Source organism: Ictalurus punctatus, chromosome 8, assembly GCF_001660625.3.
Source record: "Ictalurus punctatus breed USDA103 chromosome 8, Coco_2.0, whole genome shotgun sequence".
Lineage (NCBI taxonomy): Eukaryota > Metazoa > Chordata > Actinopteri > Siluriformes > Ictaluridae > Ictalurus > Ictalurus punctatus.
This window is the reverse complement of record NC_030423.2, coordinates 4,295,024-4,439,202: the sequence shown is the minus strand read 5'-3', so window position 1 is coordinate 4,439,202 and position 144,179 is coordinate 4,295,024. Positions and strand designations below refer to the sequence as shown.

Genomic DNA, 144,179 nt, shown 5'->3' with positions numbered 1-144,179 from the left:
AGGTTTTCTGTGGGGCTCAGGTCAGGGGACTGGGATGGTCATGGCAGAGCCTTGATTTTGTGGTCAGTAAACCATTTTTGTGTTGATTTTGATGTATGTTTTGGAACGTTGTCCTGCTGGAAGATCCAACCACGGCCCATTTGAAGCTTTCTGGCAGAGGCAGTCAGGTTTTCATTTAATATCTGTTGATATTTGATAGAGTCCATGATGCCATGTATCCTAACAAAATGTCCAGGTCCTCTGGCAGAAAAACAGTCCCAAAACATTAAAGATCCACCACCATATTTAACCGTGGGCATGAGGTACTTTTCCATATGACTACCACTCTGTGTGCGCCAAAACCACCTCTGGTGTTTATTACCAAAAAGCTCTATTTTGGTTTCATCTGACCATAGAACCCGATCCCATTTGAAGTTCCAGTAGTGTCTGCAAACTGAAGATGCTTGAGTTTGTTTTTGGATGAGAGTAGAGGCTTTTTTTCTTGAAACCCTTCCAAACAGCTTGTGGTGATGTAGATGAATTGGGATTGTAGTTTTGGAGACTTTCTGACCCCAAGACACAACTAACTTCAGTAATTCTCCAGCTGTGATCCTTGGAGATTTTTTGGCCACTCAAACCATCCTCTTCATTGTTGAGACAATGTAGACACGCATCCAATTCCAGGTTGATTCATAACATTTCCAGTTGACTGGAACTTCTTAATTATTGTCCTGATAGTGGAAATGGGCATTTACAATGCTTGTGCTAATTTCTTATAATCACTTCCCATTTTGTGAAGCTCAACAACCTTTTGCCGCACATCACAGCTATATTCCTTGGTCTAACCTGTTGTTACGAATGACTAAAGGAATTTGGCCTATGTGTAACCTCATATTTATACCCCTGTGAAACAGAAAGTCATGGTTGAACAATTTCCTGTTTCTAGTCATCCAGGTGTGCTAAAAAGAGAAGTAAAATATCAATGGGAATATACTTCAAATATCTTTTTCTCATATGAATTCGCTGGGGTGCCAATAATTGTTGCACACCTATATTTAACAAAGTATTTTGGGGGGGATAAACAGGTGTTGTGTTTTCAATTGTTTATTTATACCATGCTAATTAAACATTTAGAGAAATGTAGAATGCTCACTTCTTAGTTTCGATTTTTTTTTTTTTGAGTAATGCCTCAAAGACAATAAAGTTTGATGCACACGTATAGTGTAAACTAGTGAAACTAAAGTGAAGATGAGTTCCAGCTATAGTGTACGCATCTGTACACAAATTCAGCACAAACAGAAATATAAGAGAGGCTATACAACATTAAATAGTAAACTGAGGCCATTTAGAACACAGCGTCTGTCTACCCACTAACTTTCTTCTCAACCCCCCACCTTATCATCATTAGCCGTTGGATACAGGTATCAAATAAGTAGCCTTTACAGTGGGTCATTAAAGTGTCATTTAGCCAACTGTGCATGAAGAGCTTTCAGATAAGGTGCAGTGCTAATGCAGAACCAGATTTTTTGAATCATGGCCATCCGCAACGTGCTTAAATCACACTCCGCACTAAAGCAGTCAAGGATTTCATTAAACAGGAAGTCGTTCAGCAATATACCTTCAAACGAATACTTTCAAAATGGAGAGGGAGAGTAAACATCAGCAAAATGAACCCAAGTGGAGAGGTGTAAAAGCATAGGATTTGCAATTACATATTGTAGCTCATTTTCTTAACCAAAATTACAATAGTCTTTCAGAATATAATACATAAGCATACGAAGGATTAGCTTCTAACAAATAAAATAATTCTTAACTAAATGACTCTACGTATGATGTATTAATAGTTCTTTAAAATGCTCTCTGAGGACAACAGTGTACGTTATTGTGTTACAACTAAGTATAAAAGTAAACCTGAATATATATCGGATAAAAAATACAAACCACTTAAAACAGAAAAAAAAAAAAAAAAAATCACAAAGTGAATGCGAGAATCTTTTTATATTTCACATCCAAGAGCTGCTTTTATTTCCACCTATAAAACATGACAAATCACATGTGAAGGGCAATGCATCTGGTGGTGTAAGTGAGAGCACATTTTCCTGATTCCAGACTAATTCAAATGTATTCCAGCAGCTGGCCCTCACCACTTTTGCGTGTTCTTTATCATTTTTGGAAGTGAAAAAAAAAATGATATTCTTTCTAGGCATGTGAATGTGAGATACTGGTTATGAATAGCAGTGCCTTGCTGAATAAACTGCCTCGGCTGACACAATCTGCACCGTGTTGTGACCTGCTTCACATTTGTTAAGAGCCGCACATTGAGTAGAAGCTCACCACACTCCAAAAGCTCTCAATGCCACTACATTACATACATCAGAGCAGGGAGATAGCATCAGCTATACCACTCGTTCATGATGTGCTGCTTGTCGGCAAAGGAGTGCTGCTCTGAACAGCCTCCCGGCAAGTTTTTTAAACACACTAAATCAGTCCTTGAAAGAAATTTATATTTTTTCCACTGATAACCCCATTTCCAGCAAGTATTCATTGAAATGATATAATAACTGACATGGAAGGGACAGACGGTACAAAAAAAACCCCCACTATTTGATAAATAAGGTATTTGCAAGTTCCTTTGTGGCCTGCCCTTTTATGATGGGAGGAATTTAAGCGCCACGAAAGGCCGAGTTAAATTGAATGCCAAAAAAACTCCAAGCTTGTATGTCTAAAAAGAAATTCAATTAAATGGGATTTTAGTGTTCTGAATTCATGGGAGTCTTTGCTCAGCTGATAAGGGCTCCGCCAAGCTGAGACCACCTTTATGCCCGCAAACGATCTGTTCCCTCTAAACGTGTAATCCTTACTCAGAGCACAATATGGATAGCTGAAATATCAATGCACCCAGGATCCAATTTAAACACATCGAATCAACTGAAGGGGGACAGTTGGAGATGGACTTCCTGTGGCTTAGAGAAGACCACACAAGATTTAGTGGTGCTCCTGAAAAGGAGTAAAGCTTTAATAATGGTTCGTGTCCCACTAGTGGCAAACAATCTTTATTATACGTCTAAAGAGAGGATCCCCCCCCCCCACACACACACACACACACCCCGCCTTCCGTATCTTCCTTTTGAATGCTTGTACACATAAAACAAAATGAAGAAAGTTACAGGGTAAAGTATGCTTCACAGATTGCAGAATCTAATCTACTGCTTATTGCTTTAAAAGGTAAACAGAAGAATCAGCCATTTACAATTCTCAAAGACATGAATGCTATTTTAAATGCTGTCCGGTGGAATAGATACTGTTCCAGATACCGTTGCTGATGATCCATAAGAAGATGATACAATTAGGTTTCATAGTGAAATTTGGGGCTGGGCTGGGTCTACAAAGAATCTCAGACATTTCCCTGACACAGAGGTTTCCTCAGTTTAACAAGTGACAAGGAATGATTCGAAATGCTGCCAATTTAGTTCATCTGTACAAACACAGAAAACCTACAATCAAGAACTACTACTCAAATACTGAGTGGCCCTTACTGTGTACTGGGTTGTGAGCATAAGCAAGACTTATTTGCAGACAAGAGGACAAGATGCAGCTCTAAAGCGCCAACCTGGATGCACACAAGTCTTGGACACGCAAACTCGTTGAATACAAAGACGTTTGGACATCATTCTTCCATCCGTTTTCTGTATGACTTATCCTACACAGGGACACAGGGGAGCCTGGAGCCTATCACAGGTAACTCTGGGTGCCAACCCATCGCAGGGCACGTTCACACACACACACACACACACACACACACACACACACATGCGCACACACACATTCACACATTACGGACAATTTGAAAATGCCAATCAGCGTGTAGCGGATGTATTTGGACTGGAGGAGAAAACCGGAAAACCCTGAGGAAACCCCTGAAGCATGGGGAGAGCATGCATCTCCAGGGGTAAGATTCGAATCCGCAACCCTGGAGGTGCGAGGCAAACGTGCTATCTGTTATGCCACAATAATGGTATATTCACAGAAAATGAACCTGAAGACAAAATGCAAAAGCATTGCAGTTCTGTACTGTAGTGATCAAGAAGTACTTTCTAGCAGTTTCAATTAGCCATTTCACACAAGTAATTAATTGTCTAAGATTAGGGTTAATTAATAAATGCAGCCGACACACACAATGAGCAGTCGTTAATGTTGCTAAGCTGTCAGAGGGTTGAAACGGTGCAAATGTTTTAACCTCATATATATATATATATATATATATATATATATATATATATATATATATATATATATATATATATATATATATATATATATATATATATATATATATATATATATATATATATATATATATGTATGTATGTATATATATATATATATATATATATATATATATATATATATATATATATATATATATATATATATATATATATATGTATGTATGTATAGCAACTTACTAAATGACTGCATTCTGTTCTATTCAAAGAATTCATTAAATAATTCAACCTATTAAATTACTTGCTCCATTATGTATTTCAGCTACTTTAGTGTGCACTGTGGAAGGCTTCCCCTCCACCTTTTTAGCAGGCTGGATTTAAGTGCCTATTTGAAATCAATTTCTCTAATAATGATCCTAATGAGCTCATCAATTAAGCTTGCCATAATGGGATGTTAGTGTGTGGTTGAAGTTATCACTTTAACTCCGACGCTAATTTCCATGCTTCATCTATCAAATGTGATCGGCTAATATTGTGTTGCTTCTGTCGGGGGTGATATTCAGATCACAGGGACGAGGAAGACGAGAATCAAACCCATAGCGCAGAGTTAGCCTAGAGCAGAGGCATTCAAACATTTTGCAACCTTTTTTTTTTTTTTTAATGTTAACAAAAATAAAGACCGCATAAACACAGGTTTATTTTATGAACACAATCCAATTAATCCATTTTTAAATATTTGAAAGTCATTTTATATATGTATATGAGAGAGAGTATGCATTTTATGAGAGTATTCACCTATATGCATGTTCTCCCCTAAGGAAGGTTTCTTTTGGGTACTCCGATTTCCTCCCCAGATGTGTAGGCTGACTGGCATCTCCAAAATATGTGCAATGGGTTGGCACCCCATCCAGGGTATCCCCCACCTTGTGCTTCCCAGTTCCCTGGGATAGGCTCCAAGTTCTGTGACCCTGTGTCCGATAAGCGGTATGGTGTATATGTGTATATATATATATATATATATATATATATATATATATATATATATATATATATATATACAGTTTATCGGTTCATATTTTCTTGGGTTGTCATTTCCACCACTGTAGCATAATAAAAATTCACCGATCTCTGGATACGCTTCTCATTCCCCTGGGAGCTGGGAGTCCTCAGATCCTACTTTGAGAACCACTGGCCAATAGAGCTAAATAACAATACCACTGTTGATCCTGACTCTGAGTGTGTTCTTGTGCATGTATGTCTAAGCATGTGTATGTAAAATAAGACTTTTTGTGCATCATTATTTTTTATCTAGTGTACTATAAGTGTATATTGGTCCAGAATCACACTATTCGAACCAGCTTATGCAAATGCCTTATTTACATAAGTAAGCTTTTCAACGGCCGTTCCACATCAGGGATTTCATTATTTTCCTTCTTTCAGGGACGTTTATGAGGTCTGCCCTCTTCTCTGACCCTCACTGCACACACGCTCCCCAAAGTGCAAGCCTGTAATGGCAACGACAGGCACATACCCCTAATGCGGCTGTAACGTATGCGTTGGTTACCCGCCAAAAGTGATCTCTCAAACAGTAGCCCGCTGAGTATTTGTTTAACCCTAGAATCTGAAGGGCTACAATAATCTGTTCAAATACACCTCCAGGTCAAAAAACACACAGCGTGCCAAAACACTTGCATAACACAAGCACCAGTTCTATGAAGTGAATTCACACAGAGAGACGTACATCATCTCCACAGGGCAGACACAAGATTTATGGTACAACTATTCAGACTTGTGTGGTGTACAAACATACCGTGTTATGCCACATCCACTGCTTATGATACACAAGCTCAAGAATAAGACTTGTCATGAAGCAGTTTTTGGTAATAAAATCATTTTTTGTCCCTATTGAAACCAGACAAGAATGCAAGAAATGAAATAACTCATACCAATGGAAATATTGATTAACACTGATAAAAATTTAGGTGTCGTAAAAATTAACATATTAGTGGTAAGGCTGAACCACAGAAATTTCATTTCTGTATAATCAAATTGCAGCTAGAGAAGCATAACACAACATATATCCAAACATTTCAGAGTGCCTTTCTTTCAGTAATTCTTCTCCCTTACTCCAAAATCTAGAAATAGTATGAACCTCTATAATAGTTAAGCAAAAGAATCCCTTAAAAGTTTAGTCATCCGCTCTGATATACATATACATATATATATGATTTATACAGCCAAAATGATCCATGACACTGTGATTAATTGATGCTTGCCTGTGTGTGATGAATTGATTTATTACATATTTCCCCAGACCCATTTATTATTTCATGGTAAACATGCTAAGAGGAGGTCAAAGAAGGCTTAATTGGCTTAATAAACAGAAATACTGCTCAAAAGACCCATTTGTTCAAATGCATCAAGCTTTTAAAGCGGCTATCCAGAGTCCAAGCAATAACCCTTATTCGAATAAACCGATTCACCATCATTGTCAACAATAAATGAATCACTTAAATACATGCTCGATAATTCTAACACATGTTTATAGTTGGCACATATAGTCTCATATGAGACCAGGAAATAATTTGCAATCACAATGTGTGCAAATTTACTATTATTGCTAAAGTACTTTAAACCTATATTACAGCAACGTCTCTAAATTGTTAATGTGGACAAATTTCATCATGATATAAGCTTTGCTTTTCTAGACGCGTACATTTTCCATGGGACTAGGGCCAAAGTCAACCAATCATACGGTACCAAAACTAGACGTGCAAATCTCCCTTTAAGAGTCATCTTTAAGCGAAATACTTGTTGGAGGAAATTATTATAAGATTACATAAAATCGTAACGACAGTTTGCAATCTGTTTGAGAACAGTTTGCAAGCTGTTAGTAAACACAACACAGTGAAGGCAGCGGCTGTACATCAGTGAAGCTGTAATGAAATGCAAAACCCCGCCTCGCTAACAATTGGAGGCCTGTGTAGCAGCTTAGCCTGTTGGTCCAAGGCTATTCGTCATAATCAGCGACACTTTTCTCATTAGTAAAAAGCCATTACTGCTCGACTTTATCAGTCACTGAGCGTTATCGCTGCAGCGGCAGCAATCCTTGCATGCAGTACCAGGGATGGAAGGTCTCACTGTGCCTTAATAAGGCTACCATTTCAGAAGTCTGCAGTCAGGTGTCACTTAGCACTCGGAGTTAGTCGCGTTAAGCTGCAGAAGAGCATTTCGTAATGGCCACGATCACACACAAAAGCTGCACTCCATTCCTCACGATCCCTCTTCCACACTTCTTTCCCATGTGTTTAGTATGTAGCGTGCCGACCATGGGAGTTCTGAATAAGGCCATTGTTAGGCTGTCAAGAAGACAAGTGAGGTCCCAGTACGGCACTTTTGGGACGACGCCTCATAAGTACCTCAGAGGTTCACACAATGATTAGATCTGACAGCATAATTTCTCCAAGTTCTGAATGAAAGTGAGAGAGAGAGATGAGAATAAAGCTGAACGAAAAATCCAAAAACACCAGTCAAAAGATCCCACTTCATCTCCAGGGTAACTTATCGATTTCCAGTCATATCAAAATAACTCATGTTTTATAATGATTTATTAATATAGCCAAACCCTCACACACACACACACACACACACACACACACACACACACACACACACACACACAGACACACCATACTATTAGCCTACATCTTCAATCTACATTGTATTTTTTTTTCTCAAACTACCAGCAAAGAGAATTTTACATCAGAATGCAAAGGATTAGCATCCTAACTCTAAAATCGCATAATAAAGAAAGAGAAAATTATTCTTTTTGAGATGATAATAATAGCTAATACCCAAATGCAGATACAGGAGCAAAGATTCTCCTTTTCATATATGTCATATGACGGATATCACATTTTGACCAGTGTGCAGCTCTCTTTGTTCCCTACATAAGTGGTTTTCAAAGTGGGGGCCGCAACACCCTTGAGGGCCGCCAGGGGGCGCCCTGGGGGCCTCAACAATTTGGTGTGAAAAATAATTAAAGGTATGTTTTCTCTTTCTCACTCTCAGACAACCACACACACCCACACACACAATCAATTCCTAATGTAAAGATGTAAGATGTAATTACTAATTTTTTTATTTTTTTTTTAAAAGGGGGAAATATTCAGAAGTCTGTATTTTTAATGTGTTTTAAAGACATCTTGCAAAAGGGGGCCTCGGTCAAATGTTAATGCCATTTGGGGAGCCTTGCCCTGGAAAAGTTTGGGAACCCCTGCCTTACATGCATTTGAGCAAAACAAAAACAATAACAACAACAAAAGCAGAATTCCAGATTTCACCACAGACTCTCTTAAAGACCTTCCATGAAACCTCAGTCCCACTGAGAGCAAGTAGTACTCCTGTGCTGCGCTATTTCACACTGTGATTATGACACATGCACTCATGCACTCCGGCAAGCAGAGGTCATTATGGCACGGCCGGCTGGTTTGTAGGCATGTAATTAATACTTTAACGTTAACATTTCAGCGGCCATGGTGGTGAGTGAGTTAATCACTAGGGGCTAAGGCTCTGAAATGACTCTGCTTTACGAATGGCTCCCCATCTCCCCTCTTAATCTGTATTTTACGAGTGAGAAACTTTGCATTATGCAAATCGCTGAATGGGAACAGGTGACATTTCGACGGCCAACAAGAGCAACGGCCCAGTCTGGTTTGGGACGCTGATTCAGACATTAGTATCTGTCAGTGCTGACTGCCCAAGCTTTGATATGCGTAGCAGGAAAAAATCTCATTTATCCGACCCAGTTTAAGGTGGAATTCCAGATTGTGTTTGAGGGAACGTGAGCTCAGTGTGAATAGGAGACTGGGTTAATGTGTTTGTGTGACTGTGTGCAGATGAGCCATAGACCCACCTCATAGACACCTTGTTTTTCTAGTTAACATGAGAAGGAGGTGATGAGTGCTGTGATGAGTGCTAAATAATATTTCAATGAATCATAATCTTAGACATCCCAAGCTTTTAATCAACTATTGTGAAAACTGTGAAAGTAGACTATCTAAAAGAAGAGTGACATGAAACACAAAGCAATAGATTGTAGGTTATATTTATTTCATCCACAGTACTATATGGGCCTTGATGTATCCTATGATTATATTATATTAGATTTTATTTATTATGTTTAGACTATTTTTCATTCTAGAATTTTTTTTTTAACACATACTATAATATTTCAGCACAGTCGAATTTGTGGAGCTGAAGATTTTTTTTTTTCTGCCATCCCACAGTCGAAAACACGTGTTGTTCAACGATTGTTAAAAGGCATGTGCTTATTTTCCGTCCCATAAATAAGATGAAGGGGCTAACTGTCAAGCTCCACCTTAAATGAGGAGCATCACACCAAGCTTGGGTGACTCTGGCTAATGTTTGCGTCTAATAAAGAACAAATCAGCGCCCAACTTGGCTCGTCTGATCATGTAGTCAAAACTGATGATCAAAGAAGTCATAAAGATCCCATTTAATCTTTTGCCTATCTATCACCCTGATGTCTTCATCCTCTTTGTGCAGCGGTAATATCAGCCCATTATGAAAGCAAAATAGATCTGGCGTGCATACAAGGCGAATGAAGTGCTCACTTTGATGTGACAGCAGGATCAGTGAGAGCAGTAATCTGTGGGAATAAAAAAAAAAAAAGAAAAAAAAGATCTCAATTATTCGGCGAGTGTAATGTGGGAGAGCAGCTCCAAGCATGCACATCTGCTTTCATATATTGTGACATGCTCTGATAAAACATCCTTGCCAATTTATACTCTCTCTGCTTGACTAATCTCCAACAGCTCTCATAACCTCTAATCACTCCATCAGCCAAGGAGGAAGGGAGAAAGAGAGATAGAGAGAAAGAGAGCAGCAGTCTAAATGAGAAGGGGGACTGCCCTAAATCCAAATTACATTTGTAAATGAGGCGTGCTCTTATATTTCATGAGCATTAGGAATTTCTATAGTGTGGTTTTGAAAATGCAATGGGACATAGTGCAAAGCATGCAGCGCTGTAACACACCAGCCCAAGAGAGTTACAGCTGATACAGTCTGGCGGATTTGTTCTTATTAGTTGGGAGGATAATGCATGAAGACCATTATTACTGTTATGAAGCCTGAACAAAAGCAATTCAGCCCTGAATGGTAAGAAATGACTTAAGGAAATTGGAAAATAAAAATAATGATGATGTACATCTCACCTCCTTAAAAGGTGTCCACAATCTCAATTTGGAACACTATCAAACTATTGTAACTAGAGATTACAGTAGATTAGTGAAAAGACAAGGAAGGAAAGAAGGAAGGGGGGGGGTCAAAACCTGTAATCATAGGAGCTAAAAGACCTTAAGCATCAATTAATACCAGCTCATGGTAGTCATATTTTCTAATTATGTCTGCAGGCTCGGATATGTCCCCAATTATTATTGCACCAATTATCATAAATTTCCCTCTGCACCAATTAACAATACGGGATGCCAGAGCTGCATGTATTTTAAGTGTTATAATTAAGCCAGGCTCTTTTGTTAATTAGCCTGTTCTGACTCTTTGCTTTTTATGCTGCTCATCTGCTCATTACCAGAGCCATTTAATTCAATTAGCACCTTAATTAGATGAACAGCCATGTTCTGATGTTGCAAATCTTGTTGAAAGAGCAGGGTGTGATTAGCAAAGACAAACACTGCATGCAAATCATGGACGGTAATGTTAGAAGGAAGCCGAGGCGGTGCAAAGGGACGTGTGCATCTGTGCAGAGAGCTCAAGACATCCATGCCTGGAAACCAATTATCAACCACATGCATACCGACATATATATATAGAACCATAAATGCACAAACATACATGCAAACAAAATGATATATATATATATATATATATATATATATATATATATATATATATATATATATATATATATATATATATATAGTATTCTTTGAACAAAAATTACACAAAATATTCAACATGCATAAGTATACTTTGCATTTATTTATTTTTTTTACTTTTTTTTTTTTTTATTACTAATCAATTACTGCATCTATTTTTAAGCTGCAGCATGCTGTAGCCTCACAAGTGAGATGGGTGATGAACACAGTGGGACTGCAGCAGATGTAGTCTACTCTCAGATCCCTGTTGGTTCAGATAAGAAATCCCATTTGATGACATCGAGGGACAAACTCAATTAACTATAATGGAGAGAGGCCATTGTGACCGTCTGCTCATGAACAGCTACAGAATCAGTTTTCTTGCCCAGACTGGAAACCCCACTAAAGGTATGGGAGACAACAGTAAGTGCTTTGGCAACAAGTTGAATTAAAGCCTATCGATAAGAAATATCTGTGCATTAAACGCCTGAAGGCAATTGTTAAACCTGACTTCCACCTTATTCCATAACCGGAAAAGTCTCAAGCAATATTACAACATCTGAGTCCTATACAACATAATAATAAAGCCTTGTTATACCTTACAATATATAATTAAATAGATAGTTTTAAGTTTGCAAATGCTATTTATCTTGAGGTTGGTGTTAAGTAATTTTGGTATTATTTAAGTATTTGTATTTATTCTTGCGTTACAGAATTTTTAAACGTAGTGCTACGTTTTTGTGGTTGGGATACCTAATTTTGCTTGAACAGTTAGCTTCATTATGAAGCAAAACATCAAACAGTGACTTCCAGAGTATCAAATGACAGTAGAAATTAATTTGCACTGAATGCTAAAGCTCCCATTTACTTGGTTTTTGCTTTGCCTGTCATTAATCACGTTTGACAGTCATCAGTTATCAGTTAACAGCTTACAGTGTGGTGGTGAAATGTTGATGCATTGTCAGCGTAGGTACCTTCTGGTTCGGTTTATGTCTGAAGTCAACACAAATGATCTATGACCCCGACAAAAGCTTTAAACCATGCAACTAAACATCCACATCTGAAGTGAGGCACTAATTAATGCGATTTACGCAAACCGATTTCATTTTTAACTCTTGCACACACATGAATTAGACCATCTTTTTAGTGTTAAAGGAAATGTCATTGTCTAAGCAGAAAATAGTATATTAGTAATAATAATAATAATAATAATAATAATAATAATAAACATTATTTTACATTTAAAAGCAGCGTCTCAAAGCATTGTACACAAAATAAGCAGTACACAGAAAATTGATAAAAGTTAATAATAATAATAATAATAATAATAATAATAATAATAATAAAAGTAGAAATCAGCAGTCAAATGCTAGTTTAAAAAAGTATGTCTTGAGTTAAGCTTTAAAAATGCCAAAGTTCAAGAGGACGAGAGTTCCAAAGGGAATGAGCATAGACAGAAAAAGCCCAGTCACCCATAGATTTTAAGTGGGTTTATGGAACAGTTAACAAATTACACTGTGAGGAGCGCAGTCTGCGATTTGGGGTGTAAGGAAGTAATATAGCAGATATGTAATGAGGATGTTGGACATAATAAAGTTAGGTAACTTGAAAATTGGGCTGTCTGTCTGCAAACTATTAGACATATCAAAATATACGAACACTAACACTGAACTTATCACTGTCCCTGAATAACAGGGCTATCTGTAATTAATAATAATAATATTTTTAAAAAAAGTATCTACTGAAATAGTCTGAATGATAGACCATTTTTGTAGTTGTGTTGGGGAAAATGTCAGGTATCACATCACACAGAAAGTTTTGGAGCATTGCTGTAGGGATTTTCCCCTTCAGCCACAAGCACATTAGTGCCTGGTGCTCAGTCGCACTATAAACTAATCACGTACTGAAATTAATTCAGACCACCTATTGTTGATTTTCAATTTCATATTGTTCATCCAAAGTGGGTATGCAGACAGTTTTGGATTGGACAGTTTTAGGCCACTGAAAATTGGTCTTTTACATCAGAGTATGATTTAAATTCAAAATATTGATTTGCCTTTCATATGGAAACCATTTACTATATAATCATCACCAATATAGGTCATCGATATAAATCAATATAAAATGTCATCTGCTGTCCCTCTTGGAAGGCATAAAGATTTTAAAACTAATATATTTGTACATTTGTGTCCATTCTAAAGAACAGAATGATTCTGTACTTCTGACAAATATTCCTAAAAACTTTACACGTGTTTAGTTATGCTGGACGCATACTCCTGCACTTTTTGTTTACAGCTTGCGTGTCTCAGTTACAAGCTTGTTCACAAGGTTTGGGAAAAGACAATCCGGTCAGAGACAACAATAAGGCCAAAGAACCCTATCCTGATCAGCCTGCCTTACCAAATAAAATCTATTATTGACATCCCCTGTGGGATGATTACAAAAAAGTTGCTTGCCTCCCACCTTCCAAAATTGCTGGACTGTCAAAATGCCCAAACAACAGAGTAGGCTTGTAAGTATCCTGCTTGTATCAGCTGATAAATGGGCCGCTCTTTAAGGAACTTATCTCTTTAGGACTTGCAGCATGAGGAATGGCATCATTTGTACTGTTTGCCTGGCTGGACGAGTCAAGCTGGATCCATTTAAAAGATAGGGAGATACTGTCGACAGCAATAGACAGGGTAATTGCAGAGCCACTACTGTGGTATAAATTACATCAGTTCAAATGGCAGAGGGGCCCGCTGAGAGCAGAAAAAAAAAAAATCTGACAATTCACTCCACATGCCCCCCCACCACCGCTTATCACTGTTTAGCAGAGGAAAAAAAGAGACAGGTGAAAAAAATTGAGTATTGATCAAATTAACAGTTTTACCAATCCATTTAAGGACGGTGGGGGCAACAGAGCCGGAACAATTAAATTCCAAAGAGAATATAAGAGCATAACTCATGACCTCCAGAGAAACCCACGATGACCACTGCTTTCCAATTCCCACAATAGTCATGTCTAAATATCCATGATATTTCGTTGTATTATAGTCTGGAAATCAGATGCAGTAACAATATGATTTTCTCAGTGTCTACAAATACTATAGATGTCAAATTATACATTCCTTTGCCAATCGTAGTTTGAAACATAATGGCTGGAATAATGAATGTAATCCTCCTAAAAGAGTGGCCCGGAATACTAATATATTAATTATCCAGTGGATTATCCAACAAGATTCTCCTTTACTTGTTCTTCAGAAAACTTGACACCAAAGCTCTGGGCAAGCAGTACCTCAAATGTAGTCTAATTATGGTTACGGTCACGTCTATGTGGTCTGGAAATGATTACGACAAGGTTCATGCTGCTCAAACGTATTTGTTTTCACTGCATTTACAGTCACACTTGAAATCCTACAAATGACTTGAAGATGATCAGAATAACCAATGGTCACTAGGAAGTCAGCTGATAACGGGAACCTATAGAATAGAAGAAGAAGAATGAGTCTAGAGATAAACCCATTTGTGGTGCAAATTTGGTATATTTCCCGGGATTTTGATTCTCGATTATGATTATGAGCAGCAAGATTGTGCAGCGCATTGTTTTGCCACTTCAAAGCTCCAGAGTCCACAGTTTAATCCTGAGTCCTGGTTATGATTGGTGTGGAATTTTGCATGTTTTTCCTGTATCTGTGATGGTACTTGCTCTAAATGGAAGGTAGGCTGTGACCCTGACCAAGTGGGTACTAAAGATTGTTGACATGAACTAACAAGCTCTTTAAAAGTTAGTGTAAGTCTTTCACATACAGTACGCAATATGAAAACTGAACAAGTATAAAAAATATAAAAAAAAATGATTTCTCTGAAAACCTGAAACAATTTTGTTTTGTTTTTTTTGCTTTTTTTTTTTTTTTTTTCCAAAAAAAAAAAAGCATAATTCGAGGTTCATTTTATCTTTGTACAATTTCACCTGTTAGATCACAGACCTAAAAGTAATGAATTATGATACCAGAATAAGACATCAATCAAGGACACTAGACCCATGGTGAAACATGGAAATGGCAAATTATTATTCGGGGAGTTTTCTGTTAAGAACAGAACCCAATGAAAATGTTGAAAATACTGAAATGATGAAGTAATGAATGAGCAAAGATTTGACGAAAGGCCCAAATAATCATCTTTGGGAGGGTATTAAGACATGGATTTAAACATATAACTGTATTTTTGTCATCCATCCATCCTTTTTCTATACTGCTTATCCTACAGGGTCACTGGGAACCTGGAGCCTATCCCAGGAGGCATGGGGCACAAGGTGGGGTACGTCCTGGACAGGGTGCCAATCCATCGCAGGGTATTTTTGTCATGTATATGTAAACATAAAAGCACCAGAGATGTCACTACAAAGCCTCATCTTCATTTTGAATATCAAACGGAGAGTCCCCATGTCAGTCTGACCTTACCTAGACAGATGAAACTTATTAGGTTATTATTTTTCCGCCTCATAAAATATGAATACGTTAAACCCAGCAATTAATAATGCACCATAAATCTAAATATTCCTGTGTGTATTTTCAAACATGAATTGATGCTGCCATCTATGCATCTCTGGCCATTCTTCATTTAGATGAGGAATATAATCCTTCCCATTCGAAAAATTTTCCTTGTCATTGTTCCGGAAGGAGGACCTCGTATCCTGGTGAGAGACTACAGGCAGGCTTTTTTCTGCATAGTGGTTTTATGCATCATCCACTTGATCTCAATTTACATGTATGTCCGGGATTATAGGTATATTCGCTCAGGTCAGGTGGTTAAATCAATGGAGTACACTGTAACCTTTTCAGTTAATACAAGCAACACACTCTGAAGTGTTGAAAAAGGGTCTCTCTACAAGAGATGATAAAAGGCGCATCCATGTTTGTTGTTTTATTAATTTGTCAGGACCATGTGGTATCAGAAGATATGAGCGTCATATCTATGCTACTTCAAGCCTTCTTTCTATACTAAGAAGGATGAGGATGTTTGTGTGATAATTTGATACTGGTGTCACCCTGTCCAGGGTGGCTCAAGCCTTGTGCCCTGAGTCCCCTGGGACAGGCTCCAGGCTCCTCCGCGACCCTGTGATGGATAAGCGGCATGGAAAATGGATGGATGGATGATACTGGATGATACAAACACTGTATCAGGAAGGGAATTAATATGCATATTAATTAAGTTCTGAAATGAGTAAATAAAATGCATGCATTGTCCAGAACTACTACTACTGCTGTTTTAATAGGTACGTAGGACTAAGAGGTTAAAATGAAAATACACTATATGGCCAAAAGTGGTTATAAATATGACACTGATACATGCCCATTCCAAAACCATGGGCATTAATACAGCGCACGTCCCCCCTTGCTATTATAACACCTCCACTTTCCACTAGATTTTGGTGCGTGACTGTGGGGATTTACAGATTCAGCCATAAAAGCATTAGTAAGGTCAGGCACTGATGTCAGGTGAGGAGGCCTGGAACACAGTCGGCTTTCCAGTTCAGTGGGGTTGAGGTCGATTCTTAAGTTCGTCCACTCAAATCCTAGCAAACCATGTCTTCATGTACATCGCTTTGGGCACAGGCGCCTTGTCATGCTGGAACAGGTTTATGTCTCTTAGTTCTAGTGAAGGGAATTATTAAAGCTACAGCATACAAAGACATTCAATACAACTGTCCACATATGGGTATGATGGTCAGGTGTCCACAAACATTTGGTCATACTTTTGATATGTTTCTGACATCTGCCTTGCACAGGATGGGAAGAAGAAGAGCAAAAGATCTAGAATAGAAAATAATAAGAAATAAATGTTTGCCTTTATAATTGTAGCCTGTCAAGAGGTAAAACAATTATTTAAAAAAAAACTAATAATACATTTTGTGCCCTGTGATGGACTGGCACCCTGTCCAGGGTGTACCCCGCCTTGTGCCCGATGCTCCCTGGGATAGGCTCCAGGCTCCCTGGGATAGGCTTCAGGTTCCCTGTGACCCTGAAAAGGATAAGCGGTAGAAGATGGATGGATGGATGAATAATATATTTCAGCAACAACCCAAACACAAAAAGTACCCTCAAAAATGCAATCCCAATACAATAATCCCCTTAAGCCGCATTAATTATTTTGTTTTTGTGAGTCTCAGATGATAATAATGACATCAACACAATACATGAAACAAATTAAATTCTACAGTCTCAAGTCAATAGAACACAAAAATACTAAAAAAAAAAATAATAATAAAAAAACAAAAAAATTGCTACATCATAAATAAATACATTATTAAACACTAGCAGTCAGACTTATATAAGCCACACACTATTTAGATATCAAAAGCAAATATAAATTGGGCAACAGATGGAGTTGTAAAGCAGCTTACTCTAGCCTAGTGTAGTTTACCCCATAATCATTTAGTTCTAACATCCACTTTCTGTGACATTGCACTGGCTACAGACTGAGTTTCCAGTACAGTGGGGGGACAAAGTAAGTCTTCAAATTAGAGACAAAAGTGTTAGGTTTATTATTAAGATTAGAATCCAATGCACCGCCAGCCAGAGGCAAGGGGACCTTCTGCCTGGAATCATTATGTTCACCCAGTTCAGAGCAAGACATGGTGGTGCTGTCAGACCCACTGGAATACATTGCCCATGAGAGGCCAAACTGCCTCGCTGACCCAACAGCATTCAAATTCCATAAACCACTGACATGAGTTCCCTGACCCATGTACATTCATGTTTTTTGATTTTTGAACTTGATTGAACTTGATTAAATAAAGAACTTAATGCCTTTGACCTCTTTGTTTTCTCGGCAACGTCAAGATCTATCACCAGCATACTGGAAAAGTAGTATGAAAATCACCATTCACACTGACTGGCTAACAGAAACCATTCTTATCCCATCCCAAAGACACATCATCCATCCATCCATCCATCCATCCATCCATCCATTTTCTGCATCGCTTATCCTACGCAGGGTCACGGAGAGTCTGGAGCCTATCCCAGGGAACTCAGGGTGCCAACCCATCACAGGACACAATCGCACACTTATTCACACACTACGGATGATTTAGACATTCTAATCAGCCTACAACACAGGTCTTTGGACTGGGGGAGGAAACCAGAGTACCCAAAGGAAACCCCCGAAACACAGAGAGAACATGCAAGCTCACACAGGCAGGGATCGAACCTCCAAACCAAGAGGTGTGAGGAAAACGTGCCAACCACTAAGACAAATCAATATATAACAATTTCCCATTTTTTATCAGTAACTCTTGTAAATGCCCTGCTCAAACTCAGCCTGAAACTACCTTCCAGAAAAGTCCTCACTGGTCCGTTTAAAATACTAAGACAAATCCTTTTTGTATCTTTTAAACTTATCAACAACTTTAACCAGGTTCTCCCTCTATACAGGAATCAGGTCCTGTGCTTTCCATTGGAAGTGAGAGGCAGGTTTGTTATAGCAGCCTTGAAACATGATACTGTACCTCACCTGTCCAACAGAAGTCCTAGTCACTGATTTGTCACTACTTCTCATTAGAATTATTTGCATTCAGCACACTTATTACTTCTATTTCCCCAAATATAAACAAATTAGTCATTTAAACCGACGTAATCCTGACGATGATAAAACAGTCACTAAGGAATACTGAATGAACATGAGAACAGCATTGCACAGCACTCGGTACACTCCCATGTTAATGAACTTGGCTTCTCTTTGTCCCGCAAGGTCCATAGCAAGGTGACTGACCGCTTCCGCCGGCACGACAGTTAAAAAAAAAAATAGCACAAAAAACTGTTATTTTTTTTTCTGCATTTGTGCCATCTAAGATCGGTGATCTTGAACTTGTTTACGTTTGTGTTTTGGATAATCTCTGTACCGTGTTTGCTTCTGATCTGTTTTTGAACATTGCTCTCTAAATATCACGATGAGACTCTGTTTGGGGTGCAGGGTGGCTTAGTGGCCTCACACCTCCAGGGTTGGGGGTTCGATTCCCACCGTGGCCCTGTGTGTGCGGAGTTTGCATGTTCTCCCCGTGCTGCGGGGGTTTCCTCCGGGTACTCCGGTTTCCTCCCCAGTCCAAAGACATGCATGGTAGGCTGACTGGCCTGTCTAAAAGTGTCCGTAGTGTATGAATGGTTGTGTGAGTGTGTATGTGATTGTGCCCTGCGATGGATTGGCACCCTGTCCAGGGTGTACCCCGCCTTGTGCCCGATGCTCCCTGGGATTGGCTCCAGGTTCCCCGTGACCCTGAAGGAAGGATAAGCAGCATAAAAGATGGATGGATGGATGGATGGACTCTGTTTGGAACTTGTGTCTGCTTGTACTTTTTTTTTTAAAAAAAAAAGCTCTGCTAATTGATCCTCAGCAAAGTGTTGTGTCTGCAATGGCTATATGAAAAGTTCAAGTTAAGGCAAAACCAAACTCACTTAACGAGGTTAATGAATGGTTAGTTACAAGAAGACCAATCACATATTCCCATGATTTAAGACAACGCTAATATGACTTTTACACATGCCGTTCATGGAAGAAAGATCCTGAATCACCATACTTCTACAGTTATTCAGTTTGCTAGAAGAAAATGACTGGCTTGAAACCATTCCATTTCGTTTGTCTTGACGTGTAAAAAATAACATACATTTTTTGGGGGTTTCCATTTCACACTATACACTGAACAAATGCAAAATGAATCAAATGTTATACAACGTGTGAAGGAAAGGAGCTATATACTATGTACTTAAAATTACCCAGTAGTTACAGATCCAAGTCTTCTCTCTAGACACACAAGAACATTTGACAAAGTGGGGGCAGGAACACACATTATCACACTGAAGCCTCTTCTAACCCTTTTTGGGGCAAGACATTTCTCAGAACAGATTTTTCTAAACTCAACAGTATCTTTCAAGATAGGATGCCTTTAATGCATAATGTCTTAAAAAACAGATCTATGTTGTAGGAGGTCTATCTCTTTGGCTGGCTCTACTGCTTTAATTCCCAGACATCTTATAGTGATGGCTTCAATTTCCAGGGCTTTTGATAAAATCGTGCAGTCTCTTGTGTATTGGGATTGAGTACCCTGCTATGGGAGCAGTTTAATGAAGTGCCATAGTTTCACTGCCTTGTGATGCACTGTGATAAATGTGAAGCCGGCAAACGTAAAACATACAGCTGTAACTGAGTTAATATGACTTAAAATACTAACTATTTATTACGTTGGATTGTGCTGTCATACGGTTTTTACAGGTTAAGCTGTGGACTGTTCTATGTACATATTATATTTATTTGCCCATGATATACCATATGTACTCCAGGTTGCCAAATGATATAAAATATTCCTTTTTATATTGTAAACAGTAAAACCTACTAGTAAAATATGGGCACTTTAAATCAATTAAATCAAACCACGTCTTACTGTACAAGTAACCAAACAAAATTAAAGTACTAATTGCAGACATCTCCCATTTGTCATACATCCTCTTATCTTTCCGCTTCTTTTTTTTTTCTGTATAAAACCATCATAAACAAAGGGTGTGCTTGCAGTTTCTCATGACGGACTAACACTGATTTTTTCTGACAGCTCAAGGAAATCACTTTCCTGCACCATACAAAGCAATAGCCCTCCTAATACAGCTTGATATCTCCTTGTTTATTTTGTTGCTGGCAGATGACCATTATGTGAGGCCCTTTTGTGGAGGTACTACAGGATATCTTGCAGGTCACATCATTCTAGGGAAGTTGATGACTCGGTTAGATCTCCATCACCCTCCACTCAGGCGGAGAATATGTTCTCAGCAGAGGTGCACGGTTTAGATAATGATGGAATCGAGAGCAGGTGACAGGCCACTGACAGCCGTTTCCTGCGGAGACGCCTCTATTAGTCCCCAGTTACCCCTTTAACTTGTGTTTGCATTGTTGCAGTACCGTGTGAGAAGTAGGTCGGTTACTGTGGAGTTGGTTCTTGGAGCTACGAGGCAGACATGATATGCAAGCATGTACATGTGACTCTAGAAACAAAGGCAGTAATTTCAAATACAATACTTAGACGTAAAAGTCAAAATATTGGTAAAATATGAATATCGATGAATAATTGTTGGAAATAAACATTAGTTTTAGAATCGCGCTATTTAAAAGATTAGTTCTGCATGCTAATATATTTATTAGCTGTGTGTAAAGAGAATATCTTTCCTACTCAAGAGTTAAACATAAATCAATAAATAGTGAGAATGTAATCTTTACTTTATTGGCAAAAATAATGCTTTAATGTTTTAATGTAATTTACAGTATATTAATACATAGTAGTTGAAAAGTAGTTGCATGAATCCAGAATTATAATATCAGAGGATCCCTAAACCAATTATTCGACTTTAGATTACTTAAATTATATAATGTCATTTATCACTTGGAACTTTAGCGTATGGTGTCAATGATACCTGGGCATTGACAGTTGCATTCATTTCAGCCAGGACGAAATAATCCTGACAAGTTTATAAAGTGCCAGGGGGAAAAGGTTATTCACTTAGTGTGCTGGTCGGCTGTAATTTAAAACAATTAGCCCCCAGATCTGTGGCCGAGCTCCCCTTTCACAGGCCTCCCTCAGCGAAAGTTTTCAGCAGGACATTACACACTAGAGCAGGCACCAGATTGTGTGAGATTACGACAACATCCTGGAGCAGTCTTGGCTCTGTAATATCTTCATGTTTGCAGTCATGGCCTGTCACCCCAGCTGACCAGTGGGGACGCTTGGTGGGTCACACCCGTTCTTCAATCAACTTCAAGTGTTATTAAATAGTGACCTCTATAAAGAAAAGCACAATATAATGATGGCTTAAACAAACGCAATTTATCATCCTCCTCACGTTGACATTACTTTACCCTAGGACAGCCAACCAAGCAGGCACAGATCAACTGGCTCAGTGGCCAGGCTCAGACCCCAAAAGGGACTTCCACTTGCTTCAGACCACACACAAACATCCAATTCAGCTAAACTCTCCAACAGTAAAGTCAAAGAAATGTATAAAAGGTCAATGCTTTTCCGATCTCAAAAGGAGCAAGAAACCCAGTGAAGATTTACCATTGTACTACATTTAGCTGTTAAATTCTCGATTCTGATTGGTCAGAAGCAGTTGACTAATCTTCTACAACAGCAGCTCTAACAGTATTACATTATATTAATGCGCTCATTCTAATACGGTATTGTTTCTACAGTACAGAAGCTTGTATCATGGACATGTCATGGAATCTAAGGCCAAAAACAAAAACAAAACACCTTACTCTGGCATTTACACCTCTACCCTGCGCACTTTGCTTCTTATAGAACTCAATTAAGGGATCTTGTACGGTAGCACTACTTGTATTGTTCTCTGCTTGATATATCGCTTTGCTTGTATTTCCTCATTTGTAAGTCGCTTTGGATAAAAGCGTTGGCTAAATGAATAAATGTAAATGTAAGTGTAGGAACTAACTTGGTACTTGGACATTCCGTGACATTACACGTTACTACAAACAGTTGGCTCTTAGAAGCTGGCAAATTGCTGTGGTATAAGTGGAATAAAAAAGAGTTTAGAACATGCTGGAAGAGGAAAATTATAAACTTCTTTGTAACTTCATATTTTGTTTCTTTTATTCCTATTGCTTAGTATTATGTGCTATGACTAAAAGTTATGGAAATGTGGTTCCTTTTTCTTAGTAACCACTAAATCTGATTTTATTTTTATTTTTTTTTTTTTATGTAAAGGTATGATATAGTAGGGCTCCCAATGGCTTAATGGTTAGCACATTCACCTCATACCTCCAGGGTCGGGGGTTCGATGTGTGTGGAGTTTGCATGTACCCCCCGTGCTGCGGGGGTTTCCTCCCCCAGTCCAAAGACATACGTAGTAGACTGATTGGCATGTCCAAAATGTCTGTAGTGACACCTAGTCCAGGGTGTCCCCTGCCTTGTGCCCTGAGTTGCCTGGGATAGGCTCCAGGTTTACACACCACCCTGTGCAGTATATACGGTATGGAATTTAGATGGACACATGAAAATGCTAAAAGGTGTAAGACTTCAGTAGAACATGCCTTGCTTGTGGTGAAGGCAGCTACCTGGCAGAAAGACATTCTCCCCCACTGTAGCTTTAGTTTTATAATGACCATTAAAGTTATAAAAGGTCTGCATTATTAGTTAACCAATAAATGCACTGTATTGGCCAGACCCATCAAACAGGTCATTCAGGAAATTATTTTCCAGCTGGATTTTTATGACTATATTTTCTTATGTAGTATACACTCCAGGTCAATGCTAAGCCGAAGTTGGTTGACACTTCATCCATGGAGTCATGATTTTTTTATATACACTATTGACTTGGCCTTTATTGATTGCGAGGAATGTATCGCACAAATCATTTTGCACCAAATCAATAAAGAAATCTTGTGGAAAATTTATATTAAAAGATCTTTGTTTGCTTAAGTGAGTTTCAGACAGGGTGTATTGAGTGTTGCGTTGATTAATTGAGTTAGTTTAAATTTGACCACTGCAAGCCCATTAAAGAATGCATTCTTAAATCATCATCTGCCATTTATGATTGAAATGAGATTTTCAATGCAATGAAAGGTCTCTTAAATAAATCACAAGTACACTTTACTGAGAACAATAAGCAGGACATAACTCTCAAGAAGCAAGGTCTTTCCATCTTCAACTGCAGCACTTACCTGCATGCATTTTCATGGCTCTAGTTACTCACTTCTCATCCGGCTAACCTTAAAAACCCCATTCAAACGTGTTCTATTGTACAATTCAAATTAAGGCACAATTACTTTTAGCGGTATGTCAGTCTATGGTAAAACATGGAAATGTACTGAATAAATGTAATCAATTTAATCATGTGACCTGCCAGTCAATTGAAAGCTAAATGGCACTCGATCAAAGCGAGATGGGTGACCATACCAACTTTGAGCTCTAATCACATAATTGAAGCAAAAAGGTCACTTGGGCTTGGAGGTTTTGCTCGCTTGGACACAGAAAAAAAAAATGCTGAGATGACTTGCTTCAGTGGCAATGAAGGGCAGACTTCTCAAGGAGGCCACTTTTTTTTTTTTTTCTATCAGTTGATCATTTCTGTTTAATTATGTGGGGTGGATTTTGGAGTAGATAACAAGCTGTTATCTCCAAGTAAGAAGGATCGAAAGGATATCAAAAAGATAAAGTCGCATTCTAGATGCTTATATTGGTAACGGTTACATTTTTTAAATAATATTTTGTCATTTAAGAAATGTTATGTTGATGCAGTTGAAATGTTAAAGAACAAAACTAAAGAAGGCAGAACATCTGCAGAGGATATGAACAAAACGGAGAAGAACATTAGCCTTTAACGTGATAAAGCCCTTGATGAAATAATCAAAAGGGAGGGAGGGAGGGAGGGAGAGTCTCCACAGCACACATAATGGCCCACGGGGATTAAAAGATCACCTGAGTCAAGAGGTGTGTTAAACGCTATGAAATGAAGAAATGATTAGGGAAGATACACATGGCGCAATACTTGACAAGTAATTGAGATGCACACTCACTGTGACATCTAACTACATAGAGGAAATCAGTACAGATCCTGGCTTTTTTTTTTTTTTGGAAAATGTAGGTGTCATTTGCTCAGATTTTCTGTCAAACCAGTTCAGCATGGATGTAGCCTGATGTTATCCTGTGAAGAAACAGACATATAAGAGATGTTTGTTTTATATGGCAGGTTGCAAAAAAAAAAAAGAGACATTTTCATATTAATTGTACATAATATGATCACGATCCTATGCTGTAATAAACAAGAAAGAAAGACAATTGAATAGGAAAGTTAAAAGGCAAGAGTGCTACACAGGTATGAGCATGGGCAATCAGATGCTTCATTAAGAGCGGATTTATTCAATCAGCTAGCTCACCCTTTAATTAAAGGTACTAATTACGCTATCGAAAAGGCTTAGCGGGTGGCGCCAAAAGAGGGTCGGCCCACGCACTTTTCCCCTCCTGCATTGGTGAAGGTGATGACCTTGTGATAACCTGTGTGTTCATCAGTCAAATTACTGTCCCCGGTAATGGTGATGCCAAAGCACTGGAACACTGGGGCCAACTAATCTGTATTCAAATTACACACCACCAAATAGTGAGGTGGCCTCCATGGCTATAACTCAGGCGCAGTGCATGCAGGGAGGAGAGCTGAGGAACCCCTCCCGTCCAATCAGACATTATCATACATTTCCCAGGTGTGCGACAGGCCTTCTGTGGAGCGGCTGATATTGGAAAAATTAATCATAAGTTCTCTATACTGCCTTAATGGTCATTTTTAAATTAATTAATTGCCAAAGTGTAGGAGGCGCACTGGAAGGGGTTATGGGTGAGAGGCGAGCAGAACATAATTCCCACTCTCTCACTCTTTATATCTATATTTTATATAGATATATAAAATGTAGCAAATTTCCATATACCTTTTTTTTAAAAAATGTTTTGTTTTTTTTCAGTTTTCTACATTTAAAAATTTAAGCAAAAAGTGATAACCGGTAGTTTAGTAGTTTAAAATGCTTTTTACTACATTCTAATGCTTTCTACTACAAATACCATTACAAACCATCAGCTAACCATTACCATTATTGGTCCCTAATGGTATCCACTAGACATAGCATAGGCTACCACCAGTAGAGACCCACCGTTTCCATTAAGACCAATACAACTCCCATTATAACCATTAAAACCAATATAAATTCTATGAGGGTTTCTATTGTTTTTCTCAGCAGGGTAGATATATATGCTTCATCACATATTTATTAGCTACTATAGCTAGAGTTTTGCTAGTTAGCTAGCTAATCTTTTAACAGTTTAGCTCTCGAATGGTAAACTAATTTAATTAAGTAATTAAAAAATTTTAGGTTGTGTATCTACATTGGCAAACACTAAATTACATCATTCTTTTTTTTATAATATTGAAACCATACTATTGAAAAAGCAGGTTTCGAAGCACTACAAGATTATTTGTATTTGAGGTGAAACAGAGAGTAGCTTTCTGCCGCCATCTTGTGACTGCAAAAGTAAGCTACGTCCACCGGTAAACTCTTCCACACCAAAGACTCCATAAACTCATTACTCACACCTTTGTTTTTATTCTGCAAAGCTTCATAGTGGGTGTTATTTTTATTTAAAAAAAAAAATATATATATATATATGATATACATTTTTTTTTTAAAGTGAACATTTTTATGTGTAGTTAGTTAGTGACATGACCAGCACTGTTTACTTCAAGCATTCACCTGAATGAGAGAGGTGCTTTCACTAAAACATTTGGTACATAAGAGTATATTGTTAGTATGTCAATAAGACATATCAAATAAACAGGAAATTTAAAAGTGAATAGGTCAGTTATACATAATGTGTGTGTGTGTGTGTGTGTGTATTTATCAGGGATATAACACACTGACCTTGGGTGTGTGTTTATGATAAACACTTACATGCTCTGTGTGTCAAATGTGGACAGTGGGAAAATTTGGTGGCACTTTGTAATAGCTATTGCTAATCCTCTTTCCTTATTATTTTCCACAGTTCTTAGTGTTTTCCACAATACAGTGGATATAAAAAAATATATATAAAAGAGACATTTTAACCGATAAATTAAAGTAAAAAACAATAATCATTTTAGGAAAAGAAAAAAGGAGAAAAAAAAACTTCTAATTGTGCACACCCTTTTATAATTGAGAATGTAGCAGTGTTCTGAATCAATCAATTATATTCAAACTCATATTAAATACTAATTAGCATACACCTGCAATCAATTAAAGTGACTGATTACTACCAAATAAAGTACAGCTCTTCCCAGAGGATTTTCCCTGACATCTTCTTGGTAATATCCAAGTGGAAAAGCCAGGGGCTGTAAAGAGCTTACAACGCAGGTACTGGATCTCACTGTTGAAAAATATCAATCAGGAGAGGGTTACAATTACAGTTACAAGGCATTGGATATACCATTGTACACTGTAAAGACAATAATCAACAAGTGGAGAAAATATGGTATGACACTGACACTACTAAGAACAGGACGTCCCTCTAAAATTGATGAGAAGATCAGAAGAAAATTGATCAGGGAGGCTGCCAAGAGGCCTACAGCAATGTTAAAAGAATTGCAGTAATTTCTAGCAAGTACTGGTTGTTCCCTACATGTGACAGCAATCTCCTGAGTTCTTCATATATATGTGCTATGGGATAGGCTGGCAAGACGGAAGTATTTTTTATTTATACAAAAATAAATAAAATAAATGACCTAGAACGGGATGTTCAAAAATGAGCGAGATGATCGGGTGTCCACAAACTTTTGGCCATATAGTGTATGTTAAATAAACATCTCGTTACAAAAAGGTTAATTATATCAAGATTATACGTTTTGATTTTCTTGGTTAAATGACACTTGGGAGTGCCCAGTCTAAAAAGCCCAGTGAATTACTGTGAAGCTGTTCCTATAGAAATGGTAACATATTATAACGGCTGGTTTGAATTGCGGCCCGTACGACTGTCAGAGCTGCTGTTACAGATCAAACACACTGGCAAAATGCAAATAAAGCATTTTTATTCCATTCCATGATCAAAAAACAATGGCTGGCTTATATTAAGTAATGCTTCGTATTTTCCCTTAATAAATATAAACATCTTTCTATCACAATATCAGACACATAAAAAGGCACATTATTGTTGTTTTTTTTTCTTTTTCTTTACAAATTGTCAAATAACTACTCAATGAAGTCAAACAAGATTCACGATCTCAGTTCCTCAGAACATAGTGTTAGTACAAGTTTTACATTTACATTAACGTTCTATACCATAACTGACATTATCATAGAACCTGAACAATATAAAAATGCAAAAAAAAGGCATTTAAACTAAACTAATATAGTGCATTCTGTACATTTTGTAAACTTAGATTATGAATATTAGATTATGAACTGCTTTAATCTAATACATGTTCTAGTATTATTAATAATACGTACCAAAGTGAATTTTAGATATGTTAATAGTTGTCTACTTGTATTAATCTGCATATGTTGGAAATATTATAAAAGAAAGTGTTTCACACAGTACTTCATATTGGTAATTCAGAGTTGTAAACTTTACAACTCTGGCGATTGGTCAACCTCATGATTAAACGTTTTTACACAGCAGTGGTCTACATGGTACGTGGAAGTGAACATATTGGTACAGGATTATTGTCTATTACTGTGCAAACTGATATACTACTAATCGTAAACAAACCACTTTGTGTCGTCGGGGTATTTTTCAGGGCTCAGATTTAGTGAAACAACGCAGACCAGGGATCCTCCAGCGAGAGCTGGTGTGGATGCGCAGGTCCAGCCACTCCTGCTGTGCCACAGCTAAGTAGGACTCGGGTGGAGCTGTGGAGAGCAGCTCAGGGCTCACAGAACCTTCTGCTCGAGTCAAGGCCTGGTGACAAGCAGCCTGGATGTCTAGAGTCTCCAGATTATTGAGGCTTCCAACTGCCTGGTCCACCACCTGGGCCCTGTTTGGGCCTGAAAATACAATAAAAATGTTAAAGAACTGGATTTTTACGTTAGCCAGAACATAAAAATGTAATTTTGCTTACAAAGAGATGTCGTCTACCATGCATGCCAGCAATAAGCACTGGTTTCCTAGTAATTTATTTATGTATTTTTAAAGATAACAACAATCAGCAATCAAAACACATTTCCCCTCCCATAAACTGGCTTAACATTTCTGCTTGCTGAGAGCTCTTGTGAGAAAAGAGTGAGGTAGAACGCAACCCGATTTTAATTTAAATTATTCTTCTTCATTGAGACCAATGAAAAATAAGAAGTTTGTCTTTTAAATTACTAATACTATTTCAGATTAAAGTTAAATTAATTCTGGGAAATACAAAAAAAAAAACCCTCAATGATTGTTACCAGAATAATTAGAATTTCTGCATAACATTTTCTTGTTTTAGTCCTGCCAGTCACTCACAGCAGTGTCGGAAAGGCTCCCATCTTTGAGAGGGCATGTATGATTTGGTCACAGGTTGCTGCAGCAGGCACACTATGGCGCTGTCCGCTTGATGAAAGACGTGCAGTGACAGGAGCCGTTGGTGCAGCTCCTCGCTCAGGCTGTACTTCTCTGAACGAATCAACTCTCGAATCAGGTCAAAATCCTGCTTCAGCTGCAGTGCTCCACGAACACTATAATGAAGGAGTTTATATAAAGGAACAGCGCTCTTCCAAACTTTTAATACCCATTTCCAATACTAAGATTATGTATACAATGTCATTTTAATTGCCCGCTGACCTAAACTTGATTTTCTGTTTGAGTATGTGCTCCATCCAGGCCTCCATGAAGGCAGTCATGGCCTCTTCCAGTGCTGGAATACGAGTCTCATCCGGTAAGGGCTGCACTCCCTCGAACACCTGGCCAAGCACACTTTGAGCTGCAAAGGCTGCATAATCACTCGGGGTGCTGGGTAATTCTAAGAAAACACACAAAGCAGCTAGTCCATATTGGAAGTAAAAAAAAAAAATACTGATGACTAACTATATTTGATAGTAACAATATTTGGACAGAAACTCCCCCCAAAAAATGCAATTATCTGCCTGCTGACCTGTTTTATAGTTGACTCGCCAGTGTTTTGCTGATGGCATCGTTTGCTCAAAAATCTCCATCGACATTTTCTTGCAGTCCATCGAAAATATCCGCAGCACAAGTTCAGAGAAGGCCTATGATTTAGTAGGAGATTACATCAACATTGTCTCAATTTTTATTCGTTAAACCTGGATGAGAATGAATCAATTAATCAATCAATCAATCACGAGACATGGAGGAGCTTAAATTGTAGAGGTCGACCAATTGCTCAGTTTTGGCGATAACCAATTGCAAACAAACCGTGTCCGTTGTGTTATATGAAGTGGCTTTATTTATTTATTATTTTGGATGTCTATTTTTAATGTGTTATTTGGAGTGTTACTTTTTAGTTCACTTTGGATGTATATCTTTTACTTACTTTAATATTTATTTTTAGTTATATATATTAACATTTATTTCACAGGAAAAAAAAAAAAGTACGGTACGTTTTCACACAGTACTGTTTATTTTTGTAATAAATTTCAGCAATATTTTACTTTAAGTGTAAACTTTAACATTTTCATTCATTCATCAATTTTAATAAACTATCGGTAGGTACCACAGGTACCACGCAACATGGTGGGTTTTACCGATAACAATAACTACCGGTCGACCTCTATTAAGTTGCTACAGCACCAGCTACTTTCAGGTCTGTTTAACTTCGATTGCCAAATAATTGTTTATGGTCGTTTGTGTTTCACACAGAATACACGTTTCAAACCCCGGGTGGGGGTGAGGGGAGGAAGGGCCACCCTCTCCTCACTTTTGTGCTCTTTAGATCACTGGCCATAATAAATCAGTAAAGCTGTGCACATGCATTGCATTGCAAATTATGCTTGGGAGTTTCCTTGCTCAGCTGTTTTAAACATAGTCAAATATATACACAAGATATATATTTATACCAAAATTACTGCTCTACAGTTTTTACAGACGGTACGAATTTTTTAAACTACCGCTAATGTCCGGTGTTTGTTTGCATTTGTAGCCTGTACTTGTCTTCTATTGTGTCTGTAGCGTTTTAACTCGAGGCGGAAATCTTTAGAGGTTGTTCTAAAATGTAGTATTGTATGCATACCGCATCCTGCTCCTTAAAATAAAGCATTAACATCAATGGAGATGGGCTGCACATGCTTAGAGCTGTATTGATGAGTTATAGAAATTGCCTTACCAACATAATCTAGTCATGATATTCTTGATATACCCCAATTATGCAATTAGCGTTTAGTATGACATCACTATATACATACTGGATCAAAACTGCTAGCAAGATTTTCTTCCCAGTTATAATGGGAGCTTGCACTGAAATTTGAGAACGCTTTACTTGTAGTTGTGAGACTGCATGAGATAGTTGAAGTCCGTGTTCCACGATGAGATGACGATGATGATCAGTACTTCCACCCACAGTGTTCAGCTGCTGCACTAGACTCTCCACCATCTCCTTGAGAGCCTTCCAAAATTCATACAACCAAAGCTTGTATCAATTCTTCATTCATACTCTCCAAATAATTATACCATTCAATATAAAATACAGCTCTATACCTTAAGGTCTCCTTGTGTGACCAGCACAAACTTAGCAAGAGACCACGAGGCCAGAAACTGGTAGGTTTTACTCATAACCCAGAACGTAGCGGACTGGACAGTGGCTTGGGCCCTGCGCAGCAACCCTAGGTGATACGAACCAATGCTCCTGGTTTCCTCCTCTCCTGGACACAGAAAGACAAACATTATGAATTAGGACACAAAGCCCTCTAATAAAATGCTTTATCTGAACTGCTTTATCTTATGGAGGTAATACTAAATATTTCATTTCCTAGGCACTTTTTTTCCCGCCCCATCGATACATTACGAAGCGTTCAGGAAGAAAACCTTCCCAGCTCATTAAAAGAATGCAAAACAGAAACTGTTGCAGTAAATCAACCGAAGAGTACCGAAGTTTGTTTGTGGGGTTTGTAGTAACTGAAGCACAGAGAGGAGAGGAGGGAAGAGCTGGAGTACAACTTCCATGGTCGCGGTTCTCACAGAGGAAGGTTCCGTCGTGGCTCTCGGTGAGCACTTATCCTTCGTTCCTAAACCCAGTGACTCGCACATTACTGCAACACAAACACACAGTTAAGACTGCTAACTCTCTTGGAAAAAAAACTGCAAATGTTATTGAGCAATGAGTTTTACTAATGACCTATTATTGACCTATACAAGCCTATAAATCTTCTTATTTATATATTATTCATTAGCAATCAGTATCAGGCAATAAACACTTAACAGCACGTATCGACGTAGTATTCGATTCATAATGACACTATCAATAGAAGAGCGCAAGGGACAGGGAATATTTACTAAAACATACATCATACACGATATAAAATTGACGTTCTGTACATTTCTACAGCAATTAGTGATAAATTGTGTTAAAATGTAGAATAGCAATCGTTATTAGATGGCATTCAACAGCTTTGTGGTAGGGAAAAAAACAAACGATTAAGCAATCCATCTGTATCAAACAATTTACACTAATAGTCAAAAGTTTTTGGACACTCGACTGAAATGTTTCTCATGATCTTAAAAACGTTTTGATCTGAAGGTGTGTGATTAAAATGTTTGAAATCGGTGCCGTAGACAAAAATATAATCGTGCCGACGTATTCATTTCTTTCATTAGAAAACTAACATTCTATTTCCAAAAAAAAATTTTTTAAACAGACGACTTCAAGCGAAATATTCCGGAAAACAGCGGATAAGTGTCCGGCGTAGGTGCGAACTCCTTTAATACGGTTTAAAAAGCATCTCAGCATGATTCCTCAAGAAATCATTCGAGAAAATGCCAACATAAATTTCTGGAAATTCTAGGCAAAAAGCATGTCTACTTTGAAGATGCTAAAATTATTAAAAATTATTTTGGATTTTTTTTTTTTATCACAACATAATTCCCATAATTCCATTTGTGTTACTCCAGAGTTTTTATGACTTTATTAATATTCTAATTATTAGAATAGAATTGGGGGGGTCTAAACTTTTGAGCAGCAGTGTAGATATAAATATTATTAATTTCGTTTAGACACAACGCAGTAAAGCCTGTCCAGTTTAGCTGACCAACTCACTTGCATCCCAGTGCATGAAGGCAGCAGTAGATAAAACATGCGCGCAGAATCTATTCAAGACATCCTTGCATTCAGCTGGAACCAATTCTGGAAAGATCAAATTGTAGTAAAGTAACTCAGCACTCGAGCAATTCACTAAGCAAACAAACTGATTCTATGTACCTTTTTATTTGACAGTCTTACCTTCTTTACAAGCTTGCTTTAGCCATCTGACCAGAAGGAACACCATCTGATCGTTCCACTGGTTCATACCACCCAAAACACCAATGTAAGACGGGTAATAAAAACGCTCGATAACTGCTTTGCCAAATTCCCTCCATAGCGTATCCGTGTACTGAGAGAAAAGCGCCCCCCGTGCATCCATGCTGCTCAGGTCCATCTGCTGAACAACGTTTTGGACACCAGAGAGATACATTTTGGGATTTTCTTCTCGCCCACTGGCTCGGCACCTCCTCTCTGCAGAAGCACTCCAAGGTCTTCTGGAAATGCGTGGCACTAAGAGGTCTGTTGAGGAGACTAAGACTTGAAAGAAAGTTTCCAGAATGTCCTCTCTATCTTCATGAGCAAACATGAACAAGGGCAGATGACTGGAAGACCAAAAACTGTGGCGTGGCTGTTTAGAGGATTTGTCCAGGATAGACGTAGATCGGTCTGAAGTAGATGGAACGAAAAGATCCGGACAATCTGAGTCTGCCCGTTTCGTGCTGGTTTGTCCTGCAAGAGAAAGAAGATCAGTCTGCTGACACGTCCAGCTGTAAAGTTGCCTGGCCGCAATCTGAGCTCGATGCCGTGCCACGATCTCCATGATTTCCACCACTAACGATGCTCCAGGTCTGAGGTGTTTCCTGGGCAAACCTGATCCGATCGGAGAATAATCAGAGGTGAAGAAACTCCAGGCTGCAGCTCTTTTCTGGGACCTTGGGTTTGCGATGACTTGATTATATAGCTCCAGAGCAGACAGCAAGTCCTCTAAGGCATCTCTGGGTACACGCACCAGTTGAGCAGCAGCTAAAGCTTTAAGCACTGTGTGCATGCAGTTCTCCATCAGCAGCAAGGCTTGCTGTCCCAGCAGCCACAGTCCTTTCTGCATCGAGCCTAGCATCTCTGTGCGACTGAATACGACAGCGCGCAAGAAGGGGTCAGAGCGCACTCGGGCATACAGCATGTCCCAGTGTCTGACATGGACTTGTAGTTCCTCGCACATAGCCCTAAGATCCAGGTTCCACTGAGAGTTGGCTTGTTCGTTTGAATTTTGACCCCTGCTGGCTAAGAGATGGGCTTTCCCCAGCACATCACCCAATCGTGATATAAAGCATTTAGCTGCACGACATCGACGGCCATACTCGTGGAGGAAGAGGAGCTGAGCCCGTTGTTCCAGAAGGTTCTGGAGCTGTGCATAGTGCTGGCTAAAGGCTGGTGCCTGAGGGTGGTGGTAAAATTCCGCCTCTCCTGAAGTAGTTAGTCCTGTAACGCAGCCTCTCAGACAGCCTCCTGATCCACGCAGTACACGGCACTGAGACCTGAGACTCACTAAAGTGCGTTCTAGCTGCTGGAGGCGTTGGGAAGAGCGAGAGGTAAGATCCTGGCGTGCGACAAAATGATCTCCATTTTCATAGTTCCGGGTTGAACTGTCGCTCTTCTGTCTCAGGAGGTGCTTAAGATTGGAACCAGAGCGCGTTTGAAACAGCGGATCGGTCTTCCGACGGGACTTGGTAACCGGGCCCTGGTACGGAGAACCTGCGGACACGAGGAGGCCATTTAGGAGCATACGTTTCTGAATAGTTTCTTAGTGTTCCTGCTTCAGGTTTGCGTTATATCTCCGATTCGTCTGGTCAAAATGAAACTAAATCGGCACTTCTGATTTTCAGAGTTTGCACGTAACCAGCAACAAATTAAACATCACGTGTAGAAGCAGAAAAGAGAAGACAACTGCAAGAACATTAGCACGATTCAAAAATCAGCAGAGGAACTAAGTTTCCCAGTGTAACTTACACTCAACATTAGCATAGAAGTAATACAGTGACTTACACAACCTACCATCACGTTTGTCCTTCGACAGATATGTATCAGGAAGTATTTCTGGATAACTGTTTGTTTTTTTCTGTAGATAAAGAATTCAACTGAAATGAGCCAATGACAAGCAAAAGCAGCCTGCGACAAGACAAACAACCATTATATTGAAATTTAACACGAGACATTGCAGCTTAAAATCTATCGTTTAGTTATTTCATTGACGAACGGCACTTCAAACAAGAACGTCTGCATCTGCGGCATGTTAAAACAAAGCAATGGTTTTAAAGACCAAAATTAACAATCATTTTATTACAGTGCAAAAACAAGCAGGTTCGGTCGCAGCTGGACCATCAGTTTAGTAGTTACCACAGTGACCTGGTCAGTATCAGAGGCTTGAAGCTCAGAGCTGTCAGTCACAGCAGACGGTAGTGCTCGGTCTAGACGGGAAACATGTCATAAGACATGTTATGTGTTTTCACAGGAGTACCACAAAACAGCAATTAAGTCTAAATAAAACACGGGGGGGGGGGGGACAACAACAACATGGAAATTATCTTATGGATATCTCAAGGTGTTACGCCTTACATTAAATCATGATATTTCACAATATTAATTTACATTTATTGCCGTATATATTTGAATGACTGCAGTTTTCATGGAGTGACCCATACCCTTCCCAAAATACCTGACGGTCCTGTGCTCATCCTAGGACTCTAATTCACAAGATGCTCCTACTGAACACCTTTCAACACACTTAACACTACTTCATAATCATTCTAATTGCTAATCGTGGGGGGAAACCCCGTTATCCTAAAGGAACTGGCTATACTTATCAGCAATAAATCCGCTCACCTGCAGCATGAGGATGTGTCGGAGTGTGTGTTTGTGTTTGGTTGGGTTCAGCTTCACTGTGTCCTTCCTGAGGGATACTGGATGTCTGAGCCATTCTCTCTTTCAGCTCACTAACTCGGCTTCACATTTCACCTACAATGGCACAAGAAACACAAAGCCACAGCTAGCTTTAGCATTGAATAAAAGCCTATATATACCTACTAAAAAAGGGCGTTTATCTACTGTTTTCCTTCAGCTTGCAGCTTAGCTGTGGCACAGGATTGACGTCATTTTGCAACGCTAAAAAACCCGGAAACGAGTTAGCATTTTAGCACTTCCGGTTCCATCGTCCAGAAGCCAATGGGTTGTGTTTTTTTTAATGGGATTTTTGGTTAAAAGGCTGAAATAAGGTCAGTGGTGAAACACAAGCTCTAAATAGTTTCACGTTTTATTCTAGGACAGAAAATACACCAGTAATACCCCACTCATTGATTTTTTTAAAGCTTTTACGTGTATTGAAAAGGGCGGTTGCTAACACGGTGCTAAATGGGACTACAAATTATTAAACGTCATCACGCCGAACCTGGGGGCGGGGGACAAACTTTGGAGATAAACTAGTTCAGATATGCTGTGCACAATTTCCAAAAAAAACGTGGATGAAGATTGATCCGCAGAGTAATTATGTAAATATTATCCGTATTATGTAAAATGTTTTTAAATCAGGTTTGGAAAAGTTGCCGGAAGCTTGGTGATGGTGACGTTGAAGTCGAGCGACGTAGTTCGTTTACAGCATACGGTTAGCTTTTCATTTCTGGCGATTGTATTTAGGCTTCAAACTTCATAAATGTTGTGTTCATTTGTGAAAATTATCTTGATATTGTAAAATCTTGTCGATTACTATTGGGTTTTTGTTTAGAGAACCAGTGCTATGCTACCTCCCGGGTTCCGGTACAAAATGACGTCATTCTTGCGCCACTCTATTACCCATATTGTCTTACATCACTTTCTTTACTGTTTCTATAGATGATAAATGTGTAATTTATCATAATTCTGATGCACAATATGGTAAAAAGTATGTGGACACTTGGCCATATGTGGTTCTTCCCCAAACTACTTGGAGAAGTACAGAATTGTGTGATATTGTCTTTGTATGCTGTAGCATTAAATATTTCCCTTCACTGGAACTAGGAGGCCTAAACCCATTCCAGCATGACAGTGCTCCTGTGCACAAAGCGAGCTCCATAAATCCATGGGATGACAAGGATAAAGTGGAAGAACTTTGCACAGAGCCCTGACCTCACAACCACAAGCAGAATGCTGTCTGCACACCACACCTCATCACCCAACTCGTTTCCTGACCTCATGAACGCTCTTATGGCTGAACCGGCAAATCTGTCTCCCAGAAGATCCTGGAAAGAACAGTAGAGGTTATTATAGCATCAAAGGGGACTAAATCTGGAATGGGAATGTTCAACAAGCACATATGGATGTGCCATATTTTTTTATTATCATATGAATACAGAAATTAGACTAGTACAGGTAAATTGATTAATTCTAAAAGTTAGAATTAAAGCATCATCATCTACCCTAAATGTACTCAAACACATTAAAAACACAATCTGGTCTTTTCAGATTAATTTCTTTATTTCAAAATGGTGGTCCTTGTAAAACAACTGGTTAAATATTGAACAGATGTATTGTAAATGTCAAATTTACAATACCATAAAAAATAAAATCAATACTTTGCAACAATTATAAATGAAAAACAAAACACTTTGATATGAAAACCTTGCCCATATGGAGAACAAATTTTTATTTTCAACTAACATTACATAGTTTATGAATTCACTAAGATTTTTTTTTATGTATTTGAGATTTTTTTTGTAAGAAAAAGAAAAAGAAAAAAAAAGCAATCATAAACATAGAATATTAACAGTAAAATCAGGTGAGGTTCAGTGCGTTAACAGTTCTCTCGCATTATCAGAGCATCAGTGAGAGCAGTTAAGCCATCTCGGCTTCGTCTATCTTCATCATCTTGTGGGGGGTTCCTGAGTCCCGCAACAAATCAACCTTGGGTAAAAAAAATAAGCCGCAAAATGGGTAAGTCAAGTCTTTTCAATAATTTGCTGCACGCACAATCAGTGTTTTTTTTTTTCAGCATGTTAGTGTTCAAACACACCTCAGGGAATAATGAAGAACTACTAGATTTTGAGCTCGATGCTTCTGGGTCAGGATCCACTGAGCACTCCACGTCCAGCTCAAAGTCCATGACCTCGCCCAGATCTCTGAACAAGTGAAACCACAAGACATTTCAATACATTGCACAAATTATCAAATAAATTTTAAAAATCTGCAAAATATCAAGTACCAAAATCTCAAATAAATAAATAACTAGACATATAGAATATAGCAAATTTTATTTTTCAAGAATACATACACATCTCTTTATTCTGAGGGTCATTATGTTTATTAAAAAAAATATATATATAATAAAAAACGGAAAAAGTATGTTGATATAATATGACCGTTAACAACAACAAAAAAAAGGCAAAACTTAACCTACACAGCTTGCAGATCACTTCCTTCATCAGCAGGAGGGTCCCACGCATGAAGTTTGACTTTCCACAGTTTTATCTGCTGGTCCCAGGAGCGGCGGCTGTATTTCTTAAATTTGTTGGGAGTTCGTGGATGAAGCCCTGGTTTTCTCAAGTGCCTGGACTCAGAAGTGAAAGAATTAAAGACCGGTATTGAAAAAAGACCTCTTATACACACACTCAGCATTCCTAACTTCGTTAAAATCACGACACATGCTTTATTCTACTCACTTGGGAACTTCTTTAACGTATCTGTCATAGGCGAGGGTGTTCTTCCCATAGTTAATCTGCTTTTGTCTCCTCATCAGGACGGTCTCGTCAGTCTCGATGTCCCCGGGTACAGGAGAATCTCTGGAGTCTCGTGAGTCTGAACTGTAGGCACAGCACAGAGATTATTAAACACACACACACACACACACACACACACAGTACAAGCATGTTGACACTAAAGCTGTAAATAGCAAACCTTCCAGATGACATTTTCCTCTCTCTTTGAACAGAATCTCCAGTCAGTATCCGCCGTCTGTAACTAAACCGTTTAAGAAACGTTTAGTGATTAAAAAAATAATAATAATAAATTAAAATGTCTTAAAAGTTAAAATAAAAGCAACTGACCGCTCTATGTCCCGTCGAACGCTAGTGCGCATTTCGTCATTCTCCACTTCCTCTGCCCAGTCTCTTATTCTCGACATAGGTCCTGCACTTTCTGGAGTTGTGAAGCTGGAAAAGCAACAATAGCAAGATAGAAAGTCAGGTGTGAATGTTACTTAAAAGTAAGATGGTGTGATACATGCTATGGCATGTACAGGGTGTTCGTACGTTGATCCTAATATGTTTATGCGTGTGAATTATGGGGAAGGATGTTTGAACCAATATGATTTATGGGTTAAAGAATGTGCTTTCCCTGAAAAGTGTAGTTTTAGCCTCAGACAGTTAGAACAACTGAAACTTAATTTAGAGACAAAGGAGAGAGAGAGACCCCTAAAACAAAGAGTGAAGTGCAGTTTTTGGCAGACTGGAAGGCATTTGCTGAAGGGCAGAGCGAGGCACATAAAAGAGAGAAAAAATGTCAGCCAGGGCCCTCATCTGTTTCTCAGTGTGCTAAATTGCAGAAAGCCGATCCCGACCTGGACTCCGCCCCACCATGACGCCCACAGCCAGTAAGGAGGGAGGAACCTGCAGTTTCAGAGACACCTCCTCACAATGAAGCAGCCCAGGCTATGCCACTCTATCCGAACCTGTCAGAACTGAGCCACCAACCCCCACCGAACTATGCTCCAGCCGTCCTAGCTTCACCGGTGGCGTTACACACGAGATCCCAAGTGAAGGGACCAAAAACATTGCTGCCTGAAGGCTTCAGACCAACAAAATCAGACAGAGAAGGGACAGTGCACGCTGTGGTAAATGCCCCAATGCTAGATGTGGCCACAGAGAAGGAGGCCCTATGCTAGTTCACAGACCCTGGACATTGGAAGACATCAGGAGCAGCATGACGCATCTGCTGGCGCTCCGCGAAGTAGGAAGACGAAAGTTTGGGGATGAACTTCAGATATTCTGCAGATAATTCAGACCCACCACTCATGAACTACGACGACTGCTCGTGGCAAAACTTGTTACGGACTGGGTCAAGGTTTCACGTGAATTCCCAGAGAACAATGTCTGCCTGATCAACCCACAATGGGATGATGGAGTCAACGCAAGGTACAGAGCACAAATCATGGCGTTCCAGCAGAGGCTGACGAACAGAGGCTGTCCTTAACCCTGCTACTCTTCTTCCAACAGAGGGAGACGGGAAACCACATGATTGTGTCGTACTGACTAACAAACTCTGCTCTCCTAGAGTCGACCTGAAAGATGTTCTATTGGAAAATTCGGATCCGATCCTCTTTGTGGACGGGTCAGCGTCACGTGACCCAGAGACAGGTAAAAATCGAGTGGGCTATGCAGAAGTGACCGCATACGAGACGGTCTGTCAGGAAGTCTCCCCTCAAACCTTTCAGCACAAGCAGCTGAACTGTATGCCATCATAGAGGCATGAAGACATGCTGAGGGACAGTCAGTAAATATCTACACAGACAGTAGATATGCCTTTGAGGTAGTACATGATTTGGGACAATGGGAACTTCCTGACGAGTTCAGGAACACACACGGCCCACCACAAAATAGTCTCTGAGCTGCTGGACACAGCCCTACTCCCCAAAACTATTGCAGTATGCAAATGTGATGGACACACTAACAAATTAGACCATGTTTTCCTAGGGAACGCTCGAGTAAACAGTGCAGCAGAAAGAGTGCATGATGCACACACTTTTACACAAATTTGGTATTTGCTGACCATGGTGACGGGACTACGGTGCCTAAGGTGAAGTGATTTCTATAGGTCCCACATAAGCCCGCAAAGTTCTTTATTGGACTATTGCTGCAGATTGGACGACAATTAGTAGTTAAAAAGCCTGTATGCCAAGATATTTGCTGCCGCTGTAAACCGTTCTGTATCGCCTTTTGTCAGAAGAATCATTTCCAACAGTGCTACCCACTCAACGTCACACGTCCCCTCGTCACATAATGATAATTCTATCATTGAACACATGCGGTCTGCGATACGCAACCCTCCACAGACTAGCGAGATGGAGTTTGATTGGCTGAACTCAGTATCCGGGGGATGGGGCTCATGGATATTAACCGTCTGTCTACCAATAGGTGCAATAATTCTTCTCGTCTTGCTCATTTTGCCTTGTATTGTTTCTCTCGTTCGGAGCAGTCTCTCACGCTCGTTGAAATCACTAATGACCAAATGCTGATGTTGACAAAGACTGAGTATGATCCCTGTGATGACCAACCTGACTGGGTATCAGATTCTCCCAGCAACACTTGACGATGACGACCCATTGACATCCATTTCACACCTATTGTAAATATTCCTTTGACAATGATGATCCTCATTTCACCCTAAACGAGCTTTCTTGACCACAGGATACTTTATATCCGCAAAAACAGCCTTAGCGCTTTCATTATTATCTGTATCATGTTAAATTCAGTTGAACCGTGAAACGATTCTGAAGTCCTGATGTATTCACAGCACTGTAATTTCTGTTCATTTTAGTTATCATATTTTGTAATGACAAAATGGGGGAAATTACTCATTTTTACTTTGGAATAAGTTTGTTCTTGTTCTGTTTCATTCTCATCAGGGGATAACACCGAAGAAGGCCATGTCATGTCACTGAGATCAGTACAGAATGTTTATCTGCTTACAGAGACACAAACATATTCTTCTATTCAAGGTTCGTCTAAACATCTTCCAAGATCCTGAAACAAAGTCTGTTTGAACTGCCTCAAACTGCTTCTTATCAGTACACAGAATTATGTCATACTCTGCGTTTCATATATATAGTAGTGGTTTAGTACAGGGCTTCAGAGCGCTCTCATTATTCTATCCTGCTTTATTCTATCCTGTATTAACCATCTTTCTGTAATACACCTTTCTACCTTCAGAGGACTGATCTGCGAGTGTTATCTAATTTCCATGACAATGGTCATCCATTTTTTTTTTAAACCAATTGAACAGTTCTGCTAGTTCAATGTGATGTTATTGAGGGTGTAATGATGCACATAATTTGCTCTTTAGTCACATTCATGTGTGCAATGCACCACTTTACCATTCTGGCCTGTTCGATCCTCTTCCATCTGAAGTGTGGGTCTCAGACTCATCGCGGGATCTTCTTACGTTCCCATCAGCGTCCCGTTTCCTGCAATGAGACCATCTTTGTCGTTTGTTCCTGTCAAAAAGTAAATAAAATAAATCAAATAAGTTGGATTAAACGGAAGTTAGTTTCATTGTTATATTTGTTGCCACCAAAAAGGCTCAATTTTGCTGCGAATTTGCTATGCAACTTGTGGAGCAGGATTTCATGCTTTTTTTGTGGACTTGTGTTTAGCTGTACTCGTGTTCGACACATCAAAGAGTATTTCGGCTGAACGTGCATTGTGAAGGGATCACATGACTCTGCCTGGCCCTAATTTGAAGGAAATCTGCAGTAAGCTTCTCCGAAATACTCTGGCGTTTGCTCGATTTTGCTTTCATTTCCGTGTCTCGTTACCCATGACATCAACCACGACATTGCTTCTTTTACGATCGTGTCTATGTCGGCTGCCGTGCGATCTCCAGGATGTGCTGCTCCAGCTCTCAGTCACTCAATGAACAGAGCAGACGCAGAGAGAGGTGTGAGTGCAGCGGGAAAGCAAGACCTCACGCTTGCATGTACTGGCCACATGTGGAAAGTTGCAAAGGTTTGTCCAAAAAGTCACTAGGCACTTTTTTTTTTGCAAAATAAGTTGCTAAAAGCCACTAAGTTGGCGACACTGGTCTGCAATGACTGCTAGATAAAGGCAGACTAAGCTCCGCCTCTCCCCAGCAAAAAGACAATACAGAAGGAGAGGGAACGTGGGGGTTTTCATTTATGCACATTCTATTTGACAAGCAATAAAATGTACAAATGATGCCCTTTTTTTCTTGAAAACAATTTGTGCCCCCTTCCCATCTACCCTGGGTTGAGAACCACTGGCCTAGAGGATTTCCCCTTTCAGAAAAGTGTCTTTTTTCTGGTTAAAGTGGAGAAAAATCACAACCCACCATTATCAAAGCTGTTAATAATAATAATAATAATAATTATGATCTGGTTTTATCGGTCATGTGAACTGCACGGGTTTAATCCGAATCTCAGAAACCTGTCCTGTGAGTAATATCAACCCAGACCTAACATGATCCCATGGAAAGTTCAGAAATATAACACTCTACAGCGCTAATAAACACGGTTATCGCTGTACGGAATTTAAAAAAAAATCAGTCTAACATTCAAATAATCTGATTATGTTCATAAAATAAATCGAGGACCTCTGAGGAACCCCGTTAGTCCCTTAAAAGAAAAAAAAAAACGGGTAAATGAACATAAAGACAAAGCGAGTTTGTTCAGGAGGTTCTGCCCTTTCCTAAACCTTTTAATTTCCAAATTGTCTGTGTTCAGTCTTTTCTAACTGAATGAACAGTAAATGTTACCTGTTATGATGATGATGATGATGAAGGGTGTGTCAGTGGTGATAATTATGGGATGTCCAATACCATCTTGGTATGTAGTGCTTTAACACTCTAAACACTGCTTTAACACTGTTTTGTTCTTAATTATTATTTCCTTTAAACCGTATATATTTTTCCCCAGACATGTTCAGAAAACTTGTCTTCTAACTACTTTTCCAGCTTACCATTTATTGATTTATTTTAAAACACATTAAAAATATGAGGCCCATATAAACAGCACTTTAGTGTCGGCGCCATTTTGAAGTCATAAACAAATCGGAACTACAATGGGTTTAAAGCTTTAAGTTGACATACATACAGCAACGGTGCTTTTAGAGATAAATGATCTAGTGAAAACATGTTTGGAAACACGTTTCTGATATGAATGAGATATTTATTTACCTAGCGTGTAATTGTTAGCGAATTATCGTCCCGAACTAGCACACGGAGCTAACTATAGAATAAGATACTGTGGATTTTATGCTTTTTATATATACATACACATACACACACACTATAAAACATAGGACAAATGGAAAGAAATTAAGAAAGGTATAGGACGATAAATACAATTAAAATGTTAACTGCAACAGACTTTGTATAATAAGGTGATTAGCTCGAGAAGCAGCTAGCCTTCCGCGCTGTAAAAAAAAAAAAAAAAAAAAAAAAAACCGCGGTTTTGTGTGAGCTCGCGGGAACAAGAAGCTAACTGAACCGCACGCGCATATCTCCACAATAAAAACACACACATACAAGCATATGTGCCCTCACTTACTTTACGCAGATCAATGTCTGAGACTCAACGCCGTTTACCTGTTTTCTTCAGTCCTGTAGTCACTGTCGGCGCAGTGTTTATAGCGAGAAGACATCGCTTGTTGATAGGGAGCTGAAGGTGAGACGGAAAGCTGCGGAGAGTTTGAGAAAGCGCGCGCCTTCGCTCTGTGGCGACCGTCAACAATGAGGTCACCCGACAGCATTCTGGGTAAAATGGGAGTGCGATAAACCCCGCCTTTTCGAAGGAAGGAGCACTGCTCGTGACTGAAATAAAGTTGGCTTGATGTTGGACGTTCGATATTCGTAGATATGCGGAAATTAAGGGACCGTCTCTAAAGTTACATTCGACATTGTTAAACACGGTTCTGTCTTCAATAGCATCTGAAGGGAACGACTTAGTCATATAACCAACTGTATAGTGTTCATCTAGGTGTCAGATATAATATACAGCTTTCAGTTTTTTGATATTTAATAAAATAAACTATTAAATCACATGTAAATTAGATATGAATTTCACTACAGAATGGGCCCATACCCAAAATATACCATTATTTAAAGCTCAATAGCATTTGAAGGGAATGATGTAGTCACACATCCAACTGTAAACTGTTCCGACTAGGTGTCAGGTATGACTTATTTGAATAAATATCAGAAATCTAAAAGGTGTGCGTCATACCTGGCACCTATATGAACACTTTACAGTTGGCTTCATGACTGTACATCATTCCCTTCAAATACTATTAAGCTTTAAATAATGGTATATTTTGGGTATGGGCCCATTCTGTAGTGAAATTCATATCTAATTTACATGCGATTTAATAGTTTATTTTATTAAACATAATACACCATCCAACGTGTACCCCACCTTGTGCCCAATGCCCCCTGGGATAGTCTTCAGGTTCCCCGTGACACTGAAGGATAAGTGGTATAGAACATGTATGGATATGAAAGCACAAACCAGAAGAATTTGCTTTGCAGTGCCATTACTTTCAGGAGACTAAAAATTTTTTTTTTTTTTTTTTAAGCATATACATCCTAAATGACTTGATCTTATTAATGCCAGTGTCAATGCCAGGTGAAATCCATAAGCACAAACCTGGAGGAACCAACCTTTATTTTGAGATGCAATAATGCATGTTATATAGCAACAGGTTATTTTAACATACAAGCCTAAAATGTGTGCAATATGCACTGTTCAATTCTATAAAGTGACAGCTTTTAATTCTCCAAATATGTAAAACACATTTACTGTCAATTTCAGTCAGGAAATAAGGATTTAGGTTATAAGCTTTATTTTAACACAAATTTTTACATTACATGTATAAAAATTAGAGACCACCACACCTGCTCAAAATAAACAGATGTTTACAGATATAAGCTAAGGGTCACTTACAATTTTTAAATGTACTCTAAACTCTTAAAGTTGTGTTAGTTTCTCCCAAATAAAAATATTTATTCAAATTTATATTAAAGAGTAACACCACTGCATTTGGCAGCAGTTTCTGAGCAACCCTATACATCATGAGGCATATTGTAGAAGTGTATTTGAAAACTGATATTCCTCATATTGCCCTTACAGACTCCACCCCCACTCCAAATGTACAGGGCAGGGATACTGCAGAAGCAGGAATGCGAAACACTGCTCCGAAAAAATTAACTGAATAGAACACAGGCTACAAAATAACTTCAAATGAACAGACATTCATTAACACTGAAATTCCACTTTATTCAACGGGTCAGGTCTTTAACATGCAAACATGGAAAACATCAAGTCGGTCTTCCTTGATCTTGCACAAAATGAACAGCCTTCCCCAACATTAACCTACACAACAGGTACACACAAAATAAGTCACATGTACATCACCAAAACAGTTTATTATTATTTTTTTTTTTTTTTAAGTGGCATGAAGTGAACAGTTGTAGCAGGCCTTCTTGTCAGGTTCTTTTCGACTGCACACACTAAAACCTGTGCCAGTCCTGCATATGCTATCCCAAGGTTAAAAAAACATCACGAAAACACACAGTTTATCATGATGGTATCAACTTGGGGTTTAGGCTTTAAGTGAACAAGGAGGAATGCCTCACCTCATTCCTCTTGCACCTACTGCACAGCACCTTTGAAGACAAAGAACAGTTAGAGGAAACCCAACAAAATGTCCAGTAGGCTTCAGAAGAATTAATTATGCTCAGTGGTAAAAAGTTTCTTCACTTCACAATAAGAATGATGTGTTGAATTTGGTTCATCACAGCATCACTTAGGTCTCATCACAACAAAGGAAAAATTACTCACCATGCTGAACCACAGCTCTTAAGACCAGGAATGCCTTCTGCCTGCTACAAGAGTGCAATTACAGTAAAAATTTGCACTCCTTAAATGACACCAAGCAGCTCAGCTTGTTCAACAGATTAATTTAGTTTAAAATTTAAATCCCCTTACCACTCAATTCAGCAGGTCACGACCATGTGTCTACGGAACTCGACATATCTGCAAGAGACGACTCGATTAAGATCACCTTTCATTCCCAAACACAAACATTCCATTCCATCATGTTAATGTTTGCCCACAGACTAGGGCGGCCCACATGGGTTTAAGTGAGCAGCCCACTCTCAAGTGGACAAGACTCTACCACGGCCGTGCTACAAGACTGCTAAAACAGCAAGCCCTGAACACAGCCTAAACAGCAGTGCCTTTCTTTTCCAGCAGAGTAACACTAGCTCAGGCACAGTTCAGGCCTGCACAGCTGACTGCCGCTGGAGTAAAGGCATATTCAACCACTACAGGAAGGTCACTCAGCTTACCAGCAGTGCACTCGCACAGAGTGATCTGGTGATCCACAGGATTCAGCCTGGAGAAGGGGTGGACAAAAGCACCATCTGTGAACACAAAGTGAAACACGATCATTAAAATATTAGATATTAGATCAAGGGCATAACCATGGTATAGACATTTTGGGGGGGGGTGTCCAATGAACTCAGTGGGAGGATATACAAGTGATGTAACTTTAATGGTCAAAAACTGGAACTGACATTAGCCTAGCCTACTTCGTGGGTGTGCAAATATCAACAGTTAATTGACGTTCTTAAGAAGAAACCAAGCCATGGTATGATGCCTTCTATACAAAGCTAAGGTTACCTACTACTTGGGTATCTAGTTACTGTCTGGAAAAAAACCAAACACACCAAAAAAACCCCTCATGTTCTGCTGCACTTTTCTACACTTTGCTGCCGTCTCCATTTCTTACAGACTGAGCTGCTAAAATACATCAACGAACTTGCGTTGAGTATGGGCACAACCAAGTGTACAACTGGAGGGGGGGGGGCACCGATTTTCCTTAAACAAATATTAAAAAGGAATAGACAAATAAATAGAACAGACGAAGAAAAGACAGACCCCTTGGCAGGGTTCATTAAATGGGGACATACAGAAAATAATTTTGTACTGTATATGGGGGGGGGACTGGGCATCACTTCCGGTATCTGAAGGAAACGGTGAGCTGATCAGTAACACAGACACGAACACGTGGTGCGAACAGAAAAACTCCTTAAGCACTAACTTATCTAGTTTTACACACATGTAAACGCAATGAAATGCACCCTACCAGCTTTCCAACACATACACGACGCCATTTATTCACACAATAAGTGACTTCTGTACTATACAGAGCTTAAAGTGCGTCAACTACAGCGCTGTTACAAAGTTACACTTAAAGACATACTGTAAAGAATAATAATATAATAATAATAATAATAATAATAATAATAATAATAATAACAACCTAAAGCATCTCACCATGGCACTTTTAAGGAAGAACAAGCCTTGAACAGTCACAGCAGCGCGCCTGTGGAGAGGAGTGTCATGCAACATCGCCATGAAGAACAGAAAAGAATGGGGAATGTCGCGCACAGGATTTATACACCACTGAAGAAGTGCGTTGCATGCTGGGATAGAACCCTCACTACCGCTAACAGCTGCTAATAAACTATCGGCTTTGTTTTGGTTTTATTATTATTAGTGTTTTTTTCTATTTAATTTTATTATTATTATTATTATTATTACTATTATTTATTTATTTATTTATTTATTTTACTATTACTATTTTTAAAAAATATTTTTTTTTTTATTTTTCCTGCCAAACTACTGCCCCCACTCCAGTCCAGTAGGTGGCGGTAATGCACCTTTAGTGGTTTGCCAACCGCCATTAAAAAAACAAAAAGAAGAAGCTAAAATGTTAGTCTCGCGTTTGCCTTGCAATTTAAAATCTTTGTAGTGTATTTGTGCATAAAAATGTCATTTTTCACGATTTTATTTTATTTGTATTTACTTGCTTCTTTTGTTTTCATAGCATTTATACACGTTTCTTTTGTGATCTGTGTTGAATTTTAAATATATGATAGATAGATAGATAGATAGATAGATAGATAGATAGATAGATAGACAGTATGGGCATAGATAGATACAGGAAGACAGAGAGCTTAATTAATAGACATAATCAGATGGACATACATAGATAAATATATATAAGAAGACAGATAGATAGACAAACAATATTGACATAGATACAGGAAAACAGACAGATTAATAAATAAGTAGACACAATCATATGTACATACATAAACAGATAAATAGATACACTAAGACATACAGATAGATAGATAGACAGACAGATTAATTAATAGATAGACAATCATATGGACATAGCCAGACAAGTAAATAGATACGGGAAGACATGTAGATAGATAGTTAGATAGGATAGAGGAAAACAAACAGATAGATATACAAACAGTATGGACATAGATAAATAGATACAGGAAGCTGGATAGACAGTATGGGCATTGATAGATACAAGAAGACAGACAGCTTAATATATATATATATATATATATATATATATATATATATATATATATATATATATATATACAGACAATCAGATGGACATACATAGATAAACATAAATAGATACAAGAAGATAGATGGATACAGGAAGACATACAGATAGATAGATAGACAGTGTGGACATAGATAGATACAGGAATAGGAAGACATACAGATAGATAGATAGACAGTGTGGACATAGATAGATACAGGAAGATAGACAGATAAATAGATACAGGAAGACACACAGATAGATAGACAGACAGACAGACAGATTAATTAATAGATAGATAGACAATCATCGAGTCCCGCCGGGGCCGTGTGTGTGGAGTTTGCATGTTCTCCCCGTGCTGCGGGGGTTTCCTCCGGGTACTCCGGTTTCCTCCCCCAGTCCAAAGACATGTATGGTAGGCTGATTGGTGTGTCTAAAGTGTCAGTAGTGTATGAATGGGTGTGTGAATGTGTATGTGATTGTGCCCTGTGATGGATTGGCACCCTGTCCAGTGTGTACCCCGCCTTGTGCCTGATGCTCCCTGAGATAGGCTCCAGGTTCCCCGTGACCCTGAAAAGGAGTAAGCGGTAGAAGATGGATGGATGGATGGATGGATGGATAGACAATCATATGGACATATATAGATAGATAGACAGATAAATAGATACAGGAAGATAGATACACAAAGACAGATAGATAGACAGACAGACAGATAAATAGATACGGGAAGACATGTAGATAGATAGGATAGAGGCAAACAGGCAGATAGATAGATAAATAGATAGACAGACAATCAGATGGACATAGATAGATAGATAGTCAGATAGGATAGTGGAAACAAACAGATAGATAGATATACAGACAGACAGATAAATTAATTAAAAGATAGATAGATAGACAATCAGATGGACATAGATAGATAGATAGATACAGGCCATTCCACTGAATAGGTGCAATTTGGTTGTTGTAACTCTTTCAAATGAAACTTCATTCTGTTCTGTGTCTAACTGGCCTTTCTACCCTCTTATATATATATTCCCTTCATTTTATTATAAGACATTTTATTCTAACCTCTTTGCACAGTCTAGGGTAAAAATCCAAGAATAATTAGATAATATTCAGATTGATTCTGTAACTGTACACTAGATGGCGTTATAAACCTGACTGGCTGGCGTGACTGAACAGAAAAACTCCGATTATATGGTATTTGAACAGTCACTCTTGCTTATTAAGGGTTACATTATTTCTAACAAAATTGTACAAGAATACAAAAAATTCCGGTGAAGCTGGGAGAACTCTTTTCCTCCACATTGTGGAGAGAAATCAGAAATTGCTTGCTATCAGAAGAGTGAAACCTGTAATTGAAGTCAAGTATTAAGAAGGCTGGATAATAACAGTTGGCCAAGATGTAACAGTCTCCTAGGTTGGCCAGCTTGGCCTGTATTTAGGCAGCTGGCAAAATAGATGTGTTTAATGTTATTATTATTATTATGTTTAAAGATCCACAATGTAATTTTTCCTTAACGGTGTCATACTTCCTAACTTGTTAAAAGAACATCTGGAAATGAATCAATAAGGGAATTTTCAGCATGTGATCTTAATGTGAAAAAAATGAATAAATAAATCCATGTTTATAATGTTTATTGAGCAGAGGAACATCTCAAGGAGCGAGGGTTCGAATCCTGCCTCTGCCCTGTGTGCATGAAATTTGAATGTTCTCCCCGTGCGTCGGGTATTTCCTTCCCCAGTCCAAAGACAAGCGTTGTAGGCTGATTGGCATTTCCAAATATCCGTGGTGTGTGAATGTGTGAGCGATTGTGCCCTATGATGGGTTGGCACCCTGTCCAGGGTGTCCCCCGCCTTGTGCCCCGAGATCCCTGGGATAGGCTCCAGGCTCCTCCATGACTCTGTGTAGTATAAGTGGTATGAAAAATGGATGGATGGATGTCATTATTCCTCCTTGTAGCATGTTTTTTGAAATATGCTACACATTTTCAAAAACTTGTTTAAACAACTAACCTGATGTGAGAATCAGAGAAAACTGTATTACTATAATGATTTGATAAATTACTAAAGGCACAGAGTGAGCCTTTTAGCAATATACACCATTCTAGTAATTCTGAAGCTTTATTATGCTAAACCTAGAATAAAATCTTAGTGTAATTTACGTATCACATTTATCACTGTTCTCCAAGTGACAAGACCCAGTCTTGATCTTTCTATATATTTAAAACAATACAATGTTTCCTAGCCCATCATTCATCGCCTCATCCTTTCAGTCTCTGATGTCATACCCACAGGCCAATCAACCCTGTTAGGACATCCTGACTGATGATCAGGCTTTTACATATGAAGAGACACCAAGTTTTATTGCTTTTCCCCAGAGATCTGGCATCATTCTGTCTCATCACAGGAACTTTCCCACTGAGACCCCCAGACGGACATTTGTCCCCTCTTTAGGCAGGGTGGAATTCTCCAGGACAGCCCCAGCATCTCCATGGCAACGATTAGAAGCTTGGGGGCGAGTGTGTCAAGAGACGGAGGGGGAGAGTAAAAAGAGACGCTCAGCAGAGCTGAAGGGCAGGGCACAAAGGCTGATAAAGAGCAATAACCGTGGAAGGGGAAGTATTTAGACCTTGAAAACATGTCCGTCTTCTTCGCTTGTCCCCTCTTTGACTAAATACCAGCATCTGATAAGGATGATTTCATGAACATCTACTGGATCATGGAATCCTTATTGGGAGTTTTTATGGAATATGAATTTGTAATGAGTAAGAATGCTGATATAAGCTCTGAATATCAGCGGATATCAAATCTTTCTAGTCCTGACATCCTCAACATACCAGCTGACTCAGTCAAACATCAGGCAAAATTGTAGTATGTTTTAAGATGATGTGTTCTGTGATGTTTTGGTCAATGTTTCAGAATGGGCAGGAGATAAGATCTAACATTTTTAAGGCCGCATCAACCCAATATCAGCATTCAGGATTGACATCTCAAGTGGGTTTCCTTCCACCTGCCAAACCATGCCAGTAGGTGGTTCAGATAATCCAAATTGCCCCTAGAGTGTGTAAATGTGTGTGTGAACGTGTGTGCATGGTGTCACGAGATGGACTGGCATCACATCCAGTGTTCCCAAGACGGGCTCAGGATCCACCATGACCCACAACAGAATAAAGCGGTTACTGAAGATGATAACCAGGTGTACTGAATCGAGAGTATTCTCTCTTGAACCAAGACAAAACGGTTATTTTCAACTTTATTTAATATTTTTTACATTTACAAATACAAATATTACAATAGATATTTTCAAATGCTTCAACACGAAAATGCAAACTTCATTATTAATCTCTCAGGCCTCTTAAAGTGCATCAGGTTGAGGAAGTCAAAATAATACAAAAAAATTTATATAATAATAATAATAATAATAATAATAATAATAATAATAAGGGCACGACCCATTCCAAATAGATAGCATTTCACACACCTCTGTCCAACAGAGGGAGTAAATCATACAAGGCATTATCTCGCATGTAGCTTTGGGACTGAATTAAGACCTCCACATATACCTTCACATAGGCTACAAAAGATTCATCTTACAATGAATGACTCTGTACCTAATTTGAACTAAAGTTGCTCTGACCTGGTCTAAGGACCGTTGGGCAGAATGTGGAATCTATCTATTTAGGTAGACTAGTATTTAAAAAAAAAAAAAAAAAAAACACACAAAAAAAAGACAAAACTATTTCTTATCAGATTTAGGGCCTTACACCATAGCGCCGTGTCTCATTCTACCTGTTCGGCATTTACACTTAATGCCACGTGATACACTGAAACCTAAAGCAAAGACATTAAGACATTCAAAGCTAAGAACACCACATATGTTCTGGTCCAAAATAATAGCCCTTATAACTAGCTGTAACTCCTTTTTGATTTCTCTCCAGAGGCACTCTGTAACCCGCAGAGCATGATAGTGTTCAGAGGTAGTGAGCAAAGCTGAAGGCAGTTCTGCGTCCAGCTCTGTGGATTGTTTCTCAATCATTAACAGTCACCCTGCTGAAAAGTGAGGACAAATCACATAGGGACACCTGATTCAGTGGAAGACTCTGAGAGGAGTGACTATCCTCCTAAGGATCCTTTTCCATGCCCTGGTCTCAGGCCCTACCGAGCAAACAGAATGAATGGCTCCTTTATTGAATGGCATTTTGGATAGACAGAGCTAGGGGACAGGACTGAATTGATGGATTTGGGGGGGGGGGGGGGGGGGGGGGGCATTGGAGTCACTTCAGTCCAACCAAGAACACAGGTTCATTCAATCCCTCTTGATTTTAGTACAAATACCTGCATAAACAATCAGCTTAAAGTCACCTTAATGGCAAAGATATCTCCAGAAGTCCATTAGTCAGTACTAACTGAAAATATTAGGAGGTCAAACATCATCTCCACATGGGCTGAGTGGCAGCTCGTGGGATTTTGGGGCCAGCAGTCCTTGTGCCTGGTGTTGTCTTAGACGACGCTGTGTCTGCATTCTTGGCCGATTTGGCTTTGGCTGCATTGATGACTGCAGTCCGGATGGCCTTTGTGTTAGTAGCTGGACTTGGACTATGGATGGTGCGAGTCTGACATGGGCTCTGGGATTCCGAATGGGGCGCAAACCGCTTTGAAACGCGCAAGGGTGAACCCCTAACCAACTGCTGGTGACTGCTGGGAAGTGTCTTCTTGTTCTCTGGGCTGGGTTTTTCAGCAGGTTGGCAGTTCTGCTTCACCAATGCGTCAGACTGGGTGCTTGTTTTATCCCTCGCGCTGATGCTACGCTTCAACTCAACCTGGATGTTTCTGGGCCGAATGACTGGTGACGAGCGCATCGAGACAGAACGCAAAGGGGTTAAACGTGATCCGCGAGGTGTTGCAGGTCCCTCGGCCGAACCTGGCTCTGGCTTGGGACGTGCTTTTGGAATGCCTGAGCTGTTACAAGGCCCGGATTGTGATCCCAGTCCCCTTTTGGAGGGACTTTTGTTTGGTGTTTTGGAAGCACGCAGGTCATCCTTAGATTGGGGGAAGCTTGCACCATCTCTCTCTTCAGCCTCCAGTTCTTTTTTCCATTTCGAGCAGTGGCTTGGTGCTGCCCGGTGTCCAGTCGGTGAAAGAGCTTCATAGGAGCGCAGACCCTTCACTAGAGTGTGGCATTCCAAGGTCTCACCTACCCGTGGGTACATTCGCTCTCTCTCTGGGCTGATTGGCCCATCTTCCTGCGCCTGCTGAGGTGAGATTTCTAGATGACAGGATCCCTGTGAGATCTTTGCATTGTCCTGAATGGCCACTCGGTCAGATAGCAATTCCTGGGTGTTAGCTTTAATACAGTTTGTTTCTGCAACCGTGTCCGTCTTTACCTGCGTTTGCCTTTCAGAACCTTTGTTACCCTGTGTTTCAACTTTCATTACCTTGTTAGAGGTGAGACCCATGACTGGTGACGTGTTCATCTCCCTCTCTCGTTGTATTCTAACAGTAGCGTGTGGCATAGCTGCCGTATTTCCGTCAACGTCTGTTTGCAACAAACATTCCTCTATATTTATTCCATTCAAATCACTTGTGGTATTAAGACATTCCTTCAGCGAATGTCTCCTAAGCGGAGAATTTCTACTGTTGTCCTCCGATTTGAGGGGCTGTTGGAGAGCTTTGTTCTGAAAAGAACTGGCGTCCGAGCTCTTCTCGTGAAAGCTGGTAAAGCGTTGTCTGCGGAGGCTGCGGCGGCTCCAGGTGTAGCTCAGGTTTCTCTCAAGCGTGCGCTCCAGGTCGTCGAGCTCGGAGCCGCTACAGACTGCCAGCGAGCGCCGTTTCTCTAGGTTCTCCCGCTGCCGCTCTGCACGCCTCTGCTCCTGCAGCTCACGCTCAGCATTCTCCTGAGACACAGTGTGAAAGACTAAATATGAGAATGTATGAAAGAACAAAAAATAGCCATGGAATGCATTTTCGAAATACACATCATTAAAACATATCTCCTACCAAACATCCCATAGGACAGTTGTCACTAACCCTCTTCCGTAAGATCTACCTTCCTGCAGGTTTCCTCGAACACACCTGTTTTAGTTGATTAAGAACTTCTTAAGGCAATGATTAGATGGGTCAGGTGGGCACGATTACGGTTGGAGCTAAGGTCTTTAGGAACATAGATCTCCAGGAACAGGGTCGATGACCACTGCCATAGAACATACGTTTATGTAAACAGCACCCTCAGACCTCTGCATATTGTTTTAGACCACGTAAATAAAAGAAATCATTGAACGAGGCAGTTGCTCCACTAGAAAGTCCAAACAGACCCCCAACTTTTTGATTCCAGCACGTAGGTGTGTTAAGACTCAAGACCTTAAAACTAATCATTATTATCCATTGTACTGTAGAGCACGTGCGATTTTTACAGAAAAGAATTCGTGCTTTTCTATACAGGCGAAAAACCTGTTCACACAAAACGCCCTTATGACAGAATCCGAGAAGCAGTTCAATCAAAAAAAAAAACACATTTCTATACAAATTCATGAATTCTTCAGTCAACAGGATTTACAAGTGAAGTACTAAATCCTTTTTGTTATAATATGATAGCTGTGTTGGTCTGATGGCATGTGTATACCATGGAGAACTTCGCTAAGGTAAAAGTAACCCGAAAGAGTTTTTTCACCATATTGTTGGAGGTTAAAATAAATGTCGTTTTAGTAAAACTTTTTTCATATCTATCTCATCCTAAGACCTTGAAGCCTGATTTATTACGCAAAAGTCTGTCTCCGAAACCGAAGCATCGAAACTTAGAATTTCAAGCCGATTGTAAATACTGAAACTATTTTAAACAACCGGGCAGTGGAGACAAACACTACAATTCCTCAACACGTCTTTGAACTGATGCATAAAAACGGCAAACTAAACAATGGCTGCTCTGTGATTCAAACAGTTCAACATGTTGGTCAATTGCTTTAAAGGAGCTCAAAAGCCTCAATTCATGCTCGCAAGTAAATGTTTCCCATTAGACTATGTAATTATGCATAATCCTGTTCGCATGATTAGTCTCGCCTTTAAGCACTTGCTGGCATTTTATTTACATGGAAACAATAATGACCTTTCACATACATCATATCATATAGCATTGATTGATGGACAGCTAATATTCTCCTCCTATTCTGAAAGACTATAAACACGCAGGGCTTTCCAAAGTTCGTTACAGACGCTTCTCAGAAGCAGCTCTAATGAAGCATAAACCAGGCATTATTACGGAATGCATGTGTGTGAAACATTTACATATTTGAAACATTTACAGTCAAATTAATTGTGGCTGCAAACAGACCGGTCGCACGTGCGTTCGTCTTCTCTTGACTTTCTGCCTCTGAAACCGCAGTGAAGCCAAACAAGGGTAATCCGATCTTTATTTAATCTCTATTATTGTTAATAAATCTAACCGCAAGCTAGGCTAGCTAATACTCGCTAAGAGTGTATGAGAGAGTTATGGTTACAGTGTCTGCATCGAGTGAGGCTCTTCTTTGTACCAGAACCAGCTAATGTATTTCTTCTTTCAATATTGATAAATATTGATAAAGAATACATCGTTTGCGCTAATCCCACAAATTCAGTGGATAGAGATTACGTTGAAAAAAAAAAAGGATTTCTTTAAGATTTTGTGTTAGGAACCTCTTTCTCAGGTGGTGTACTTACCCGCACAGCTTTTTGGAAGCGATGGCAGAAGCAGTGAAAGATGCGACAGGCCTCCTCCAGCTTGAAGGAGCTTTCATCTTCACAGAAGAATTCAACCAAGGCCTGGCTAGTCTTCCGCAAGCTTTCCACCTCTTCCTCAGCTTCCATCAGCCTCACTTTTGCAGTCTGGTTTAAAAAAAAAAAAAAAAAAAAAAAGGACTGTAAAACGCTACCTGGATACGACTACACATTTCACAAACATCCACAAACCATAGCGTTAATATCATACTGAAATTGCCGTAATAGGTGTGAATAACTGCTCCAAATTTTACCTTGAGGAACGGTCTCATCTGCTGTTCAATCTCCGAATCGGTCTGCACACTGATTTGCAGCGTCTCTATTCTACTGTGTAAGCGGGACAGATCCTCCAGCACGGACTCCTCCGACAGCCTAACACGGAAAGAGTCACATGTTCATTTTAATGCAATATTTTTCTACTAAATGTCATCGCATGACCTTGGCACTTGCATAAATGTGAATAATACACCTGCAAGAGTTCGTATGTGGTTTACAGACTGCTTAAATAACTTACCTTGATGCTGTACCGACATGACTCAGCTGGCTGGGAAACGTCAGCAGATCCTCGTCTTTCTTCACAGCCTCCTGAAGCAGTAAACAAAAATCCCAATTATTTATTACACACAAGCCCCGGGGGTTAATTTCTTTATCAATGTTGAGAGAGAAAATCTGAATGGGGGTCTACAAAAATATCCAAAATGGTATATACACAGTATCAGGGTTGTAATGCAAGGATACGATCTGCATCTGTATCCTAATGCTCCAAATATTCATATCGGTTTATATTCAGATTTAAACCCAAAGCGGGCATGACCGAAAGAGGAAAGGGGTTTTAATTTTTTAAAAATAATTAAAAAATATATATAGGTAGAAAAGCCAGCACTGTATGCGTGGTCTGGAAATTCAGAAATGTGCTCAGGACTATTTAAAATTATCATCACAGCGTTATTATTTTTCTTATTTGTACCCGTCAGCCATATTTTCCAATGAATTTCATTGACTATTTCCCAACATATGAATAAACTAGTAGTCTAATTTAAACCAGTGCGACCCTAAGGAACGCCACGTGTTCACGTTAATGGATGTGGTCTTTATTGGTTCCGTGAGCTTTATATTCGACGGCTTTCTTGCGCCTACGTGGAAATAAAAACCCATTCTCGCTCACACAGCTTCTTTGTTGTGTCCAGTGGGATTACAGTCCCGTTACCCACTGTGAGTCTGAACTAGATGCCCTGTGAACTTCTCTGATGCCGTGTGAATCTTTCTTTTTAAAAAAATAAATAAATAAACTAATGAATTAAAAAAAAATAATAATAGTGTGCCTCCTGTTTGTATCTGTATTTGTACACATCTAGAATGTGCATAAAATGTGGGTGTATCCCACAAGAAGACAACAATCCAGAAAAAGGAGTAGAAGCCATAAGCTTTTCAAAGCATATGAAAGAGTTTGGAGGCAGTCATATATGCACACATTTATTTTATGCACATGCACACACACACACACACACACAAATATATATAAAAAGTTTATATACTGATTAAATGCAGTCTTTCTGCACTGTGAAGAGAGAAACCCCAGATAGTTTGTGCTGACAGGTTGTTTCTTCATCAAAAATAAATTTTGGGTTTATAATTCTATTAAGCTGCTTTATTTTAGGAGTTTAGTGAAGGCGGGTCATTTTTCACCCTTAGCACAAAGGGAGTATACATGACGTTAAGATTACACACGGGGTACGACTCCATATTGATCCAACTCTTGCAACCGAGCGGAGATTACTGCAACCTTCTGTTGCAAACCTCTGCAGAACATTAGAGGAGCAACAGTGGAGTGTTTTAAGTCTTTGTGCCATGTCAGTGAACAGTACACTCATTGACAACTAGGAAACCATGACAAATCTGATCCGATACCTCTCGTGTTAGGTACAGATAGATACCTATCTCAAGGTTGCACTGGCCCCAATTCTGACACTCAGGAACAGATCGACGCATCTCAACCTGCATCTGAAATGTTTCAAGGACACAGCATGAACTAAGAATAGGGACAGGAAGTGTTTTTACTTTCTTTTGTGGTGCCTAGATAAGAAACCAACCAGAACACTTACAACCATATGCTAGACAAAAGCACGCTATTCATGCGATTATCTCTGTTCTTACATCACCACTGTAACATGAACCTCAACCTCGTTCGGAAACAAAGTGATTCACAGACAAACACAATCATCCTCTATAGTCACAATCGCAACACAGTGTCCCAGAGCCGAGTGCAGACAATTCCTACAGTGATGTAATCCTTTTTTTCACTAACAAGATGCGGCTGCTGGCGTCGGGGCTGCGTCAGAGTAGAATTCCATTTCCTGAGGGGAAGTCTGCCCAGTTCTGATCTCTACCTGTTCTCACAGTTAGGTTTGCTTGTATATGGCAGTGATATTTTTTAATGGTTCTATATTCCAAAATTTTAAAAAGTAAGTAATTTAAACCACTGAAGCTGAATGAATAAATGATTGCGTAAAGCACAATTTACAGCAGGTGCAGTAAATGTATCGAGTAGTGTCACACAAGCATGAGATATCATCCAATCTGCCCCCAAGTTAATCATATGGCCTTTCTCCATCCTCCCAAGCATCACATCTGACCACCTACACCAACTCAATAGCATGAGACTTCAAAGGGTCCTGTGGGATTCCAGTTCTGACGCGCACCTCTGAGCAACAGTCATTTAATTCGCAAGCAACGCCACGGTTTCACAAGCCAAAAAAAATCCAAACCGTTACGTGCTCCAATGTGGGAGTTTACAAATGCGTGATGTAAAAATAGCAGCGGTCAAACCCCTCAGCGTTTGAACATGGCACAAAGACACTGACTGCCATTGATCACAATTACACGCACGATAAAAGATACCCGTTTTAATTCTTTTAAAAGTAAGTTTGGTAGTGGTAGCAACTTCGTAGAGTTAGTATTACCCAATTACAACTGCCAGTGAAATAGCTGATTCTTCCTCAGATTATTGGTTGTGATATTATTTTTCCTGTCTTACTTTAATGTCACGCAGGAAAATAACTTTGACAACTCAAAAAGTCACCTCCAAGCCCCCGACGTCACCGGTTCTAATGTCAGAAGTGATTTCTCTCACCAGCAACAGGCTCTTTTGCAAAAATGGTTCTTGGTGAAGGGTTAGTTACCGTTTATCCCACTGTATACATTTCTATAGATAAGACGACAATAGATATTGACTTGATACACACCATGGCGACAAAATGTAGGAGGTCCACGCCTGGTTTGTTGGCTTTGGTGTCGGCCAATTTGAGCAGCGAGGCGATCCTAAAACCGGCCGCGTTCCCTGCGTAACCTCCCTACGGGCACAAGTGAGGTCAGTGTGATTGTGTTCCATGGTGCATGACATCTTCAACAAACAGAGCATACCAGAGGCAGTGGGCTCACGGCATGGATTCCCCCACCAAATATATAATACACAAAGACGCACACCGGAGACTTTTATGCACCTTTTGAAGTGCACACTTACAGCATTCATGTAGTTCCCTGCCTTCAGCACCAGACGCAAGATGGAGTGAAGCTTGTGGCAACTCAGCAGCTCTGCAAGGAGATCAGCAGAGAGTCGATTTAGCACCATACAGGGATCACGTTCAAAAAAAAAAAAATCCTCTCTCATGTTTCTATTTAAACAATATTGAAGTGTGAGCATGTCTTAGATAGCTGGTATGTTCGGGATGTGTTGGGTAATAGAATTACTGATCATTCTTTTGTCTTTTTTGTGTGCTTGGTTGGTGCTAAGGTTTTACGTAGTCTATTCAATCATTCCATCTTAAACACCAAAGATCTGCAGAGGAGAATGTTTTCAACACATGAAGGAGATTTACAAGACCGAGTAAAGTGACTCGAAATGAATGTGGACCAAGTGTGCTGAAAAGGAAGAGCCAAGGCCCCCTGCTGATGCCTTACCTCGAGCTGCCTCCCCCAGACATCTGGCCGCCACACACAGAGAGGTCACAGCGGGGTCGAACTCCTGCTGCAGGATCATGGCATCCAGACGCAGGCGAACACTAACGCAGAGAATGGGAGGAAAGAAGGATTGATCAATCAGCAGCAAATCGCACACTGCCTTTGCTTTGTCTTTATTTAGGTGGGGGTGGGTGATAAGACACTAGGAGCTGATAGGGTGCACTGTATTTGCTGGGAGGGGTATACAGTTACCACGGAAATTGGTAAGAATTCAAGCGTTAACACTTTCCAGATTGGGAAAGCGGAGGTAGCGTAATGGCTTGGATGGGCTTAAGTACTTACTTTCGCACTTCTATCAGTAAGAGTATGAAGAGGTCTGGCTCTCTTAGCAAACTACGGTCACTGCTAAACCTTTTCAACCGCGCTTCCTGGAAAAGATAAAGAATGTATACAGATAGTGAAAACAATAAACAGCTAGCAATACTGCACCCACAAGGTCAAGTAACACATTTTGATGATTAAAATAAAGCTCAATGACTTCACCGAAGAAATAGGTACCACTGCCTCTTAGAAAGGGGGGAAAAAGTTTAATAGTAGTAGTTCCTGTCATATACCCCCGAAAATACCCTTGATATTAGGGAGCATTGTTACTTTGCTATGAATCTGCCAACCATTCTACCCCTAAATGTACAAATATACCAACACTACTTTCATCAGCCATAATCAGGCTAGCCTAGTGGGACTAGACTAATGGGACCAGATAATGGGGAAGAGAGTGGGACAGTTATATGTAAGATTCCAGTGATAGCTCATCAAACCTTCATTCAATCTAATATAATCCAGACAGAGCTGAGGATATATGGCCATACTGTTCTGGTGCAAAAAGCACTGCAGTACCTCCTCGGCATCAGGCAGGAGTTTGCAGAACTCGGCCAGTTTCTCTGCACCGTAACGCTCCCCGGCCCCCTGCCTCACGTCCTCCACAATCTCCGTTGGTGTGCTGCAGAGAAAGAAAACAGCTCAGGCGAAAATGGCATCACGTTTCACAGCTTCACCAACACATATCTTTTTGTAGCTCGAGTATTAGAGCAGGAGACAAGCATGCTACCTCGAGCATACGACGCTACCTCAGCTTTTTTTAAAACAAGAAAAGCCCGGGAGTATGGCAAGGAGGAAAACACGAAAGACGTGAACTCAATTCCCATGTCACCTGTTTTTGTATCTTTTGAACTTGGGCAGGCTTATCAAACTTATCATAGTGGCAGATAGAAAATAAACCTGTTGGTCGTCACAACGGCGGCAGAAAAATAGATAAAGGGACTATACAAACATACAGTACTCCATCAATGTAACCCAATGTCCTTAGTTGTAGTACTAAAAAAGGACAAAGTCCATCAGCACATGTGTTAGTTACTTGGGCTTAAGCAACCCCAATTTTTCAGATTTAAACAATACCATATTTAAGCTCATTTAAAAAAAAAAAAAAAAAAAAACATTTAAATGAAGTGGCTAGAAGCTATACCTTTTCAGTTAAAGGTGAATATACACTATACGGCAAATAGTTCGTGGGAGATTTTCCCATTTAGCCACAAGAGCATTAAGTGAGATCAGGCACTGATTTTGGGCGAGGAGGCCTGGGGTGCGTTCCAGTTCGTCCCAAACGTGTTCACTCGGGGTAAGGTCAGGGTTCTGTGCAGGCCACTCAAGTTCGTCCGTTCTAGCCTTGGCACACCATGTCTTCATGGACCTTGCATTGTACACAGGGACATTGTCATGCTGGAACATGTTTGAACTAGACCCGTTTAATGCTGCAGAATACAAAAGACATCCTATACAATTGTGTACTTCTAACTTTGGGGCAAGGGAAGGCCTATACATCGATATGATTGTAAGGTGTCCACAAACGTTTTGCCATATAATGTATATACTATGTCCCAAACAGCATAAAAGCATACTACATAGCCTGGTAAACGAGTAAGTGGATATGGTAGCATCAGTATGTACAAAATTCTGACCTTTAGCGCACTGGGATGCAGCTATAACTACAGCTTCAATCGTGAGGCGAAGCAACTTTTGAAAACATCTGAAAATTACAGAACAGGGGCAGAGTTTTTGCCAGAGATTGCGGTTATTCTCATACTACAGACTCCGACACTGAGGACGAAACACATTTGCTCTGTCAAAGTGGAAGAAGTATGACGTCGTGAATTTGTACGCCGTTATGAGCACGCCCACGATTAATTTCACAATCACAAGTTGGTGTCTATGGGTATCCACACCTAATCCAGAACCAGTTAATGATTAATTCCAGCAAAACTGGTTTGGCTTCAGCACCAAGAAAGTTGCTGAAACCATGAACTAGAGACGTCAGGGCAACTGGGTGGCATCACTTTATCACACAAAATTTTTTGTTTTGCTAACAAAACTTGCCTTAAATACCTACACACTCAATATACACATTACCGTTGGATTTCACTTTAGATGGTAAAATCTATTGTCCGAATGTAAATCTTTTCACCTTACCCATCAAAAATGAATACCATTTAAAACCATACCATTTTACACACTAATGGCATCACCACTGCACGCTGACCAGTTTACTCAGTTAAGACAATTTGCCCCCTTGCGTGAGACAGTACACGCAGGTGGCTCTTTCATTTTGCTCCCAAGAGCCTTGCAAAAAAACTATTAGCTCACCTTTTTTTGTGCCTTCCAGCCTGTAATTGTTTATGTAAGAGAACACTAGGTGAGCCCCAGGGGCCGGTAACATGACATGATGAAAAGGTACAAGAGTACGAACAACACAAGGCCCACTCGCTGGCCATGAGAGGGGAACAGAACTCATAATGCTTCTAATCTTCAAAATGTGACTCGCTACCCAAAAGCTTGTGTGGTCAGAGCAGAATGAATAGGCGGAGAGTGGAAATATTGTTTTAGCTTGCACGTGCACAACTTCAAAATGCTCCTCAGAGCAAGTTCTGGCATATATCCGTGTTAGAAGAGCCGCTCTACTATTGTGACTTGGGACTATATACTCATTCGGGTGTACAAACGTGAGCATGAAGGCATACAAACCAACATTAAGCAAACAAAAAAAGCCCGGCGGTTCTGAGCCCTTCAAGTGGTCTTATTGTCTTGATGTCAGTGATTTTTTAATTGAAAATTGGAAAAAAAAAAAAAGGTTAAAAATGTCCCAGCTTGACTTTGAGTAAATCACTGCCGCTTATTTTCTTACTCACCATTCAGTTTTCAGTATTAACAACTGTGTGTTAAACAATTTCCTTGATTGCAGTGTAACTTAAGCACTATAATCTACTGTTGTGCTCAGTAGCTAGATAAAGACTAACAATTACATGGTGTGTTACCTGTCTTTTCATAACAAGGAGTTTTCTTGTCCAGCACAGATGTAAGAATGCACGGAGGAAAGTTTGTATTCCAAGAATTTACTGTTTTACCGTCTAGATTGCTGGAATAAATGAAAAACGACACCTCGGATTTCTTGTCAAAAACCAGTTTCTAAATACTGCGTGCATGTTGCCATTTGAAATGTTGTACTGTTCAGCCTCGACACCTGTCCTTCGAGTTTCATAGCACACCGATTTGGAAAGAGCCACCTCTCTTACTCGGACTTACCGATAAAGAAGCATGAACCAGACACTTGTAGTATACGGTATAAACGACTTCTTACACAGTTCCAGTTTGATTCGTTGCTGTGGAAGGAAATGTCTGGAACGTGTGCAATCGACCATAATACTGAAACAATCTGAATAGGTGAATAGGTTAACAAGCTTCCTGTTACTCCCCTCATAGTTTATAGGAGTTTGTGGTTTAAAGCAGATATAACCTTCGACCTTCTCGGCAAGCGTCAAACCCAGCTGTTCACTTCTGACGTGAGGAAAAGATGAAAACAAAAATACCTCCCAGCTCTCCTTCACCCCTTCCCCCTTTCCTTTTCACACCCCTGTCCCTCCTCAAGAGGGCAATCCGCCACTCAAAACAAACACCCCGCCCTGCTGCCCGTCACAACTGTTAAGTGCTTCCTTTCACAGTGCAATATAGGACACCTCCAGTTCCTCCATCACCAGACAAAAAGCCCCACACTGCACGTTTGTATTCACAAGCACAGGAAGTGTGAAAAGTGAACCGCGTCCTTACGTTTTGAACTGGCGGAGGAAGATCCCAACGTTCATGCTGCGCTTTGGGTCGAGCAGAGAAACCTGAAAAATAGACAACAAAGACAGTAAGAAGGGTCGTTGTATATGTGTATGTGTATATTATATATAGCACGTGCAGCATTTAGAGGATCGAGTGTGGTTATTGATGATCTACATTTCAAAGACAACATTTAGATAAACTGCCTATTGAGACAGCAGGCTGATGATAAAGCACAAGTTTTTCCTCAGATTTCACCGTCTTACATTCTAATCCACAACATCCAAAAAGTGCGATGATGAAACCAGATGGATGATACTGGATACTGGATGATAGACATGAATTTGAGAAAACGCCTCACCTTCTCGCTGCATGTTTTCTGTGGGGACCTGCAGCGGTGCAGGTTGTTTCCCAAACTGTCGCTTTTCTCCGTTTTACGTGCCTCCTTCTGACCAAACAGCTCATCCAGGGAGCGTAGGTCGATGGGGAAGTCATCGTCTTCGCTGTCGGTCAGTGCGCCACTCCACACACTCTGACGACCTTCCACCCGCTCCTTAGGAATGCGCTCCCAGTTGAGGTTGCGAAGCCGCTGCTTTTGCACAGAGCCACGCCGGCTGACCTGAGCAGGAGGTGGTGGAGGTGGAGGTGGAGGAGGAGGAGGAGGAGGTGGAGGGGGAATCAGAGGTGGAGGGATGGAAGCAACATCCATGGCTGTTACCTCCTGACTGTTGACACATCCAAGCAATGTTCCATGAAAAGCCAGACACTCCTTGGGATCCACTTGGAGGTGAAGGCACATAGAGGTTATTCTTATACAGCAAACAGTGTCTTCACAGTAACTTCTCCTATCCTTCTATTTGGTGCTTATCTGGTGGAGAGAAAAAAATAAAAGAGCATGAGACTGAAAATGGTGGCAAGCAGTGACACAGCAGTTACACAAGTATTAATAAATGGTCAGATCGCAATATTATCATATTCTTAGTAAAAATCTGACTTTCCAGTTTATGAGACCTAAGAAGCTAGGGGATGATTGTATGCAAGCCAGAGGCCATGTGCTGAGGACTTCAAACGCTAAAGTATGGTAAGGAATACAATGATGAGTAGGGCATTCCCATAATGGACGAAAATAACATACTACAATTTTGATGTTTTGCACTATATTAAAACTAAATTAAATTAATACTGAAATATCCATCCATCCATCCATTTTCTGTACTGCTTATCCTACACAGGGTCCCGGGGAGCATGGAGTCTATCCCAGGGGACTCGGGGGCACAAGGCGGGGAACACTGGACTAGTGGGGAAAACCGGAGTACCAGAAGGAAACCGCCAAAGCATTGGAAGAACATGCAAACTCCATATTAGAATATAGTGTACATGTATTAACAAAGAGTGTATCACGCAACCTTAGTGTTGAGGTTCCTTATAGGTTAAAATGTTGACTAATCAGAAGGTAGAATGAAACAGCTAGAAAACATTTCAAATGTAACAGGAGAACACTGTGGATCAGAAGAAGAAGAAAAAAAAACTAGGAGAGATGACATCATGCTCACTGGGAAAAGGTCAGTGTGCCATTCAGCTTGTTTACCACTCGAATGTTCAAACACCTAGCAACTCTTCGACTCTAATTAAGACCAGCGTGTCAAAATCTGGTCCTGGATGGGTACACAGTCCTAATGACATATTTCTGTGAAAGCCAGAGTAATGAATTAACTGACGAGTTGAATCGGGTATGAATATGAAAAGGCGGTAGAACGTTAAATCTAATCCGACATCCTCTGGATAAGTATGGCACGGGTTCTAATTGAGTTACGTCCAAAACTGCATACAGTGGTATTAATGGGGGGGGGGGGGGTAGCCGGAGATCAAAAGAAGAAGAAGACGAGTAGAGCACAGAATTCATACAACCCTTTTTTTTTTTTTTTTTTAAGGAGGAAAGTCACGGTTGACCAAACATAGGTTCAGCATCATGTCAGCTACCTGAGAGAACGTGAAAACAAATCCTATTGGCTACTATAACTCAAGCCACTCAGGACAAGGCTAGATAACCTATTCCCCAAACACAACACATGAGGGCGCTGTTCCCAGAAGGAATTCATTAAGGCAATATTCAATTAAAAAGACAATGTTTTACCAATACACTCAAATATACTGCACTCAAACAAAGCCTCATGTGCTATACAGTAATATATAGTGAGCTGGTCAGTGGGTTTTAATTTCAGACTCATCCCTGGATGGAAACTCCCATTGACTAATCATTGCTCATGACTTCCAGAAACTCTCAGGCTAAATGTCACACATGAATTTTGTTTCACTTTAAGTTTGGAGAGGAGAGGAAAAAATAATGAGTATGAAATGCTATAGAATCATTACATCTGTGCAAAAAAATTTAAATAAATAATCTTATGACTTCTACACTTCTTACAAGTTACTGTGCTGAGATGAGTAAGAAGCTCTCCTGGGCTTTTACAAAACTCCCGAAGAAAATGACGTCACTACAGTCATTTCACGAGAAAAGAAACGTTATCATGTCATTAGAAAAGAGAGAACTTTGAGTGTTTCTAAAAACTAACTCTTACGAACACACACACGCGCGCGCGCGCGCACGCACACACACACACACACACACACACACACACACAAACAAACCAGCAGCACACGTCAAACTAGTAAAAACTCCCAAATGTAAAATACTCACGTTTTGCTTTTAAAAACATGTTTGTTTGTTTGTTCAAACTTTGCACAAATACGCAGCTGAAACTTCCGGTGCATGCACTCCAGAGAGACGCAGAGACGGGACTCCGACTGCATGAAGCGCGCAACGGCATCATCTGCTGAATAAACCTACTGGAAAGAAACCTCTCTGCGCGCATGCGCATTGTAGACGCGTGCGGGGTTGGGGGGGGGGGTGTAACTACAGTGGGATTGATTATTATTTGCAAATGTAGTGTCATGCATGATGCTTTCAAAACATCATGATAATCATAATACTTTTTTTTAAATATAATAAAAATGAGGTTTAATTTAAAACAAAATAACAAACGATTTTTTAAAAAAACCTTACTGTACTAACTTCTCTCTAACCACCCCCCCCCACCCCCCCCCCCCCCCCCCCCCCCCCCCCGCCGCCACCCACCTGAGTTTCTGTGCATGTTCTCGCTGTGTCCATGTGTGTTTCCTCAGGGTTCTCCGGTTTCCTCCCGCGTCAGCAGGTGGATCCGTTATATTAAACTGCGCCATACACATGAATAAGTGTATGAATGTGTGTGTGTGTGTGTGTGTGTGTGTGTGGTGTGCCTTGCCATGGACTGGCATCTCATCGTGTCCCTAATTCATGCCCCAGTTCCCAGGAAAGGCTTCGGATTATCTGCGATCGTGACCAGGATAAACCGAAGATGAATGAATGACTGAATAAATATAAAAATGCACAACCCAAGTGCACCTAGTACTGAATTCGTCAAAATTCCACAGTGGCGTAATTTCGTGTTATGCGTAATTTCGTGTTTGTCATTTCATCTTTGTGTGACGCATAATGAGTTTTTATTAGAACCGAGTAAAATAAAATAGACAATCTATCCAGGTAACCCTGGTTCAGGCCTACAGATGACAGATATATGTATAATCATCTACATGGTTCTGAGTTTTCAGAAAGTCCCAGGAAGCCCAACTGCCAAAATTTTAGATAACGTTAACAGGAAACAGGAACAGCTAATCATGGATTGACTCCAACTAAAGTGGCAGACTGAATGAAGGAAGAAGAAGAAAAAAAAGATATTCTTTAGCATTGAAATCAGCTTTCAGGACTCAAAATGATCAAACCTTAAAATGTGTCACTTTGCAATGCTGACACTGCAGATATTTAGCAAATTAATTCTTGTTTAGATCTTATCTTCTAAATATGTTAGGTAATCACCTGTATTATCAGCCAGTGTCTGTGTTAAGTCTTTGAACAGCCAATGTATGACATAATCCAGACTTTGTCCACTTGAGAAACCGATGATGAGATCATTAGCCGTCATTCAGAACTCTAGGAGTTTGTTCTTCTTTAAATCTTTATCAGTTATAAACCTGGCCCGAGGAGAAAGCCTTGATCTGCGCAGTGCTGAGAGTCAGGTAAGTATCAAACGCACATGGGCATGAGAAACAGGGTGAGGACCATTTAAACTCTGGTGTTTCCAAGTGAAAGAAGAAAACCAGGAAAGACAAGATCCCTGTAGTCAAGATACGTGTGGACGAGTGAGGCTATCTATAGTAGATAGACTACAGTGTGAGTGTTGAGTCACGACACAGTCCATTCACAGGAGGCGCCGTAGGTGCCATTATACCGTGCTAGCTTTGCTTTCATGTCGACCTACTCACACACATTGCTGAAAAACGTATCAAGTGATGAAGGTTATGCCCCTATAGCTTTTATTGCTGTCATAATGTGTGCTTGAGGGATATTCGGGACACGCTGCGTGAGAACAAACAAATCTTCCCTTTTGTGTGGTGTGTTCCTCTGCTTACAACACTTGCAGTCTCAGAATGCAGTAAAATGCCATAATCATGAGAAAGTTTGCAGTACTTCTTGACCTACAGCCACAGGGAACGGAACGTATGCAAATGTGGGTGATCCTGTTGCACTGTTGGTAATTAAGCATTGCCTTGTATAGGCACGTGTATGCACTCATAAGAGATTACCCAGATGATCTCAGTTCCAGGGTAGATAAATACGTGATTATTGCTTTCTGTAAATTGCTGGCCTAAAAATGAATGTTAGTGCATGGATGCGTTGATGCACATGGTGCAGCCATGTGAGTGAGTCACAACCAGTGAAATTCTTTTGTGCTTTTACAGAAGAATTCCTCTTTCTCAACACCAGGTATGCACACAGGGGCTCAGTAGTTAATAGCCTAGTACCGAGAGGACGCTTGGCAGAGGCTGGTACAGTGGATTAGTCAGGAGCAGGTCTTTTGAAATCTTAATCTCACTTTGAAGTCATGGGAGAGTTATATACGAGTGAGCTCAGTAACGTTCCTTAGACCCACATCAGCCTAACATTCGTACAGAAAGAGAAGAAAAAACAAAAAGGGGGAGAGGAAGGGAGAGAGAGAGAGAGAGAGAGAGAGAGAGAGAGAGAGAGAGAGAGAGAGAGAGAGAGAGAGCATTTACTGCTAGCTTTACAACAGGTTATTCTTGTTAGGAGTCTTTTTCATTTTTGCACACTCCGTCAGGAGGTTTTTGTCAAGAACCAACAACATGAAACAACAGCAACAACAAAAACAAAACGCACTCATAGAGAAGAGCGGTCAGCCAGTGCTGTAATTAGACTGAGGAAAAAATAGGTGGTGCTTATGAGGCTTATGCAAGTGAATGCATGGCACAATCTGTGACAAGATCTAAAAGACTGAGTGTTTATAATCACGAGCGGCTTCTTAGCTGGAGGAAATGCACAACAGCTGATCTTTTAGTCGTTGTTTGGCTACATTTCCTATCAGCTAGGGGGCTTTTGGAGGCTTTGGAGAATCAAGTAGAAGGGGGCTTCTGAACACCTGTACCGCATCACAGACCAGCACAACGTGGCTTTTAAGAGAACCCATGTGTCCTGTTTTGAAGATAGGGTTGCGTTTAAGGCAACGTTTGAGACAAACGGACTGTAACAGTGACCTTTGAGAGATACACACAGAAGAAGGGGATTAGTGTAGTGAATAGAAAGGTGGTTAGATACAGTATTAATGTACATTAAAAAGATCAAGCCAGAGGAGTTTACCGCTCTAATTAACTCCTATCCCTGCCCTGCTCCTAATGCTTCATTAATGGATCTAGTGAGCCATCACAACTACTGCTTGTCTTCTGCACTTAACGGTCTCGCTCCTCTGAAGGCTCGGACCGATTCATTTGTTCACACTGCACCTTGGTATACATCTAAACTCCACCAGATGAAGTCCATGGGTCGGTGTCTGGAGCAGTTATCAAAAAGGACTGGTCTTGTGGTACATATAGAGATGTATTCTGATCACATACTTCAGTACAAAAAGGCCATTTCTGTTGCAAAAACATCATATTATGCAAATATCATCAGTGCGGGAGAAGGAAACACCAGAGCTCTTTTTTCCGTGAATGTACTTCTTAAAGCACCTGATAACTCCTTTCATCTGAATCTCTCTGATGAACGCCGTTTCGGCCTTCCTGAAATTTTTCCGCTCTAAAATTGCGACCATTCATCAACAATTCATTTGTTCAATTAATGAGCAAGAGGAACCATTCTCCCTGAATACTATGGGCCCTCCACATACCAGTGCATTTAGTCATTTCAGTCTCCCAGTAGAAAGTCACGTCTTGAATCTCATCATGAAGTGCAATTCCACCACCTGTCAACTGAATCCTGCTCCAATCAACTTACTTAAAGTGTGCCTGCCATCTATCTCCCCTCTGATAACCTCAATAATTAACACTTCTCCCACCACTAGTGTGGTCCCTCCTTCATTAAAAAAACTGCCACTGTCAGACCAACACTGAAAAAGCCAGGATTGGATCCTGATGACTTCAACAATTATCGGCCTATCTCTAACCTACCATTTATATCAAAAGTCCTTGAGAGGATAGTGGCATCTCAGCTTCAGGATCACCTAAAAAACAATTATCTGTTTGAACCATACCAATCTGGATTTCACCCTAAACACAGCTCAGAAACTGCCATGGTTAAGATAACCAATGACCTCCTTTGCGCAGATGATTTTGGACTACTCTTCATCCTCCTAGACCTCAGTGCAGCCTTTGACACCATCTCTCATTGGATTCTTCTAGAACATCTAGCTAACACATGAAGCCTTGGCACTGTACATCAATGGTTCACATCCTACCTCACTGAGAGGACACAATTTGTCCAAATAATGAGCTGCATGTCAGAGAGCTCTGCTGTCACCATGCGGGTTCCTCAGGACTCAGTTTTGGGGCCTCTCTTATTTATCATCTATCTCGTCCCACTCTGCAATATCCTTCAACATCATGGTGTTCACTTTCACCGCTATGCTGATGATACTCAGCTTTCCATGTCCACGAAGCCCTCAGCCCCTTTTCCTCTCAGTACAATCATAGTCTTCATGACATCAACTTATGGATGACTAAGAACTATCTGAAATTAAACAGCAATAAGTCTGAGCTACACGTTGTTGGCTCTAAAACAGCACTTGCAAAGTTGAACACCTTCACCCTCTCCATTGACGGCTGCACCATACCCTGCTCCACTCAGGTTAAGTGCTTTGGTGTCATTTTAGATAGCACTCTCTCCTTTGCTGCACACATAAACAATGTTTCTCACAGTGCCTTTTTCCATCTGCGGAACATTGCGAGACTACGCCCATCCCTCACTCAACACAGCACAGAAGTCTTGGTCAATGCTTATGTTACATCCCGCATTGACTACTGCAATTCCATCCTGTCTGGAATCCCAAATAAACTACTTCACCGGTTCCAAATAATTCAAAACTCTGCAGCAAGGATCATTACGTGCTCCAAATCAACCAGCCATGTAACCCCTCTGCTCATCCAGCTTCACTTTGAATTACATTCAAAATTCTGCTACTCACATTTATGGCCCTATATAAGCATGCTCCCACTTACCTCACTAACGTCTTGGAGAACTACACGCCTCCCTGCTTACGGCGATCCTCCTCGGCAGGTCTACCAGCAATACAGGACATGAACTTTAGCACCATGGGTGGAAGAGCCTTTAGTCACCTTGCCCCTGAGCTCTGGGATTCACTTCCCCATCACATCCGCAACTGTGAATCCATTTCAAGATTCAAAAGTTCTTTAAAAACTCATCACTTCAGGCTTGCACATTCTCTGTGACTTGGTTACATAATTCTTAATTATAACATGTGTTTTATGTATAATATTGTATTATATATATATATATATATATATATATATATATATATATATATATATAATATTGTGTTTTAGTGTTTTGTGAATTGTAGTTGTGTGTTGTATTTGTGAAGTGACCTTGGGTGTCGTGAAGGGCGCTTTCTAAAAAAACTATTATTATTTATTATCATTACATAACACGAGAACAGAAATCTTGCTGCATGGGTCATCATGGGTCCTCAGAAACTTCAAGTTTTTTTTGCACACTCTGCTGTTACTCCACTAAGTTGTTCTTGGCTCAGATCCGTGGGACTTGTTGCTGATAAACAGACAGTTCCTATTCTCCTCCATATTGTTTTGTAGATGTAGAGGCTTTGTATCCTACACTTGTATATAATGAAGGAGTACTGTGGGACCAGGAGACCGCAGAAAGAGCCTGCTGCTCATTGGATTTCATTGGATTTCTAAGGCAAGCACTTACATGTTTTGTTTGAGATGGTGACATAAAAGGGAAATAAGAAAAGCAGGTGACACAACAGCTTTCATATTCTCTATATACTATACAGACTTTTCCCAATATGCAGTGAACGTCATTTTGGCTCAGATTTGCTTTCGAATATCTTGTTCTGACAAGGCGACTCCAATTCCAATTAGGATTTCCTGAAATCCGATAAAAAGGTTTTATTGGCCTGAAAAGAAAGCCTCTCCACCCAGAAGTCTCCTTCCTGCTTCTACCGCCTTGGCGGTTGTCACTGATTTTGAAAGATCACATGAAAGTATCACGATAACAGTAAAATTTCACTTTACTTTTTTTTTCATAATCAGGGAGAGGAGATACAGAAGATCACAAACAATGCCAGTTAAAAGCTTTCAAACAACCTATATTTTAGCATTTTATGCTTAAACGACCTCATCAAACTGTTTAAGATGTAATCAAGCAATTGAGAAATGCTTTTTTTTAAAAGTCAGAAAATGACTGCACAAACTAGATCTAATCTAATTGGTTAAAATCTTTATCGCTCTAATTAGGCACTTTTAGCACACCACATATTTATGCTTTACAGATAATACTAGCCCTTGTCTATGGGTCTTTTATCTATAGGATTTACAGGTTTAGCCTTCAAGTGCTGCTGCCTTTAATAAAGCACTTATTTAGAGTCGCGATAGCATCTGATCTGGTATATGGTAGTGTATATTTAATGCAGTGGTACTGTATACTTTCTATCATCTACTGTGATAATGATGGTGTTTTTTATTTTTATTTTTTGCAGGGGTGGAGGCAACAAAACCAAAACTGCGGCCCATTGAATTTACTCGAGAGTTTCTTTATAATTAGCCATGCAAGCTTCAGTGACAACACAATATGCAGAGCCGAGTGCTTAGCCAAAGTTTGCCAATTTTGACTGAGGGCTCGAAGGAGGCTCCTTGTGTGGCAAGAGTGATCACACAGTTAATATTCAAAGGCTAGTGCCTTGTAAAAGAAGTTCTCTAAAAGAACCTGACAAAGCGTGTCCAGCAGACAATGGGACATCACTAAATAGGCTGTATATATAGCAAAGAAAAGAGGGCTTTGGCACTGTCGTCATGTATACAGTCTAGTGGGGGTTTGGTTTACATTGGCCACACCCCATTCCCAGCCTCCCCCTTTCCCAACAACCACTTTTTTAAACCAGGCTGAACAATAGGAGAAGAACATAAAGAACAAACTTTAGGTTTTGGTCTCGATAATGAAAGTTGCAAGAGGTCTACTAGTGGTCTATGAGTAATACAATCAAATCACTGAGGTTTCTTAATACTTTTGGTGGCTCCACCAAAGTGGAGAGTTTGAGAACTAGCCAATAATTCGAAAACGTACAAAAGTGAGAAAGACCTGGTTGACAGCACCATTAATAAAGCCAAAGCGTTCCCAGTTAGATCAGTGCACGTAACCGGATGAAGTGAATCCTATATGTATAGGAAATCCACAGCATTGTCCTTGTAGTGGGCCCCTCCATTAGCTGCCCCATTCAGAAGTAAGTAAGTATGAAAAGAAAGATCCTCCTGTGATACAATAGGGGGGTTTATGCCAAGATTGTTGGTGTTAAATGAAAACTGCAGTAAAATAAGGTTGAAAAATGAAGTGTATGACGTATATAATGAAGACAAGGTGGAAGTGAGCTATGAGCATGCACAGAGTTACACACCAGCATGCATACTGTGCACCCAGGACTAGTACAAGCTCAGTATGGAAGCACTGGCTTAGGATTAATGCCAAGTTTGAAAGTGTGTAGAACATTATTTTGAAAAGTATCCCAGTGATTATTAAGTATTTAGTGGTTTAACGTGCCTGATAAACCAGTTCATAATAAGCTCATTACACGAACATGACTACAGCATGGGATTGGACAGTTCGTATGTGACATTGTGTTATAACTACTGTCAGGCTTTGCATGTTTTAAAATAATATCTAATGTCTTTTATTTATTATATATATGCACACATATAGGTTATGCGCATGTATTTGCATTTAGCTGAATTGCTAGTCTCTTAAACCCTTTGAAGACATAGAATGCCATGGTCCAATACTCTCTCTTTAACCTAAAAAAAGAATCAAAACACAAACGAGTCCTTAATTTTAGAGGTGGGGGGGTGGGATCTATGTGCTCTTTTTCACGTAAAGCCTAGCCTCTCATTCATGTTAGATCTGTCGCGGCATCTAACACACTCATTCACACATACACTCTGTTGCCGTGACCATTTCGACCTCATTACTCGTCTTTTTTCCATCAACAGCCAAGGCATGCCAAGTGGTGATGTCATCCTTCACGGTGCCATTGGCAAGATGCTTTGTATTTGGGGGCATATTTGGGGGGAGAGCATCCGGGCGGAGGACCACAGCAGGGGATTGTGGGGGAGCAATGATTGTCACCAGTGTTGATATAAGGTTTGAGAAAACATAAATTGGAAACCAACTTATACCATTACGCCCCTTACCCCCCACCCCCAAGCACCCACCCAAACCCCACCACATTTTTGGTAGTTCCACCAAGTTTAAGTTCGAACGGAAGACATAAGGAACTGTAAGGCAAGCCTTGGATGGATCATTACTGGTCTAAGCCCCTTCAGTCTTTCTTGCTTTTTCTTGCCTCCAGGGCCTTCCATTCAAATAGCCTTATCCATTCTCCATTCACTAGGACTAAAGTGTTGCATAACAATACAGTTTGCCTTTGGCCCAAGCCACCAAGATGTTGGTTAAACAAGCCCTTATGTGTCTGTGCTGCTTCACTCTACATCAGCTTGTGCACACTGGTCTTCCCTATACATTACTGCAGTTTCAAAAAAGGAGCTGAGCCAACTCTCTACCAATTTCCAAACACCCAATAAACACTTTTCTGTACTGCGACATTATACAGTATGTTAACAAATAAAAGATCCCACATGCTGCTATTATTATTTTCAGACAAGTACCCACACTGAATTTGGTTAACCTTCCTACCCTGGTACCAAGATCCCCAAATGGGAACTTTTTCATGCTAAAGTAAGTTCCAACTTCGTAATCGTATGCAGTCAAAGGCAATAGTCATAACCCTGGTAGCACACCTAATTTTAATGTTTTGTGGTGCTGATTGGCTGGTAACACATGTCTGACTACAGTCAGCAAGGGAGTAAATATTCCAGTTTGTTTAAAGCTATAGTGCTGTGAAAAAGTATTTGCCCCCATCCTGATTTCTTCTGTTTTTGTGTATGTCTCATACTAAATAGTTTCAAAAATTAAAACAACATCTAATATAAAGCAAAGGCGACCTGAGTAAACACAAAATACAGTTTTTCAAATTATAATGTTATTTATCGAAGCAAAAAAGTTATCCAGTACCAACTGGGCCTTTGTGAAAATGTATTTGCCCCCGTAGTTATTAATTCCCCAAATCTGTGGATCTGCGTTCATAATGGAGTTCAGCTGGACTAGATGCAACCAGGCCTGATTACTGCAAACCGTGTTCAATCACATCAACACTTACATAGAACTTTTTCAACAGCATGAATTTGGTTAAAAGGTCTTACACAGTAACACAGCATGTCAAAATTGAAAGAAATTCCAGAAATGATGAGGAAGAAGGTGATTGAAATACATCAGTCTGGGAAGGGTTACAAAGCTATTTCAAAGGCTCTGGGACTCCAAAGGATCTCTAAATGGATAAACTCGGCACAGTAGTGAACCTTCCCAGAAGTAGCCGACCTTCCAAAACTCCTCCAAGAGCACATCAACAACTCATTCAGAAGTCACAAAAGAGTCAAGGACAACATCAGACTACAGGAACTACAGGGCTCTCTTGCATCAATAAAGGTCACTGTTCATGTGACCACTGTTCATGACTCCACTATCAGAAGGATACTGGGCAAAAATGGCAAAACACTCAAGCACAACTGGATTATAAAGCAAGACAATGATAAAGCATAGGAGTAAGTCCTAGTCCTAGAAATAAGTGAAAAACTGATCTCCAGATATCTGAAGCGTTTGGTTACAGGTATCGCTGCTAAAGGTGCCACAACCAGATTTTAAGTATAAGGGCGCAATTAGTTTTTCACATTAGTGATAGGTGTTGGATAACTTTTTTTGCTTCAAAAAATAAAAACCATATTGTATGTTTACTCAGGTTGCCTTTTATTTTATGTTGTGTGAGAAGTTTTTACATTTGCAGTATTTCACAGACGTCTTACATTTGTACAACTGACCCGTTGAGGGTTAAGCAGTGGCAGCTTGGCAGGAACTTGAACTCATAACCATTTACTCAGAGGACCAATGTCATAACCACTGAGCTACCACTGCCAGTGCATGATGGGAAACTAATTCCTGTACATACTATACAGGAATACTGGTGAAAAAGTTACACTTGATACATAATCCTCAATCACATTTTCAGTCCACATGGACACAATTTAGCATTCACATGCCCAAAGTGAGATATTAGAAAAGGAAATGGGTTCACAACAGTGTTGTGTTGTTTGAGTCAATAAAATCAGTGACAGTGCTGGGTGTGGGGTTTGGGTCAAGTTATTCTGCTTTTGTGAGAGTGTGTAGACACACTCTCTGAACCAAAAAAGAGCTCCAGTGTACTTGGCACAGCCAGAAAGGGAAAATGCACAAAGGGAGGGGTGACTAGAGTTGGCAGGGTAGCGATGGTCAGCGTGAAGTGAAAACTGGAAATGTTGTTGCCAGGTTGCTTTGTCTGAGCCTGAGTAAATAAGAGACCATGCTCTGTTTAACAAAAAACCCTCTCAATAAAGCCACCACCCCATCCAAATTACACTTATTATCAACTATTAGCCCCCCCTCCTCTCCCGCCGCCCCAAACAACAACACCCCACCCCCAACAAACACACAAAAACACACAGCGTTTCTTTATAACTTTCTTAAGGATCTAAAAAAATTCAAAAAAATTCTATGATGAAATGGTAACATCAGGGAAAAGTACACTCTGGTATTCAATGTGGAGTTAAATCACACTTCCTTGAGACCTACACTGAGTCTCTTTCTGTTGGGTGAAAAAACATAACTGACTCGCTATTTTTGCCTGTCAGTTTGCTTTCATTCCAACCCCACATGATATGCCTATCTGTTTTCAGTCTACTGTTTGTGTGGCCCCTGACGGTGGAAAATATGAGGGGGAAAAAAGGGAAATCAGAGCAGAGACCCTCCCGCGTGCATGTTCAAATACATCAACACCGCACTTACTCTCTGCTGTGTCTCTTCACCAAGCTGAGGAATGGACAGAGAGTCCCAAACTCTGCTTTGTCAATATAATAATATAGACACACTAGATGGACTTTTTAGAATATGAAACAACTCCCGCATTTTATTTTCTCAGACAGAAAAACCCAGCTTTCATTAGTTAAAACCTGAAATACAATTGCTCTGTGTATTATCGTCATATAAAGAGTAAAGAGGGTCAACATGTGTTTTGTAGCAATTTATCAGATTGAGGTAATGCTGTCCCAGCTGGTATCACTTTAAACGAAGCCCAGTGTCCTTATTTACATGAGTGCACATAACACCCTTTCAGTTATCTGATGTGAAAAGCTAGTGTTGGTCAAGCGTAATCAGATACAAGAGCTTAGCAAAGATCCAGCTCTGGTCAAGCTTAGCCATAAACCCAGGAATCCAAGGCTAACGCGGGGTCAAACGTTAACTCTCGGCAGTTTCAGGTTATCACTGATGACCTAGACTTTTAGAGTGGTTATTTTATCAAGCCGATCTAGTGGTGCTATGTAAATATTGTTCTTGATGCGCTTCAACCAGAAATAGACCCAGCATGGCCTGCCTCCCTCCAACATAGATGTTCTCTGGATAGGTCACAGAGAGGAAGTCAGCAGGAGACATGGGAGGTGTTGATCACGATCATCCTGTTGTTGATTGTAAAAAGAGACAGACCGTTAAGGATAAGACAAAGTTACAGCATGGCATATTGATAGTACATTTGTTTAGGGATTTTGTTGATCCAGTGATGCTAACCAGTGCTGGTCCATGATAAAGTTAATGGAAACATTTCATCTGCTGTCAGTTGGTCATGAAAAGGCTTTGCTGAGTGATTATTTGAGTTACTGTACAATATTTACACTTTCCATATGTAACCACTGTCTTGTTTGGGTCACATTTTTTTTTTATTATGACCTGTGGTAAAATAATGTCTAGACATTGCTTTAGTTATACTGCTAAATCTCCCATTAATGAAACATTCAAAGAACTTGGAACACTGATAAACCTGGTCTATAAAACAAAGGTATGCCCTCTGATGTGGTGGCAGACAGGAGGGATTGTCTGCAGGTTTCACCCAGGATGATGATATTGTTATTCAAAATGGCCACATGTAACACACAAGACTAGGAACTTCAGGCAAAAACAGTGAGATAGTCTTTATGGTCATTAGCTCTTTAATGAGTAGCCACTAACACTGCAAACATAGGAATCTAGCTCTAATACCAGGTCTTTATTTATTTATTTATTTATTACCAAGTCAAGGTTAACCAGACTCCTCTTTTTGATTAGACAGTGAAGTCTGAACAGCTTGACACCAATTCTGAAAAAAGTCTTGCACATCAAAAACAAACAAACATGCAAACATTTGTTTGGTAAAGTTCCAGCTGGGGTCAGCTACAGACAATATTAACACATATACAAGAATAAAGATATGGCCATGCTTGAGTCATGCTTCAATACTGCCATATATCCCTATTACAATGCAACCATTAGCATTGGGTAGGGTTTAATGAGTAACAACAAGGGGTCCACACACTCAAAAACTGCAAAAGCTGGTATTTCAACCCAAATCAGATTTTAAAATGCTACAGATTCTGATTAAGCTATGCGCAAATATAACATCTGGGAACTGACTGTGAAATTATGACACAAGATGAACTCAAGGCAGACACTCATTCAGCATTAAAAAGACTCCAGGCACTTTAGTATGAGAGCTTATTTTCTGTTGCTGTAATGACATGGTTCAGACTTAGCATTAATTCTTTCAGCATTTACCACCAGGTGCTCAAGATAAGATAAGAACATAAGAAAGAAGAGCCTCTGAACCAAGAGGCTGCCAAAAAAAAAACACCCCAGCAGGCCCTTAATTACACAGTACACACATAAAATCACAGAAAACACGGCGAGATAAAGTAAGTGCTTATTATAACTACACTCACCTGCTTTCTGCCATGAAGGTTGTATGGACTCCTTCTCTCGGGTACTTAGTTCCGTGTAGATTCTTTTGTTTTGACCTAAAAGTAGTTGGATTTGGCTACGCTCATGGCAAGCCCGTTGCCTAGCAGCATCCCTGAAGTGGAGCAGTTCTGACTGGTGAATTCTCCATACACAGGCCAAGTGATGAGCTGCTTAGTAGGAGAATTGCACAGTACAGGTGCCCAGCCTTACAGTCCCAAAGTCTGGTATTGTGCATGTGGGAGTGCACTATGCACATATAGTCAACCCTAGAATTATTGGCACCCTTGAAGAGAATGGACAAAAATGATGATATAAAAGAAACATTAGACATGATTCTTCTTTCTAATCTCTAATGAATCATTTTGAGACTGACCAATTTCTTTGCAGTATAAATATTGGGCACAGGCAGCTCAATAGTTAAGGTTCTGCGTTACTGATCATAGGGTATGGGTTTTCAAGTCCCAGCATCACCAAGCTGCCACTGTTGGGCCCTTGAGTGAGGCTCTTAACCCTCTCTGCTGTATCATATCTGACTCTGAGCTCTGACCCCAACTTCTTAACAATCTAGGATAGGCAAAGAAATGCTGTAAAATATACAGTATGTGACAAACAAAGGCTTCTTCTTCTTCTTCTTCTTCTAAATATGAGGTTGGTCACGTGTAAAATCCATTTGTCTTCCATCATCATGTGGAAAACCCTCCAAAAAGCCAGGAAAACCTGCCATAACAAATAATCAACAAATGCCAGGACACATGATCATACTGACTCCCCATACTGTTATGGTGTAAAACATGGTGGTAATAATTGATGCTTTGGGCCTGTTTAGTTGCTCAGGTGAAGCCCGATGGCATCATGAATTATATGAAATACCAGGATATTTCAGCCTAAAACCTAGTTACCTCTCCCTGGAGGATAAGACTTGCCCATCGATGGATCTTTCACCAGGATAAAGATACCAAAACGCACTTGCAAATCAAAATCACTGACCAAAAGCATTAACCATCTCAGTCTTCAGATTTGAAACCTACTAAAGACCTGTATAACGAATTGAAGATGGCATCTGCAAACATTTGCAAACCTATAAATGATATATAATGTTGAAAATGTTCTGCATGGAGGACTGGTCTCCAACCATGTTATGCATCACAGGAAGAGATTCTTATTCTTCCCCATGTAGCCTTCTTTAAATATTAACTGCACTGATCATTTTGAAAAGATTCAAACTGGCACAGCTTCCCCAAATGTTTGACTTCTTTTCTACTCATTTTCGCCCATGTTCATTAAGGTGCAAAAATTCTGTAGCTGAATATACAGTGATCACTGGTGGCCTGGTGAGAAACCACTGTTGTTGCTGGTCCTGGTTGTTGTTGCTATTCCTGGCTTTTGTCAGCACTTTAATCTTGATTAATACCGCCAATAACAACGCTAAGAACATTGCTGCAATGCCGCAGCCATCCACTTGCCAGAAATCCAAGAGAACCCATTTGACAGTGCTTTCACTGGATAGGAAGGACTGATTAGTGATGCTTTCCCTGACTAGTCATTAGAAGCTAATCAGTAGAACTGCTATGATGTCTTTTCAGAATTGGGCAGAGAGTGGTTATGACAAACTGTTTATTTACATGTACTATACAATTAGATTTGTTAACTATCCCACAAGTGGGGTCCAGTGATTCCAAAGGTTCTGTTAGGTAAGTTTTTAAAACATTTAGGACAATGAACAAATGTAAATAAACATTTTCGGCATCACCTTTTAGAGTGGCGTCCTTCTCAGCCTAGAGAGGAAAACAGAAATTAAACCTAGCAACATAATCTTACAGGCTGAGCAATTGGCCATTATAATTATGAGTACACCTAGGATGAGACCTTGCCTTGCATTTGAAATGATATAATACTGTAGATTTCTATAACATACAATGTGTTCATATTACTTCTGTTACAGAAACATTTGTATGAGCATGTTACAGACATGCTCAGGTTACAGACAGTTAGTTCCATGATCAAACCAGAAACACAGATTTTTAAATGGATTACATTTTTATAAATGAAAGCAATTGTAACAAGGATAGGCGTATCAAAAAGTGGTTGGGACATGTTTCCAGTGTAAATTAAGCCAATTCTAATAACAGTCTCTTAATGCACAAACCTTAATCTACCAATTAAATGCCCAAAGTGCCAATTTAGAAGGGCAGAATCATAAAACCTATTATAATGGGACAGGCTCAGTGAAAGTGTCCCGTACAGGCAATAAAATGAACGTGTGCTACAAGGGGCCCTTTCCACAGGCCAGTCTTTGCCAGTCTACGTCTGGCAGAAGTGACTGATGTGTCAGTCATGTGTAGAATACATAAACCTCAAACGTATATTGATGGTAATCTAGATGTCCTACAGGAGAAGGGTGAGTTCTTCTTGCGCCTGCCAGTTGTCAGAAACTCAGATTACAACCTCAATATATGGATATGTGCTAATATAGACCTACAGCTCATCCAAATGGAAACCTAACCCTAAAACAACATTTAATCAGATGTAGGTAAACTAGTAGCTTGGACATTTTTTCACCTACTTAGCCCTACCGACGTAGACTGGCTCTTTGCAAAGATGATACAACAAAATAACTGGATTTTGATAGGCTCTTTGGTATTAATCCATGTCTTTTTGTCTGGGATTTAGAATATCATGACTGATGTGTCTAGAAGCTAGACTACGCACATGCTTTTGAGGCAACCATTATGCAAAGTCATATATGACTCATAATTTGTTGAAAGCTTATGGTCTGAAGCTTATGGTCCAGGCAGCTATCCACACTGACTACTGAACATGGTTTGACGTCAGCGGGGAGGTACAGGTGGAGATGTGTAACATTAGAATGTAATGCTTGACCAGTTTTTGTTTACCGTGAGAGGGAAAGAGCAAGTTTAATGAGCCAAGAAGGCTCAAATGACCAACCTTGAAAATTTCTCCTAGGGAATCACCAAACTCCCAATTTGAGACACGTAACATCATTGGCTACCAATCACGAGTGATTACTCATTCTTGCTGGTTATTTTGGAAAGTGGCCAAAGTATCTTATATCCTAAAGAAGAAAAGCCCCTGAAATTACTGTGTGTACAAGCAAGTCACAGCGATATAAGCTCCCCCAGCTTGAGTGTTGAAGAAAAAACTGAAAGAGGGTTGTAAAGTAGGGCAGGATTATACCATCCAACATACTAAATCTGACTAACACTATAGTACTGACCCATAAGGTGACATGCATGACTTATGGGTATGTGTTATGGGTAAACATCCAACAGACCATTCCAAAACATGTCTGAGAGCAGTTCCTCCAAAAGTAAATGTCTAATTGTATATATATATATATATATATATATATATATATATATATATACATACACACACATACATATAGACACTTTGCTTTTGCTACAATGTAAAGTAGTGAGTGTACAGCTTGTGTAACAGTGTAAATTTGCTGTCCCCTCAAAATAACTCAACACACAGCCATTAATGTCTAAACCGCTGGCAACAATAGTGAGTACACCCCTAAGTGAAAATGTCCAAATTGGGCCCAGAGTGTCAATATTTTGTGTGGCCACCATTATTTTCGAGCACTGCCTTAACCCTCTTGGGCATGGAGTTCACCAGAGCTTCACAGGTTGCCACTGGAGTGCTCTTCCACTCCTCCATGATGACATCACGGAGCTGGTGGGTGTTAGAGACCTTGTGCTCCTCCACCTTCCGTTTGAGGATGCCCCACAGATGCTCAATTGGGTTTGGTCCATCACCTTCACCCTCAACTTCTTTAGCAAGGCAGTGGTCGTCTTGGAGGTATGTTTGGGGTCATTATCATGCTGGAATACCGCCCTGCGGCCCAGTCTCCAAAGCCAGGGGATAATGCTCTGCCTCAGTATGTCACAGTACATGTTGCCATTCATTGTTCCCTCAATGAACTGTAGCTCCCCAGTGCCGGCAGCACTCATGCAGCCCCAGACCATGACACTCCCACCACCATGCTTGACTATAGGCAAGACACACTTGTCTTTGTACTCCTCACCTGGTTCCCGCCACACACGCTTGACACCATCTGAACCAAATAAGTTTATCTTGGTCTCATCACACCACAGGACATGGTTCCAGTAATCCATGTCCTTAGTCTGCTTGTCTTCAGCAAACTGTTTGCGGGCTTTCTTGTGCATCATCTTTAGAAGAGGCTTCCTTCTGGGACGACAGCCATGTAGACCAATCTGATGCAGTATGCGGTGTATGGTCTGAGAACTGACAGGCTGACCCCCCACCCCTTCAACCTCTGCAGCAATGCTGGCAGCACTCATACGTCTATTTCCCAAACACAACCTCTGGAGATGACACTGAGGACGTGCACTCAACTTCTTTGGTCGACCATGGCGAGGCCTGTTCTGAGTGGAACCTGTCCTGTTAAACCGCTGTATGGTCTTGGCCACTGTGCTGCAGCTCAGTGCTAGGGTCTTGGCAATCTTCTTATAGCCTAGGCCATCTTTCTGTAGAGCAAAAATTCTTTTTTTCAGATCCTCAGAGAGTTCTTTGCCATGAGGTGCCATGTTGAACTTCCAGTGACCAGTATGAGGGAGTGTGAGAGCAATGACACCAAATTTAACACACCTGCTCCCCATTCACACCTGAGACCTTGTAACACTAACAAGTCACATGACACCTGGGAGGGAAAATGGCTAATTGGGCCCGATTTGGACATTATCACTTAGGGGTGTATTCACTTTTGTTGCCAGAGGTTTAGACATTAAGGGCTGTGTGTTGAGTTATTTTGAGGGGACAGCAAATTTACACTGTTACACAAATTGTAGCAAAGTGTTATTTCTTCAGTGTTGTCACATTAAAAGATATAATCAAATATTTACAAAAATGTGAGGGGTGTACTCACTTTTGTGAGATACTGTATATATACATCACTGTATTATATATCTCTTGTGTATAGACTCTCTATATAGAATATTCTGTACTAAACAATATGGAGTCTAAATCTGGGCTGGTCTAAATCTGGAGGCTGGAAAGTGCAGATCTTGTCTTTGTCTCAGCTGCTGGTAAACAAGGACTTGCTGTCTCTGTCCCTATTTTCACATCTTGATAGCGGTTGTTTTAGCAGCAACCCGTTTATAATGCAGGCAAGGCCTCCTGAGCAGCAAACACCAATTATAAGCCTGGACCACCACTGAGTTCAACATGGAATAAGTGTTCGAAGCAAACAACGGTACATTTATAAATATCAATCTAGTACATTGTTCTCTCAAGGATTTACTTTGTGAAACGTGTCTCAAACTCAGTATTTTTATGGATTATCTATGGCAGTGGTCCTCAACGTGGGGGTCCAGGGGAACCCAGGGAAATCACAGCAACCCACCATTATTAAAATGATTATATTTATTATTGAGATCCTATATTTAGCCTGTCTAATTGGTCACTTTGGGTGTAATTCAAACGTCAATAATGCAAAAAAAAACATGTAAGCCTATAAATAACGTTTATTTGAAAGTTCAGGATTAAAAAAGCTTTATGACGCTAATAAATAGTCAGTATAGTGTTTTACAAATTTGAATAATCCTCCCAATATGTGACTAGTTGTATATGGCCTATATTCGTAAATAAATCTGTGCTATAAATTTATTTGATATTTAAGCGGTTTCCTGGCTACAAAATGTTTGATAACCTCTACTCCATGGGACCGAGGTTTAATGTTTAATACATTTTATGGTTCTGTCTTCTATGTGAAATATGTATGTACATAGCTGCTGTTTTAATTGCCTTGCATTTGGGTTGCAGCTTGAGGTGATGTCAACGCCTTTTTCCTGCAACTTCCTCTTGAGGCTGTTCCAGGGCCACCATCGGTCAACCCTGTTTCCGCTTCTCATGGGTACATAGGAACAGCTCACACTGAACAAAACACATGCGCACACACACACACACACACACACACACACATCAAAACTCACTTTGGACCATCAGTCAGACTCAACAAAGTCAGCCCCCTAAAGATGCTACTATGGAATATAAATATATTTCTTTGGAGAAGAAATTGGAATGGATGTCAGAAGAGGTCAGAGTACATTGAATATGGGCAATGCCTGAAATGGTGATTGTACATCTGGTCTGTTTCCTCTAATTACATTAGCACAAATTAATGTAAACAGGATAACCTGAAAGGAAAAGAGAAGAATCATTCCTGGGCAGCATGATCACTGTCTCACAAGGTACAAAACATTGCGCAACTGGTGCGAAAAGGGACGGGGCATTTTTTCTGGAAGAGAAAGTGAAAGGGGGAATACTTTCCAACAGCAAATGAGGGATAATATGTTTCAACTGCTGCTGGCAGGACACCTGACATCCTGAGTTCCTCCACCAGATTAGTTCCTAGCATTTTCTATCTGCCTAAGAAAAGTTTACCTTTACTGACAGATTTTAAAATTATGGATGTATTTATAAAGTATGGAAGCACATTAATGTTCACACCCCTATGGTAAAATGAAATGATACCAATTTAGTGTTCAGGCACAATCATGAAAAAAGACACAGTTGCATGACATTTCAGATTTGTCTTGTGATTATGGAAAGTGTCCAGCATTGTACTGGACAAATATTATAGGGTACACCCTATAATATAGATAGATAGATGAGAGAGAGAGAGAGAGAGAGAGAGAGAGAGAGAGAGAGACTCTAATCCTCTTGACCCCACTGCAGGTTTCCTGGCCTGTATGGCTTTCTGAACGTCAAAGCTCTAAAACAGATCAAATGAGAAATGGCAAAACCAGGATCAGCGGGAGTTTCCGCCCGAGAGCCACAAATTCATCACGAGTTCCGAACTACAATAACAATCCAAATACTTTTGGTTTACATATAGATATTCTGAATAGCTTCAAAAATGGACATATCAGTTGACAGGGAATTTTATTATATTACACTTGTTTTAGTGTGAATACGCATGGGTTTGTGGATTAAGAAGAAACATGGGACATCTGTTTCTTATTGATTTATGACTGAGCTAGTTCAATTTCAACTCCCAATTTGAGACACATGACATCATTGGCTACCAATCACGAGTGATTACTCATTCTTGCTGGTTATTTTGGAAAGGGGCCAAAGTATCTTATATCCTAAAGAAGAAAAGCCCCTGAAATTACTGTGTGTACAAGCAATTCACAGCGATATAAGCTTCCCCAGCTTGAGTGTTGAAGAAAAAACTGAAAGAGGGTTGTAAAGTAGGGCAGGATTATACTATCCAACATACTAAATCTGACTAACACTATAGTACTGACCCATAAGGTGACACGCATGACTAATGGGTATGTGTTATGAGTAAACATCCAACAGACCATTCCAAAACATGTCTGAGAGCAGTTCCTCCAAAAGTAAATGTCTAATTGTAATTATATATCATATATATGTATACACATCACTGTATTATATAGCTCTTGTGTATAGACTCTCTATATAGAATATTCTGTGCTAAACAATATGGAGTTTAAATCTGGGCTGGTCTAAATCTGGAGGCTGGAAAGTGCAGATCTTGTCTTTGTATCAGCTGCTGGTAAACAAGTACTTGATGTCTCTGTCCCTATTTTCATATCTTGATAGCGGTTGTTTTATCAGCAACCCGTTTATAATGCAGCCAAGGCCTCCTGAGCAGCAAACACCAATTATAAGCCTGGACCACCACTGAGTTCAACATGGAATAAGTGTTCGAAGCAAACAACGGTACATTTATAAATATCAATCTAGTACATTGTTCTCTCAAGGATTTACTTTGTGAAACGTGTCTCAAACTCAGAATTTTTATGTATTATCTATGGCAGTGAAACATGGCACATGTTTCTTATTGATTTATGATTGAGCCAGTTCAATTTCAGTCCATCTTTTTGACTAAACGAAAGTAAACTGGCGGAATAATCTGAAATCTTTTTTCCATCGATTAATATACACTGTGTTTTAAAAAAAAAATCACATTTCTTTATATAACTGTAAGGCCACATTTTATAATTGTACAACTGTAACTTACACTTACAGAGCACATCATTAGGAACACCTGCACACCTATTCATTCATACAATTATCTAATCAGCCAATTATGTTGCAATGCATATGATCATGCAGATACGAACCAAGAGCTTCGGGTAATGTTCCGATCAACCATCAGAATGCAGAAAAAATGTGATCTAGGTGAGTTTGACCGTGGAATGATTGTTGGTGTCAGATGGGCTATTTTGAGTATTTATATAACTGGGGATTTTCATGCACAACAGTCTCTAGAGTTTACACAGAATAGTGCAATAAAGAAAACACATCCAATGAGCGGCAGTTCTGTGGACGGAAACGCCTTGGTGACGAGAGAGGTCAATGGAGAACGGCCAGACTGGTTCGACTTGACAGAAAGCCTACAGTAATTCAGATAATCACTCTGTACAATTGTGGTGAGCAGAAAAGCACCTCAGAATGCACAACACGTCGAACAACAGCGGATGGGATACAGCAGCAGAAGGTTTCACTTCTGTCAGCCAAGAACAGAAAGCTCGGATGCAGTGGGCAAAGGCTCACCAAAACTGGACTGGAAAAACGTAGCCTGGTCTCATGAATCTCAATTTCTGCTGATGCACAATCCACGGATCCAATCTGCCTTGTGTCAACAGTCCAGGCTGGTGGAGGTGGTGTAACGGTGTGGGGAATGTTTTCTTGGCATACTTTGGGCCCGTTAATACCAAGCAACCAATCGCTTGAATCCCACAACTTATTTAAGTATTTTTGCTGACCGTGTGCATCCCTTCAAGACCACAATTTACCCATCTTCTAATGGCTAATTTCACTATGTCATAAAGCAAAAGTCGTCTCAAACTGGTTTCATGTTCCTCAGTGGCCTTCCCAGTCATGCAATTATAATATGCGTGTGTGGGGTGTTGTAGATGATGTGTGTTATAATGTTATAATGAATTCTCTAATACAGGTGGGATGTGTATGATGTATCAGTCATGATGTATGATGTAAGAGACATTAGCTGAGTGGGTAAAGTTCAGATCTCACAGTTTGGCCCCTAACTCTAACTCTTAAACTGCTCAGATGTATTATATGCTGTGTGTTATTAGATGACAAATGTATTAGTGCTCTAATGCAGTGTAATTAATGATGACAATGACTAACGCATCTGCGCATGTTGGAGGTGGAGGAGTGAGTTTTTTTCTGTTCCAATTTTTTGAGGAGGAGGATGGGTCAGGGTTATATAGGGGCCTCTGTGTTGATGAATAATTCGATTTAAGGGACTTACGGCATTGACTGGTCTCGAAAGAGTTGTGTAATAATACCCCAGAATGTTTTAATTTCACTTTACTTCAGTATAAAAAGAGAAACATATGCAGGTACTTAAGAAATGCATTTGTGAGTTAAATATGGCCACATGGGAATTTGGGAGCCTTCCAGTTCCAGACCTGAACAATAGCTTGAGGCAAGACTTCATTAAACTCTATGAGCCATGGATCTACAGGAAACATGCAACAGTTTCCCATTCCAAAGCAATAAAACTGCTTTAGACTTCAAACAAATCTCTTCAGGTCTCAAAAGGGGGGCATTTTCCCACATACTTGTGTTGTCTGGGCAAAAACAAAATATAAGGTTATAAAACTTGCACATCACTTCCCCCCAACTGCATTAACTAGAGGCTACAGGTATGAATCAAACAGCAAACACCTGATACTTAAGAGCTGGCACTCACTGTTTTGTCACTAAGTCTTTTCTGTCACCCATCAATGGGAATACAGACATTTAAGGATGGGTCAATGATATGTTATTTTTCTGTCTATTCTACCTAGATGTGACTTATTTTTGTGGGTGTGTCTGTGGAATATTAGTAGGGCCTTGAAATATAGGAATGAAAAGTCATGTTGGCCCTCTAGAGGCAAATTCATTCATAACAATACAAACGTATTAGGCTATTGTTAGACCCATCTTGCTTGAATATCATCATCCCTCTGGCACAATGTGAAGAAATCAGTGTCAGGTTTGACTCCTTGGTAGATATATATGGATAATTTCTAGCAACAAAACAACATTGGTCATTATACCTACGTACATCAAGAGTATCACATGCTCATTATTGTATGCCTGTGGTCTTCACGTTTATCCCCAAAGGACTGCTCATTCATTCCAGCTAATCAGAAGCCACACCTGATTCCACATGCTTGATCAGATGATCTGGTTTTCAATCGGCTTTACGTGAGACTCCTATTGGGCTGGAAGAAAAGCCTTCAACCACAGTTTTCAGTTACCTTAGAACAGATTGAGATGGAAGAGAAACCTCAATAGCACACTAGATATTTTAGGTGCTTCTTCAATGCGCTGCCATGTTGCTTATGCATCATCTCATAATTTCAGAACATAACATTTATAACATAACTTGTTATAAACTAAAGAATCATGAAAAAGACAAATTCAGCTACATATTAACCCATGGGTGTTTCTTCAAAATCTCTAAATGCCTAATAACGTGTAATGGGGGGGCACAGTGGCTTAGTGGTTAGCACATTTGCCTTGTGCCTCCAGGGCTGGGGGTTCGAATTCCGCCTCCGCCCTGTTTGCGTGGAGTTTGCATGCTCTACCTGTGCTTTAGGGGGTTTTCCACCACATCCAGGGTGTCCCCCGCCTCATGCCCCATGTCCCCTGGGATAGGCTCCAGGCCCCTCGTGACTCTGTGCAGGATAAAAGTACAGAAAATGGATGAATGGATGTGTCTCCCACTGATGATGGACAAACAAAACAAAAGTTATCCCCTCAAATGTATACTGTATTAAGTATAAAATCACCACAGAACATCACTGAATGCTATTGGCTATTGTTTTGAAGGCACTGTAATATGCAGGCCACTAAATTACCCAAATCACTCTGCACTATTTATTTATTTAAGTCCTAAAATCCATCTATGTTTAAATAAAAAGCAAAGAGAAATCATGTAGAGAGAGAGTTTGTTGTATTTCCTGTATATGTATATCTCTGTGTGAAAGGATTGACGTGGTGGAAAGAGTGACACCGGCACATGAGAAGAGAAACCTAGCCTGGTCAGGAGCAGGAGTGCACAAAGATAAAGCATGTCAGATGCGATTGCTAAAGACACGGCCATGACATCACTCGCCACAAAGAGCTTTTTTTCCCAAGGCAACAGCCAAGCAGTCCAGTAGGCAAATAGGGAATGGAGGTAAACTCCCACACTGAACCGGGGTGCACTAAGCACACACTGCTGTCTCATCAGGGCCGATGATGTCAACCCCTTCCCATACAGAGCCGTGGAGAGGCAAACAAAGTTGCACTTGGACTCTGGGAGAGAAAAGGAAAACATGGGAAGTTAATGAGACTCTCACATCACAGGTCGGAGTTTTTAGGGGCTCTTTTGACATGTCAATCAGGCCAAGAGGTTGGGGCAAGAAGCCAGGATGAATTGTTGGGGGGGCGGGGGTGGGTGGGTGAGGGGGGTGGGGTCTGTTTGCTTTGCTTTTTTTTGGAAAAAAAGAAACATAGCATACTGAATCGAAATGGAATGGTGAGGGAGAGAAGTGGATGAAATCACTGTCACTACACTGGAGGGGAAATTAGCTGAAATTAATTTCAGGCCAGTAACAATAGCACATTGTCAAAATAAATAAATAAATAAATAAAAGAAGTACAGCAGTAAATTATGGATATACAAATGTAAACTCATGAATGAATATTAGGAGGTACTACATGCAAAATCAAGTAAAAAACAAAAAACAAAAAAAAAAACAACAACCATAAAGCATAACTATGATTAAAAAAAACCTAAATAAAAACCAAACAAACTTAAATGTCAGTTGAATGTTGAACAGTCATGTGCCGTGGACAATGGGATCAAAAGTCTCATCTTCCTATTATGATTGTGAGTATGCAATCCTGAATAGAATTTTATTGAAGGAAAAGTATGAAAAAGATTATGTATGATTATATGCACCTAAGCCTGTAATAAAAATAGATTTATATTTTATTATGCATTCCTTCATGTTGCCTGTAAGCGAGAATTCCCAAATAAAAAGGTGGAAAGTAAAATTACAGTGAAAACACGTGTTTGTGCACACATGCGACCTTACTGTAAAAATGACTGTGTAACGATTCAGAGAGATGGTTTTAGATGATATTAAATGTCCATTCTAGTGGGTGATATTTTGTTTCCTTAATACTGTTTAAGGTGTTTGGCACCCAACGGTTCACGGTTCCAGTTTTGGGTAGCTTAGACACTGCATGTTTTGTGTTATCCCTATTTTAAGAATTAAACTTTGCTTCAGAAGTAAATGTACTTTGTTCTTCTATTGCATTTCAGTTTGGCACAACTACAATGCACTGATGAAAGTGAAATGCAACGTAGAGGAGAATTGTTTCTATACAGTCAGCTCCATAAGTATTAGAACAGTGATGCAATTTTTCGTTATTTCACCTCTGTACACCACCACAGTGGATTTGAAATAAAGCAGTCAAGATGTGACAGCTTTAACTCAATAGGTTTAACAAAAAGATTGCATTAACTGTTTAGGAGCCTGTTTCACGGGCTCAAAAGTAATTGGACGAACTAACATAATCATAAATATTAGGATTATTTTTCATTCTTGGATGCAAATCCTTTGCAGTCTATGACTGCCTGAAGTCTGGGACCCATGGACATCACCAAATGCTAATTTTCCTCCCTTGAGATGCTTTGCCAGGCCTTTACGTCAGCCGCATTCACTTGTTGCTTGTTTGTGGGTCTTTCTGCCTTCGGTTTAATCTTCAGTAAGTGAAAAGTAGCTCAATTGAGTTGAGGTCATTGGACATTTAAGAACATTTACTTGCCTTTATATTTATTTGCCTTGAGAACCTCTTGTGTTGTATTTGTGGTATGTTTTTGGTCATTATCCATCTGTAATGCAAAGCGCCGTCCAATTTTGTAGCATTTGACTGAATCTGAGCAGAAAGTATAGCTCTATACACTTCAGAATTCATCCTACTACTATCAGCAGTCGCATGATCAATAAACACAACTGACGCAGTTCCACTGGCAGCCATACACGCCCATGACATAACACTCCCTCCACCATGTTTGACAGTTGATGTGGTATGCTGTGGATCATGATCCCTTATTTTCCTTCTCCATACTCCATAGTTAATCTTTTCACAGGAATGGTCAAGCCTTTTTTTTTTTTTTTTTTTTTAATCTAAGTCTAATCTGCCCTTTCTGTTCTTGAGTGTTACCAGTGGTTTGCATCTTGAGGTAAACCGCCTTCATTCATGAAGGCGTCTCTTGATTGGCCTCCTTCACTTGCATCCATGCTTCTTTGGACCGCATGTTGAGTTCCCATGAACAGCTACCAAATGTAAATTCAACACTTGGAATTAACTCCAGATCTTCTATCTTCTTAATTTATCATGAAATAACAAGGAAACAGGCCACAAATGGCCATGAAACCTCTTATTAGTTGACTGTTTGATTACTTTTGATCATGTGAAAATGGAGGGACTCAAATAAATGAGCAAATAAATGATTGTAATACCTAAACGGGTAATACAATATTTTTGTTAAACCCCTTGAATTAAAGCTGAAAGTGTACACTTCAATCACATCTTCATTGCTTCATTTCAAATCCATTGTGATGGTGTTCAGAGGCAAAAATTTTGGACTTGACTGTATCTGGCACTGAAATATCTCCATGATTTTAAAGCACTTTAATTTGATTCACATCTAAATGTCTGTTTTCAAGAGCAGAGACATGTTCAGCAGACAGCTCATAGAATTATAGCTGGAAGCCACTTTTTGTGTTGCATATGGTGCACAGATTGTGCTTGGTTTGGCCCTCTATCCTCCTTCGCCCTCTGCTGGCTGCTAGCATGACTTTAAAGTACGTAGTCATGTAACAAATCTCTACATACATATCTATGTGATCATACAACCATCCATACATCCATTTTCTGTACTCTCTATCCTACACAGGGTCACAGGGGAGCCTGGAGCCTCTCCCAGGAGACTCAGGATCACAAGGTGGGGGACAACTGATTTCAGGGCACAATTGCACACACTACTGACAAGTTAGAAATGCCAATCAGACTACAACACATGTCTTTGGACTGGGGGAGGAAACTGGAGTACTCGGAGGAAACCCCAAATCACGGGGAGAACACGCAAACTCCACACTCACAGGGCGGTGGCAGGATTCGTACCCCCAACCCTGGAGGTGTGAGGCAAACCACTGAGCCTTATGTGATCATAAGACTACATAGCAGAGTTTGCCTTGTCTGGTTTGGTTATTGTTCTGCCCCTTTCTAACTCTGTAGGGAAAATACAACTATTTCTCTATGTTACAAAGGAAGTTTAATGTAAAGAATTGGAGTATCTGTGACCTAATCTTGGTCTGAGGCACCAACCCTGTGCCATCCACCTTTTTAACAGAGCCAAGCAGTCTCATTTGATTGGAGCTGAAACTACAGGAGCTAGGTTGCTAATGATAACTCTGATCAAGTCATACACAGTAAAACATAAACAGATGTATAGGGAGTATGTACTGTTCTGGTTTTCGGTGTCTCTCGCTATTCACGTGTTAATATCTGAGCTATTACGCGTTTATCCCTCTCTCTACACCAAGACAACCAGGAAATCGACTGTATACGTGAAAGTGAGGTACGCAGCTGTGTACTACACAGCACCCCACCCCCCACCCTCACCCTCACCGCCCCCCACCCTTGGAACGTCACTGATTTGCCGCAGTGTTGTGCGCATTGATACAAGAATCCCTGTTAATCACGACGAAGCACGACTTCGGTTTGTACTGTGTGCTTCCGCCGCCCTCTCACCAAAGATATTGTATTTTGCAGCTTAAAACTCGAGACGTTCTTGCATTCGTACGCAAATTACTGTAGATGGTGTATGCAGTTTATTTATAGCTATAGAAATGTCTTATTTTTTTTGCTTATACGAATCCTTTAAATCGGTCAGCTAGGGACTTTTTTAAAAAATTTTTTTATAACAAAAGTAGTCCCGCCCTCATCCGCCATTTTGTTATAGGCTATTGTTAGCAGAATAACTGCGATGGTGAAAGTAAGAGCTAGAATAGCCGATTTTCACAAATCTTGCAGTTTTATTTGGACCTGTACAGACACCAATTAGTATTACTTCAACGTTAAAATAACCGATAATTATTTGACGTGGTGTCTGCTTTGTGCTCGTGGCTTGAATCAATATATGTTTTTTTTCCATTTAGCTGATTCGCGTTGCTAGCTAGCTAGCTAGAGAGGGAGCTGCTCGGTTCATTTGGTTTAACGTTACAACATTGTCTTTAATGCTGTAGCTGGGCTTTTTAATGTTGCTTAACTGATTAGGTGCCACACACAGCACTTGTGGTCGTATTTATTTGAACTAGTAGCTTATTTATTGTCACACTGACGACCAGTCTGCAAGACCCGAAGACAGGCGGAGAGATGGCGAGCTCGGTGGGAAACGTGGCCGACAGCACAGGTAAACTGGACAACAAGCTCCTTTATTACACTCATAGCAATTGAATTTTCTAGTGCTTAACACTACTCGCACACAGTAGTCTAAACACAAGCAGGCGACACAAATCATTTTTGGCTTTGTTAACTATCTGGAGTGAAAGCTGGTTAGTGTTGACGTCATTTGCCCCCGTTTGATAGTGCCCGGTTACACACGAACTAACCTGCATGGTAGCTCTTATTGTTTAAGCGTGAACAAAATCTATGAACGATGAGGAAATCATTTTGTTAAACAACTTTACTCCTCGCTTCTTATAAAAGTTTATAGGTTAGCCAAAACAATGCAGCTACCGAGCATAGCAAGGTCAGATTTTAATCTAGTATTTCTGTTAGATTTAATGCTAATAGGATAATAATCCAAGTACACCCTTTCAGAGAGCAACAAACTTACAGTTCTTAAGAATAATCTGACATTGTAATTTGTAGTTTTTGCCTTCTGACTGAAATATTCTTTACATTTTGTCGGTATTTCGTCTTGAATGACATCGAATATCAGTTGATGAGAAAATGAAATAGAATGTTTGCACTTTTATATATTAACTTAAACATGCATCAACAACAAGTGAAAACTGCCCTTGATGTGAAAACCCGATCTTCTAAAATATTACAATGAATATGTTTACATGGACAGCTGTAATCTAATTATTGACCTTATTCTGAATAAGACGGTATTCTGATAAAGGTGTTTACATGAGTTGCTTTTAGAATACCCCTTTCATGTTCCCGTTTGACATGTTATAGAGCATAGATCGATTAACGGCACGTGTCATTACGCCACGCCACACCGTCTGACGTTCCCTCCAGAATTACACGTATCGACATACAGTTCGTCTTCGTTATGGTACCGTATACAGTTCTGAGTGCTTAATTTTTCATTTTCCGAAAGCTTAAAGTGCAGTTAATTATTTATCATGCTGTATGTGCAAATGGACGACTGCTTGAAGCCGTGGGCTGCATCCGAAACTGCATACTTGCCTACTATATAATAGCCGAGATACATGTATTTCGCCTATTATATATTAGGTAAGTACGCGGTTTCGGACGCAGCCGTGCTCTTGTTTACCGTAAAACGGTTGAGCGCTGCTGTGTGTGTACGGGTCCTGTTGCAGAATGCGGTGAAAACTCCCACACGACGTTAATAGTGTGAATAAGGTGTGTACATGTCTGTAATTCACGTCGATAATGCGACTAAAACAGGAATACTCCACATGTCTTAATTTGATTTGTGTTTACTTCGAGTATGATTTTAGCCGGATTAAGGTAATCAGAAATCACTGTTCACATGCTAGTTTCTTAATCCGAGTATCGTCTTAATCAGGGTAATATCGGATTATTGTTGTCCATGTAAACATACTGAATGAGTACACTACTGTAATGCAATATTGTGAATTCTTTACGCTTTAGTTATCCGTGTTACAGAAAAAGAGTGTATTCACACACAAAACAACAAAATGATCGTCTTAAGCGTATAAAATGTATCCATGGTTGCGATGGTGATGATAAAGGTGAGAAATACTTTTCACTAATGCATATACACATCCTTTAAGTTACAGAGCAAACACGTCTATGGTTATATATGTGCAGGATAAAAAATCAATAAATAAAAATGAATGCGACCACTTTTTTTTTTGTGTGTGCTCGCAGTATAAAGGGATTTGGAAAAGTGAGTCATCAGTAAGCAGTCAAGGAAATAATTCCTGCTTGATGACCTGCATAATTTACAGACCTATCACTTGTCATGGTTGATAAATAATAATAGTTAATTGTTATTAATTATTATTATTTTGTCACCTGTGCGTATAGTTATTTAACGGAAATTCAAGTATAAGCCAGTGATGAGGTTTTGGAGCAGTAGCAAATAATAATGCTGGGCTATGCGAAGGAAAGAATTTCACTGTGCCGTGACCAATAAAGACTCCTTAATCATTACTCATTAATAAGCTGGATATTTAGAAATAAAGAAAGTACTGAATTTGTTACTGTGATTATTATTCATAAGTGGCCAAGTGCTGGCTGGCGCATGGCATTAAAACACATCTCAATCCAGAGATGTGGATTAAGCGTGTATACACATGCAGGAGCACACAACCTTGTTCAATATTTGTTTTTCTATGTTTTCCTCAGATGGTTGTAATGGAGTTGATTAATGACTATCGGCTTTTGTTTGGCATCAGTACTGTTTTTTGTTCATTCTCATACCCCTCCTCCCCACCCTCCACCAGCACCCCTTTTCAAACTGCATCTTCTATTATTTAAAGGATGAGTTCAGTATTTGACTCGAGTACAGTCAATAGTGTATTCTGTGGTCATCGATAAACAGGACTGATCTTGACAGAAGTACATCGGTCCAACGTGGTTGTGCTAACTCCTGCGTATGAACACGGTCTAAAATTGCACTGTCTGTCTGAATTCATCCTTTAAATTGTTTTCTATTTAATAGATTTTTTCTTCTTTTCATCATTTGTGAATGAGTTTCTCTGAATAAAATCTTTAAACAAAGTTTAAAGGTAATAAAGGTGTAGTACAAGAGAGACTCAGTCATGATTAGCATGTTTGTTTGTTTTTTTTTTTAATGTGATGCTCCTATTTTTAGTAAGCATGATTATTTGTCATCTCAGTTCTTATCATTTTTATTTTTTGCCTCATTTCCATTTTTGCTAACATCTTGTTTCCCCCTCCTCCTTTCGGGTTGTGTTGGTGCCACAGAACCAACAAAACGTATGCTTTCCTTCCAAGGGTTGGCTGAGCTGGCACACCGCGAGTACCAGTCAGGCGATTTCGAGGCGGCAGAGCGCCACTGCATGCAGCTGTGGCGGCAGGAGCCAGACAATACCGGTGTTCTGCTGCTGCTTTCTTCTATCCACTTCCAGTGCCGCAGGCTCGACAGGTAAGACTCTTTAGGAGGACTGGTGTCTGTTCTGAGGGCTTCCAGAGGTGCATCTGCACTGCCCCTTCCCCCGGGTGTGAAATGAGACACATGTTACTCTCAGTTTGACCTGTTGGATCTTTTCTCCTGAATGCTTGGTTTTTGCAGCAATGTTTGGCTTCTAGTTCATTTAGAAAATATATGTTTTTTTGCCTTTTTCCTGGAACGCAGGTCTGCTCACTTCAGCACTCTGGCCATCAAGCAGAATCCCATGCTTGCCGAGGCCTACTCCAACCTGGGCAACGTGTTTAAGGAGCGCGGTCAGCTGCAGGAGGCGATCGAGCATTATCGCCACGCACTGCGCCTCAAACCGGACTTCATCGATGGCTACATCAACCTGGCAGCGGCTCTGGTTGCAGCGGGAGACATGGAGGGTGCTGTGCAGGCTTATGTGTCTGCTCTTCAGTACAACCCAGTAAGAAATCACGCAGCTTATTTAATATCATTCCAAATTACAGACGAATTACACAGAGCAGCTCTGTAGTTAAAAAATGGACTTTTGTTTTTTTTTGCAGGATCTGTATTGTGTTCGCAGTGACTTGGGCAACCTTCTTAAAGCTCTCGGGCGTTTGGAAGAGGCAAAGGTCTGTTTTGACATGTTAGTGTGTGCATGGTGTCCAGAGTGATTTTTTTTTGTTTGTTTTTTGTTTATTCCGTTTTCTTTGCTAGTTAATTTTGAGTTCCCTCATCTTAAACTCTTTTAATGCTGCACTTTGGGAGTGAGTGCTTCTTTGATCCTAAACAAAAACACTAAGACCTCTTTCTGCTTTCTAGACATGTGCTTTCTACTCTTTTTCTTCCTACCTTTACACATGTCCTTCACTTCAGCTCCACACCCCACCAGTCACTCTGCTGTTCAGAGAGTAACAGATCTAGCTAGTGAAAAACAGCTAGTGACATTAGTTCCAAAACAGCTAGTGACAATAGTTCCAAAGGGCAAACAATGATCCCAGTAACACCACCATCAGGCTATCTCTGATTTAAGACCTGAAGCACCAGCCACTATCATTACAATCACAGGGAACTCTTTACCTTCAGTAACAACACCCCCCCCCCCCCCCCCCCCCCCATTTTGGTTTAAACTTTTCTTTCTTTTTTTTTTTAATTACACGACAAAAGTAGAGTTCCCCACATTCTCTCCATTGCCATCTTGCTGCCCTCTCTCACTCCTTCTGCTTTGCTGTCTTTAAACACTGTACTTCATTCTGATCTAGTTTCTCAGTCAGTGCCCCTTTACACAGGAAGAAAGGCTGGGTTCTTCTCTCTTTCACCAAAGGGGAATTTTTAAACAGAAATTGTTGTTCTGGCATGTTTTTTTTTTTTTTTTTTTTTCCTTCCTTTTTTTTCTTTTCTTTAGAGTTATGGAGGGATTATGCTGGCTCGGTCTTGAACAAAACACACTGGATTTGATATGAAGTTAGTGTTATTTGCTATGCTGAAAATAAGATGGCTTCCAACCCAGAGATATCTTTCATTAATTCAACAAACTAATCAGCATTTATTCGCACCTTTTTGGATGACGCTGTAGGTTTATTTATTTGAAAAAATTTTCACCCACAAATAAAAAGGCCTTACTTGGCTCCTAACTGGGCCAGTGTGGTCCTTAACTGTGGGATTTGTGGGAGAGATTAAAGTCGCAGAGAAAGTTTCTGCTTGTCGGTTAGAAGCCCTCTTATTTGTTGCCTGAGGGGGGAGGAGTGGGGAGGAGCACCTGGGTTCCAGCACCCCTCCATGTCCGCTCTGTCGCTCTGACCCCCCGCGCGCTCGCTCAGGGCCCGTGGAGTCTGCGCGCTCCGAGCTGCTTGCCTGACCCTCCAACCCAAGCGTACTGATACCCTTTAAGGGCTCCACAGTGTTTTTGTTGTAAATAAATATGTTCTCCATGTTAGGATTTAAATATCCTTATTTTTCTTTTTTTCCCCCATTTAGATTGGCTTAGTAGCATTTGGGAGGTTTAGGTGGCATCGTGTCGTCGACGACACTGTGACGTTAGCCCTGGGCCGTGCCAGGCAGGCAGCTCCTTATATGCAGTCCACTGCACGCGTCAGATGCGATGTTAGAGAGAAAGAATTCCACGCGCAGCACAAAGCATTGACCTCTTTATTTCAGAGCTGTGGATGCTTCTAGATACAAATCATTAAACCACAGACTTTTTTCTTTACCCATCGGGCAGGATTCGAGAAGGCAGGACAGGATAAAACAAGCAATGTTTTAAACCATGTAAGAGTTTAAAAAAAAAAAAAGGAAGTAAAGAAAATGATGAAAGGAATGATTTTTCCCCCCACTTTTGTGTTTCCATTAATGCTATGATTAATATTATTCCTAAGGACATGTTTTCAGTTTATTTGGGGAAGATCAAGCCAGTTAGCCTCCCTCCTTTTACTGCCCTTTTAAATGGACGAATAAATATTTGAATGAAAAGTAACGCAAAGCCTTTCTTCTCTCCCATCCCTTCATAAGCATTTTTCTTCTCATTTAAAAGTTGAATTGCTGTTAAGTGCATGATTGAAAATTGAGTAGAACATTTTTATTACTACTTTTTCTTTTTTTTTTTAAATCCTTTTTGTTTCTGTGAATATTTTTTTTTTATTTTTTATATCCATATAAAGCGAATGTATTGAATGTCAACTTTTACTAACGCTCTTGTTTTCTTATTTTGTCTCTTTTGGTTTCTTCCACCACTGATATTGTTATTTAGAAGGTTTCAGGTGGGTGACACTATTCCTGCGTAGGTGCGGTCCGGTGGAAAGGAACACTAGGGCAGCATCAGTCCTCTCCTCTTCTTCCAGCTGCGGCCGCTACCCCCAGACAAAGTCCAAAAATATGGTAACGGGTTTGTAACTGCCAGCAAAAAAAAAAGACAAACTTCATGCCTGAGTTCTTCTGTCTTGTGGCTACCTTCGAAGAACAAAAGAAAACAACAGAGGAAAAAAAAAGTAACTGAAAAAAAAACCTAAATTTTTTTTATTTAAATTTCCTCTGTACAACTTAACATCGCCCAACGTAGTAATTAAAAGAAATATGGATTGCAGTAAGCAAACAGTAAGAACCCTCTAACTCTTACTTGTTAATTATTTTTTTCCTGTTGCTTTGGTTTATCATTTTGTTTTTCCTCTTGATTTGGAGTTGCAGCGTTCTGCTGAGCCGATGACGCGCTGTGAGTCTGCAGCGACGCATGGGTAGCGCAGCGAAAAATGCCCTCTATTGCGATTCAAAAGCGCCTGCGCGAGACAAACGCTCCCCTCCCCAATCCCCTCCCGGCCTGCAGACCACAGATCTGCCCTTCTAGCCCTCTAGCATGGCACCCAGTGGACCTCATTCCCAGCACAGGACACCATTGGCGAGCAATTCGTTTGGTCATGTTATCGCCCACCATAAAAGCCACAAAAGTCAAACGGAACCGAGCAGCCCAAATTGAACGCTGTCGTGTTCCCGAGGGTGTGTCGGCTCCAGAGAGTGTGCCAGTCCGGTGGGCTCAGGAGTGCCTGGGGCTTGAGGTCTGTGGTTTGCGCGCCGAGCCGGAGTTAGCGCAGCGAAAAAGCGGCGAGCGAATACAGTGCGACCACGGCGTGGCAAAACACAACGGCCTACCCGTGTGGCTTTTTTTCGCGCCTGCATTACAGGGACCTTCACCTACACTCCGCACAGGCATTTAAGGTTGTGACTGCAGTCTGGCGAAAACCGTCAGGGTTTCCGATTTGGTTTTTCACGTGTAGCCTTATGCCTTTAGTCACACAACAACACGCAACATTTCGGTTTCAGCGTATTGTAGCACGTCTCGTATACCACTTCTTCCAATGGTGAGACCATAACTGAAAAATGTCAGTCAGGGCGGAGGTGCTGGTCAGATTTGCGCAGCGCAGGGGAAAAACAAGCGCAGCAGTATGGTGCGCTCGCGAACCCACGCTGCAGACTCACTTTTTGCTTTATGGATTGCGGACTCTAACTCTGGTTTTCTCTGCCTTTTTTGTTTCTTCCTTTTTATTCAATCTCTTTTATTTTATTTTATTTTTTTTTCAACCCCTCCACATCTCCTCTGTCTATTCTATTACTCCTCTCTGCTCCTCTTCCTTCTGTCGTTTTCATTGTTAACCTGTTAAAGGCTTGCTACCTGAAGGCGATCGAGACTCAGCCAAACTTCGCCGTGGCGTGGAGCAACCTGGGCTGCGTGTTCAATGCTCAGGGAGAGATCTGGCTGGCCATTCATCATTTCGAGAAGGTGAGCGGGCAACATGCGCTCCCGTCCCTTAATAAAAGTAGCGTTTGTTTTTGACGTAAAGATGTAAAAATTTGTTGTCTGTCCTTTCGTTTGCTTTTTGCAGGCAGTAACCTTGGATCCAAATTTTTTGGACGCTTACATAAACTTGGGCAACGTTCTTAAAGAAGCTCGCATCTTTGACAGGTAAACTTTCGCTTTTTCGACACGCATTAATAAGTTATTTACTTATTTATCTTACATCATTGTTGGACCATGTACATCGTCTCACCATGTGTTGAGTTTTTAATCTATGGTGACATTGTTCCTTTCAGAGCTGTTGCTGGTTATCTGCGAGCCCTCAGTCTGAGCCCCAACCACGCCGTAGTCCACGGCAACTTGGCTTGCGTGTACTACGAGCAGGGTCTGATCGATCTGGCCATTGACACCTATCGACGTGCTATTGAGCTGCAGCCTCACTTCCCTGATGCTTACTGCAATCTTGCCAATGCTCTTAAAGAAAAGGGGAATGTAAGGAACTGTGTCTCTGTACATTCTGTTTTTGTTTAATTTATGATTTCTTCACAAAGGATTCCTTTTGCAGAATTATACAGCAAGAGAAATTAGTCTAATTACAATTCATACTTACACAACGCAAGTAAACCCACCTTCAGATTGGTGTGGAGCAAGAGCAAAATTATATTAGTAACAAATAAATAGTTTCTGTGGCTCAGGATATCAAGAATTATACTCATGACTGTGGCTTCTATTCAGAACCAGACTGCCTCAAAATTAAATTCAGTTTTTCTTCAGCAGACATAGGAATGTCTTTATTAGATATATTTATTCGAAAATGCGTCATAGTGAACAGTTGAAAGTTGCCATGTACGTGAACGTAAGACCAAACCGTCTGTGTCGTCAGGTGTCTGAGGCCGAGGAATGCTACAACACGGCGCTGCGTCTTTGCCCCACGCATGCCGACTCGCTCAATAACCTGGCCAACATCAAACGCGAGCAAGGCAACATCGAAGAGGCCGTCCAGCTCTACAGGAAAGCTCTCGAGGTAGGGGGTTCTGTAAGCATTCTCTTCCCTTCCTGTCTGCCGAAGCTAGCTAATGCACACTTATGTTCCAGAAGCGTGTTCTTGAAGACTCTGCGTGTGTTTGTGTGTTGAACAGGTGTTCCCAGAGTTCGCTGCAGCCCACTCCAACCTCGCCAGCGTCCTTCAGCAGCAGGGCAAGCTCCAGGAAGCCCTCATGCATTACAAAGAAGCGATCAGGCACGCTTACGTTTCTGCTTGTTGGTTTTTAAGATGACGTTTTTAGGCATTTGTGCAGAATTTTTACGTCTGTTCTTTCACCGGGAAACCCCTACAGGATCAGCCCCACCTTCGCCGACGCTTACTCCAACATGGGGAACACACTAAAGGAGATGCAGGACGTGCAGGGGGCGCTGCAGTGCTACACACGTGCGATTCAGATCAACCCTGCGTTTGCAGACGCTCACAGCAACCTGGCCTCGATACACAAGGTCATTTCCTAAAAAAACAACCCTTTGCTGTAAATTTATATTACATTACAACCCTTTTTTTTTTTTTTTTTTTGGTTCCGCGTAAGAACCCAAGTGAAACTCGGGCTTGGTGCCAATGTAGAAAGGGTCATAATGTGATCAAAGACACCAAGTAAATGTAATGAAGTATGTACCAAAGCGTGTGTATACGTTTGCTGGGTAATAAGAGTCGTGACACGTAATGCAGCGGTGCATTTTGAATATATCTGTACTTTTTGGCCCACAGGACTCTGGAAATATTCCGGAAGCTATTGCATCTTACCGCACTGCTCTAAAGCTGAAGCCTGACTTCCCAGATGCTTACTGCAATCTTGCTCACTGCCTGCAGGTATGCACATTTAAATATTTTCTTTTGTTTGCATACTCTGGAGATTACGCCCATTGACGAGCATAGTTTTACTGTTTTCACTATTGAGTACAACTCATGAGTATAATGTAGGCTATTTTCGACTGTTTCCTGACAATACGCAGGCTAGTACTTAGACTAACACTTAATATTTGGTTGCGTATTTCACCGATATCACCAAACTGTTGGGTTTTTTTTTCTTTTCTGTTGCTTTTACAGGCTTGTACTGCAGCTTATTTCAGTTGTTGTTTGTTTTGGGTGGGTTTCTCCGTTCAGTCTGCTCTTCGGGAGGTGAAATGCTGCTCAGTTGGGTTAAAGTCTGGTGATGGAATTGGTCGGTCTAAAACCTTCCACTTTATTGCCCTCATGAAGTTCTTTGTTGCGTTTTTTTTTTTTTTTTTTTGTCAATTCTAATCTGGCTTTCTGATTTTTACTGCTGATTGGTTTGGTATATCTTGTGGTATGGCCTCTATATTTCTGTACTTCTTCAAACGGTCGATTGTGATATCTTCACCCAGGCCCCTGTAGAGGTTGTTGAAAGAGAGGGTGGGTTCAAACAAAAGGTGCCATGTTCTAAGTTCTTTAACACACATCGATGTAAATATGAAGAAATGAAAGCTGAAATTCCGAACTTGTATTCATCTTTTGAAGCCAAATGTTTTCAACGTACAGCAAAAAGAATAGAATTAGCCACGCTGTTCCAATACTTTCAGAACAGGCTATGCTTACAATTATGGCTAATTAAGAACCATAACCATCATCGTTTAAGATTGGATATTCAGGTTACTTATTGGGAAACAATGATGATTATTTGAAGCCTGGAAAATGTTCTGGCCAGCCTGATTTAATTAAATTTCTCAGTGAGCATAATAGGATTTAAAAAAAAAAAAGTTTTGTTGCATATGGTTACTGATTTTAATATGCAGTTATTGTCGCAGGTCATGAGGTTATAACCATTATCCGTTCCAGATCGTGTGTGACTGGACCGATTATGATGAACGCATGAAGAAGTTGGTTAGCATCGTGGCTGACCAGTTGGAAAAGAACCGTCTGCCCTCAGTGCACCCTCATCACAGCATGTTGTATCCTCTTTCCCATGGCTTCCGCAAAGCCATCGCTGAGAGACACGGCAACCTCTGCTTGGATAAGGTGAGTAGTCGGACTACAGTTTCGTAGGGTGAAAGATGCTTTGCGTAAGTTTCCTCTTAAGTTGGTTATGCTTTAGTTAATATATTTGGTTAGTTCAGTAGCTAGCTAAGAAAAAGGCTTTACAAGATACTGATTGAACACAATGATATTTGCCGGTAATTTATCACCAAAAAAATCATCAGAGTTTTTGTTTTACAGATCAATGCTCTTCATAAACCTGCTTACGAGCATCCCAAGGACCTGAAAGCAAGTGGAGGACGTTTGCGTGTTGGCTACGTCAGCTCGGACTTTGGCAACCACCCCACCTCGCACCTCATGCAGTCCATTCCTGGCATGCATAACTCTGAGAAGTTTGAGGTGAGTTTATAACTCAAATGCATGGTTTTGTTTTAAAAAAATGTATTCATGATTAATACAGGTGTACTGCATTAACGGTGGTTCAATTCGATTTCCAGGTGTTCTGCTACGCTCTCAGTCCTGACGACAGCACTAACTTCAGAGTCAAAGTGATTGCCGAGGCTCATCACTTTACTGATCTTTCCCAGGTCAGAACATGCAACGATAAAAGCATAGCCTTGGTTTTGTGTGCCGTTCTGATCACGTCGCTCACGTTTCCTGTCTTACTCTTTCGAATAAGATTACCTGCAACGGCAAAGCTGCAGACAGGATCCACCAAGACGGAATTCACATCCTGGTCAACATGAATGGTTATACCAAGGGTGCCCGTAACGAGCTGTTCGCCTTGCGCCCAGCTCCCATCCAGGTAATAAACCGGCGTAAATAATTCACGTATATGTGATTTGTACGTGTTTTTTTTTTTTTTTTTTTTTTTTTTTTTTTTTTTTTTTTTTTTTTTTGGGGTGAATAAAACGGGTTTCTCAAACTCCTCAGGCTATGTGGCTCGGCTACCCGGGCACCAGCGGAGCTCCCTTCATGGACTACATCATCACTGATAAGGAGACATCTCCGGTTGAAGTGGCCGAGCAGTATTCTGAGAAGATGGCCTACATGCCTAACACATTCTTTATCGGGGATCATGCTAACATGTTCCCGCACCTCAAGGCAAGAGAAACGTTTATGGATTTCTCCAACCGATATAATACCGTTCTATAAAACGTTGAAGATTTTTGAGCGTTTTTGTTTACGCTTTGCAGAAAAAGGCCGTGATCGACTTCAAGTCCAACGGACACATTTTTGACAATCGCATCGTGCTGAACGGAATCGATCTCAAAGCCTTTTTAGACAGCCTGCCGGACGTCAAGGTCATTAAGGTAAGCAAGGAACGTTTAAAAATTTATCCGACACGCTTTATTGCCTTTTAAGGTGACCGCATTGACGACCACGAAACCTTTTTTCCCAGATGGAGTGCGACAGCCAGGAGTCCACAGATAATAACGGAGCCCTCTCCATGCCAGTCATCCCTATGAACACGGCCGCCGAGGCCATCATAAACATGATCAACCAAGGCCAGATCCAGGTCACCATCAACAGTTTCACAGTCAGCAATGGCTTGGCTACCACTCAGGTACTTTCCTAATAAATGTCTGTACTTCAAATCACACTTGAGACCCCTACTGCCTGAGGAATTGATTTGCTTCCTGCTGTTGGGTTTTATTATCTGCTGGCAGTGTTCTTATTCCTTGGGATTTTGCTGCAGGACTAACTAGGCTTTTCAGGCTGGCACGAAAATGAAAAGGTTCCTAGCGGATAAATAAACTTACTTGATTTTGTCCTGATTGACAGTTCAATCTTGAATATGAATATATATTGGCATTACAGCAAGTCCAGTAAGTATTATTTTCTCTTGGCACTTTGCTAACGCAAGGTGATTTGGGTTCTCTAGACAATGATGCCGAAACTAATTTCCTTAATCCACACTCACGAATCCATCCATACATGTCCTGATCTGGTGCTTGAATCAAACATGGAAGATCCATCTACTAAAGCTGTTCCTTAGTGGACAGGGATGCAATATGTTTGTTGTTGATGTTGTTGTTTTTCAGATATTTACTGTCGAGGAGGTTGTAGTATCTGGGACTGTAGCTTTGCAGGTATGACAAACTTTCGTAGGGCTGCAGCTGTCGAATATTTATCAGTTTTGAACATTAGTGAATATTTGAATATTCCTTAAGGTGGAGGTCAAGACATTAGGTCATATGTCATCCGAGGTGCAGAACCTCATTAAATCTACACTACCGGTCAAAACTTTAGACGCACTCTCTTTTTATTTTTTTCACCCCCATATTTTAGAATAATAACAGTCATCAAAACTCTGGAGTAACACAAATGGAATTATGGGAATTATGTTGTGATTTTAAAAAAATAATCCAAAATAAATCTAAATACTTTTATACTTTTTTTTACTTTTGTAAATAAAATGTTAGTTTTCTAATGAAAGAAATGAATACATCGGCACGACTATATTTTTGTCAACAACACCGATTTCAAACATTTAATCATACACCTTCAGATCTAAAGGTTTTTAAGATCATGAGAAACATTTCAGTCGAGTGTCCCCAAACTTTTGACCGGTTGGGTAAATAAGCAACATCCTAGGAGTAAGTCGAGCAGATTCACGACCTTCTTTGTGAATATTTGTAATCAATAAACGTATCCGAATTTAATTGCAGCCCTACACTTGAGCTGATTGTGAAGATCACACCGTGAGCGTGCGGTAACTAATCTGCCTCGGGTTTTTCTCTGCTCACCTGCGTCTCTTACAGTGCTGTAGGTGGCGCTGAACGTTCGGATTACATCCTCAGATATAACCAAGGGAAAGCTCACCTGAAAGCTTTTCTGAAGTGTTCTCGCTCGTTCGTGTTCAACTAACAATTTCATTAGTATTGGAGAAGATCTGTATATGTTATGCTTTGTTTGCCTAGATATTTTATATTGTAGTGTTTAACTGCATATGTAACACGGAGGCCGTATTTATATAAAATTATTATACACTTGTTTGTTTTAGTTTTCCAAATGTCAAACTAGTTACAATTGTGGTCTTTTTAATGTAATGGCCAACATATACTGCTCACAGGCCAACAGACAGGTGTAGGCCAGCTCCAGAATTATTGGCACCCTTGGTAAAGATGTGTGAAATACATGTTTGTGGTTAATTAATCTGAGAGAAATCCAACACTGAATTGAAATAAATCTATTTTTAAACATATGCTTTTACGTACATTTCTTTCCATTTTATATGTCTGACTGTGTTGTCTCTGTAGCATGCTGAAGCTCAGTCTGAATGCTACTTAATGTGCATGAGATCTGAAAATCTGTTTGACAGAAATCTGGTTTTCTTTTCTTTTTTTTTCCCTTCTTTCTTTTTTCCCCCCTCCCCCAAAAGATCAATAACAAGGCTGCAACAGGAGAAGAGGTTCCTAGAACAATTGTGGTGACCACTCGCTCTCAATATGGTCTGCCCGAGGACTCTATTGTCTACTGTAACTTCAACCAACTCTACAAGATTGACCCCCCAACTCTGCAGATGTGGGCTAATGTAAGCACAGCCAAGCAGTATTCTTGCAAGCTCTTTATTCTTTTGTGTGTCACTAATACAAAAGTAGGTACATTGGTTCCTCATTCTTTCTCTGTTCTACTTCAGATCCTGAAACGTGTGCCGAACAGCGTTCTGTGGCTGTTGCGCTTCCCGGCCGTGGGCGAGCCCAACATCCAGCAGTATGCCCAGAGCATGGGCCTGGCTGCCAGCCGCATCATCTTCTCCCCTGTTGCCCCTAAAGAAGAGCATGTGAGGCGTGGCCAGCTGGCTGATGTCTGCCTCGATACTCCTCTCTGCAATGGCCATACCACTGGCATGGATGTGCTCTGGGCTGGCACCCCGATGGTCACAATGCCAGGTCAGTGTGTTTAGTCATGTAGATTTAGATTTCATTAATGACCTCGCAGAAACATTTATTCATGTGCTGGCTTCCTGGAATAATAAAAAGAAATTAACCTTTTTTTTGTCCAAACAATTGGAGAAACCACTTACCTTCCCTACAAAAAGTACTCTCTCAGAAACTTAAAATGCAATTAATTGTTCAGTTTTCAGAACCCTATCGTTGCCTTTGACCATTTCCTGTTTCTCTGTTTGATGCATTTTAGGTGAGACACTTGCCTCCCGCGTGGCTGCCTCTCAGTTGACTTGCCTCGGCTGCCCCGAGCTCATCGCACAGAGTCGGCAGGAGTATGAAGACGTGGCCGTCAAGCTCGGCACAGACATGGACTAGTAAGTCAACTTAACCGGCGTATCTTAATGCAGTCCGTGAATATCTACATACGTTAGCTAGGATAGCGATTTCTTTAGTCGTAAAAAAGGCTACGTCTTGGTTGTATCTTTTCACTATCTTGCAGCACTTCTCAGTCTAATAGCTAATAATATTGGATTTAGCAGTTCGTGTGTGTGTGTTGCACACTCACCAGCCTATAGTCACTGCTTGAGTCACTGTGTGTGTATAATGCAATTTGGGTGGTGGTGTTTATTCAGCCTTTTATGCAACTCTTTTTATCACGGCCTTTTTATATGTAGTATCTGAAACTCGCATTGCTGTGTTATAAATACGATGTTTAATCTTTCATCCGTATCCAGTTTTCTGCTTCCTCCGGAATCTCCTATATGAAACTTGTAGCATACTTTAAAAACGCCCCGTCCCTTGTTTTCTCTCCCGCAGCTTGAAGAAGATCCGATCCCGCGTATGGAAGCAGCGTATCTGCAGCCCGCTCTTCAACACTAAGCAGTACACCGTGGACTTAGAGCGCCTCTACCTGCAGATGTGGGAGCACCACGCAAGCGGCGGCAAACCCGACCACCTGGTGAAGATGCAGCTGCTCGACAGCAGCGAAAGTGCCTGAGCTTGCCCCACCTCTTTCCCCTCCACGCTTCTTTAGTTTTCATCAGTGTCAGAGACTCTATAGAGCCTGCTTTTCAGCACCATCACCGTGATCCTGACCCTTCAGCCACAGATTTGGTTTCTGTGAGCCAGCGAGGAGAGCGTGATGATTGGACCTCCTTCACTGAGACTTACAAACAACCCCCACCCCACCCCCAAATATTATCACGTTCACACTGGCTTCACTTCCGCTGCTTCTCTGTTCTGCTTGGGTGTGGACTTTTGAAGACAGAGCAATCTTGTGTGACCTTCGTGTCTTTCAATGAAGGTTTTTTTTTTGTTTTTTTTTTCCTTAAGCGTCAGAGGGACAGTGTTGAACTTCAACACTTTGGTATGTTGCTAAAAACGAATGATTGGCTATAACATGCGAATGTGAACATTTGCCTTTTTAGTTAGCAGATACGTTTCTTTATATGTTTTATTCTGTTCATCATGACTTGGAATAGATGTGTGTGAATTGTAACGATTCTCCAATGATTTTTTCCTTCATATTTAGTAATGCGGAATATGTTCAGTTCTATTGTTTCATCAAACGTGCCCAGAATGTGTATGGAGAAGCTAGAATGAAGACGACCTCACTGCATATCTGATAATAGTCTGCGGACTATCCTAGTATTCATCCTAAATGCTAATTTGTTTTTATTATTTTTTACCAGAAAGGTTCGAGGTAAGTATTTTCTAAGTTCATCGTTTTGTACACTGTCTTCCTATCGATCATTTTATTTATGCTCTGTCAATGAAATTGCAAGGCTCTCTTACACAAACTGAAATAAAGAAATGTGGCAACCCCTCAAATTTGGTTTTAATTTTAACTGACTGTTAATACTAATTTTAATTCAGGACTGTTAATTGTAGGAATTAAGGTGCTGGCTTAATGTTATTCAGTAGTCCTTTGTTGTTAATGTTGTTAATCTTGTTGCAGCAGTATTGTGAGTTTTTGGGTGGAATTGTGAGCCCAAAAAATAGAATAATAATTTCACAAACGTACAGGAATTCCTCAAACATCTCCGCAGACGAGTTTCATTTACCGTTTTTGTAAATTAAATTTGGTAGTAATCTAATCAGCACCGCCGTTGTTAAAAGATCATACTGACACATGAGTGATGTACTAGGGAGAAATCATATAGCCCTATCTTTATCAGCATGGTCAAGTCAGCTGTGATCGAAAGTGGGTGTAGAGGTGCATCTCAAAAAATTGGAATATCATGGAAAAGTAATAAAAAAAATTTCATTAATTTAATTAAAAACGGTGGAATTTCATGTATTCTAGGTTTATTACACGTAAAGTGAAATATTTCAAGCCTTTTTTTTTTGTTGTTGTTTTAATCTTATGGCTTACAGCTCATGGAAATCAAAAACACAGTATTTCAAAATATTAGAATAAAGAATTTATAATACAGAAATGTCAACCTGATAAAAAAGTATGTTAATTTATGCGCCGATACTCGGTCTGGGCTTTAATCCTTTTGCAGGAATTACTGCATCAGTGCGGCGTGGCATGGAGGCGATCATCCTGTGGTACTGCTGAGGTGTTCTGGAAGTCCAGGTTGTTTTGATAGCGGACTTCAGCTCGTCTGTATTGTTGGTTCTGGTGTCTCTCGTCGATTCTCTATGGGGTTCGGATCAGGCGAGTCGGCTGGACAATCAAGCACAGTAACACCACGGACAGTAAACCAGTTACTAGTAGTCTTGGCGCTGTGGGAGGTAGCAAGTCCTGCTGGAAAAGGAAATCAGCATCTCCATAAAGCTCATCAGCAGTTGGATGCATGAAGTTCTCTAAAATCTCCTGGTAGACGCTGCATCGACTCTCGACTTGAGAAAACACACTGGACCAACACCAGCAGATGACATGGCAACCCAAATCATCACTGACTGTGGAAACTTCACAGTGGACTTCAAGCAGCTTGGATTCTGTTCCTCTCCACTCTTCCTCCAGACTCTGGGACCTTGATTTCCAAATGAAATGCAACATTTACTTCCATCTTCCCTGTTTATTGTGGTTGTGTGTACTGAACCAGACTGAGAGATTAAAGCCTCAGGAAACTTTCGCAGGTGTTTTGAGTTAATTATCTGATTAGAGCTCTTCTCAGGTCTACATTTCTGTATTATGAATTCTTTATTCAAATATTTTGAGATACTGGATTTTTATTTCCATGAGCTGTAAACCGTAAGCATAGCGATTAAAACAACAAAAAAAAGCTTCAAATATTTCACTTTATGTATAATGAATCTATAATATATGAAAGTTCCACTTTTAATTAAATTACAGAAAAAAATTCACTTTTCCAAGATACTCAAATTTTTTGAGATTCACCGGTACAGACATGGGTATTATGGTAACCACCTGGTGCATGGAGGGGGGGGAAAGCTACCGCTTGTCTCTTTTAGGTCAAATGTATACACTAGATATGTTTATGTTGCACATTTACTTACCACTGTGTTCAACGTCATCCTAAACGAGGACAAATCATTTAACTTTGTTTTGCACAAGGTTCACTCATGTTCATTTTTGCATAAGATTGTTCAATGGAAAGAATCCGTCTTATGTAAATATTCAAAACGATGAACAGCCGAGTTCTATAATTTACTATCACGGGTCAGTGTATTAATAGTACAGATATTGTTCTGTGTTTACTGTTTATCATGAACAGAATACACCGATCAGCCAGAACATTAATACCAAATGTGCCACCAAAACAGCTCTGACTGGTTGAGGCATGGACTCCACAAGAGCTCTGAAGGTGTTCTATGGTACCTGGCACTAAATCATTAGCAGCAGATCCTTTAAGACCTGTATGTTGTGAGGGGGGGCCTCCATGGATCTGACTTGTTTGTCCAGCACATCCCACAGATGCTCAATTTGATTGAGATCTGGGGAATTTGGTGTTCAATTCAACACCTTGAGCTCTTAGTTCTGTTCCTCAAATCATTCCTGAACAATTTTTGCAATGTCAGGGCACATTATCCTGCTGAAAGAGGCCACTGGCATTAGGGAATACCATTGCCATGAAGGGGTGTACTTGGTCTGCAAAAATGTTTAGGTATGTGTCAAAGTAACAACCACATAAAAGCCAGGACCCAAAGTTTCCCAGCAGAACATTGCCCAGAGCATCACACCCGCTAGCCTTCTTCCCATAGTGCATCCTGGTGCCACCTCTTCCCAAGGTAAGCAAGTGTACTCACCCAGCCATCCACATGATGTCAAATAAACTGTGATTCATCAGACCAGGCCACCTTCTTCCTTTGCTCCATGGTCCAATTCTGATGCTCACATGTGCACTGTAGGTGCGATTACAGTGTCTTCTGACACCTTTCTATCATAGCCAGCATGAACGTTTTCAGCAATGTGTGCTACAGTAGTTCTTCTATGGGATCAGACCAGACAGGCTAGCTTTCACTCCTCATGACCCATTGACCACTTTTAGAAGGGACTAACCACTCCATACCGGGAACACCATACAAGACCTGCCATTTTGGAATTGCTCTAACCTATCACAATTCCGCCCTTGTCGAAGTCGCTCAGATCTTTACGCTTGCCCATTTTTTCTTCTTCTAACACATCAACTTCGAGAACTGACTGTTCGTTTCCTACCTAATATATCCCACCCCTCAACAGGTGCCACTGTAACAAGATAAATCAATGTTATTCACTTCACCTGTCAGGGGATTTAATGTAATGTCTGATCGATTTAAATGGTATATTATTGCAAAGGACATTCCGTAGCTACAGAGTCAAATTTAATTGGTCAATTTTAAGAAATATGAATGCAACCTCTTGAAAGTACTCCATGGTTTGAATAAATGTTCCAATGTTGGAAGTTAGTTAATAGTTAAATTCCAATAAGAAGAAACTAAAATGCTATATTTCTGCAAAAAACAAACAAAAAACCTTTAAAATGTGCTTTCCGCTAACTGCACTAGACTGCCCCCTACAGATCATACATGTTCACAACACTGCTAGCTAATTAAATGCTAAGTTGTTTTAACTGAAGATGAAATTAGTGACTCGGTTTAATCAGCTATTTTACGTTTATTTTGGCAAATAAACTGTAACCATAATGCTGCTCAACAACGTGTTGATCTGCTGCTTCGAGTCTGAATCCCATAGCCACTAGGGGCGTGTTAGACACCCGGAAGTTGCTATGTCGTAACTTGTGACCATTTCCGGCGAGGCAAATTTGAAACATTTCCATCGTTTCGACCGAGAGACTTCACCTTCTTTTGAATAAAACTAAGAGGAAGGTCATTTTTCGCACCAGAGGTATTTACACCTTTATACCGTGTTTGTTGACATGCTCGTGCAGCTAACTGGCTTAACTTTCATGTAGTCTTTTTTTCTTTCGCTATTTAACATAGTGGAGAAACTCCATTTTGATTCGAACTTCCCTGTGTTTTCTTGTGCAGAGGGCCATGGACCCCGGTACTCAAAGACTGTTTGAAAGAGTTGCACGGAAAATGGGCTGGGACAAACCAGGTGCTCTGGACCGAGCCGCAGAAGAGGTCAATATTGTTATTGTTTTCTAGCGATAACCTGTACAGTGCTGTTAAATACTCGATTCTGATTGGGCAGTGCTGTTAAATGCTCGATTCTGATTGGTCAGTAGCTGTTAAACGCTTGTAACAGCATCTCTGACAGTAGTATCAGCTGCCCTCTTTGTACAAAAACTCAAATGATTATTTATCGTTTTTGGAAGGAGTCTCCAGTGTCAGCGCTTTGTGTAACAGTCAGCAAAAAAAAGCTGTAACTTTTTAAACTGTTTCTTTAACTGGCTGGTGAGGGAATGAGTCTTTATACCGTAGCTGTTATAAGTAGTGTGCATGCTACAACAATAAATGTAACTGTAAGTGGATAAAAACATATCACGTGGTGTTATTTAATAAATAAGGAGAAATTGTTGAAGTAACGTTGATGGATTGCTATTAAAGGAATGCGTAAAAAACATATAAAAGAGGATGTGCAGTTTTATATGTGGATAAGAATCCATTTGAGGGTGATAAGGACTCGAAGCGTCGCATTGGGCCACATCTCCCCCCATCGCTGACTGTTGTCCTATAACGGTGTGCGTTGTTTATGTTTCATTCCTTACACAAGTCATATACTATCAGATAGACCAACCTCACCTCTGTAATGCAAGTCAGTAGATTTCAATTCCAACTAGTGCTGCATCATATCATGCGTTTTGAATTAGGCTTGAACGAGACATTTTCTCATCTCCTTGCAGCTGCAAAAAAGTGTGAAGAGCAGACACGATGCTGTCGTCAGCTGCGACGCTGAGCCTGCTGAGAGGAAGGAGTCGTCATTTCCGTCAGACAGCGACAGCTCTGAAAAGGAGAATCGGCACGGAAGGAGCGACGTGCCTTCAAATGGAGCGCTGCTGGACTCCAGTGACGAGGACTTGGACAAGAGTAAGTCGCTTAATAGAGAAATCCTACGCAGCAGTGGACATGTAAGTGTCAGTCAATCAATCAATCAATCAAGTAATGCTTGTTGTTCAGTTCTTGCAACAAAGATTCCACCCAAACCTGCTCCCAGACAAATCTCATCTGCCAAGAAAGCAAGGTGAGATGTTTTCATGTGTTCTACTTTTTTTAATTTTTATTTCTGTTTAATAATAAATGGCCTGCGTTAATAGGAGCTTCATATACACCGAGGTGATTTCGAGTTTGGAAGAAAGCTGATCAAATCGGCACCGTGCGATGACATGCCAAAAGAAAGTGATCATTTTATATAATATGGGTCGAAACGGATCTATTTGTCTCTCTTTCTAGGGAACCGGTTCAGATTTTGTCCTCAGATAGCGATGATGGATTTGAAAACTGTAAGTTATTTTTAACTGTTGTTTTTCATTTTCAAATAATATTTTATTACTATGTTGTTGTTGTTGGTGTTTTTATTTATTTATTTATTTATTTATTTTTAAGATTAAGTATATACAATGTGTTTTTTCTTTAATAGTTTTGAGACGTGTGAAAACCCCGAAGGCTCAACCGAGGCCTCAGTTTGTGAGTGGTAGTGATGACAGGTCAGTGAGCTCTGTCTTAGTATGGTTTTCTTATCTTATAAGATATGTGTATGTCTGTATATATGTGTGTATGTGTGTATATATATATATATATATATATATATATATATATATATATATATATATATATATATATATATATATATAGATATATAGATATATAGATATAGATATAGATATATTGCACACACACACACACACACACACACTGATCAGCCATAACATTTAAACCACAGACAGGTGAAGTGAATATTGTTGATATCGTTACAATGGCACCTGTCGAAGGGTGGGATGTATTAGGCAGTAAGTGAACAGTCAGTTCTTGAAGTTGATGTGTTGGAAGCCGGAAAAATGGGCAAGCATAGGGATCTGAGCAACTTCGATGGCTAGACGACTGGGTCAGAGCGTCTCCAGAGCATCTTGAGCATCTCCAGAGCAACTTGCTGTAGAACCAAAAGTCCGGGGGGTGGACCTGGACCTGCGCAACTCGTCCTAGCCTAACCCGTAGGATTCTCTACAATATGGGACAACAGACACATTTATCGAGCTTGAAACGCAGAGAGTTGGCTTATTGTTTTGACTCTGGTCCGAATCCACCTGGATTTTTGGTTCTGCAGGTAGAGGTGCATAGACTGACGTCTATATCTATAACCGTATCATAGCACACGGTATTTATAATAAAGCTCTGTGTGTGTGTGATGCATTTACATATATTTATTCTTTTATATATTGTCATGCTACATATTTATATCAGTTATCCTTATGTTACTGTAATGTGTGATGATACTAGAAGCAAAAGAAATTCCTTGTGCACTCTGCTGATGTAAAGCTGTGTTAATTTTCACATTTCACAGCCTTAAACATTTCATAGTAGACGACTTGTCTTCTGATGACGATTTTGTCGTGGAGAAGAAGCCGTCCGTTTCAAAAGGTAATTTTTATGAAATCTCACTGTACCTGTACGTTCTTGCTTCACGCATATAAAAGGATAGGGAAATAAAATCTTAGGAATACCTTACGTTGTTTTACCACAACAGCTACCTTTAAAAAATGTACAAGAAAGGCACTTCGAAATGAATGTTTTTTTGGTGGTTGTGTGTACATGCAGCCAAACTGAAGACTCCCAAGGCTAGCCTGAAGTCAGAGAAGCAGCGGCTCTCTCGGTTCGAATCCCCGGTGTTCCTCGGTGACTCGGACGACGACAGCGACGTTGTGATCAAGAGCACGTGGAGGATTCGGCACAGTCGCCCGTCGTCACAGGAAAAGGATGCTCCGGCTAAAGAAAATAAACCCAGTAACGCCCTGCGCTTTCCCTCTCCTCTCGCTTCTGTTCACACGCCCAAGCCCTCTTCAGCCCCGCCCACACACAGCAGCTGGCGGGAAGACACGGGCAGCTCCGAGGACGAGTTCCAGTCCTTACTGGACCGCATCAAGAAAAACCAAAAGTTGGGAAGCAGTAGCACACACTGTTCTCCTAAACCTCCAGGTGAAATTACCACCTATACAGGTGTACAGTGCTGTGAAAAAGTATTTGCCCCATCCTGATTTCTTAGTTTTAGATCTTCAAACGAAATAAAACAAAGACGACCACTACAGTTTTGTAAACACACACTACAGTTTTTATTCATTTATTTATTTTTTTAATTGAAGCAATCAATATTCATCACCCATGTGAAAAACGAATTGCCCCCTTAAACGTAAAATCTGGTTTAGCAGAAATAACTGCAACTGATATCTGGAAGTCAGTCTTTCACTTACTTCTAGGACTAGGATTTACTCTTATGCTTTGGATCATTGTCTCACTGGATAATCCGGTTGCGCTTGAGTTTCAATTTACAGACTGAAGACCGGGCAGTCTCCTTGAGGATTTTTTGGTAGAGAGCAGAATTCATGTTTCCCTTAATTGTGCAAGTTACACAGGTCCTGAAGCAGCAAAGCATCCCCACACCATCACACTGCCACCACCATGCTTGGCCATAGGTATGATGTTCTTTTTGTGGAATTCTGTGTTTGGTTTACGCCAGATGTAACGGGACACCTGTCTTCAAACAGTTCCACTTTCAACTCATCAGTCCACAGAACGTTCTCCTGAATGGTTTGAGGATCATCACGGTGTGTTTTGTAAATTTCAGACAAACCTTAATGAGTGAATTTCTTTCAACTTTGACATAGTGTGTTACTGTGTAACACCTTTTAACCAACTTCATGCTGTTGAAAAAGTTCTATTTAAGTGTTGATTTGATTGAACAAGGTTTGCAGTAATCAGGTCTGGTTGCGTCTAATCCAGCTGAACCCCATTATGAACGCAGTTTCATAGATTTTGAGAATTAGTAACTATGGGTGGCAAATACATTTTCTCACAGGCCCAGTTGGTATCAGATAACTTTTTTGCTTCAATAAATAACATTATTATTTAAAAACTGAATTTCAGTGTTTACTCCGGTCGCCTTTGTTTTATATTCGATTTTGAAACAACTTAGTACCAGGTGTACACAAAAACCCGAAGAAATCACGATGGGGCAAATACTTTTTCACAGCACTGTACGTGTATAGGAAAATAAAGGTGAAATTGTGATTTTCATCTTGATTTTATTATTACTGTCATTTGTTCATTGGATATAGAGCCCGAAGCTGCAACAGCCTGTGTGACTCCGTCTGTGAACGCACGAAAGGACAGTGACCGAGTACCAGGAAAAGGATCCCAGGTGAACAGAACTCCAGCGCAGCGCCCAATCAGCAGACCTGTGAGTCAGACGGAGCCCAGAGCCGGCCACAGCAGCAGGTAGAGTTAATAATACAGTAACTGAGGGAAGTATGGAGGAGTACGTGATTATTATCCTCTTCTAATGAAGTTTTTTTAGCCCCCCCACAACACACACACACACTCACTCACTCACTCACTCACTCACTCACTCTCTCTCTCTCACACTCTCTCTCTCTCTCTCTCTCTCTCTCTCTCTCTCTCTCTCTCTCTCTTTTGGTTATTGAACCTAATTGTCCACCAGGCAACTATAAATTAAAAGGGTTGCATCCCAGGCGCCCGATCTACTGATCTCTCCACCCCTGTAATAGATGTTCTGGTCTTGCCACTTTTCATAGCACAATTACACAAGATACTTTTTATATTTAGATTTCTTATATTTACATTGACTTGTGTTGCACTCTTTCTTTGAGTCAGTGTGTCAAATATACTTCACAACTGTTTTGATGGTATGTAGTTGATCCAAGTTTCCTAATGTATGTAATTGGTTGCTGATTTTGATTCTGAACTGTTTTTTTTTTGTGTGTGTGTGTGTGTGTGTGTGTGTGTGTGTCTGATAGAGTGGCTGTGTGTAAAACACCAGGCTGTTTCCTGCAGTCTCTGTCTTTTCCTGGGTCTGTGTACTGCCACAAGTTTAAGCAGAATAAGGAGGAGCTGACCGGCAAACTCTACCGGCTCTATAACTCTACTGTTTTTGAGAGCAAGGTCAGGACACAAAGTAAAAAAAAAAAAAAAAAAAAAAAAATATATATATATATATATATATATATATATATATATATATATATATATATATATATATATATATATAAATATAAATATAAATATAAATGCTTATTAGAACACTCCAAAATAAAAAGTTTGATCAAGGCCTAAGCTGAATTCCAGTAATGGGGTGAATAGTGAAAAGTAGATCGTAAGTGTTAGTGTGTTTGTACCATTGCATATAAGTTATGGTAATCTTCAAGACTGAATCAAATCAACAGGAAATCGATACCTACGTCTTCCTGGCCTGTAAACCGTGAACCGTTCTTAATCTAAGCCGCTTCCTATGGTGATGCTCTGGGTTAGAGGTTAGTACATTTGCCTCACATTTCCAGGGTTGGGGGTTCGATTCCCGCCACCACTCTGTGGGCATGGAGCTTGCATGTTCTCCCCGTGCTTCAGGAGTTTCCTCAGGGTACTCTGGTTTCCTCCGCCAGCCCAAAGACATGCGTTGTAGGCTGATAGGCATCTCCAAATTGCCACCCCATCCAGGGTGTGTCCCTCGCCTCATGCGTCAAGTTACCTGGGGATAGGCTCCGGGATCCCCGCGATCCTTTTATGTATATTTTTACATAGAAACTGTTGCTACGGTGACTGCAAACTCGGATTTCACACGTAGATGAATTTTTGCTATGACTATAGAATAGATCATTCAGAGGGTTGTACTTTGCACTGCCTGTTGACTCGGGTGTTGTAACAAAGTCGGTAATGACCGGAAAAGGACAACAACAAAAAAAAACACGAAGCTCAAAATATTTTTCATGAAAGCTGAACCCATACTGTGTTATTTTATTTTATTTTATTTTCGGCTGAATATATTGTTTCCTTGAAAAGTATATATTTTTTAATTAATCCGTAATGTTTCATCATCACGCGTTTAATTTCCTCAGCTGCCCGCTGACATGCCGATCAAATGGAATACAAAGATGAGGAAGACCGCAGGATATTGCATCACCGGGCAGGAAAAGGTCACTGGCATACGATACGCCCGTATTGAATTGTCCGTCAAAGTCTGTGACTCTGCAGGTAAGTTTTAGATAGATTAAAAATAAATAAATAAAAAAGCTCTGTCTTTGCTTTGCATAAGGTCTTTTGTTTGTTTGTAAGTTTAGTTTGTTACATGGGAAATGTCTGTATTCCACACAAATGGTGAAGACATGATTACCTGTCCTTTTTCCTTCTTCCTTCGCAGATCGGTTAAGGGACACACTAGTTCATGAAATGTGCCACGCAGCCACATGGCTGATAAACAACGTTCGGGACGGCCACGGACCTTTCTGGAAGATCTACGCACGCAAAGCCACCCTGGCTCACCCTGAGCTGCCCATGGTGACCCGCTGCCACAGCTACGACATCAATTACAAATACCAGTACCAGTGCAGTCGCTGCAAAAACACGTGAGTGCGCTCCTCCTCAAACAGCTCAGCTTTCATTCTTTAAGGCCTGGAAGTCAATTTGGTACGCTTTCCGAAATTTCAGTCGTCCAGATCATTTTGAGTGTAGTGTATACAGTAAGACTGGTAAGTCAAGGTGGCAAGTCTGATTCACATTAACCTCTTGAATATCTTGCTCATCACTAGAGATTGACCAATATCGACTTTTTGCATGTTTATGTGCCCGATAACCGTTATGCAGAATATTTATTTATTTATTTTAACACAGTGATAACGCCACTGAACTGAACAAACCGTTTTATTTATAACAATTTTGACGATTTCACTTCCTCCTTGAATACAAAACCAACCAAAAAACTCATATTTATTTATTTATACACCAATAAATAGAGGGGTCTGAAAAATAAATAAATAAAAGCTTTAATGGGATTACAGGACTCCGTGAGTTTGTCTCTAGTTAGCGCAATTCGCTAAATGCCCACAAGATGGCGCCATTGATCGGTGGATCCGATATTACAAAACCGATATCCGATTATGAAAAAATGCTTAAATATGGGGGGAAATATCAATAAAAAAAACGGTTATCGGTTACTCTCTACTTTTTTTCTTTGCTTTCCCTCTGGAAACACATGCAGAGAGCCAGTAAGATTGTACTTAACCCCAACCCAAGAACTATGACCGATGAATTGTCCCTTCCCTGCATGGGAGGAGGGGTAGCTCTGGTCTGGTCAGAATTATGTGCCATGATGTTCAGCACCCTATTTTATTATGAATGATACCGTGATTACCAATCAATTAACATTTTATTTACACCAGGAAAATCAAAATGTATTAATTGGCAGAAAAGTCTGCCCTGATCTTTCTCTAAAAACATTCTTAAGTCTAGAATGCTTTTGGGATGTTCAGTTAATTCAAATGAAACTCCACTTGTATATTTTCTCCAGGATTGGCCGTCACTCAAAGTCTCTGGACACGCAGAGGTTTGTGTGCGCGCTGTGCACGGGACAGCTCGTCCTGCTCACGCCGTCTAGTTCACGCGGTCCCACACCTTTCGCAACGTTTGTGAAGGAGAACTACGGTGCGGTGCGGCAGGAGCTGGCTGGCCAGGGTCACGCCGAGGTGATGAGAAAGCTCAGTGCTGACTTCGCTAGCAAGACACGCCTCAGCCAGAGCTGATCTGTGGACGCTTTTGATCAAACAACAAGAGTGCTGCTCCAGGTTCTGGCTTTTCCTCCACTGTTCAGGTAGACGATGTGATAGAAACCAAACTAAATCAGCATCTTGCATACCTCCAGGTGAAATTGTTTAGGCATTATGTATTACTAAATTCTTCTGCCAGGAAATGCTTTAGAAAACTGTGAAGGATGCATCTGGTTTCTACATTTCAGTGCATTTTAATCATCTGATTTTATATGCGTCCTTGTCGTGAAATGTTTGGCAAATTTGAATAGTTCTGTATTTTATTTTCTGTCCTTGTTTTAACTGTTTTGTATGTTTCAATAAAGTATTTTTCAACCTACTGAAAAATGCTTGTACGCTATTTTTTAATATATAAAATTCTAGCTAAATGTAATATTGCAAACTTTTAACAATCACAATTTAAATATAATGAATTGTGCAAAATAGGTGAATCATAATTAATGTGAGATCTCACAATGTCACGGTTAAAGTCACAGATCAGACCTTTTCCCCGTTCTGATGTTTAACGTGAACAGGAACCTGTATCTGCATGGTTTTATGCGTTGCACTGCTGCCACATGATTGGCTGATTTAGATAACTGTATAAATGACCACATAAGAATAAATCAACAAACAAAGCATTATTTAAAAAAGTTATTCAATGATTGATAAAATACAAAAACAGGCCTAAATAAATCAAGAAATGTGTGAATCTCACACAGGAAGACAGTAATCAATAACGAGTACAACCAAAACATTATTTATTTATTTTTTTTACATATATAAATACTTTTTTTTTCATTTGCTTTTGGCAAATCTAGTACTCCATACAAGGCAAACTCATCCAGCATTTTCTAAAATACAATAACAATCCTCAAAACTATCCTTAGTTTTACTGCTGAAACACGAGCGATAATATTCAAGAACCATGGCTTAATATATTTAATTTATGCTTTAAATATTTATACAAAACATCAAATAGCGGTTAACAATCGAAGGCATAACGAGGAAACAATGTAATATATATAAAGTGAAAAACTACAGTCGTAAGATCGCCGTACAGAACCGTGGACAAAGGGAAGAGGATGTAAAGATTCCACGTTTTAATATTCAGACACACGTTACACATAACAGTGCTCCCTGAAAGACTGGCCTCAGGAGTACAGTAGTAAGCAGCACACTCAGGCTAAATAGTCAAGTTAAAATAAACCCGTGGACTGGGTTGACACAAAGGTCAAAGTTTAAGAAGTAAAGGTCATTGTAGGCACTGCAGACGTCAACGCTGTTCAAAAAATCAACCATTTCAAACTTTTGATTGGATTTGGGAAATTTCCCAACTAAATTTGGCACTTTACAGAATTGCTAAATTTCCCCCTAAAACTTCTTAAAGGATTCAATCTCGCCATTTACGTTAAGAAATAACACGCTGAAGTTACCCCCAGATGTCTTGGATCGGCTTCCCGGATGCCTTGTAGTGTTAAGATATTCATACAACTATCTTTAATGGAGTTTTCATTTATCACCTTTGTATGAAACTGTGCGTTTTAGTGTCTTTGCAGATGATGCGCTAGATTTGTGACGAGACCAAATTACTACGCGTACGGTAGTCTAATCTTCCGCTTATTCAGTACAAACTGGTTTTTTTCATGATGCGAAGAAACTCCTGCTGGCTCACTTCTCCGTCGCCATCTCGGTCTGCTTCTTCAATCATCTCCTAATGAAACAGTGATGAGAGTTTTTCTACCTTTATATCTTTTAAAAAAAGTTTAGATGAGTAGTAATGCGGGAAAAAGAAAGTAGACCACCCTTCGAGTGTACGTTTTTATTTATCAGCACCTAACCTGAAGTTATTTGTTTATAGAAGTCGGTGAGGACTACGCAATTATTATTTAGGTGCTGATAAATAAATAAATACATAGAATTAACGGACGGTGTACTTTCTTTTTCCCCATGTGTTACGATGAATCTCCTCACCTGGAGCTCCTCATCAGTAAGGTTCTCGCCGAGCTCTTTGGCAACTCTCTTTAGGTTGCGGAATGATATCTTACCGGTTTCATCGTCATCAAAGAGTCGAAAGGCCTTTAGGATTTCTTCTTTGGAGTCCTTTTCAGCCTTAAAAAGATCAACAAGAGGTAAATACACCTATTCCTGGAAGAGTTCAGAGTTCAGAACAAGGTCCTGTGATGGGTATTGTTTTTCCCATCGCAAGAAAACAAATCTCACCATCTTTTGGCTCATGATTGCCAGGAAGTCTTCGAACAAGATCTTGCCGGTGCCGTCCTTATCTACATCTGCAATCATTTTTTTGATCTCCTCTTTTTTGGGCTCAAACCCGAGAGCCCTCATCGCAACCTGAGTCATGAAAAACTCTGTTAGCGTTAAGACACCCACGTACTTACTGTGTTATTTCTGCACCTTGTAAAACCTCACCTTGAGCTCCTTCACCTCAATGAAGCCTGAGCCGTCTGTGTCGAACAGCTCGAAGGCTTCTCGTATCTCCTGCCTTATTTCTTCTGTGAGTTCGGGTTTAGGACTGGCTTTCTTACGTGGAGCTACAGCTCCGAGCGATGGCCTTTTGGCACTGGTGGCCTGCAGTAAATAAGTAGGGGTATCTTGTATATGGTAACTTCTATAGTAATCAGCACTAAAGCAGTAAACGTTTGTTTTATTCATCACCTTTTCATAAGGGTTACGTTATGTAATCAAAGAAGCTTTGGTAAGCTGTTAGGCAATCTGTACAGGATATTTTTTGGTGATTGTTGAGGCTAAAAATGCTTGATTTTGAAGTTTTTTGTGCGTTCTTTCCTTCTTTTTAAACAGAAAACTTCTTGAATTGGTGAAATTTCAATTGCATGCAATTGTTTTGCACAGTCGTTTGCGGTGATGACTGCCTGCAAACGGGACCTTTCAGCGCTACACGTTTGACGCACGTGAACCGAAGGGGTTCTTTAGCCGAATGCGCGTTGTGATGAAATCGCACGACACGTCTTTGCTGAAATCCACGGAAAATCGTTTTTTAAAAATCGCAAGCTCCTCCGAATATTATGGGGATTTGTTTGATTTTGCGTTCGCTTCTGCGATCCCGGAGGGACAGATTAGGCAACACACGTCTGTAAAATAGAAACGCGCCACTCTTTGTCATCACATAAAGTGTATTCGCCGCAACGATTAATCGATTAATCCGACCGCCTTATCGGTGCAGACTGAAGAGATCACGATAACGCTCACGATACTGTGTGATGCTGAGTCAACATTACGGTCGCTGAACATGATGGTCCACCCAATGATCTGCGTTACTGTGATCCCCTGAATACACTACAACACTAATAGACTGCGTCGATTAATCATTGAGAGTGCAGCTCATTTAGGATTGTTTTATAGGCTAGCATGGCTTCTTTGATTACACACGAACAGCATCATGACAAGGCGATGGAGTGTTTAAGGCTTTGTTGCTTATTATTGTAGAAGATACGATACACAAAGCTTCAATCTGAACGATTAATCGACGCGGTCGATCAGTGTGGGTTTACAGGATCACAATAAGGCTGATGGAGGTTTTTCCTCACCATTACTCACCATTACGGTCGCAGCAGTACAGCGAGCAGTGCAGTCTTTCTGTCTTTAATCTGTCAGCATGTGGGGTATAATACCCTCGCCGAGCTTCTGTACAGGATATAAGGAGATTTTTTACAGCGTTAAAGGATGTAGATACATGGCTACTGCTACTGTTGCCTCACGACAGCTTCTCTCTCCGGTGAGATACAGGCAGGGGTTGGCTGAGTGGGCTGGACAGACGCTTATTGGTCGCCGAAGTGGCTTTTCCCTGTCAGACAAACAGCCACAGCCGGGAAAAAACAAACAAACAACAAAAAAGAAACAAACAAACACTATATATAAATATATGCGTGTGTGTTTGTGTATACTGAGTGGACGATAATGATTCTTTTAACTTATATAACACATAAAAGCAGATAAACTGCTCCGCAAATTTACGCCATTATTGTAAGTTGTATTTCCATCACTTATTATTATTATTATTATTATTATTATTATTATTATTATTTTTTTTTATTTTTTTTATTGTCCTCATGACATTTTTCATGTACTAATAGAGTGGCGCAGGGATGACGTCATTTTGTGACGCCAAAACCCGGAAACGAGTTAGCTTTTTAGCACTTCCGGTTCTATCGTCCCTGAAATCAATGGGTTTTTTTAAATGGGATTTTGATTAAAAGCCTGAAATAAGGTCTGTGGTGAAACACAAGCTAAAAATATTTTTCACGTTTTATTATACGACATGAAAAACACCAGTAATACCCCACTCGTGATTTTTATCAAAGCTTTTACGTGTGTTGAAAAACGCGCTTGCTAACAGGTTGCTCAATGGGACTACAGACGTCATCACGCCGAACAGGGAAGAAAAAAAACAACAACTTTGGAGATAAACTGGTTCAGAGCTAAAAAAAAAAATAAAATATTCTACTTATATGTAAATAATAATAAATAATAATAATTTAAAAAACACCACTTTATTTGATTGTATTTCTGAAAGAGCTGTCTCTTTATTTGGATTCACTCAAAGTAATTAAATCTAGGAAAGCCAGTTTACTCCATACACGTATGGAGTACGTTTTATCTTTTATTTGGACCAAATGAGAGGTTAAACTGGATTGTCTTGTTTGCTTTCTCTTCCTTATATAATGTATTTATTTGTCCATTCAATCGTGCTGTAATTTTATTTTAGTCTCTTTATGTTTAAGACCTTTATGATTTGCGTTGTGCTTGTGTATTTTGTTTTTGCTCAGTCCTAAACTGTAGTTTTTTTTTGTGTGTCTGTGTGTGTAAATTGTGATATTGGTTGGATTTGTAATTTGGAAAAAAAATTAAACAAGATAAATAAATAAACTGGTTCAGGTATGCTGTGCACAATGTTAAAAAAAATCATGGATGAAGATTCATCCACACAGTGTTATGGAAAATATGTTTTAAATCAAACACGGAGTGTTATCCGTATTATGGAAAATGTTTTTAAATCAAGTTTGGAAAAGTTGTCGGAAGCTTGGTGATGTTGAAGTCGAGCGACCATGGTGTAGTTCGTTCATAGCGTAGGGTTAGCTGTTTATTTCTGGCGATTGTATTTAGGCTTCAAAGTTCATAAAAGTTGCGTTCATTGGTGAAAATTATTTTGATAATCCAAAAGCCTATGGGAAAATTCTATTGGGATTTTGTCGAACCAGAGGTGATGCTAACTTCCGGATTCCGGTACAAAATGAAGTCATCCCTGCACCACGCTATACAACTCTAAAACCAGGGCGGGCACTAAGAAGGTGCTATCCTTGGTCATCATTGGTCAAAGCAGTGGCGTAATATCACGTAACGCTCTCTTGATTGGTCAAACAGGTGTTCCCTTGAGAACAGAGGATCAGCGCGACCAATGGCAGCGGTCTGCCCTGTCAGCTGATCTGTTCATAGGGTGAATCTTAAATTGCACTCGAATAGACATACGGTTGCACTACGTAGGACGTAAAACTATTTACGTTACACCCTATATAGTGCACTTACCAAGATAATAGGAAGCCATTCGTGATTCAGCCATTGGTTTTGACTTTCTAGGAGCAAAATAGTGGTATTTTGTTCGCGCGTGAATCGACTCCTTGAGCCGGCTCAGAGCAGACCCGTATATTTTCTTCTTTAATACAGGGGTGCTTATTGTATTTGTTAATGTCATGGTGATTTTACAATTATTAAAAACAGTTTAATTCAAGTTATTATTTTGTTAATTAGAAGGTAGAGTAAGATTTCATCAAACAATTTTACCTGTAGCTGAAGGAGGAGAATAATCACTGGTCAAAATATTGCAAAAGTTTGTTTGGTTTAAACAAAAAATGGCAACGAGAGCCGAAAGAATCGGTTCGTATTGGTGAACCGAACCAAACGATCCGACTCACTGAAAAGAGCCAGAAATCTCATCAAGTTCAAAGTTGTTCTGTCTGCAGGTGTGTTGCATGTGGAGATTGGCTTGATAGCTGGTCTTTATGTGCTTGGAGGTTAGTTAAGGAGTTAGTAAAGGAGTTTGTATTCTGTTTGCAGCTGACTCTATTAGATTTGAATCCTTTCAGTGCTTTAATAATGACAACGCGCATCAGACCGGTGAGTGTACCGCTGTTTTATTTATTTGAACCAATAAGCACTATTTTAAGCAACAATTTAAGATTTAATACTAATTCTGTGCACATATTCTGTTCTTTGTTTTGAAGATGTATACTGTTTTGAAGTTACATAAGAAGCCCAAATTAATGACACTTTCCCCAAAACGTCCACAGACAATATGTCTCTCTGTCTATCAAAACTAAACTATATCATTATTGTTACTGATGGTGATGGTTTACTTGATATGTTTGTTCTTTGCTTTTTTTTTTTAAATACAGTTTTCTATTTCTTTCTTTTTTTGCTCCATTATTATTATTATTATTATTATTATTATTATTATTATTGCAAATATACAATTGTTTGTCATGCCAAAGCAAATTGAATTGAAGAAAAATTAATAAGCCTCGGTATATGGGAATACCTCAGAGGAGTTTCTGTTGATCAATTGAATGAATATGATTTTTTAAAAAGCTCAGTTGTAAGTTGCTTTGAATAAACACATCTCCCAAATGAATAAAGGTAAATGGATGGGACACCAGCCCATTGCATGGCACCATGAACACACACACATTTACACACTGAATCCACGAATGCTTTTACTGCAGGAAACAATAAAAGTGAAATTTTGTTCAACAGGTCCAAACATTGCTCATATCACAGTATCGAGATTGAGTAAGGGAGGCACAGTGGCTTAGTGGTCAGCTGGTTTACCTCGCACCTCCGGGGTTAGGGTTCGAATCCCGTCTCCTCCCTGTATGTGTGCAGAGTCCACATGTTCTCCCCGTGCTTCGAAGGTTTCCTCTGGATACTCCTGTTTCCTCCACAAGTCCAAAGCTTTGTCAGACAGGCTGATTGACATTTCCAAATTGTCCGGAGTGTGTGTCTGTGCGATTGTGCCATGCGATGAGTTGTCATCTTGTCCAGGGTGCCACCGCCTTGTGTCCTGAGTTCCCTGGGATAGGCTCCAGACTCCCCTGTGTAGGATTAGCGGTATGTAAAATGGATGGATGGCTGGAGATTCAGTAAAGGCTCAATGTTTCCTGTGAACAGAGCAGTAAAAGATGTGCTGTCATTGGCGGCTCTGGCTTTTTGGGGAGGCACCTTGTTGAGCGTCTGGTGGAGAAAGGCTACTCGGTGGCTGTGTTTGATATCGCACAGAGGTACGAGGTTCCTGGAGTCGTATTTCACCAAGGAGACTTGTGTGACAAACAGGTAATCAGGTTTCTACACTTCTTAAAAAAACCCAAAAACACTTTGCAGTGTATTTTTTCCAGCATTAACTGTTATGTGCTTGGTTCATAAACAATCTAATTTCATATTGAAGTAATTGAATGAACAACTTTTTTTTGTGTTTGCTTTCGTCAGTGTTGTTTATATAGATGATAACTGGGCTGACGATAATGTATTTTGAGTATTTTCACTAAAATGACACACACATAACTACAAACATTTAAAATGTTGGCTAGGGTCAGTAAGATATCCACTAATCAGTAAAGAACATAACTTTTTGTTTCATTCTTCCTCATTTTTAGGCTTTGCTCAAAGTCTTCAAAGATGTGTCACTGGTGTTTCACTGCGCTTCTCCTTCACCCGCCTGTGATGACCGAAATCTCTTCTGGAAAGTTAATGTTGAAGGCACACGCACTGTTATTCAGGCTTGCCAAGAGGCCAGGGTGCAGGTATGGAACACACTTCGGAGATGCACGATATGGCCAAATGTTTGTGGACACCTATAGACTTCTATCTAGACTGATCTATTTGCAAGCGGCTTTGGATAAAAGCGTCTGCTAAATGAATAAATGTAAATGTAGGTGGAAACGCTGTCAGGTGTCAGCATTAAAATTGTACCCGAGAGAAAGAAAAGGACAGTGACCAAGCTAAAACAGTGCTGTAGTCAGCTAATACGTACATATCTTTTTAAACATTTTAAATATTAGTGTTTTTTTTTTTTTTTTTTTTAAAAATATGTATAATTACATACCTTATTTACTCAATATCAGCAGTCAGAAATGGTAACCATATTGCTAGTCATGACTGTTCATGATTGCCGCATTACATTTACTGTATGAGCTGTGGCGTTGAGACAGAATGGCTTGTTGGTTTATCTTGATTTATTATAAACCCCACAAGATGGATGATATTTCATGGCCTTATTATCTGGTTTGTAGAAACTTGTCCTAACCAGCAGTGCCAGTGTGGTGTTTGAAGGAATTGACATCAAAAATGGAAAAGAAGATTTGCCTTATGCAAAAAGACCCATTGATTACTACACAGAGACCAAAATTCAACAGGAGAAGGTATGTGTGTATTGGTATTTTATGTATGTTGGCTTTGTTTTCATACTGGATTTTATTCCCTCCCGATTAGTGACTCCGATATATGACCAAAGCCATACTTTTAGATAATCTAAACGATGAATTATTTCTCTTTGCCTGCTGGGTAGGTTGTCTTGGAGGCATGCAGTAAAGAAAAAGATTTCCTCACGGTGGCAATTCGTCCTCATGGGATCTTTGGTCCGCGAGACCCCCAGCTTGTTCCCATCCTTGTAGATACAGCACGCAAAGGCAAGATGAAGTTCATCATTGGGTAAGTGTGACTTTAGGTGAGTAATGAGAAATGTTAATGTCCCTGTCCCAACATCTAGGTGATCCACATCTGCTCCATGCATACATCTCAATTTGTATAACATTACTGGGCCGTATTCACATAATAAACATTCGAGCTGAAAATAGCTAATAACTGGCTGATTTTGGAGAAATTAGTCCCAAAGAGTACTTCATAAATTTATTTTATCTCTATAAAAGATGCTCGTAAACATTACAACAACTTAGGGGTAGTCCAGAGAACTTACTATATGTCTTAGAAACTTAAATTATGCTGAAATGTGTATGCAGCTGTGATGTGAGCTGGACTTGTCCATGGCTTACCGTGGGCCAGGATGTTTGTAATGTCTAGCATGAAACTCTCGATAGTTATGAGATTGACAATGTTTTGGACTTGAACCCAACTTCTCTGTTCTGGGCCATACCACCTCAGAGATATTAATGAGATCTTAAAGCCTGAATCCAGTATCTCCTTAACCGTGTATGCATGTCGGAGCTCCAGTTCGAGAGTAGCCAGGGGTTCAGCTTTGGGTGTTACCTCTACCAGGGGACCAGGGATCATCGATTTAAATCAGGATATATGGAACAAGGGTGCAAGGTGGCTGTGACGAGTCAGTTCGTGTTTTTAGGTGATGTTTGAGCACCTTGAATGGGCCGATGAACCTGTGGGACGTCTGGAGAATGTTTTGTCCCATTCTGAGGGCCGTTGTAGTTGGCTGTCTCTCTTCGGCGACAATCTGCATATTTCGTATTTTGTGCTACTTGTTTAAGACATTGATGGGTGTATTCCCACACTTGCCCATTCGCTAACCGTGACTACAAAAATTTCCATAAACAACCTCCTCACCTCAAGATGTGAACTGAGACATGGAGATTGGCCGATATTGATTTTATATAACCGATCCTGATTATTTGCATGTTTATGTGCCCGATAACTGATATGCAGAACCGATATTTATTGATTGCTTTACTTCTGTTTTTGACACAGTGATAACACCACTGAACTGAACAAACAGTTTTATTTATAACAATTTTGTCATTTTAACTTCCTCCTTGCGTACAAAACAAATCAAAACTCTTATTTATTTATACACCAATAAATAGAGGGGTCTGACAGAGTGCAAAAAAAATAAAATAAATAAAGTGCACTGTTACTAAAGTGTCTTTTTAAAAAAAAATAAAATTTATTTTTTTACTTTAACAAAAGCTTTGATGAGGTAAACAGATTACAAACCTCTGAGTTTGTTTCTATTTCTTAGGGCCTAGCAGATTAAACAGCATATCAAGCTTTATGTAACACATCTCATTTGTGCATTAATGTTAAATAAAGTTCATTAATTAAAGCAAAGCTTGTGCAAATACTTGTGCACACCATTGTTGACCCCGTCTCTCCTCGGATACAGTGCTGCAATGGCGATCCTACGCGCAATTCTCAAAATGGCCACAAGATCGCGCCATTTATTGGTGGAGCCGATATTACAAAATTACAAAATGGAAAAATGCTTAAATATTGGGGGAAAATATCAATAAACTTGATCATCTGTCGATCTCTACTGAGATCTGTGATCAGATACAATCCTCAGGGATTCCAAAGTATTTTAACACATCCATAGGTAGCAGTTCAGACATTTTCATAGCTGACAGTAGTGTTGGTAGGGAAATTAGGGACTTTGAAACCTGGTCTACAATGACCACAATGGTGTTCTACAGTGATGGTGGGAGATTAGTGATGAAATAGCGTAAGGTTTGACCATGGGCGTTGTGGTTGAGTAGGCAGTGGAAGCTACTTGACAGCAGGTATTGCTCTCGGGACAGGTGGTGTATGAGGAAATGAATTTGTGAATGTTGTTAAGCATACCATTTCACCAGTATATCGACTGTAGTAGAACAACTAATATTGTCTTGTGTTCAGTCTTGGGTGCTGTTTTTAGATATTCAGGGTTTGTGTATATAATGGAGGGATGTGCCACTCCCTCAAACCAGTGAAACCACTTCTTTAGCATCAATTTTACCACTAAGTTTCGAGTGTCCCATCCCAGTCTTGTTCCATGTGCACTTTTCTGAGCCCCTCTTGAGGAGTAAATGAAGTGTAGTTGTTATGGGGCTGAAGTTCCAAATGAAACTTCTGTAGAATGGTTAACATTGCTTTCCAGTGAAGGGAAGAAAATAAGAATATTGGCTATATAGGCAATGATGAATTTTCCCAGCATGTTGCACAAGACATCCTTTTATTAGTGCCTGGAAGACAGAGGGGGCATCAGAGAGCACATATGTCATAACAGTACTCATGGTAGCCAGAGGGGGTGCTAAAGACACATATCAGCCTCACAAATGCAGATCAGGATGTAGGCGCTTCTGAGATAAGAGTTAAGGGAATATGCTTATTCTAGGGCTGCAAGGACGAGGTAAAGGATATCGATATTTTGTGTCTTGCAAGTGATTTTGCAAGAGATATTGATCATTTGTGACGTAGTTTATTCCCTGATAATCAGATCAGGGTCTGAGTTCACCTTTGAACAAAGAAGAATCCAGCTATTGCGGGTGAAATGGAAGGACGGATATATCCTAGTTTGAGTGCTTCTGTGATGTACACCTCCACAGCCTTGGGTTCAGCTGTTGAGAGAGGATAATTGCTGTTGAGTGGTGGAGCGGAAACAGAGAGGAGGTTGGTTGTGCAATTATAGGGTCAATGAATCAGAATCACCTTTATTGCCAAGTACCGTGAGTTTATGTGTACAAGGAATTTGTCTTGGTTTACTGGTGCTTAATAATAACTGTAAAATACAAGACATAAAATATCAATAAGAAACATTTGCAAGGTAAGATAAAGTAAAAGAGAGGAAGTTATAATAATCAGAAGCATAATATATAAAATAAAAAAAAAAACCCATAAAGCTATGAAAATTATGAGCCAGATTGTACCAGATGCTGATGGAGGAGGTGAGTATGGACTCAGTGATGGAGGTGTAGACGTGCACCATCATCGTCTTTGGTAGGTTGAACTTCTTTGCTGCCATAGGAAGTATATCCTCTGGTGTGCTTTTTTTTAATCAGAGACCTGATGTTCAACTCCCACTTGAGGTCCTGGGTGATGATGGTTCCCAGGAAGCAGAAGGAGTCCACTGTATTGACTGGGGAGTCACACAGGATGATCGGGGTGGGTGAGGCTGGTTTCTTCCTAAAGTCTACCACAATTTCCACTGTTTTCACAGTGTTGAGCTCCAGGTTGTTCTGACTGCTTCGGGTCACCAGATGGTCAATCTAGCAGGCAAATTCATCCACCTCAGAGATGAGCCCAATGAGGTTGGTGTCATCTGAAAACTGCAGTAGTTTGATGGACTGGTGACTAGAGGTGCAGCTGTTGGTACACAGCCTTTGGGGGAACCACTGCTGATGGTCGTAGAGTCAGAGACATGTTTTCCCAGTCTCATGTGCTGCCCCCTGTCAGACAGGAAGTCTATGATTCACCTGCAGGTTTAATCAGGCACACTCAGCTGGGACAGCTTGTCCTGTAGCAGAGCTGGGATAATTGTGTTAAAAGCAGAACTGATCCTGGTGTAGTTTGCTGAGGAGTCCAGGTGCTGGAGGATGAAGTTGAGGGCAGTGTTAACTGTGCCCTCTACAGAACTGTTGGCTCTGTAGGCAAACTGCAGGGGGTCCAGGAGAGGATCTGTGATTGATTTGAGGTGGGACAGCACGAGGCGCTTAAAGGACTTCATTACCACGGATGTCAGAGCGACAGGTCTGCGGTCATTAAGTTCTGTGACCCTGGGTTTTTTGGGGACAGGCATGATAATGGCAGTCTTGAAGCAGGCTGGCACATGGCATATGAGTCCAGAGTCTGGGTTCTGTCTCTTGAAGGTTGGAGAGAGTCGTACTTGTGGTGAGGGAGGAGGGGGAGGGAGCTGTTGAGGTGTGCAGCTGTGGTGAAGGTGGTGAGCTGAAGCTGATGGCTGGTGGTGAGCTGAAGCTGATGGCTGGTGGTGAGCTGAAGCTGATGGCTGGTGGTGAGCTGAAGCTGATGGCTGGTGGTGAGCTGAAGCTGATGGCTGGTGTCGCAGGGGATGGTGTCCCATTTTCTTTCAAAGTGACAGTAAAGTTTGTCCAGGATGTTGGCCAGATGCAAGTCATTAACAGAGTGGCGGCCATTAGGTTTGCAATTTGTGATCTGTCTGATCTCATTCCAGACAGAAGCTGAGTCATTAGCTGAAAACTGCAGTTGTATTTTCTTAGAGTACAGCTGTTTAGCTTCTCTCACCTTGCTGAAGTTGTACTTTGACTTTTTGAGGTGACTCTTTTGACATGAAGCGGGTAAACCACTGGCCTTGTTTTTGCTGACCACTTCCTTAAATTCAGCATACACTGAAAGAATTTCCACCTTGAAATCTGATTCTGGGCTTTCAGTGGAGATAGCTGCTATGATGAGGCCAAGTTATTATAGACACAAGTTATGAAAGAAGGGCGAACATCGGACTAGTTCACCTTCAGTCCATGATATGAGAGGGTTGTGACATTGTAGCCATTGGAGGACTAAGGCAGTGGGGTACTTGACTGAGGACGTGACGGGGGAAAAAAAAGTTCTTTCAGACTGCAAAGTGTGGAGTTTCAACATAATTTCCAAGGTGAAATGTGTCACAGTCCTTCCTCCTATGGGTCCTCTGTAGATGCTTTAGGATTGATTTGGTTTCTATTTGGAGCTCTACTTCTTAACCCATTGCGCCAGTATCCAGCAATGCCAAAATAATAGAGATGTCTGATTCAATCAGCACTCTTAATGAAATTGGTTGGTAGTATAAGAGCTGAAATGGACTGGTGGTAGTGGGTGGCTTATGGGAGAGAGGAGGAGGGCTCTTGCTTGGATGTGTTAGGCACTGAGCAATATGATGCACTGAGCTGCCACAGTGGAAGAAATATCCCTCCTTCCTGCACTTTATTTGTTCCTCCATGGTGAGCTGAGCTTAGCCAGTCTGCATAGGTTCTGAATCATTGTTGACTTGGGTAGTGACTCTCACTGCCAGTCCTCCTCTCTGGGTCTGGAGCAAGTTATCCAAGCGAATGGAAAGGAGTCCAGAGATGTTTGCTTATCCCGGCATGCCAGTTTGTTGATCAAATCCAGTCATAATCCTGTAAAGAAAAGCAGCCTTTGGTGCAGATTTATTTCATCCACTGCCAGTGGCTGGCATTTTGAATTTGAGAGCATATTTGGCTGCTCTGCATCCTCTCTGTGAGACAGCAAGAAGTTGCTCTCCAATGTTTCCAAAGGCGCACTGCAATAAAGCAATGAAGTGCTCAAATGTTCAGATAGCTTCACCTCATTGGTGCCATACTGCAGTAGCTCAGGTGAGTGTTTTGTCCGTCAGCAGCTTAATGAACTGGAACCTAGTTGGACTAGGAAGTTCCTCCTTGACTGGAGAAAGACAGAGTATTGAAGTAAAATGCCTGTACATCTCAGTGGGGCTCTGGCATACTTTTGTGTTCAGGCTATGAGAACGGGAGCCTAATACATGCGTGTGGGAGGTGGCTTAGTCAGCTGCGGTAGTCAGTTAGCGAGATAGAGCGCAGAGTCTTCAGTCTGTCAGATGGCAGAGATCGATTCAAGTGCACGTTGTATTTTATTCAAACTCGAGCAGACAATCCAAAAACACAAATTCACTATCAAAGGCGGGAAACTTAAGAGACTTAACTAGGCAATGGAACAAAGTCGATAACCAGAATCAAAAAGCTGAATCAACAGGCTAGTTTTATAGTAGAAGTGAGATCTCGCAACGTGTGTGCTAAAGTCCAGGCTATTTAAAGGGTGCATGTAATTGAGTTCAGGTGTGTGTATTTAGAGTCCGACGAACTTGAACTTGTGAATGACTCACGTGACATGGTTTGTAGTCCATGGTGCTGGTGGGCAATGGAGTTGGATTAGGCCAAAATACACAAAATGTATTGTTTTTTTTGTTGTTGTTGTTGTTTTATATTAGTGACATGCAAAAAATGCAACCACACTGAAAAGCAAAACCTTCATTGCATCTTACACGCTTATCCCTTTGATGAAAAACAGTGGATTGCTTCTTGATGATTAAATGCTGAAATGAAAAAGAAATAAAAGTAAACAAACCCGAAATACGAAACACTAACATCCCAGATTTTCCATTACTGATATGCAGTGTCATGGGCCCTACTGAAAAGCAAAACCTTCACTGCGTTGCTTTTGCATCGCCTTGTCTCTCTGTGTTGGAAAGCATCCTCAGGGGATTGCGTTTGTGTTAGGAATTAAGTGCTGACTTCATGATATAAGTGAATAAAGTGAAATACAAAGTAACACCCTCTATATAGTTTTATTTATTTATTTATTTATTTATTTTTTTTTATTGGCTCATTTGATTCTTCATTCCTACTGTACTGATGATCATTAAGAGTTTTTAGAATTACTACTAAAACATGATGCGCTAAATACGTACAGCTCACAGAATGACCTAGGAGTTCTGTTCAGTATATTTTAATAGAATATATATATATATATAATATATATAAAATCAGTTTATAGTTTCCTACAATGCTATGGTGACTCTAGGCTATGACTATTTCCACTAATTAAGATGGTATTAAGATCATTGGAATAATACACCAATAAGAGTATGGTGTTAATCAATACTCAAAACTCTATGTAAATGAAATTCACTTCTACCTTTTAATTGTGTTCACAAGGTCCACCTCCTTTTAGCCCTTATTAAAATTCAAGTTGTTCTCGGCAGTTTCATGAATTGGTTTTTCAAAGAAGGAATCTCTTAGCTAGGAATGTTGGCGCCAACTGTAAGTGGTAAAATAAGATTATCAGTCTATCTTGAGCACAGAACATTGATCAAGTCATACCAAGAGCAAGTTATAAATGTTACTACATTGATTATTCATGGTTAAAAATAAAATTACTATTATCATAGGAAGCGCCTATATTTCCTCAGGTTTTAGTGCTTTCTACAGGAGGTCTGTAGTTGATTACACAGATGAGATAATGTTTGCACAGCAGCAAATCAGAATTTCAAACAAACCAATCCAAGACCAAACCAAATTAATCCAAATGATGAGATTTCTCGTGCTGACGCAAATGTACGAGATCATGGGATGAGTTAGAAGGTGATCATGAACATCTTGGTCAATTTTGATACGTGTTTAAAATGTCAGGAATGCCTTTTATACTATATAACATCTTTTTGATTTGTGGTTTTGCAGGGATGGTACTAACCTAGTGGACTTCACCTATGTGGAGAATGTAGTCCATGGTCACATCCTAGCTGCTGAGCATCTGAAACCAGACTCTCCACTCTGTGGAAAGGTGTGTATGGGTTTTTAAATATGTGCATCGCATCATTAACTCTGCAGGGACAATGAAAGGTTTGGTTTGGCACCCAGAAGAGTACAGTTATGTTTCATTTATATTAGGAGGCGTTAAAGTGCTTAGTTATAGTGGAGAAAGAGCCAATATATGAAACATCTAATAAATATTAAAGGGAGAGTTCACCCAAAAATGAACCCTAAATGACAAAAAAAAAATGTCGTTCCAAACCCATAAGTATTTTGTTCAGCGGACAAAAAAGAATGTCTTCTGCTCTCGCGAGAACGTCCAGTCTCACAATACGACGGGACCCGGAAGAGCCGCACTAACACATGACATAACAATCAGACATGACATAAAGATGTCTGCAGATTTCGATCTAGAGGAGGACTTGTATTTTTTGTCCGCTCTCGCGTCAACACGACACGCATGCATCGTGGTTCTCGCGTGAACGCCCGTCTGAGATCTATCCAGAAGTGAAGATATTTTGTGACTAAAGACTTAATTTTAGTGTTTTTGCACACACCGAGCATTCGTACCGCTTGATAAAATTGGAATTAAACCGCCGGACTCTCAAGGACTACTTTTACGATGAACTTTTCGGAGCATGAAAGTTTTGGTTACATGGACTGTAAATGGAGGGAAAGACATCTCGCCTGTTTCATTAAAAACGTCTTCATTTCTGTTCCGAAGATTAAGGAAAGTCTTACGGGTTTGGAACGATATGAGGGTGAGCAATTGATGACAGAATTTTCATTTTTCGGTGAACTATCCCTTTAAGTTGTACAATCAGGGTTTAAAGTTTGTCCTGAACCAGTGTGGAGTGTTCCTAGATAAAATCTTGGTCAGTAAATGAGTTATAAAAAAAAAAAAAAACAAACAAACAAAAAAATTCTTTCATCTGCCACCAGGCAGTTACACAATCTGTCACCAACAAGAAACGCTACATAGCGCTGCTCATATCTTTTAGTCTTAAATATATGTTTTGAGTAAGATCTGTTTGTGAAATTAGTTAATTTAATTATTTAACTATAGTTATTTAATTATTAACAGTAGACAGATTTTTATTGTTATATTTGTATTACATTTTATTGTGCTGTACAGTAAATATGGTGCATTCAGATTACTCATCTGATGAGTTTATAGCGCATGTTTGATGATGATGATAAAAAAAATATTTTTGCTCTGATATGGTGCATTATTTCCTGTTTCCCAGATAGTTAGCATGTTAACAGTGTATTTCCTTTCACATCTCGTTGTTCCACAGGCGTACCACATAACCAACGATGAGCCGATCCGTTTTTGGGATTTTATGTCCCAGGTGCTGGTCGGTTTAGGCTACGAAGCTCCTCGCTACCACCTGCCGTACACTCTTGTTTATGGAATAGCCATGCTGCTGTGGCTGATTACCTTTCTACTGCGTCCTCTTGTGAATATCAAGCCCACCTTCACCCCCATGCGTGTGGCACTGGCTGGCACCCATCACTACTACAGCTGTTCCCGTGCCAAGCAGGACATGGGCTACCAGCCAGTGGTGAGGCTGCAAGAGGCCATAGCTCGAACTGTGGCCAGCTACCCACATCTGAAAAGAGGAGGATAATGGTTTATTGAAGCTGCATCATGTGGACACTGTGGATCAGATTTTGGTTGATGCCCTCAAGCTGAAGCAGTAGTCTTGTTCCAGTTTAAATGTGGGCGGGGAAAAAAAAGTCACTCAGGAAATGCTGCACAAGGTTTATACAGTGCTGTGAAAAAGTATTTGCCCCATCCTGATTTCTTCTTCTTTTTTTTTAAAAATCTATATCTCATCCTAAATAGTTTTAGATCTTCAAATGAAATACAACATAAAACAAAGGCAACCTGAGTAAACACAGACTACGTTTACATGGACAGCAGTAATCTAATTATTGACCTTAATCTAAGTAAGGTAATAATGTGATTAAGGTGTTTACATGAGTCGCTTTTAGAATACTCCAGTCATGTACCCGTTTTACATGTTATTGATCATAATTAGATTAAGAGCCCACGTCGTTACGTCACCGAGTCACGCCGTCCGACGCTCCTCCGGAATTTCACGTATCAACATACAGTTTGTCTTGGTTATGGTACCGTATACAGTTTTGGGTGTTTTTATTTAATTTTTTTTTACGAACGCTTTAAGTGCGGTTAATTATTAGTCATGCTGTACGTGCAAATAGACGACTGCTTGAAGCCATGGGCTGCGTCTCAAATCGCATACTTACCTACTGTATAGTAGCCGAGATACATGTATTTTTCCCCACTACAGGCCTATAGTAGGAAAGTATGCAGTTTGGGACACAGCCGAACTCTCTTGTTCGCCGTAAAACTGCTGTGTGTGATCGTGTCCTTTTTGCAAAATGTGGTGAAAATGCTCACACAACGTAAAAAAAGTTATCCAACACCTTTCACCCATGTGAAAAACTAATTACCCCCTTCAACTTCAAATCTGGTTGTGCCACCTTTGAACCAAATGCTTCCAATAACTGGAGGTCAGTCTTTCACCTACTTCTAGGAATAGGATTTACTCCTATGCTTTGGGTCATTGTCTTGCTGTGTAAAGCAGTTGTGTTTAAGTTTCAACTTACAGACTGAAGGCCGGACATTCTCCTTTAGGATTTTCTGGTAGAGAGAGGAATTCATGTTTCCCTCAATTATTGCAAGTAGCCCAGACCCTGAAGCAGCAAAGCATCCCCACACCATCACACTTCCACCACCATGCTTGACCGTAGGTATGCTGTTCTTTTTGTGGAATTATTTGCTTGGTTGACGCCTGTGTTCCAAACAGTTCCACTTTTGACTCATCAATCCACAGAGCATCCTCCCAAAAGGTTTGAGGATCATCAAGGTGTGTTTTGGTAAACTTCAGATGAATCTTAATGTTCTTCTGGGTCAGCAGTGGTTTTCACCTCGCCACTCTTCCATAGATGCCATTTTTGCCCAGTGTCTTTCTGATACTGAAGTCATGAACAGTGACCTTTATTGATGCAAGAGAGGCCTGTAGTTCCTTTGATGTTGTATCCTTTGCTCTTTTGTGACTTCCTGGATGAGTAGTTGCTGTGCTCTTGGAGGAATTTTGGAAGGTCGGCCACTTCTGGGACGGTTCACTACTGTGCCGAGATTTCCATTTGGAGATGACGGCTCTCACTGTGGTTCTTTGGAGTCCCAGAGCCTTTGAAATAGCCTTGTAGCCATCAGGCTTCCCAGACTGATGTATCACAATCACCTTCTTCCTCATCGTTTCTGGAATTTCTTTCAACTTTGGCATAGTGTGTTACTGGGTAAGACCATTTACCCAGCTTCATGCTGTTGAATAAAGTTCTATTTAAGTGTTCATTTGATTGAAAAGGGTTTGCAGTAATCAGGCCTGGTTGCGTCTAGTCCAGCTGAACCCCATTATGAACGCAGTTTCATAGATTTGAAGAATGAGTAACTATGGGGGAAAATACATTTTCACACAGGCCCAGTTGGTGTTGGATAACTTTTTTTGCTTCAATAAATAACATTATCATTTAAAAACTGTATTTTGTGTTTACTCGGGTCGCCTTTTGTTTCATCTAATGATTTTGTTTTAATTTCTGAAACAATTTAGTATGAGATGTACAAGAAATCAGGATGGGGCAAACACATTTTCACAGCACTGTAAATAGAAAATTCTGCACCACTGTGCTTATTCTAATACATTATAGTTTCTACAGTAACAACTTGTTCACATTTTTTTTATTAAAAGTTTAAAAATGTGAAATTGTTGCTCGCTTTCTGTGAGGAGACATTTAGCCTTTTGGGAAGGAGCCGTCAGTGTCGGTGCTTTGCAACAGAGGTAAAGCTGTAATTTTGACATTTTCTGACATGGCAAAGTCTTCAGTTTCTTGTTGTCATGAGTAACAAGTACGGCTTAAAATTTTTTTTTGCCTAATTATTTTGAAGAGCGAGCAAAAAAAAAAAAAAAAGAGAGGCTGGTTGGGGAACAACTATTTATAGTTGCTATAATGTAGGAAGTGATCATGGGAATTAAATTGTCTATGTTCCACAACACTGAATGTAAGTAATATATACCAATAAATACTGTGTCTTCCTCAGTAAATAAAAATGTGTTCTTGTTGATGATTTGCTGTGGCATAAGAAGAATAAAACACTTGGTACATGCTGTTGTTGGTTTATTTTCCTATTACAGCATGTTTTATTCCTTCCTTAATATGCACCATATGCCAATAAGCACTTTTTCATACCTTTCCCTGTGGTATTATTAGCTAAACTTGGGTGTCAGTTAGAAGCATTATATTCGATTGACTGGAGCAGATGTGGAATCATGAAGTTGGTGCTGTATATTTCCTTGAGGTATGTTATGTTAGATATAATACATGTAAATATTTTTTTTTGTATGAGCAGTTCACATTTTGTTAGATATTCATTCATAAATGCTGCTAGCTCAAAAATCTAAATATAGAACTGGAACTATTTACATATGGATCGTCTGTGTTTACATTACAGGTTGTGTATTAAAGTGTAATAGCTGACTGATTTGCCTCAGACCTCCTGAGAAGTTTTTTTTTTTTTGGTTGTGACTTGTCCAATTGATATTCACTAGACGTTTTGGAACTTTCGAGATTAGGGATGGGCAAATTGTCTGAGTTTTCATGCCTGTGTCTGTGTGTCATGAGAGTTGCACAACACAGCGCAGGTTCCTGGACCACACCCTCGATCACAAAGCCATCAGTGATACTTCCACCTCATGACTTGCACTTGTTCATACTTCACAGCTTTTGCTGCTACACATTTCTGCCATTCCTCTTCGTGGTGTGGTTGTGGAACGGGGAAACATCGATGAGATACCTGGCATTTTTGTAAACTTCGATCAGTTTATCAGTTGCCCAGGCTGTCTGACCTGTCCAGAGCTGTGTTTAAGGTGGTACCCAGGGCTGGGCACTTGTATAGCAACGTCGTCATAAATTCCAGAAAACTGCCTTCG

General features: G+C 40.1%; 7 protein-coding genes, 1 long non-coding RNA gene and 2 other non-coding genes across 21 annotated transcripts; 4 read left to right on the top strand and 6 right to left on the bottom strand.

The window, feature by feature from the left end:
* Nucleotides 1-27,658: 27,658 nt before the first annotated feature.
* ccdc142 (coiled-coil domain containing 142) lies at nt 27,659-36,025 on the bottom strand. Of its 5 annotated transcripts, XM_017473745.3 has the most exons (13): nt 35,911-36,016; nt 35,689-35,820; nt 35,203-35,273; nt 34,852-34,924; nt 33,007-34,560; nt 32,824-32,910; nt 31,658-31,819; nt 31,269-31,432; nt 31,051-31,176; nt 29,710-29,824; nt 29,400-29,577; nt 29,082-29,293; nt 27,659-28,630 (listed from the first exon to the last, which is right to left on the bottom strand). In XM_017473745.3, the coding sequence occupies exons 2-13, from the start codon at nt 35,780-35,782 to the stop codon at nt 28,380-28,382; spliced, it is 3,087 nt and encodes a 1,028-aa protein (XP_017329234.1). In that variant the 5' UTR covers nt 35,783-35,820; nt 35,911-36,016; the 3' UTR covers nt 27,659-28,379. The 5 variants fall into 5 exon arrangements, with proteins under 5 accessions (XP_017329234.1, XP_017329233.1, XP_017329235.1 ...); XM_017473744.3 differs by having other exon boundaries at nt 35,689-36,025; XM_017473746.3 differs by having other exon boundaries at nt 34,861-34,924; nt 35,689-36,024.
* Nucleotides 36,026-37,558: 1,533 nt separating this feature from the next.
* slbp (stem-loop binding protein) lies at nt 37,559-44,317 on the bottom strand. Of its 2 annotated transcripts, none has more exons than XM_017473750.3 (8): nt 44,149-44,317; nt 41,921-42,010; nt 38,877-38,981; nt 38,728-38,790; nt 38,493-38,633; nt 38,231-38,380; nt 37,847-37,952; nt 37,559-37,737 (listed from the first exon to the last, which is right to left on the bottom strand). In XM_017473750.3, the coding sequence occupies exons 1-8, from the start codon at nt 44,310-44,312 to the stop codon at nt 37,669-37,671; spliced, it is 888 nt and encodes a 295-aa protein (XP_017329239.1). In that variant the 5' UTR covers nt 44,313-44,317; the 3' UTR covers nt 37,559-37,668. The 2 variants fall into 2 exon arrangements, with proteins under 2 accessions (XP_017329239.1, XP_017329238.1); XM_017473749.3 differs by having other exon boundaries at nt 41,921-42,040; nt 44,149-44,315.
* On the top strand, nt 38,275-42,484 carry LOC108268672 (uncharacterized). Its single transcript, XR_001813360.3, has 3 exons — nt 38,275-38,411; nt 38,570-38,622; nt 39,359-42,484. It is a non-coding gene; the product is annotated as an uncharacterized LOC108268672 (long non-coding RNA).
* Nucleotides 44,318-46,290: 1,973 nt separating the features above from the next.
* LOC124628463 (small nucleolar RNA SNORD63) lies at nt 46,291-46,361 on the bottom strand. Its single transcript, XR_006982997.1, has one exon. It is a non-coding gene; the product is annotated as a small nucleolar RNA SNORD63 (small nucleolar RNA).
* Nucleotides 46,362-46,661: 300 nt separating this feature from the next.
* On the bottom strand, nt 46,662-46,865 carry LOC124628462 (small nucleolar RNA SNORA74). The gene has a single exon (XR_006982996.1). It is a non-coding gene; the product is annotated as a small nucleolar RNA SNORA74 (small nucleolar RNA).
* A 5,353-nt stretch (nt 46,866-52,218) lies between these two features.
* On the bottom strand, nt 52,219-67,684 carry fhdc2 (FH2 domain containing 2). Its single transcript, XM_017473743.3, has 12 exons — nt 67,537-67,684; nt 65,200-65,706; nt 64,842-64,903; nt 61,584-61,686; nt 61,029-61,114; nt 60,687-60,787; nt 60,250-60,320; nt 59,972-60,079; nt 57,244-57,314; nt 56,984-57,101; nt 56,673-56,837; nt 52,219-54,877 (listed from the first exon to the last, which is right to left on the bottom strand). The coding sequence occupies exons 2-12, from the start codon at nt 65,635-65,637 to the stop codon at nt 53,414-53,416; spliced, it is 2,787 nt and encodes a 928-aa protein (XP_017329232.1). The 5' UTR covers nt 65,638-65,706; nt 67,537-67,684; the 3' UTR covers nt 52,219-53,413.
* Nucleotides 67,685-95,428: 27,744 nt separating this feature from the next.
* ogt.1 (O-linked N-acetylglucosamine (GlcNAc) transferase, tandem duplicate 1) lies at nt 95,429-111,791 on the top strand. Of its 5 annotated transcripts, none has more exons than XM_017473740.3 (23): nt 95,429-95,890; nt 98,662-98,812; nt 99,023-99,266; nt 99,367-99,435; nt 102,954-103,070; nt 103,174-103,253; nt 103,382-103,577; nt 103,969-104,109; nt 104,225-104,325; nt 104,423-104,576; nt 104,842-104,943; nt 105,931-106,110; nt 106,309-106,467; nt 106,566-106,655; nt 106,748-106,873; nt 107,002-107,172; nt 107,265-107,381; nt 107,471-107,635; nt 108,114-108,161; nt 109,454-109,606; nt 109,712-109,964; nt 110,212-110,335; nt 110,778-111,791. In XM_017473740.3, the coding sequence occupies exons 1-23, from the start codon at nt 95,854-95,856 to the stop codon at nt 110,956-110,958; spliced, it is 3,159 nt and encodes a 1,052-aa protein (XP_017329229.1). In that variant the 5' UTR covers nt 95,429-95,853; the 3' UTR covers nt 110,959-111,791. The 5 variants fall into 5 exon arrangements, with proteins under 5 accessions (XP_017329229.1, XP_017329228.1, XP_017329231.1 ...); XM_017473739.3 differs by having other exon boundaries at nt 98,632-98,812; XM_017473742.3 differs by lacking the exon at nt 108,114-108,161.
* Nucleotides 111,792-115,138: 3,347 nt separating this feature from the next.
* gcna (germ cell nuclear acidic peptidase) lies at nt 115,139-123,461 on the top strand. Of its 2 annotated transcripts, XM_017473414.3 has the most exons (13): nt 115,139-115,257; nt 115,401-115,496; nt 116,219-116,402; nt 116,493-116,556; nt 116,766-116,815; nt 116,953-117,019; nt 117,874-117,950; nt 118,128-118,505; nt 119,642-119,801; nt 120,341-120,485; nt 121,436-121,571; nt 121,738-121,942; nt 122,884-123,454. In XM_017473414.3, the coding sequence occupies exons 2-13, from the start codon at nt 115,407-115,409 to the stop codon at nt 123,113-123,115; spliced, it is 1,788 nt and encodes a 595-aa protein (XP_017328903.1). In that variant the 5' UTR covers nt 115,139-115,257; nt 115,401-115,406; the 3' UTR covers nt 123,116-123,454. The 2 variants fall into 2 exon arrangements, with proteins under 2 accessions (XP_017328903.1, XP_047013027.1); XM_047157071.2 differs by having other exon boundaries at nt 116,219-116,556; nt 122,884-123,461.
* Nucleotides 123,462-123,862: 401 nt separating this feature from the next.
* On the bottom strand, nt 123,863-126,968 carry cetn2 (centrin, EF-hand protein, 2). The gene is made up of 5 exons (XM_017474246.3): nt 126,695-126,968; nt 125,549-125,707; nt 125,342-125,470; nt 125,093-125,230; nt 123,863-124,832 (listed from the first exon to the last, which is right to left on the bottom strand). The coding sequence occupies exons 1-5, from the start codon at nt 126,695-126,697 to the stop codon at nt 124,743-124,745; spliced, it is 519 nt and encodes a 172-aa protein (XP_017329735.1). The 5' UTR covers nt 126,698-126,968; the 3' UTR covers nt 123,863-124,742.
* Nucleotides 126,969-128,661: 1,693 nt separating this feature from the next.
* Nucleotides 128,662-143,354, top strand: nsdhl (NAD(P) dependent steroid dehydrogenase-like). 2 transcript variants are annotated; one of them, XM_047157072.2, is made up of 8 exons: nt 128,662-129,114; nt 129,209-129,268; nt 130,319-130,480; nt 130,801-130,947; nt 131,437-131,565; nt 131,712-131,854; nt 139,090-139,192; nt 140,460-143,354. In XM_047157072.2, the coding sequence occupies exons 2-8, from the start codon at nt 129,248-129,250 to the stop codon at nt 140,790-140,792; spliced, it is 1,038 nt and encodes a 345-aa protein (XP_047013028.1). In that variant the 5' UTR covers nt 128,662-129,114; nt 129,209-129,247; the 3' UTR covers nt 140,793-143,354. The 2 variants fall into 2 exon arrangements, with proteins under 2 accessions (XP_047013028.1, XP_017329728.1); XM_017474239.3 differs by lacking the exon at nt 128,662-129,114 and having other exon boundaries at nt 129,121-129,268.
* The last annotated feature ends 825 nt before the right edge of the window (nt 143,355-144,179 follow it).

Bases quoted from the DNA above. Each gene is read 5' to 3' on its own strand.
- ccdc142 (XM_017473744.3), bottom strand. From the start codon at position 35,782: ATGGCTCAGACATCCAGTATCCCTCAGGAAGGACACAGTGAAGCTGAA. The intron at 29,578-29,709 runs GTCAGCAGGCAG...GTGTTTTCTTAG, and splicing joins GCGAGTCAACTATAAAACAG to AATTACCCAGCACCCCGAGT. The intron at 29,294-29,399 runs GTCAGCGGGCAA...CCTTCATTATAG, and splicing joins AAACAGAAAATCAAGTTTAG to TGTTCGTGGAGCACTGCAGC.
- slbp (XM_017473749.3), bottom strand. From the start codon at position 44,312: ATGCTGTCGGGTGACCTCATTGTTGACGGTCGCCACAGAGCGAAGGCG. The intron at 38,982-41,920 runs GTAAAGTGGTGC...TTGCTTTTCCAG, and splicing joins GGATCGAACAGGCCAGAATG to CTTCACAACTCCAGAAAGTG. The intron at 38,791-38,876 runs GTCAGTTGCTTT...TAAACGGTTTAG, and splicing joins GTTCGACGGGACATAGAGCG to TTACAGACGGCGGATACTGA.
- fhdc2 (XM_017473743.3), bottom strand. From the start codon at position 65,637: ATGTGCCTTCACCTCCAAGTGGATCCCAAGGAGTGTCTGGCTTTTCAT. The intron at 60,321-60,686 runs GTAAGGCATCAG...ATCTCCTTGCAG, and splicing joins TCTGGGGGAGGCAGCTCGAG to AGCTGCTGAGTTGCCACAAG. The intron at 56,838-56,983 runs GTAAAATTTGGA...TTTTTAAACCAG, and splicing joins AGATGAGACCGTTCCTCAAG to ACTGCAAAAGTGAGGCTGAT.
- ogt.1 (XM_017473739.3), top strand. From the start codon at position 95,854: ATGGCGAGCTCGGTGGGAAACGTGGCCGACAGCACAG. The intron at 103,071-103,173 runs GTGAGCGGGCAA...TGCTTTTTGCAG, and splicing joins CCATTCATCATTTCGAGAAG to GCAGTAACCTTGGATCCAAA. The intron at 104,326-104,422 runs GCACGCTTACGT...AAACCCCTACAG, and splicing joins CATTACAAAGAAGCGATCAG to GATCAGCCCCACCTTCGCCG.
- gcna (XM_047157071.2), top strand. From the start codon at position 115,407: ATGGACCCCGGTACTCAAAGACTGTTTGAAAGAGTTGCACGGAAAATG. The intron at 116,557-116,765 runs GTGAGATGTTTT...CTCTCTTTCTAG, and splicing joins TCATCTGCCAAGAAAGCAAG to GGAACCGGTTCAGATTTTGT. The intron at 117,951-118,127 runs GTAATTTTTATG...GTGTACATGCAG, and splicing joins GAAGCCGTCCGTTTCAAAAG to CCAAACTGAAGACTCCCAAG.
- cetn2 (XM_017474246.3), bottom strand. The intron at 125,471-125,548 runs GTGAGGTTTTAC...TTCATGACTCAG, and splicing joins TTGAGGTGAAGGAGCTCAAG to GTTGCGATGAGGGCTCTCGG. The intron at 125,231-125,341 runs GTGAGATTTGTT...GATCTTTTTAAG, and splicing joins CAATCATGAGCCAAAAGATG to GCTGAAAAGGACTCCAAAGA.
- nsdhl (XM_047157072.2), top strand. From the start codon at position 129,248: ATGACAACGCGCATCAGACCG. The intron at 131,566-131,711 runs GTATGTGTGTAT...CCTGCTGGGTAG, and splicing joins CCAAAATTCAACAGGAGAAG to GTTGTCTTGGAGGCATGCAG. The intron at 139,193-140,459 runs GTGTGTATGGGT...GTTGTTCCACAG, and splicing joins ACTCTCCACTCTGTGGAAAG to GCGTACCACATAACCAACGA.